Raw genomic sequence first — 144,179 nt, forward strand, 5'->3', positions numbered from 1 at the left:
AGACCCAGCACTCTTTCCTGCTTATGCAGGGGGTCGGACTTGATGATCTATTGAGGTCCCTTCCGACCCTAACATCTATGAATCTATGAATTCCTTACCAGTGGAATGGGAACGATAATATTCTTGTTCTTTGGCCTTAGCTGTCTTGTCCATTTAGACCCAGGTCAGAGTATATTTAGACCCAGGTCTTGTCCATTTAGACCCAGGTCAGAGTACTTTTAGACCCAGGTCTTGTCCATTTAGACCCAGGTCAGAGTACTTTTAGACCCAGATCTTGTCCATTTAGACCCAGGTCAGAGTACAAGGGACTCTTTAGCCATGACTTGATCACAGATTTATGCTGCCTGGGAGTGGTGCCTTCTCCATGCCATGTGGGACTGCATGTGCTCTTGCCTAGACAGGAGGCAGGGCAGTTGGGTGCTTGCAGAGCTCCTGAGCATGGAAAGTTTGCAATGCTTCTTATGACCAGGTCCAGATCTATGGAAGAGCCTGTGGATGCTACTGAATAATAAAAATAGCAACAATATAAATATGCACCATAAGAGTATTCAAGAGAAGCATGTGATACCTGTGGGGGAGATGTAGAAATTACTGGGGACTTGTATAAGGAACATAGCAAAAGGAGGCCAGGAATGGGAACAGATTTGGGTCTCTCCCCAAGTATCCCTGGCCAGAATAGCTGGGTAAGATGCCCAGTGTAAGTGGCTCCAACAGGCTTGTAGTAACTTGCTCTGGCAAGGGAGAAGCTAAGAAGTAAGTCCCAACTTGTCCTTTGGTTTACCCCTTGCTCAATGAGACTCTCAACCTACATTCTTGCCCCCCGTGTCAGCCCCCATGTCTAAACCTCTCTGAGCTCACAACCGAGTGTTTCTGCTTGAAGTGCCACGTGCCTAGCATGTGCTGGACCTCAGGACCTCACTTAGTCCAGCCCCCTGCTCAAGGCAAGAGCATCCCTATCCAAACTACCCCATACAATTGATTGTCTAAGTCCCGTTTCTCAACCTGCGGGTCACGGCCCAAAATTGGGTTGCAAGAATATATGAAAGGGGTGCGAACAAATGCTAAAAATAGATTCTCCTTTTTAAAGAGAAAAACATGGGAAACTGTGGTTTTTCCCTTGCAGGTTGTCAGAGTGCCAGCCTGCAAGCAGCTGCTCCTCCCGCCCAACCAATGGCAGGGTTGAGGTCTGGGGATGGGGGACAGCGGGTTGGGAGCAAGGTGCACTGGGTCAGGACTGGCCATTGATGCTTATAAATGGGTCCTGGTACAAAAAAGGTTGAGAACCGCTGGCCTAACCTACTCTAAAAACTACACAAACAGCTACAAAGCACATTGACCCCAAACACTTAACCTGCCATAGATGAAGCAGGGGGATGAGGACAGTGTTAACATCCTGCTACTGCAAGTGTTGTTAAAACACACCTGAGGGATCTGAGTGGAGGGGCAAGTCCCTCTAACCAGGAACCTCCGGGCTTTAGTTCCTGTAGGAGCATCAGCACAACCCAGGCAAATTGCCCAGCTTTAATATAATAATACTATTAAATAATTTTAGTTGGAAAAAATATACAGATAGATTACTTTGCCCATTATTATCATGATTTTCATTGCAAAGGATTCATTGGTAGCACATCAAAACCACATGAACTATAGCAGTGTTGTTCATACAGTCCTATGAATGCATACATGTGTACATTCATTCAAATCCTGAATTTGTACTTATTTTAACACTGCTGTAATGCCTTTTGGAAGCAAAGTGGGCACAAGATCCTCAGGCTAAAATTGTGTCTTTTGGAAGGCAAAACTTCATGTCACAATCAAATTGTCCTTGTAGGATTTGGATCCTGAACTGAGAACTACAGTTTCTAAACAATACAAGGCTGTAATTACTAATAATTTCCCGTTCCACAAATGTTTTGGATTGCACTCAGCAAAAACACTAACAATATGAAGCCTTGCTGGAGGATAAAAGGTGTGATAGTCAGTAGTAGGTATTGTGTATATTGGGATATATTAGGTATGCAAACATATTAACATAAGGTCAGGAAAGCAGTCTTCCAGGGCTCCACACAGAGCAAATGGCAATAATATTTTTAAATTAATAGATGGCAGCTGAGGTCCCAGAGGACTAGAGAAAGACTCGTATAGTGCTCATATTTAAAAAAAAAAAGGGGGGGGGGAGGTGTGGGGGGGAAAGGAGATCCCTACTCATTATAGACTAGTCAACCTGAATCTGATACCTAAGAAGTTATTTGGACTATTTATAGAATACTGAATTTATAAATATCTTGAAGATAAAAGGGTTTTTATCCATATATTGTAATAACCAATACGGAGTGTAAATCCTTACAAGGCAACTTGATTTCCTTCTTTGAACGGGGTTGATGACTACAGAAAATTTGGTGGAAATAATTTATCTGGAATTTGATAAAGCTTTCAGCACAGTCCCATGTGCTATTCTCTTAAGTAAACTAGAGAAATGTAAACTCCACAAAATTACCATAACATGGATTAATTATTCTTTGAATAACCGCAAGCAAAGAGTATCTGCTAATGGGTGGATTTCAGACTGGCAGGATGTCTCAAGTGGGGCTCCAAAGATGTCTGTGCTGGGAGCTATTTTCTTAATGACTTTGATGGAGGAACAGAGTATATTCTGACCAAATGTGCAGAAGATGCAGACTGGGAGGGGTTGCAACAGCAGTTGGCAAATATTTGAAAGTCTGCCATAAAAAAGATGGCCAAACAGTTCTTCTTTGCTGAAGTGGGTGTGCATCTCTGCAGGGGGTTAGATTAGTTGAACCACGAAGGCTCTTCCACTTCTAAATATCCTGTGAAAATAACCCACTCTTAAAGCAACAGGAAGGATACTTGCAACAGGACTTCATAAGCAGACAAATCTCTTTGGGTATATTTCATAGACTTCATAGATTCGGGCTGGAAGGGACCTCAGAAGATCATTGAGTCCAAGGGCAGGAAGTCAGCAGGGGTCCAACTAAATAGTTGGAAAAATTGTTGGAAACTATTTTGGAATTGTTGGAAAACACCTTTTGTAGAAGAGCCGACAACCTTCATAAATCTAGTGGATGCAACAAAGCATGGACTAAGTATAGACATTGGATTTATGGCACGTTATAACCTGCCTGCCATCTGATAACCCCGGTTAGCCTCTCGACATGTTACCAGCTACATTCTAGCACCAGGTCAACACCTCGCTCTTCCCCTCACAAAGCTTCCTGTCTCGCGCCTATTGGTCATGTCCACATGAGTGAAGACATGGGGTTTCCTTGGGAATAAGTAGCAGTGTCACACTTTGGGCTACTTGTCCTCGGGGATGTCCCAGAGTCAACCCCCCCCCCCCCCCCATGCTGCAAGGTAGCAGTGTGGGGTATGCCCGCATGTGTAGTGTGTGGCCCTGCCGATGGTTCTGTGGTGCTTCATACAACATATCTGCACTCATCTGTATGTGGCCATTGTCTCCCATCCTCTCTGATCTTCCCTGCCATGCATTTACATTTTCACACACCTGCATTTTGCATATTGGCTTATGCTTCTGTTCCACCCTGGAGAGCACACAAGCACCGGCAGACTCTCCCTATATCTGAAGAAAGGTGTTTGTGCCTGAAAACGTGCAAAAAATGATTTTTCCAGCTATTTGGTTGGTCTAATAAAAGATATCACATTTACCCACAGAACCTTACCTGCCTATGTCCTTAGATCAACATGGCTATAACCAACACCCCCAATGGCTATATCCAACACCCTCAAAACATGGGGCTTCATAGTGATTTAAGTAAGTCAGCTTTGAAACTGATAACTGAACTCTTCTGCATCAATAAAGTCACTCACCCACACACAACCCAGGAGGTTCAAAAAGAGAGATCTTCACTCTCACCTGCTCAGACATCACTCTACCTGTAACCAGACAGTTGCATACTTGAACAGGAGTATTAACGAGTCTCTGAAAAAAACCAGAGCTCTGCAGCTAGGAGTCATTTAAAGTTAATTTTATATTTATCACTCAGGTTTGCATAGCCTTAAAATGCCTACAAGTAGGGAAAGAAGGAATTTGAAACAGTGTGAAAAGAGACAATAAGGCAAGAGGTCTCCATTGTCTTCATCTATAAGCAAGCTGCACTGGTTGTCCCTCAGCTACTATTCCCAGATGATTATTATTTTTTAAAATTCAAATAACACAGCAAAGTGAGTGAACAGCTTCTGGCAGTATTTTGGCAAGTTTACTTCTTGTTCTGGCTGAAACTGGGAAGCAAGGGAAGCAGAGGGAGACAAGGAAATGGCAGTAAACCCAATTCTTTGCTTGACTTTATTGAATTATGGATTATATGCTCATGGGGCTGCCCTGTGCATTTACTAAAAAGGATGAGACAGAAAGGAGCAATCAGCCTTCCCTCTTCTTATACTGATGAAACCTAGCTAGCTGAGCATAACTTGTATGGAAATATAATCTCCTTTCTTGTTTCAGCACAGAAACCATGATAAAGGAATACAGGGGTAGCCTTAGTTGTATTTCAGTATCATATTTCTTCTTTGTGGTTCAGTAGGCTCACATATTATCTTGTGGAAAGACTTTATCATCCTCCTACACAACCACGGGCAAATGCTATCGTCGCAGCACACACCAAATGGAGGCGAGTTAACAAATGTCTCAGCTGTGTTAATCAATCATTTGCTGTTTCTTTCTGAAACACAGAGGATCTGAGGTTAATATTGCTCTCTGGAAGAGAAAGGAGGTTGGGGTCCGGATCCAGTGAAATAACATGGGATGAGTCCTTTCTAGAGGACTAACCTAACAAGCAGTCATGGGACACCACCCTTCTGACATGAGACACCTTACTGGTGGAGCAAGGGCTTTTTCAATCAGCAGGAACCCCCTTGCAGACATTATGAACTCTATTGCCCCCAGTAGTCACATGACACCAGGTCCACCTATCATTTAGTCCCTAATACTCCTCTACTACCACCTATGGCAGTCTTACAGGTCTTAAAGGTGAGAGAAAAATTTACCTGGGATGCTTTATTCAGGCATGCTTGCTTCTCAAGCAGTGGGTTGGATTAGATGATCTCCTGAGGTCTCTTCCTGTCTTCTTTTTTCTATGATTTTATGATTGTAAGATGGCACCATGCTTGGACAAGATAAAAGCAGGGGTGAAGAAGGGATTGCTGAAGCTGAATTCAAGTGAGGCAGCTCGTGGAGCTGGGTGGAAGGAAGCATTTTCAATAGTTTGCAGCTGTAGCACAGCCCCCTTTGGTAGAAGGAATAGACCCATAAATTCAAGCAATCGTTCCTGAGTATCCTTGATTCCTTATGGTCTCACAGACCAGCATCTGTACATGCCTTATTTGCTCACATACCACATGCCCATTTCCTCCCAAAGTTAACCCCCCAAAATCAGGGTGCATATCTTAAGCAGGAAAGCTGATTTTTTTACCCAGAATAGAAGCACCCTGCTTTTGATTTTTGCTCTACTTGCTCTCCTCCCATTTCCCCCCGTAGCAGTGGCATTTCTATTCAGGCGGCTGAAGGAGGAAATAGTTAATGGATCACGTTCCTTTCTCCACAGATATTAATCCACCTCTCTCTTTTTTAACTGTCTTGATGTTTTGCTAAGCAAGCTAACCTGTCTTCAGGTAATTTTGCCACGTGCTAGATACTCCTTCCTGGTCCCTCTCCTCCTATTTCACAGCCCTACAAACTGTTTTTAGCCCTTTTCAAAACTGCAGATCCATCCACAGAGACCAATTTTTAGCAGCAGCTACAGCTTTTGCCTACACAGAAAAGAGAGGATGAACTAAAAATTAGGCTCTGTCCCTGCTCTATGCAGCCATAATGCTGCAAATCTTTTCCTCACCCCCGGCCCTTCATTATGACTTTCACAATTTTTGTCTTATTTGAGCTTGTGTGGTATGTGAGAAAATATGGTAATACTTTTATCAGTTAGCCTAGTGGGCTAACACACTCCATCTCATTCTCACGGATAACTTGACCTCAGTTACTCATGCCATTGGTAACTCTTGGCTGAACTACAGCAACACAATGTAGCTGGGCATGTAAGTCTTAGAGATTAGGAAACTCTGAAGCCCACAGCAGCAACACTGGCTCCTACAACTATGTTTGGCTTGTCCTCTATTCTCTACACTGGATTTGCCAAAGACTACTGAGTCATTCCTAGGTTGCAATCCTTATCTTTAAGGACCTTATCTAAATGACTCCCTAAAGGTCCGGGATGAAGGCTGTATTCAATAATGTTGTTTCTTTGGTGCATAGGAGTCTCTACCATAAGAGTAAAACTGATCAGACTTTTCCTGAGGATGGTATGTTTCTGCAAATGAGTAAACCCAGGAAAAAAGGACTGTCATCCACTTCATTTCCTTCTACTTTATAAGGTGTTTTCTGCAAAACTTGACCTCCCTAATATAAAAATGCAGTAATATGTATATGTATTTAACCCCCCCACCTCCACACCCTATCTAGCAAAACAAGACACATGTTCTACATTTCTTCTTCTGGGGAATGGATGAGAAAACAAACAGCACACGATAAGACAGATAGTCATACTGAGCAATACACTGTTAGAAGGAGCTAAGCATTTACTGTGGTAAGTCCATTGTAAAAACCTGCTTAGGTCCAAAGACCACCTAGCTCTCAACTCATGCCTCTCATCTCATGTACATCTTAAAGAGTTTTGTAAAGAAAGTCATTGTTGTTATCCCCATTTTTCAGAAAGGAAAATTGAGGAAAAGGGATGCAACATAACTTGGTAAAGGCCAGCCAGCAGGCCAGCAACACAGAGGAAGGAAGTGAACCCAGATTTTGTGAGCCTGAGTCCTGAGAACTATCCACAGGTTCACACTGTTTCCTTGTGTGAAAAGAACAATATCCAGAGGACAATGATCTCCCATTTTAATTCAAACTCCTTACAACATGCAACAGCACTTCTGAAGTAAGTTAAGTCTATTCAGCCAGTGAAAACTCACCTTTCAAAAGGTCAAAATACTTGACTTCCCTTACTACCTATGGCTAAGTACAGGTGTTCAAAACCCCCTGATGGAAGTGCTCTATTGCAATTAAAGTGCTATAAATTAGAGTGGGAGTAAACCAAATAGATGCTCACTGTTTGGTGAGGGAGGAGGTTGGGGGGAGGCTTGGAACCTGGTGCCCCCTGTTTGCTTCCCAAGAGGCTGCCAGAGAGACCCCTCTCCCTAGCCCTGCCCCCCCTGCCAGCTGACAATTGTCAGCAGAGGCTGGGGGCAGAGGAGAGGAGGACTCTGCCTCTGTGCTTGCAGCTCCTGGCTGCAGCTATCAAGAGGCTGGGGCAGGGGGGGAGGAAGCCCCCATGCCATGTGCTTCCTGGGTTGGGTCTTGTGTGAGCCAGGCCAAGTCCCTCCCTCCCCTGCCCCACCTTAGCATCTTGACAGCTCAGGAGCTACAAGCATGGGGCTACCTGCCCTGGCTTTTAGCTGCACCAGGAACTAGGCTGGGGAGGGAATCCCCCTTCCAAATGGACCCAGCATACCCCACTCCCCAAGATCTGACCCAGAAATCTGGAGGGCGGGGACTCACATGGCATACGGGCTCCCTTCCCCCAGCCCCAATTCCCAGCAAGGCCAAAAGCTGGGTCAGCCAGCTGTGTGCTGCAGCTGCTTGCTGCAGATGTCAGGAGGCTTGGGAAGTGGGGGCATGGGGAAAGGGAGACCCCACTCCTCCCGCTGCATGAACATTGTTTAGCCTGTACAGAGCCCCAAGCCAGCAAGGTGTGGGGGCCTGTGCAGCCTGTTCACCCCCTCCTGGCAACTGCAGCCATAAGCTGCAGCACAGGGCTGCCTGTCTGGCTTTTTTCTATGCCAGGAACTGTGGCCGGCAGTGAACAGAGCTTCCCTGCCATGCAGACTTGGCTTGGCCCCCCAACCCCTGAACCAGTAAGCTGTGTGTGTGGGGGGGACTCAAAGCAGGGGTGAGGGGTCCATTCCCCTCACCCCCCACCCAGCTGCACAGGGAGGAGAAAGACTTTTTGGTCTCCTCTGCATGACACCCCAGAGGTGGGGTTGGGCCAGTGTTGTCTGCTTTGCCCAGGTTAGTAAGCTGTCCAGAAAGGGCCCCCTGGGATGCTGGGAGAATGCCTCCTAGCTTAACTAAGGTCTGATGTGCTCCAGATATTTGATAAAATACACTAACCTGAAGTGCTTTAGTTTGATACCACATCCATCCAGGGCTAACTTAGATTGGGATCTACAATTTTTAAAGTGCTTTATGCGTCACGAACATCTGTATTTTTTATGACTGTAAAGGGCTTTCTACACGCTTAACATGAGTTAAGTGTAACATCTGTACCTAGCTGTCAGGGCAGGTGCTGTAAGGTCTAGGCCCCTCTGGCTTGACATCCTCCCGGCGAATGACATCAGGATGTGGAGGGGGTGACACTATCCCCCAGCCATGCTCTGGTGTTATTTCTGCACCCACCATGACTTTGATAGTCCTTCAGATAGGGAGCTGGTTCCGCTGGGTGATATGTCGGGGCCTGATAGAGGAATTTCTTCATGGAGCTCCTTCTACCCTACACCCCACCCTTACCACTTCCTTAATGTTATGCAGTGTTCTCTTCTCCGGCGCAAGCCCTTGTGTCACATACAGTTGACCTATCTGGGCCACCTGGAATCTGGCAGGCCCTTCTGATGGGCCTCAGTGAAGTCCCATTGGGTGCCATTGGGTGACAAAATCCGATGACATTGATCAACTAGAGCTCATCTCCTATCATGAATCAACTGACAGGGTGCCAATGTGAACTCAAGTCAGTTCATTTTAACAGTTCCAAAATGACCATCAATTCAACAGTCATGCAACAGTTATGCATTGTCTTTGGGGTGAATTCCCCCTCTCCCAATCAATTCCCTTCTTTTACAGTTCTGAAGGGAACCAAAATCAAAAGATTAACTTCAGTCTCTTTGTTCATCTGGGGTGGATCCCCACACTATTAATTTATCTTACAGTCCCAAAATGAGCAAATCAATTTGAAAAACAAAAACTTCCACCAGCCAGCTTTATGGCCCCATTCATGGCAGGCTCATGATCTTAAGCCATATACCACTTGTCTCCCTGGGCACCTACTTCAATCCAGAGCTTTGACCTTCTCTGGTGTGCTGCCCTCAGCACTCTCTCAGTAATCCACAGACTGATTGGTGGTCCTCTGACCACCCTTGCTTGGAGATGTACGCTGTCTCACCACAGTTGGCTCCAGGTGGGCACCAGCAGGAGAGTTCTCTAGCATCTCTTCATGCTGCAATCTCTCCTTGGCCGTTCCTCTCTGGAGCTAGAAGTACCACTCTAGGCTCTGCTGCTGTCAATCCAGACTCAGAACTGGCTCCGGAAGCATGGAGTGGTGCTCTGGTCCCTGGCAGCATTCCCTGTCCCACCTGAGGTAAGTAGAAGAGAAGGGTCAACCCCAGGTCTTCCTCCATTCCCGAGGCCTCTCCTTTCACATCGGCCTAGGTAGCTGGGAAAATAATCTGTGATTTGGATAATGGTGGTTGACTGAACAACAGGTAAGTGCATTTCTTTGGAAACAACACACAGCACTGGCTTTTGTCTCACTTGGGATAAATAACATACCTCCAGAGGCTCATCTTTTCTTTAATTTGTTCCATAAGCTGATTCTGATTTCTGTGAACATACTAGCTGAATAATTTGTCCAACTTCTTGCTGACAGGATATTCACTAACTGATCACTGTTTTTGATTAGCTTTTCATGGTGTGCGATTTGTCACATGGTATTGATGTTCTTTTATGAGTCGGCTGAAACTTTTTATACCGAGGAAGGAGGAAAAATGAGCAGCAAAGAGTGAAAAATACCCTTTAATGAACAACAAATAATAAATAGCGAGCAGACTTGTTTGCATAAGAATGTCAAATTTGCATAAAGAACATGAGCGTGTCTTGGAACAGTCATTTCCCAAACATTCATGTGTACAAAATATCAGTCAAAGGAAAGCGTTTGAATGGCTCAGACTGAGATTTCATACGAAGCCAGCAAAGCTGATTTCAAGAGCTTTCAGGAACAAGCAGCATTAAAAACAAATTCCCAGAGCTTTCCATCACCTCAGCTACCAGAAAGGAGGCTTCAGCAAACAGATCAAACATTCATTCTCCTGCAGACAGTTCCACAGTAACTGAAAACCACAGCTTCCATCCAAAGACACTGTGTATTGTCAGCGCAAACAAATCACAAACTTTCCTGGGTGCTGACAAATAGCAGGGCTGAGCTCAGGCCAGGGTACTTTTGCAAAAAAAGAAGCCAAAAAGTACACAGTTTATGTCACATAATCTGCCTGACCTCCATAAATGGTGGGTGTTTTCTAGAACTGCATCCAAAAAGGTCATTGGATTTTTTTGTTTGACCTTGAATAGGAATTCTCTATGTGGAAGAAAGATTGTTATCAACCATATACTTCAAAATCTGAAAGCATTCTGTTACATAATCATCTATTAAATAGAGTGGAACCAGTCCTGAGGTTCGTATGAAGGGACCCAAATCAGAACTGCACCCGTTTATGTCAGTGGAGAGTCCTGGTGCATAAATGAGAGGGTCATAAAATGGGCATAAATGACAGGTGCATGAAAGGCTTCACCAGCAAGAAGATTGGATAGTACCTCTTAAGAACATACTGAGGGCTTGATATTTGCCTGAATTTAACTCCACTTAGTGTCTAGGAGCTACACTTGATGAATACCAGGATAAATCAGAAAAGGTCCCAGTAATGGCATATTTGATTACCATATTTAACAGAAGTAGAGGGTCCTCCTGTTTGGGCAGCCTGTCTAACTCTTTCCTGCCATGTCTTGATGTAATACTTTGTTGGAAAAGGAAATGTGCGGAAAGCTACCTTATATGTGTGGCACTGTTATCTGGGTCAAGATACACGGGTCCACCTTCCCCTATTCTGTGTCCGTCTCCATCTTTGGATCATAACAACACCTGTCGGTTATGAGAGCCCAGCTGGGGTTTACCTTGTTCTTACTTCCCCTTTGTGCTCAGGTGTTCAGTCAAAAAAGATTGCCAGGCCTTTGGCTTGTTACTCAAATTATAATACTCACAAAACAAATGCAACAACTTAGAGTGAGGCTGGTACACTCTGTTAAGTTTCCCCTTTTCTTAAGCCTTCCCTTTCAGGACAGAACCTTGTTACACCCTTTCCGTGTGTCCAGAGGGAGCAGAGTGTGACAGCAAGGGTGGGGGGTAGGGCTGCAGGGGGCTGAATTGGGGGGTGGGGAGGGGCAGGCAAAGAGCAAAGGGGATACCTGACTCCCAAAGATTTATTTTCTCTGGTGCAGCAGTGGGAGGGGGACAAATTCAAAGCAAACCTCTAATAACTCAATTCTATACCTGGAAAATTATAACAAATTTTTAAATTCGCCATATATAGAAACTAATTATTGGGGGTTGCCTTAAAATTAGGGTCATCCTATATTTGAGTAAATACAGTGTAATTAGCTCCAGTGACCTGGATGCAGTTAAACACCCTTTACAAGGTGCTACTTGATGCACCCATCAATAGATTCAAAGCACCCCTTGATAGATTCAAGGCACTCCTTGGTAAATGCTAGCACTTGGTTTTCACTCCTTTTTTATCCCATAGAGCAATTCTTCTGTTGCAAAGAACTCAGAAAGACCCCAGAAGGGTAGAATGCTTTTAACACTATCTGAAATCCCTGGGATTATCTTGTAAACCATGTTTATAAATTTAACAGTTAACCGTTGGTGGCTCTGCTCTCAGCATGGAGCCGCCGTTTCAGTTTCAGCAAGACCATGCATCCGGGGGAAGCACACTTCCCCTGGTCACATGGTCTCTGTTTAATTGAGCACCGGGGGCTTCTTGCTCAGCACAGAGCCCCCAGGCAATGAGACCATGCAGCCATCGTCTCTCTGCAATTAAGCTGCTCAGAGCAGTTGCTCTCAGTGTGAAAGCGGAGGCAGGGAGACCACTAGAGTTTTGGAGGGTGGGAAGGGGTAGGGAAGCTGGGAGCTGTGCATCCTGGGGTGCTGGAGGAATGGAAGGAAAGCATTTTACTTCCCCTAACAATACCCTAGAACTACATGGGTAAAAAATTTCGAAGATAAACTTGTTTCTACAAGGCTTATCTTAAAAAAGTTATGAGGGGGCTTACATCCTTTAATGTGTGATAGCTCTCTTTTTGAGTGCCATTATAGTGGTTTAAAGGTACCCTGTAACATGGCCCAGTAGCCCTTGTACCATGTGATTCATGGCTTATGATCTAGAATGCTATTTGGTCAACAATTCATGCTGGAAATTGAAACAACAAAACCCTTTCTTGTAAGATTTCCTGAACTTCCTGATTTGTCACATTCAAAAATATATAATGAATGGCTCGTATTATGCCATTTCCGTTTTTCTGTTGCTATTCTTGTCTGGAAGCAGGATTAAGAAACACATGAGAACTGACTGATACTGTGACCCTATTTGCTCTTTTACACATTACTTGTTCCCCATATCTCTTTTCCCTTTCTCTTCTTTCTCTATTACACTCCCCCTTTCTGGTTATTCTGCTGAGATGAGCTGGTACCATTTAGAGATGGTCCTCCACAAACATCTTTAACCAGCGTTAAGCACCAAGGGGGTGTAGGCAAGCTTGCAAAAAGAAGGGTGGAGGAACTGGAGAATGGATTCATTTGTTTTCCCATTTAAAACAAAACAAAAGAGAAGTTTCCTCATAACTCGGGAGGCAGGCAACGGCACTTGCAAAAGGGCTCATGTTAAGTGCAATTGCTGGAAGCTTCAATTCTTTTTTTTTTTTTCCTGAAAAGTATATTGAGCACTAGCTGGTAGCTAGTCAGACCTTTGAGCGGATGTAGCTAGAAACACAACAGGTGGCAGCACACACTTACTTGCCCTTGGGGAGCTCTAACTTTTTAATGCTGTGCCATTTCATTTCATTATTTTAATCAGAAAGCAGCTCGGCATCATTTAATGGAGCCTCTCCAGCTTAATTTTCCAGCTCTTATTCCTTAAGACGTAACTTTTCAGGCCCCTTATGAGATTGCTAATGGTGGTAGAAACAGGTTCAATTTCACCATCCCTGGAGGACAGGTGACATTAAAATGACAAGCATGCCATGTTGGTTGTACCTTATGAGAAGTGGTGAAGATGTCACATCAGCACTGGGCCCATATTTTCTCATTTGGAGCCTGTCTTACGTATGGTAAACTGCCATAATACACTGTAGACATGCCTTCCAGTGGGAATCAATTCCTTAGGGCCTTCTGAAGGCCTCTGCACTACAGGAGTGGTGTAGAAGCATATTTGGGTTGGTCTAATAAAAGATATCAAATTCACCCAAGGAACCTTGTCTGCCTATGTCCTTAGAACAACACGGCTACAACCTACACCCCTGTATACATGTCAATGACATTCAGATTTTGCACTTCATAATCATGCTCTGTGTCGCAGGGCACCCCGGTGCCCTGCTCCTAGAGAGGAGAAACTGCCAGGGAGCGAGTGAGCGCGCCCTGGCCTGACATAACGAGCCCAGCTGAGGGTTGCCTGGGTAACGAGCGCAGCTGCGGGTTGCCGGAGCAACCAAGGGGAACCAGCTGCCTGTAGGAGGCAGGGCCTGGCCCTTATAAAGCTCAGGGCTGAGGCCAGGCTGGCAGTTCTCTGCCAGCAGCCGGAGAGGCAGGAGCTCCCTCAGCCAAGATATAGAAAGGAGCATGACTTAAGCAAGTACAGCTCATGATAGCCCTGAGAGGATGGGCACTATGGTTTAGCCAGGGGGCTTTATGTTTGTGTTATAGCCAGGAGGCTCTAGTTTATCCCGGAGGTTTGGGTGAGGCTGTAGGGGTTGGAGGAGGCCTCATCGGGGACTCACAGGGGAGTGTGAGACCCCGGCACCAGTGAGGGCGCGCTTAGCCCTGAGATTTACAGGGCAGAGTTGAGGGCTCAGTTGAGCTCAGAGAGGAGCATTGACCTCAATCACAGGGACCCCAGAGAATGTGGGGTGCCCTAGCGCCAAGAGGGCGCATTATTTTTATAGCGCCAGGGAAGGCGCAGCTCGCACGCCAGTGCGTGAGCAACTGGCGGTGAGGAGCGCAGCCAGCGGGTCGCGGGTGCAACCGGTAGGTTGCAGACGGGGGATTGAGACCCCGGATTGCGTGCGGGGTACATAGACCCCAGCCCCAGGGAGAGGGGCGATCTGATTGAGAAGCCCCGTGGGGGCACGGTGAGCCCCAAAGAGGCGGAGCGCCATTGTACATGATTGAGAAGCCCCGTGTGGGCACGGCGAGCCCCGAAGAGGGGGAGTGCCATAGTACAGGATTGAGAAGCCCGAAACGGGCATAGTGAGCCCGGCCACAGGCTAGTGCGGTAACACCCCTCAGACCGAAGCAGGGCGCTGCGGTTGCCCCGAGAAGACAGGGAGTAGCAGTGCGGTGAGCCAGGGTCAGAGAGGGCACCCGTGCGGTTGGCCCGTAGGACCGGAGGCCCACTAGAGAGTCCCTGAGCGGAACCACACCGGCAGGGGAGGCCCAGAGTGGGCTAGATGAGAGTCACAGCAAGAGGCTGGGCACGAGAGAGGGAGCCCAGAGTGGGCCACAGTAAAGAGGAGGCCCGGGAAGCGGGCGTACAGACCGGACAATGTCTATTACATCTGCGAGGCTTGGGGCGTGGTATTAGGGGCTGGTAGGAGCCACGCATAGCCCATAAGGCTAGGGTGTCTGGGGAACACCCACCATATCGGGAGACCCCCAGAGGGTCCGGAAGAACCGCGAGGACAGAGGTCCCGAGTAGCCGTGCCCAGGGAAGACACAAGGCAGCCTCCCTAATATATTTCCAACAAGACGTGGCGGGCGAGAACTAGAGGGTGCCTTGGGCCGGCCTGACACGGAGCGAGGGACCTCAAGGAGATCACGGCCCTCCGCGAGGATCCTGCCGTGACACTCTGTAATTGGCCCTAGCTTCCAAAAATTGCCTAAATTGAGGCCAGGTACCTACATTTTAGACACTGTGGGTGTATCTACATGGGATACTTTAAGGCACATTAGATTAAATTTAAGGCGCATTAAAGCGCATTAGGGCATGTGTCTGCACTTTAAAATGGCAATTTTGGGCTAATAGTGCCTAAATTTCATACCTGTAAATACAGGTGTGATTAGTTAAGGCTCATTAATGCATATGTAGGTGCATTAAAGATCATTAATGATGTGTGTGTGGATTGATTTGGGAATAACTTTAATCCCAAATCAGTCCGCATACAGTGTTAACGCACTTTAATGCCTGCATGTGTAAACACCTGCCTAAAATCACTTAAAAAAAGAAAGAAAGAAAGACTTTTTGACTTTTAAGAAACATTTATTCCAGGGAAGGTGACGAATCGGGGGCAGTAGAGATCACGTACAGGTTGGTCTGAAGATCTGGGCCTCAAGAGCAAGGCCTGGGCTCACGGCCTGCAAGGCCTGCCTGCACACTCTAGACAAAAAACAAAAAAATGCAAAGAACAAAAGTATGTACATATATACATATATATAGTTCTGCCAGTGGGGACACCCAGGGGGACCTCAGGACATCAGGGGTCAGCCCTCATGGACAAAGCCCGAGGTCTTAGCTCGCTGGATGAACCTCTGCACCCTGAGCAGCTGGTGGCTTCACAGGGCAAGGAGTAGGCATCCCCCCTCAACTTGGCACAGTGCCCCCTCGACAGCCCAGCATTCCTCAAAGGTGGACACCGTCTGCCGGAGGAAAGAAAGGAAGAAAGACTTTGACTTTTAGAAACATTTATTCTGGGGAGGGTGACAAATGAGGGGCAGTAAAGACCCTACAGGTTGGCCCAAATGTCTGGGCCTTAAGGACAAAGCCTGGGCTCATGGCCTGCAAAGCCTGCCTGCACAGTCTAGTCCGTGATCTTTTTAACAAGTATACATTGCATCAAAGTAAATAAATAAGGGGGGGCAGGGGATGGCAGCAAGTGAGACAGGCAAGTGGGCCCATGAGGCCAGGCATGAGCAATGAGACGTGGGCCCATGGCCCACAGGGCCTACCCTCACGCTCTAGACAAAAAAAATGAACAAAGAAATATATACATATATACATATACATATATAGATATATACAGTTCTACAGTGGGGATGCTCAGGGGGGCCTCAGGACATCCGAGCAGGTGGTGGTGTCAGAGTGCAAGGAGCAGGCATCCCTGTTCAACCTGGCACAGTGCCCCCTCGATGGCCCAGTGCTCCTCAAAAGTTGGGCACTGTCTGTTGGAGATCCGCATGCTCAAATTCAAGCAAGAGGCAGGCCTGCACCAACAGGTGGAAAAGCTGCAGGGCATCGTCCATCCTGGTCCTGGTGAGCCAGTTTCAATGGCTCTTCAGGGTGGCCATCTTGGCCTGGACCACCAGGAAGTTGGCCAGGCCGACTGTGCCCTGCTCAGCTGCCCAGTACGGGAAAGAATAGATGTATGCATGCTCCAAAAATTCCTGGCCCAGTGCCCCAAACAGTGCCCCGAGGGCGGCAAAGAGTGGTCGTAGCCAGGGGCAGTTGAGGAAGGCGTGAAAAATGTTGAAAGCAAGAAAGAAAAAGAACAACCACTGTATTTGAAAATGTGCTCAGTCTTGCAATTGCCAATAAAACTGTCATCATTTTAATGTATTGTTGAGGAACATTAGCCAAAAATGAATCAGTGTCTTGACCTGTAAAGCAAGAGCCTCAAACTTGCTTGTCATTTTCCTAAAGAGAAATAAATATTCTACAAATAATTGAAGTTGCTATAGATCAAGGACAGTCCCGTGGTAAAATAGTGAACCTATATTCAAAACACCTGGATTGCATTCGCAGGTCTACTGTAGACTTCTGACATGGCCTTGGACAAGATGCTTTATCTACTTCTGACTCAGTTTCCCCATCTGTGAAATTGGGGACAGCTGTACTTCATAAGTGTGCCAGTGACAATGACAATATATGTATTAATGATTGGGAAGTCAGGATATAAAATGGAGAGACAGCCTTGTAATGAAATAAAAACATGTTGTAGTTGCATCAAACAAAACCTTTTTTCTGTGGTACCCGTTATTATCCCCAGTGAGAAACTGTCTGCTGGATGATGTAGGAGTATAGTACACTTGATATCATAGGGTATTGCACAGTGGATGCATCTACATGTGCCCCCCACAGTGCTGCGCTGTCATTTAGTACTTGCTTTAGGAAGTAATAAATGATGGTGCAGTAATAGTGGTTACTGTGCCGTCTCAGTGATGCACAGTTGTTTTTAGCAGCTACGTCATCATAGCGAGGTAGCTCATTGCTACAGTGATGTAGCATCGGCATCATGGTTTCTGCCTGCTGATGCTATGTCACCATAGTGATGAGCTATGTCACCGAGTGACAAGCAATGTAGCGCATTGTTACGGTGACATAGTATCACATGTAGACACACCCATTGTTGCTCAGTCTTTTGGCCCTGTCGATCAGACAAGTGGCACAGGACCGGTCTGTGGGTTGGATTGAGCTCCATGTGCTAGGACCCGCCCCTATGCTGCTTCTGCCCAGCTACATGATCTGGATAGGACTCTGCATGGCCTCAGTTGGGCCCTGTACGCAGGAATGGAGTCCTAGCACCTCCCCAGACCAGCGCTGCATGCCAGAATTGGGCCCTGTGCTTTGCCCTTCATCATGCACTGGGATCAGGCCCTGGGGAACCATGCACTGGGATTGGACCCCAGCCGCCTGTGTTGCTCCCACTCAGTGCTGTGGGCCAGGATTGGGCTCTGGGGCCCAAACCACCCCATCCTGGCCCTGTGCTCTGGGATTGGGCCCCCACATGCTGAGATCAGGCTGGCACTGCCCCCACCTGGTCTCATGTGACAGGATCAGGTCCTGGGGCCTGGCGTCACCCCTAAGCCCCCTTCTACCAGTACCCAAATTATCACTAGGGTTTGAAAGAAAGTGGCCAGAGCTGCATATTGTGAAGGGCCTAATCCTGGTGGTGTGTTACTTGGCTTGCAATGAGAACATCTGATGGAGCAGATGCCTCAGGATACTTAGGCAGCAGTCTGCTCATGGTTTGGACCCCAGTCGCACACATGTTTGGACTAGGGAAGTTCGGAGTATGCACAGAGGTAGAACTGGAAGTACCCAGAGACCTTTGAAGTTGGATAGGAAACCGTCCACCCACTTAGATAGCACCTGAACAAGGGCTTCTGTATCACAATTTTAGAGTCAGGCACTTTAGCTCTGTCTCAGTCCACCATTAAGGCTGCCTATACATGCACCTTTACAGGTGGGAAGGAGGCTTTTAATTAGAGTGGTTCCTGGAGAATTAAAACGTCACAGCATCATGTGTATTACCACCCCGTGTGTTTAAAAATGGCTGCAGGATGCTCTAATTAAAGCTCATTCAACAAGCTTTAGGTAAAGCGCCCCCACGGCCGTTTTGAAAACCAGGGGGAACTTAATACACATGACTGCAGTCATGCTGGAGCGTTCTAATTAGAAGGCGGAGCAGACTCAATTAATCGAATGAGAATGCATCAGAGGACGTCTATAGGCAGCTTAGGTGCCTAAGTCCTTAATTAAATCCAGTCCTTCATTAAAAATATCTTTTGCCTGGCTAGTTATTGTGATATGGATTTCTTTTGATTAACAATAACCTTTTCCTGTCTTAAAAAATTGCTTAACCCATTAAATATTGCTGTGTTGTATTGTTAAAGAACCTTGACTTCAGTTTCATTATAAATAATAACTGTTTCCTGCGTCTGTTCAAATATCATCATTGTACTTTAATAATGGGTAAATGAGTGAATACCGTGGACATTCAGCTGCACAGGTTTATGCCAAGGATAGAGGAAGCAAAATGATTTCACGCCCAGGGGCCCAGATTCCCTTGGGGATCTGACATGTGTAACGCAGCTGAACCTAGGAGTTGCAACATGTGGAACTTGTCATTAATGAGCAGCTTCTGGAAACAGTTGGTAGCTGTGTCGCAGGAGGCAAAGTGTAAACACACGCTGGCATTTTCAAAGCGTTGCGCACAGGGGGTCGAACAGTGTCATCAGGTAGCAGTCTGGTATGTGTCTGTGTGTGTGTGCGCACATGTGGCTGGGACTTGTATTTGGGCCAGAGAACTATGAAAAAGAAATCCCAACCAGCTGTAGCCTCTGATTGTGTCCTTGTCTTATTTAGCTTAAGGAGGAATCTGCTTTCTTCAGCCCTTCTTCTCAACCAGCGAAAAGTTTATCGAGGTCTGGGTTTTGTAAGGAGACTGACTTCTATTACACACACACACACGCACACTTATTTTCTTTCCAGTTGTTAGCTTTATCAGCGCGGGGAAGGTTTGAACTTCCCGCACAATCCCCTGAATCTGGGGTTGGAGGTTTAAGACAAACGACACCACTCACAACACAGCTGTGAGAACTGAGCGTGCTGTGCCGGGCGCTGCCCCTCATAATTAGCCTTGAACCTACGGGCTTTGTCTAGGTTTCAGTTTGCAAATTCATCAGCCAAGACGCCAGGTTTTCTTTTGCAAATAAATCCCCCAGCCTTTCAGTGTTCAAAAGTAAAGTAAAATTGGATGCCTTGGTGAGTGCTAAACACCAGAGAATAGATTCCAGGCGAGAGCGCTTGGCTGTTGAAAGAGAAGCCTCAGCTATTATAACACACGAACAGATGGCAAGATACGAAAGGCAACTCTATCCATGTAGGAAACTGCTTTCCTTCAAAAAAAAATTAAAAAAACCAAAATTAATTGAAAAGCCGTTTTGCACTGAAAACAGTTTCAATGGGATTTTTCAACTGGTTATAATGGAAGCACAGGAAGCTGGCAACTTTTTCATATATATTTTAATTTCTATTTGTTCCGGTTTGTTGGGGGAAAGATATTTTTCTGTCTTGCTAAGGTTTTCAGGACTTCAGCCCAGTCCTCCTAGACCTTTCAAGGCCCAGAACAGACCAAGGCCCTGGGGTTCGGGCTTTCTCCTGGGATGTGGGAGACCAGACTTCAAGCCTGTGTTCCTAGAAAGTGAAACAGTCTCATCAGCAGAGTTTGAGAGACACTCTTGCCCATATGGCCGTGAATCAGTCGATTAGGACACTCAAGCCCTTGGACTGAATGAGTCAGATAAAAGGCCTGAAACACCCAGGGTGAGTGTTTTAACTAGTGGGATGTTGCATTTTCAGCAGTCACTTCTCTCTGGCTGTGATCATCAACTTCCTAGACCTAAGAAGCCTTTCCTGTCCAAACAACCACAAAAATGTTCAGCTTTGTCAGCCCCCGCCTCCCACTTTGCCACAAGTTCCCCCACTAGCTTTAGCCCCATGATAATAGTCACTTATTGTGTAAGACAGGGTTCCCTGCAAGCACGGGTATTGAGGCTTCGTGCCAGCCGGTTCTGCATCGAACATCTGTATTCACACAGACGCTGAATCCCCACTCTTCATCTACTGCAATTTGAGAGCCTGAAAATACAATGACTGCTAAAAGGCAGCCTGCTGCTTCTTCAGCTCTGAATAAAGCGATCCCTGGAAGACTGCTGCTAAAAGAAAACACGAAGCAACCTGGGGCTTTAAAAATAGATGTTGACGGCCGGAGCTGCACAACCAGCTGGGCTCCATTTAGAAAACGCTGGCTAAGGTTTTAAGGTCACACCGGCTCTGTGGGAAATAAAGAGGCCATGGTGTATGTTTAATTGGAGATGGGGGGGGGGGGGGGAAGAGCTATGCTAGGAGCTGCTTTACTGACTCCATCATTACTGTGCTTTCTCTCTTATCAGCTCCCTTCAGCTCAATGTCTCCGATGGAAATGCCTCTGCTGCACAAAGGAAAAACAATTTTAATTACACCCCATCTCCTTCCTTCTTTGCCTCTACTCTGTAACTTTGGCATCGCCCACAGTTTGAAATCCCTTTCCCTTCTCCGCTTTTCTTTGCCTTCAGTCTTTGATTGTCGCCATCATGCTGCCTGCATAGCTTGCTGGCCCAATCCCATCCTTGCTAAAGTCCTTGAGTGAAAACCTGACTGCTGAAGTCAATGGCATAGCGGTTAGACCCATCCCCGCCACATCTATGTATGTATTAAGTACCTTCTACTATTGCCCACTGTACATGCATGCATAGGGCAGTTCAAAGGGCCAGGTGCTCCTAGTACACCCTGGTTGTCTAAAGCAAGGCAAGATTTCACCTGCACCTACCAGTCTTCCTCTCTCTGAGCCAGACTATTTCCTCTTATTTTTTTTCCTTTCAGGCCTGTCATTCATTGTAGGAAGGGGAAGGCAGTGATAGTCCAGCCCAGAAGACTTCATTAACCCTTTTTTTTTTACCATGGGAAAAAGTCCAGCCCGCCACATGCCACCATTACACACCTGCAGCAAAGTGTCATCACTTAACCCCACCGTTTTCTGACATCTCTTCCACCCACCTGCTTATTTCAGGATGCAAATGGAGATTATCCCCTTTGATTTTTAAATTGCTCTGTGGATATTCTTCCTGTCTACATCTAATTTTCTGTGATACTCATCTCACTGGGCACGTCTACATGTGCACATTTACTGCACAGTAACCAAAAATTACTGTACGCTTCAACATATGCACACTTGTATTGTACAGTAAATATAGTGACTTGTGCTGACTTGGGTGTAAATTTGATCCCTGCACCATGCAGGGATCAAATTTATGCCTGATTAGTTACTGTGCAGTAATGCACGTGTAGATGCCTTACTGTGCAGTAACACTGACTATCTTTAGTCCCAAGTCAGTGCACACACAGCGTTACTGCACTTTAGCAGCTGCATATGTAGACGCCAGCCTAAAAAAATGCTTACTGCGCAGTAAGTTACTGTGCAGTAAATGCACATGTAGACACACTTACTGTTCCCTCTTATACTCTTCTCTCCTAACTCGTTCATATTTTTCCATGCCTGCACTTAAACATCTGGTATACTTTAAGCATGTTCTTAAGTATGTTGCTGATTGGAGGCCTCATATTGGGATTGGGTGTCCGCTCTTGAGGAGAGTGGAGAATGTGGGGAGAAGTAGCAAGCGGATGGGGAGATGCCAGGGAATAAAGGGTTTCACTTATCCAGAAAGAGAAACAGAAGATGGGACAGGAGGCCATCTCATGTTGGATCCAATGAAGGTGTGACACAGCAGCAGCTGGGAGTAGCTGGAGCAGGAGGAATTGGGAATAGCATCTTGGATCCACTCAGCTTCCTCATAGACTATTTTACTCTCTGATACAAATAACAACACACCTCTTCTTTTCAAGGCACTTGGCTGACAGCACTTATTAGCATACAAATGGAAGAGGCACAAGTTGGATCTTAAAATTTTTCTTTGCTGGAAACCTTGGTGTTTTGCTAAGTGGCATAATAGGGATCTTTCAAGGTGAAACTCGCTTGCACCCTTCTGCAATATTTAAGATCTATCTAGAAGTTTTAAGTGATACACAGGCCTTGGGCTGGCCCCTAACGTGCAAGTGAATTTAATTTTCAAAGAATCACTGGACATTTTAAACGAAGATAGTAGTATAGGACCTGGAAAACTTGTTCTAATTTAACTGTCAGGCCACTGAAAAGCTTTCCTATGTCCCTGCATGCATTCAACAAGAACTCTGTGGAGGAGACAAGCCAATAACTTGCCAGATATCAGATTTGGTTTTCATCTAGGCTTTTCATGGTACAGCTGCAATTGGCTATCGGCTCCTAACCCTGGAATATCCCCTTAGAAGATGAAGGTATGTGGAGCCTGCACGCATTTCATAGTGCCTGGTGGCGTGTGTGTATTCCGGTAGGACATCGTACGTGGCTGCACTTTCTGATCTCATTGAAGGACTGTAATCCATCATCTTTTGAACTGTGGCATTGATTTTATTTGCTTATTGTTTGTCAGGTCCTGCTCTGCTTTGCTGCAAAACCCTATGTAGCTGTTCTGGATTCATCACAATCTACCTAGAGGCAGGTCGATACCACTAACATGCTGTGCCAGACAGCCCCGGGCTGAGACACACAGGACCACTCCACGCTGTCTCCTCAAGCAGAAGCCCCATGTGAGCAGTGTTTTACTTGCACTAATTAGCTCTCAGCTGGCTGGAATTGGATATGACTGAGCACAACCTCTAGTCCCATACTTGGCTTTCATTTATTTTCCTTTGTGTTCTTGTCTCTCATTCAATCAAATATTTGTACTTCAGTCTGTTTGACTTGGAAAAAAGGACCTTTTGACTGCTGTATCCCTCCTTTTTTATTCCTTTATTATTATTTTAGGCATTCTTGAGGCAGCCTTTGCCTTAGCAGCTGGTAAGTTAAAGAAAATAAACACATTTGTTCTATTTTTCAGAGACTCCAGTTATTAGCAGCTCTTATGCATCTCATGGGGCACTTGGGATGCTCAACACCTTTGAAATTCAGGCCAATAAATGGAAGTGGGGATTTGACATAATCTTAGTTGACCACTGGTAAATCTCACTGAGTAATGGACCCCAAGTTGAACAACAGAAGACAATAGTTTGTGGATAATCCATTGGCTGATATATGTCTGCAGAACGTACATGTCGAGCAAGTGCAAAGGGAGCTGGATGTGCCAGCCCATCCAGGGGAAATATAGATATGCATACATGGCAATGTGTACTGGGGAATCTGGGATCAGGAGAAATTGCTGCCGTTGTCCATATGCATCGGTTCTTGCATTGCCTGTCAGTTTTATGGCACACAGACATCCCCTGTCCCTTTGATCTTAAGGAAAAGGAGCAGCAGAAAGTCTAAAACAAGTATTTATGCTACCAATGAAACCCACAAGCCCTTCTTCCTGGACTGAATTTTTTTCCAGGCATTGCCAACATACTTGAATTTAGCTTAATTCAGCAAAGCACATGGCTGAGAACATTGCCTAAGGGTGGCAGCAGTGTACGTGGGGGTGGGCAAGAGGAGCACCTACCCCAGATGCCAAGTTAGGAGGGCTGGCAGAATTGCTCCCCATCCCTGGAGAGTCTGTGCCCTGGCAGCATTGCCATGCTGGGAGCTCCAAAACAATTCCTGGCTGCTTTTGCTTTAGGAGCAAGAGAGCCAGGCTGGGCAGACTGTTTAGAAGTGCCTGGTGGGGGTAAGGCTCTTCCTCTCCCTCCCTGGGCCCTGGCCATTGGGCCCACACTCCCTTCACCCTTGCTGTCAGAAACTTTGGCCCCTGCCCCCATGCTCTTGGCACCATGGCACTCCCACCACTGCAAGGTCTGCCTCAGGTACCAACTTGGCTTATTGTGCCACTGAGATAGGGACACAGCAAACAGGCTGAACTAAAAAAAAAGGACTAGAATTGGAAAAGAAAGCATACAGCCTGGCAGTGGCTGCCAGAACCTGCCTGCATAGCTACCTCTACTGCTGTATGAAGCAGTTTGGTCTGAGCTGAGGGTCACTGCCATGGCACTGCCCCATCATTTGCAGCTGCAGTGCATCAAAGCAATCAGAGGTGCTGATCCTCCTCTGGCTTTATGAAGAGATTTTTATTATATCTGAGTCCCCCAATAGTTTCTTGCAATGCCCCCATTGCATGGTGCAGGAGAGAAGAAACAACACTGATACAGGGGAGATGCCCTTTCAGAACAAGCAAAACCTAGCTCTGTTTCTGGCTGCTGGTAGGGCTTGGAAAGGAAGGTCAAGGTAGGGATAAACCACCCAGCCCTAGGCCAAGTCTGCCATAACTCCACGTAAGGATACAGAGATTTGTCTGCACAGGAACCAGGCCACTTAGTTTTACTGGCAGCAAAGGGCAACTCTTAATCTCTTAGGCTAAGTGCAGGCAGTCAAAAAGCCTGAGGCTGAATCGATTCAATCTCCGCAGGTTAGTCTAAACTGCAGAGATTGAACCAGTAAGTGAGTGAACAGACATTCACTTTGATTCCAGAAATACAACCACATGCTTGCAGTAGCAAGTCAAAAGTCTGGGGGAGAGGGAAGGTTTGCAAGGGAGGCGCAAAGCATCCTGGGATGCTAGGGGACTGTGAGTTAACTTGAATTTGGAGGGGATCTGGGACAGAAGTTCAATAAACCAATTTAACCTAAATCCATGAAGTCTGATACTACATCCATCCAGGTTTATCTTAAACCAGTTTGGGCCATTTTGAAAGTGGTTTATGTGTACTGAACTTGTGTTGTGTTACAGATTTGAACCCGTTTCTAGTTACTTACGGTTTATGTATCATTTCTGTCCCTAGCCCTAGCGTGACTAAGAGATCCTTGGAATGGGAGATTCCTCTCCCATCCTTCCTCTCCTTCCTCTTTTAGAGCCTGATCCTGGAAGGAGAAGGGTTCCCCTCACTCCTCAGCCAGATGTTTTCAGCACCCTCCCATAAAAGTTTGGGCTTGGCCTTTCTTCCACCTGGGAAGAAACAGCAGCCAACCCATGTCCTTTCAAAAGCCTTTTATGATGTCTCCAGGAACACAGCAAATCTGGTTATATTTTCCTTTAGAAACAATAACTCACAGGCAAGTGGAAGAAGGGGGAGAGAGTGAGACCCTGGTGACATGCCAGAATGGTTCAAATGAACACAATGCATGAACATCAGAACAACTTCCTCTGCCCCTGCTCCCAGAGTCCAGGTGCTGGAGAGCCAGGCTGCCTGCATATGATAAACAGTAGATACCAAGGAGGAGGAGGTGGAGGAAGCCTGTTCCTCTGACTGCTGTTTGGGAAAAGGAGGAAGCTGCAAGATAACTGTTATTTAAAACTATGGAACAACTTTGCTTTAGGGGCTCATGGGACTGCTGGGCTATAGCTTTATCACTGTGGACAAGGATGTTGACTGGGCACCCTAGGTGAACTTCCCAGGGAGAATGGGGCGTTTCATGCATCTCAGATTATCATACTGCTTCTGTTTACCCTCCGGATAATCCTCCACTTCCTGGATTTAGGTCATCTCTTGGTGCTTGAAGCTGTACATAAAGATGTTTCTTACTGGGCTCCACAGTACAGAGGCACACTGCCAACTCAGCATCCAGCCAAATGTTACTGTATCATGGGAAAACATCTGGGGAGAGCCGCATTCAGGTCCTGATAAGAATTTTATCTTGAGCACAATGAAAGCAAAGCCATTTCAAATGCAAGCTGAAATACTCTGTTTAATACAGCCTGCGGCAGCGAGGAAATCATAGCACATATGGTATTCAATCTTAGGGAGCTTGATTTAATGGTTAAGAAAAGGGTCTGGACTTGGGGCCAGCCACGGATTCAGTTTGTGACCTTGGGCAAGGCACTTAAGCAGACATTTTGCATCTGGGCTCTTTTAGGGTAGTCAGCTACATTTATGGGCAACTATTTTTAGCCAGTGACAAAGTTTGCTATTTTCAGAGGTTTTGAGTGGTGAGCACCTAAGTATGGATGTAGGGGGCTGAGAGACTGTCAGGACTTAACATTTTGGGCTTAAGGTAGGATTTTTAAAGGCTCTGATTGCTGGTGCTCATATTCCTAACTCAGGCCATTTTGAAGTCACAAGTCCTGTCTGGAAAATGGAGGTCATGATAAGCAGCATGAGAATTAATTACACAATATTTATACAGAAGTTAGAGCTTTTGAAATGAGTTCTGCATAAATGCTTAAGTATGATTAAATGATTAAGATGGCAATGACAGCATTTTCCTTTATTTCTCCAAATTCAGGGTTGTTTTTTTTAATAGACTCATAGATTGTAAGGCCAGAAGGGACCTCGGAAGATCATCGGGTCCAGCCCCTGGCATCAAGCAGGAAAGCTAACTTGGGGTCAGGTGGCCCCAGCGAGGTGACTGTCTAGTCTCCTCTTGAAGATTTCCAGGGTAGGTGATTGCACACCTCTGGAGGGAGTTTATTCCACAGTCTGGACACCCTGATTGTGAAGAGGTTTTTACTAATTTTAAGCCTGAAATGGTCTTCCAGGAGTTTGTGACCATTACTCCTGTTTTTCCCCAAGGGTGTCCTGGTGAACAGTTGCTCACAAGGAGCAGAGAGGGGGGTCTCCTCGCCACTGGTACTTGCTCTGCGCTGCCCCACTAAGACAGGGTGGACAGCAGCAAAACCCCCAGTTGTTCTTTTATTTCATTTAAAAATACATTCCTTCCCCTTCTCCTAACCATTTCTGACTTTTTCTCTCCCTCTCTATTCCCTATAGATAAGTATAAGTGAGCTAAGACATAGGATAAGCTTCAGCATTTTATTTTGGTAGCAAGTTGTTTTTTGTTTTATACATTTTTTCTCCTTTTCAAATAAGTGCCCTGTTATGGATATCCACTGTTTTTTATTGTATAATTATTATGTTTATATTGATTTTTACTGTTTTATATTACTGTTTTACTGATACTATATGATTTAGGCATACATATGTAAGTCAGCGTATGTCACATCAAGTTTCCATTTTGTCTCCATCTTGTGTCCCTTGCCCGGGCATACCCTGTTGTAACTTTGTCATAACTGTGTGACTCATATCTACCCCTCCTATGTAACTTGGTTCCTGAATGAATGGGGATGAATGAGGGTGCTTGAGATAAAAATGGCAGTAGGTCTAAAAATAGCTCCCTCTGAATGACTGAACCACCAACTCGATGACCCAGCCATCACCCTTCATTGACCCTCCCTGGCTCAAGATTTGGAAGACGAAGACTGCTGCAGAAATCAGTCAACCCATCATTACAGACACCTGAAATGGTATGTCCTTACCTAGGAGTGCACATGCTCAGTACACCAAGGGCTGACTCTTGCCTGGGCATGCCCCTGCCACTAGGGTCATGGAGAGTCTGCCCCTATAAAAGGGGGCAGTGAAGACAGATGCACTGGGACACCCTCTCCATCTGGACCAGCACCATGCCACACCACCTATCCACCCAGAGGCCCTGCCAGTGACCCCCCTCTGGACAACACCTTGCTAGAGAAAACCCCAACTGGCCGTTGAGAATCAACTCACAGCCCAGGATAGGTAGCTATCACCCACCTTCCTTCCCCAAGCAAAGGACTTGGACTCTGTTTCTCTTCCCTACCTGGACTCTAACCCTTCCACTGAGTCTCTTTCTCCCGCTACCATTGTGAGTGCTTGTGTGTGTGTGTGCGTGTGTAGGAACCAATAACTTCATGGGGCTGTGTAGTGTGTTGTCTGTTTAATAAACCTGTTATTTTGAAACCCTGAGTTGGGTTTTTTGTCTGTTTCCTGACTGTTTTCTCCTTGCCACCACTTATCTGCCCCCTGATCTCCCAGCTTTCAGCCTCAGTTTCCAGCCCCAATCTCCCAACCTTCTGCCTCTCTCTCTTCTGGATGTCTCCTCCTTGCCACCAGGCTTTTTCTCTTGCTTCTACCCCAGCACCAGTGACCTCGAGTTACTCTGGGGCCACTTGACCTTAAGTAACCCCAAGCCTCAGTTCCTCAGCCCAGCTTTTCTCTAGTCTACTGGTTCTAATCCTGGTCCCAGTAATTTTCACTCCCTACACTTTCTCTCTTTCACCTTAACCTTCCCCCCAGGTATCCCAAGTACCCCAAGCACACACATACACACACCGTACCAACCAAGTTAGGAACTCACCTGTGTGTGTGTGTAGGTGGGTTGTATGTGTGTGAACTGGTGAATATACATATATCTGTCATATATATATGTCATCGTGTGCATGATATATGAATTAGTGATCCATGTATGTGTACTGAGTGTGTGGGTATTGACAACTGATTGTTGTCTAATTTTTGGTGTGTGTACATGCTTGAATTGGTGATAGGTATGCATGTACCTAGGCTTGTAATCTAGGATTTGTATGTGACTGAGTTGGTAGTGTGTGTGTATGTGCCTAATTGATTTTTTGAGTGTGTGCATGTGCAACTGTACACAGTGCCCTCCTGTCTAACACCATGATATTGAGATCCTGAGAGTTGCCCTGACCCCACAGGGCAACACAGCAGTGAGGAGACCCCCAGCACGGACATCTGCTCCCTTAGGAGCCAGGTCATGTGGCAGGACGGTGCTGGCCCTTGCTGCACAATCTGGTTCCACAGGAAACAGAGATCTGGGACTGCATGGGGTGGGCAGTGGCAGCGAGGAGATCCCTGATGCAGATCTCTGCTCCTTGCAGAGTCAGATTATGTGGCAGGGCAGTGCTGGTCCCTGCTGAGCGACCTGGCTCCACAGGCAGCAGAGATCTGGTGCAGCATGGGGAGGGCAGTGGTGGCAAGGAGATATCAGCATGGATCTCTGCTCCATGCAGAGCCAGGTGACGTGGCTGGGACTAGCAGGTTTGTTCACTACTCTGCCCTGTTTCACTGCCCCATAACCTGGCATGACAGGGATCAGAGATCTGCGTGGGGGTCACCTCACTTGCATGGAGGGAAGCAGTCCTCCCTCTCCCCTGGATGAGCCACCCATGGCCCAGTCCTGCTCCCCGCTGGGGCATTGCAGCCCTCAGCCACAAGCCCTGTCCGGCGGGGCAGTAGGGCTGTGTGAAGCTTCCAGCCCATTCGAAACAAATTTGGCCGAAATGAAACAGGACAGTGATCTGAAACACCAAAATGAATCACTGTCCTCTGAAATGACCACATCCAAAAACAAATCGAAACACTGTCATTTTGCACAGCCCTTCTAAACTTGCCCAGCCACGGTGCGAGGGGTGGGGGGGATGCAGGTGCAGCTCACTCTGGGCAGAAGGAAGCAAGCAGCAGCAGGGCAGATCCCCTGCTTCAAGCACTTCCTCATCCACATCCCACCCCCCCGGCTCCCCTCACCAAGTCCCACGTCCCCCTGTCCCAGCTGGGCAGCTTGTTCCAGGCCCATCCCCAATCCCTCACTCCCCCACGCCCCTTCCCTTCCCCCTCTGCCCACCACAAGATTTACCAGCTGGAGGCACCTGTGTCCAGTGTGGTGGGGACTGCTGCCTGTTTTGTCTACGGCCAAATCTCCAAAGTGGTGCTGAATCTTTGGATCCAATTTGGCTGAATCAAATTGGGACAGTAATTCGAATCTCTGAATCAAATCACTGTCCCTACACATTGGCTGAATCTGAATCCGAAGCAAATACCACTTCACACAGGCCTACTGGGTAGCTCCACATATGTCCTGTTTCCCTAACCTACTGGGCACCTAAGTTGTGTCAGGACTCTCAGCCTAGGCCCATGCTGAACTCTCTCACCAGGGGGTCCAAGCTGGTTGGAGTTCTCTAAACATGCCCACCAGGCTGTAGATACTGTTCAGCTGCTGCACAAGATCAAGTTTAACCCATAGCCCACACTGAGAGTGCATTGTTGGGAGGCCCAGGTTTGCATCTCCCTTCCACCCAGTTTGGACCAAGGACTTGAATCAGTCTTGCATTAGCGTCCTCTAATGACAGAGCTGTCGTGCATTCTGAGGTGGGTCTTTCTTCCATCTGTCCTGTTGGAGCTTTTCCACATGTCTAGATAATTAAATATTCACTGGATAAGAAATTTGAAACTGGCTCTCTCATGTCCCAGGCAGGCACTTTGACCAACAGACTAGGAATCCATCTCTTTTCCCTTGTGCACGCTCTCTCTCTCTCTCTCCCAATGAATATTTCATTATTATATAAAGTAGAACCAGTTCAAAAGGAGAGACTGAGAGAGACTCATCTCAGATTACTCCAAGCCTGGTAACCGGGGCACTTTTCTTGGGAGGCAGGAGATATTCCTTCTCAGAATCCAGCAGGTTGAGGGTTTTCAAACAGGTCCCCTACCCTTGAAGGGAATACCTGAACCACTAAGCTACTGGGTATAATGGTCAGAAGACACCCTTGTTAGAATCAGGCCTTGCACCAATCATAGAGCCTGCTGAAAGCTGCCTTGCTCCTGACTAGATCCAGATGTGCCTAATTTTCCTAATGGCTGCAAGTGATTGCACTCTAAGATAGAAGCTCAGCTGACCCCTAGCCTTACCTTGGGCTTCACAAGCCTGAAGATCCATCTTGGTCTTTTGCTGCTTTCTTCCCTACTTCTTCCCAGTCCAAGGGGTGTAGTATACTTGGACTTGAGTGATGCTTTGATACGGTCTCATGTAAGTTCTTCAAAAGGAAACTGGAGAAATGTGAGCTAGATAAAGTTACTGCAAGGTTGAAGGATAAGTGGCTCAATAGCTGCAAGCAAAAGGTAATTATAAAAGGAGCCATTTCTGAATGGCAGGAGGTTTTGGCTGGGGTTTGTTCTAGGTCTGGTACTGTGTAATGTGTTTATGAATGATTTGGATGCTGGACTAAAGAGCTTCTAGAGCAAATTTGGAGGTCACATGAAACTGGGAAGGACTGTGAACATCCTGGAGGAGAGGAGTAGAATTCAGAAAGATCTTGATGGCGAGGAAGGCTGGGCTAGAGACAACAGATCAATGGAAGGTGCTGCACGTAGGGTAAATAATCAAAAGGACAAATATAGAATAGGGGATAAAATAGTAGGGGGAATAATTGCTGAGGAGGATCTTGGTGTTTTGATGGCTCACAGATCTTTCATGGGCGTGACTAGCCATATGATGCTGCAACAAAAAATCAAACTCAACTTTGGGTTACATCAGCAGGAATATTAGGTATAAGACCTGGGAGATGATGGGGTGAACCTACTAGGCAGTAGCTAGCCCTCATCTCAAATATTGCATGTGGTCCTGGGGTCCAACTTTCTTAAAGGATGGGATGAAGTTAGAGAAGGTCCAATGGTGGGTGATGAGAATGATAAAGGGCTTGGCAGGCAAGTCATATGAGGATAGTTTGAAAGAACTAAGCTTGTTTTCCTTGGAGAAAAGGTAACTAAACTGGGACATAATGTAAGTCTTCAGATACTTGAAGGGCTGCCATAAAGAGGATGGGGGACAACTTTTATTGCGCAGGACAGGACACACAGTAATGGCTTTAAATTGCAGTAAAGCAGGTTTAAATTGAATGTCAGGAGAAAATTTGATTACTGTTATAGCAGTGAGGCATAGGAATAGATGCCAAAAGAAGTTGTGGAATCTCCTTCATTGGAAGTTTTTGGCAGGAGGTGGGATAAGCATTGGGCAGGGATGATTTAGGAGCAGCAAGGCCTAAGGGGTGCTGTGAAGAGCAACCGTTGGAAAACCTGTAAGATCTCATCCATGCACACCCAGAGCATTGCTCTGGGACCATGAGAAGCATGCTGCAGTCCAGAGCAGCTGGAAATAGCAGTGGACTCTCTTCACCATCAGGAGAATGAAGCAAAGCTCCACAGCCAGCTTGGTTAGGGAAGAAGATTAAAGGAGCTGAGAAGTTTAGAGACAAAATGACAGACAGGGAAGTTCTGGCTCTGCAGTAAGGCTGTATAATGCGTGGAGTTGTGCTTTTGGTCCCCAGCTTGCAGTATAGAGTGGATGGTATCTGGTTTCCCCATACTCCTGGCTTTTCTGGTCACTAAATTGGGCCAGGAAGAAACGCTTTTCCCTCCTGTTGGTATCTGGGATTTTGTCACCTTCTTCAGAAGCATTTGGTGTTGGCTGCAGGCAAGGCTGGGGGCTCTGACTGGGGTGCGAGGATACTCCTGCTAGCACTTAAACCCTCCCCCCCACAAAGATCCTGGCTAGAAGGTCTTGTTTCCCTGATCAGGTTTGGGCCAATAACAACACTTGGGATCAGGAAGGAGTTGGTATGGCCGGTGTGTATGTCACCTTCCTCTGTAGTGGGGACATGGTCCTTTTCCCTGGATTTCTTGAGTGTATTTTAGAAAACTGCATGTTGCTCTTGTTCCCCTGCTTCTTCTGTGGCAAACTAAAATATGTTTCTGATGTTTCAGGTATTGTGCCTAGTAGTTGTATGAGGGGATTGCTCCCAAAGTTTTTAAGAGCTGGTTAGACAAACACTTGCCCAAAATAGTTCTTGACTTGATACTGCTTGCATGGCCTGCTGTCCAGGGTTGTCATGCTTCAAACCATTATAACAAGCCACCCATGCCCTGGTTCCCCACTGCTCTGTCTCTCTCTGTCCCTAACTCTGCAAGAGGCTTTGTGGCTGAGATTCCTGAACAGGAATTGCTGGGTCTCACCTGGGTGTAAGTACCTGACTATCTTCAAGAAGGAGGGCTCAGGATGTGCCCCTCACACTGGCATTTCTTACTGGCTTGCTTAAGTGGATCCAGTATGAGCCTGCTGGATATGGTGAACTCTGTTCTTTGGTATTCAGGTCTCTTCATTCAGGTGCCTAATTTGGGATGGGGTTTCACCAGGACACCTAAAAGCTAGGCATTACAATGCAACCTGTTATAGATAACTTCTTTTGGGAGCTAGTGCTTGGGATCTCATCCTGAGTTACATTCTCATAAATAAATAAAGAGGCTGTAACATAGATCTTTACAGGTCCAGTGCGTGGCAAATTGGCTTAGCGGTCACACCCAGAGAGTGTTAGTAGAGGGGTCAATATCGACCTGGAAGGATGTGCGTAGTGGAGTCCCACAGGGTTTGGTCCTTGGCCCTGTACTCTTCAATATCTTCATCAGTGACTTGGATGTGGGTGTGAAGTGTGCTCTGTCCATGTTTGCGGATGATGCTAAGTTGTGGTGTGAAATGCACACTTCAGAGGGTAGGGAATGATTGCAGGCAGACCTGGACAGGTTAGAAAACTGGGCAGGGCACAATAGGATGCAGTGCAACAAGGACAAGTATAGAGTGCTGCACCTAGAGTGCAAAAATATCCAGCACATCTACTGGCTGGGCAGTGACCCTCTCAGCAGCACAGAAACGGAAAGGGATCTCGGAGTCATCGTGGATGCCAAGATGAACATGAGTCATCAGTGTGATGAAATCATCAGCAAAGCTAACTGCACTTTATCATGCATCAGCAGATGCATGATGAATAGATCCAAGGAGGTGATACTTCCCCTCTACGTGGCATTGGTTACACCACAGTTGGAGTACTGCATCCAATTTTGGGCATCGCATTTCAAGAAGGATGTTGATACACTCGAGGGTTCAGACGAGGGCCACTCAGGGCTTGTCCTGTAAGCTCCTAACCATATATCAGGAGAGACTGAGGGACCTGGACATCTTCAGCCTTCTCAAGAGAAGACGGAGAGGTGATCTTGTGGCTGCCTACAAATTCATTGGGAGACGCAGCAAGGGTTGGAGATGCTCTGTTCCCCAGGGCGCCTCTTGGGGTAACAAGGAGCAATGGTCACAAACTGACAGAGATCAGATTTAGTTTAGATATCAGGAAGAACTTCTTCACAGTAAGGGTGGCCAGAATCTGGAACGGGCTCCCAAGGGAGGTGGTGCTCTCCCTACCTGGGGGGTCTTCAAGAGGAGGTTAGATAGGCATCTGGCTGGGGTCGTCTGACCCCAGCGCTCTTTCCTGCCCAGGCAGGGGGTTGGACTCAATGATCTGTTGAGGTCCCTTCTGACCCTAGCATAACTACAAATCCATGTGGTGCAGGAACCAAGAGGAGTAGCTTTATTGCCCCTTTTCATTTCACATTTAAGGGCCTGTGCAGCCCTGGGGGGAGAAGAATGAGCAGCCTTATTGCTTTGGATAAATCCAATATCTTTTATTAGACCAACTAAAATAGTTGGAATTTCCATTTCAATTGGTAAGATTCAATATCTTCCATGTTTCAGGGGCATAGGTTGCAGTCACGTTGCTCTAAGGCATAACGTATGCTTAGTCTTCTTTTTGGTGCGTAACAGCCACCCAGTGACCAAGACTAGCTGAAGCAAAGAGTACACCACCTAAAACACACTCTTGGGATGCAAGGGGTAATCTGTCCCCACTCACAAAGGCTGCTCCCCTGATCATTCCCCTTAAAGGAGAGGATCCGTCATCATTTTAACTGGTCTAAACCACCTAGGGAGCCCCTTCCACTAGATGTGTACCCTAGGGCCATTTCTGCCAGCCTTCTGTCCCCATGATTGTTACTGGACTAATGAGAAGGGGCTGGATGACTGCAGGAAATCTGGCCCCTACATCTCCAGGAGTTGTAAAATATTGCACAGCTTTGTTTCAAACGGAGGTAGCTGCGACTTGGGCACTGGGGTCCCCACTGGCCTGCACCTGACTTCCAAAAAGAGCAATGCAGAACAGGAGGCCAGATTATAGGTGGAAAATTAAATCACACTTAGGAACTCTAAGCACTTTATGATGTGACTTGTACAAACCTTTCAGGCATCACTTCATTCACCACTGATCTATGGCCCCTGTGTAGTTATTAGTGTATCATGCAAGAACCAAAGAGAGTGGTAGGAAACCCATCTTCATTAAATATGCTGAACCTCTGGCGTTTGTAGCATTTTTGCTCCATGAACCTCTTGTGTCATCCCAAAATAGGCCTCTTTGGAAGCCTGTCCCTCTATTTCCAGTTCCAGTCATCATGCTACCGCCTGTTCAGGTGTTGAAAAGCAATGCCGAGCAACACGAAACAATAGCTTTTTAAAAAAGAAAGCAACACATTTTAGCACCTGAAACACAAGCAGGGAGAGCTGAGGCTGTAACAATGCTGCTAGTAAAGATACTGGACCAATTTAGAAGGTGGAGTCTCTTCCTCTAGTATTTAAGTAAACAGGAAATCTGTTTCTTTGTATGGTTCAATACAAACCAATGCATCTTTTGCAACTTTAATTCAAGGGCTGTTGATTGCTATCACCACAATGCTGAATGGAAACATCCTAAATTCCCATGTGCCACCTGAAAATGTGCTAGGCAGCCTGCAGATAAGTGATGGTGTTGCTGAGCTGGTTGGCTCACCTCCTAAGAGTGTGCAAAGAGGGAATTGGGATTGGCCAAGGGACGCAAGTGCTGCCATCTCTATATCTTTTAACGTCAAGTTCCCAGCAACGGACGGGATTTACAAAAGCTTTCCTGGCTCTGACAGAGCTTGATTGATGAGGTTAGATTGTTGCTTTGGCCACGCTTTATTTATTCCTGTACAAGTTCCTGTTCCTGCACTAGAATGGCATGACTATTTTCCAGGGTATTAGTCTCCTCCATGGGCCATGGGGGAGTTGGCCAAGGGTGTGTTGCTCTTCTCTATTCCTGATAAGGGAATGAATGAACGGTTTTTGGTTTGTCTTTGACTTTTTTTTCTCTGTCCTGTGTTTCGAAGTTCCCTCAGCACAGATCCTTCCTCCTTTCTGGTTGTTCTGAGGAAATGCACATCAGTCTCCAAACCACAAAACCCACATCATTCCTACAGCCTCATTCTCTGCTGCTTCTGGGTCACAAATCATTATGTTGTCAGTCGCAAAAAGCAGTTATTCAGAATCACTCAGTCATTTCTCCTCTATCAGGTCAAAGGGTTAAACCTCTGCTTAGGGGAACTGCAAAGTGCTGCGGCGTCCTTGTGGTTTCAAGGGCCATGGGAGACCACACGGCTGGTAGAGGGGATATGAATGTTGAGGAACTAAAATCTGCTTGAGCTCCAGGGGTGTTGCCTCCGATCCACAGGGATCCAGGTCTTGGACCTGGGATACATTATGAGGAAGAGGAGGGGGCAGTGCCTTTGGACTGAAGGCACGCTGATCCTTTGCACAATGCCAATTTACCCATGGGACTGGAAAATGTCCCATTGAGTCAATATTAGAGTCTTCCTCCTTGAGCACAGAGGATGAGAAGGTGAGGCCATGATCTCACTTCTCCTTGCTTTTTTATTTTAAGGCACATGGCTCAGCCGACATGTATGTGATCTGTAGTTTCAGATATACCTCAGCCTCCATTAGAAGCTACTACATCAACTGAACTTTCCGCCCCATTCAAAGCCACTGTTAATTCAGTGTGCTTGTCCTCCTTGTACACCTCCCACCCATCGTTTAGGTCCAGCAGCCTTTAAGGTGATCTCATTTTATGTTGAGTCTGTTATACAGATCAGCAGAGGAAGTACACGTGACCTTGTAAAATTTGCACAGATCTAGGTAGCGGACCTGCATTCTGCTGTGGCACGACCCTTCAAGGTATCCTGCAGAGTCGCTTTACAAAACTTCACACTCTGTTTGGTTGTTCTGATTTTTTTTAAGGCCTTCTGGGATGAGTGATGTCTCAGACTTGGTTTTCAAAAATCCCGCAGAGCTAATTAGTTTTAAAACTGCTTTATACGTTCCTCCACTTTGTGGTCGTTAAATGATTTTTTTTAAAAACCTTGCACTTTGCCATGAAATAAGAAGGGCAGAGCAGAGAGCACTCAAGAGGAGAATAACTAGAAGAAGAGATTTAAACAGCAAGGACCTGGGCGTGTGTGTCTGGAGAAAAGCAAAGAGTAATTATCTTGGCCTGATTAAGGAGATGTTACACTGGAGGGAGGAATTTGTTAATCCCTCTTGTCAGAGGCAGACTAAGAAATGGGTTTACGAGACAGCAGGGAGAATTTTTGATGAAATGCTAGGAAAACTTTTGAACTGCTAGAAAGATTAGGGAATGGAACAAAAGTTACAGGGGAGAATATGAGTCAGTGTGGGCACAGATAGCCTGGGCTAGACAGCCATATGTTAAAGGAGAATAAATTCAGCTGTACCACAAGTCAAGGGAAAGGACCAAGCTGGTGGTTCTTCCCCCCTGGACAAGCTGGAGGCCCTCCATAGTTGTAGCTGGACTGCTGGGTAACTTAATAAAGCAAAGTTTATATATGTCTTGGGCCTCTAGAAAACTGTCCATTAAAAAACATCAGCTCCTGCTGCTGAATGTCCCCACTGCAGATTCAGTGCCCCTCCATCCTGCTTCCCCAGCAAGGGAAGCATGGAGTGGACTTTGTAAAGAATGGCAGGAGGTAAATGCACATTATCAGGGTTTCAGCACCCTTTATAGGTTTCATCATTTCCCAGTCAATCAAGCAATGTGATACCATTTGTAAGGAAGGGCACTGATAGGTCCTGAGTAACAAGGGTAAGAGGCATGTCATGGTTGCCATGTATACCATTTACCATACTGACCACACAAGGGCATCAAAACTGCATTATTTGGCCAGGTTTTTTAGACCAACAAAAACCAGCATCTATTAAGTGGTCATAGGCAGGCAAGGTTCTTTGTGTAGATGTGATATCTTTTATTAGACCAACTAAATCGTTGGAAAAATTGTTCTTTGCAAGCTTTTGGGCACAAACACCCTTCTTCAGGCCCAGGGAGAGTCTGTTGTTGTTTTGTGTTCTCCCAGGTGGAACAGAAGCCAATATGGAAAATGCAGGGCTGTAACAATGCAAACGCATGGCAGGGAGGATCAAAGGTGTTGGGAGACAATAGATGTGAGACAGGTTCGGGGGGGAAAGTGGGGCATGTTGACCTGGTGATAGAAGGCAGCTATTAAGTACCTATGATATGGTAATACAAGGTTCTTTGGGTAAATGTGATATCTTTTATTGACCAACTAAATAGCTGGAAAAATTGTTCTTTGCAAGCTTTCGGATGCCAACTCCCTTCTTCAGGCATAGGGAGAGTTAAAAGCATCCAGACCCAGCGACTGCTGTGTTGATCTTTATGATCTTTTATAGAAAAACTTTAGACATGCAGCAACTTCTTAACAAGGAGATCCAGTGGAAAAGACATGAGAAGATGGGCTTTGGCAGATTAGATACTGGACAGGGACCTGGAGCTTGTTTATACTTGAAAGGAACTTGCTAGGATAGCTGTCCTGGGAGCTCTATACAGGCAACTAAAAACTATAAACCCCCCCTGGTGGAGATGCAACTTATACCAGCAAAAGAAGTTGGATAATAAGAACTAGTTGGCAAAAGTACTTTAAAGCAGTTCCCAGAATGGAATAAATTCTATTAATGGAAGGCAAAGTTCTTTGGGTAGATGTGATATCTTTTATTAGACCAGCTGAGTAGTTGGAAAAAAAGTTTTTGGCAAGCTTCTGGGCGCAGTTACCCTTCGTCAAGCATGGGGAGTCTCTGCTGGTCTGAGACGCCAAGGAATGAGAGAAGCTAAAAGTGTGGAGGGATGTCAGTGAAAATGTAAATGGGTCGAGATAAGCAAGACAAAAGGAAAAGCAGGGAGGGGAAGAGAGTGTGTGGGGGGGAAGTCAGAGGGAGACAGCAGAGATAAAATACAAGGTGAAAAAGAGGCAGTCCACGAAGAAGGGAAGTTGGAGATCAGGAAAGCAGGAATAGGAGAAGCTAAAAGTGTGACAGGGTGCCAGTGAAGATATAAAAGGGTAGAAGTAAGAAAACAAAAGGGAAAGCAGGGGAAAGAGGAGGAAGAAAAAAGGGGACAAAAAAGGCCAAAGGGAAAACACTACAGAGGTAATAATACAAGGTAAAAAAGAGGCTATCAATAAAAAGGAAATGGTAGGGAACCAGGAAGAAAAAGGGCAGAGAAGTCGGGAAGGGAGGGAGAAAAAAGGTGGTGGGGGGAGGAGTGTATGAGGTCAGGTCAGGCAGATTGTAATGTGTCATAAATCCAATATCTATACTGAGTCCATGATTTTTAGTATCTAGTAGGTTGATGGCCACAGGCGATGATCTGGTAAGGGGACTCCAGGTCCTTGACCACCTGGGTGACAGCGGTCATTGCTTGCTGGAATTCATCATCCAGCACAGGGTTACAAGGGCCTGCAGCAAGGTGCTAGCCCTAGACTTCAAGAGGGCCAACTTCAACGAGTTGAGGAGATTGGTGGGAGAGGCGCTGGGGTCCTCGAGGGCAGGGGAACTCAGTGCCCAAGATGAGTGGTTGTTCCTTATGGAGACGATACTCAGGGCCCAAGGAGTAAGAATCCCAACAAGAAGCAAGTGGGGCAAGAGTGCCCGAAAGCCTCCCTGGCTCACTGAGGACGTCTGGGAATGCCTGGTTGCCAAAAAGGCGGCGTACACCCAGTGGAAGAGGGGGGCTCTCCAAAGAAGAGTATACCTCCACTGCTTGGGCCTGTAGGGGGGGCTGTTAGGAAAGCTAAGGCGGACATAGAGCTAGGACTAGCATCCAAGATCAAAGATAATAAAAAATCCTTTTTCAAATATATAGGGAGGATGAAGAAAGCACCAGGAAATGTGGGGCCCCTGCAAGATGCACTGGGCAATCTGGTGGTTGCACCAGAGGAGAATGCAGACCTCTTTAACAAATTCTTCACCTCCATTTTCTTGTGCAGGGACCAGGACTCCTCCACTGTGTTTCAAGACGAACTTGAGGGGAACGCCTCAAGACCTAAGGTTGTGGAGGACTGGGTTAGAGTGCTTCTGGAGGGGCTGGATGTGTTCAAGTCAGCAGGTCCAGATGCTCTCCACCCCAGGGTGTTGAGGGAGCTAGCAGGGGTTATTGCTGGGCCCTTGGCACGGCTTTACGAGCACTTATGGTGCTCGGGCCAGGTGCCAGATGATTGGAGGATAGCCAATGTGGTCCCCATCTTTAAGAAAGGGAGGAGGGAGGACCTGGGCAGCTGTAGGCCCGTCAGTCTTACCTCAATCCTGGGGAAACTCTTTGAGAAGATCATCAAGGAGCACATCTGTGATAAGCCGGCATCAGGGATGATGCTCAAGGGCAACCAGCACGGTTTCATTAGGGGCAGGTCATGTCAGACCAACCTAATTGCCTTTTATGATCAGGTCACAAAAGCTCTGGATGCAGGTGTTGCCGTGGATGTAGACTTTCTGGACTTCAGCAAGGCCTTTGACACTGTCGACCACCCCGTCCTCATTAAAAAACTAGGCGACTGTGGCATCAATACCTACACAGTCAGATGGATTGCAAATTGGCTGAAGGGTCGTACCCAGAGGGTGGTGGTGGACAGATCATATTCGACCTGGGGAGAAGTGGGCAGTGGAGTCACCCAGGGCTCAGTCCTTGAGCCCGCACTGTTCAACTTCTTTATCAGTGATTTGGACGATGGGGTGAAAAGCAACCTGTTCAAATTTGCTGATGATACCAACATTTTTGGTGAGGTGGGCATGCTAGTAGGGAGGGAAAGACTGCAGAAAGACCTGGATAGGTTGCAGAGGTGGGCTAACAAAAACAGGATGTGTTTCAACATGGACAAGTGCAGGATGCTGCACTTGGGCAGTAGTAACCAGCAGCACACTTATAAAATGGGAAACTCCCTTCTTGAGAGCATGGAGGCAGAAAGGGATCCTGGAGTCATCATTGACTCCAAGATGAACATGGGCCGACAATGCGAGGTCACGGTCGGCGGGGCTAACCGGACCCTATCATGCATCCACAGGTGCATCTCAAGTAGGGCCAAGGAGGTGATCCTCCCCCTCTACGCGGCACTGGTCAGGCCGCAGCTGAAGTACTGTGTCCAGTTCTGGGCACCCCACTTCAAAGGGATGTGGACACCATTGGGAGGGTCCAGAGGAGGGCCACCCGCATGATCCGGGGACAGCAGGGCAGACCCTACAATGAGAGGCTACGGGACCTGAACCTGTTCAGCCTTCACAAGAGAAGGCTGGGGGGGGACCTTGTGACCATCTATAAACTCACTAGGGGGGACCAGAAGGGTTTGGGGGAGACCTTGTTTCCCCTAGCGCCCCCCGGGATAACAAGGAATAACGGCCACAAGTTGTTGGAGAGTAGGTTTAGATTAGACATCCGTAGGAACTACTTCACAGTCAGGGCGGCTAGGACCTGGAACCAGCTTCCAATGGAAATGGTGCTGGGTCCTACCCTGGGGGTCTTTAAGAAGCGGCTCGATGCCTACCTGACTGGGGTCACTTGAACCCAGTTTCCCTCCTGCCCAGGCAGGGGGTTGGACTTGAAGATGTACAAGGTCCCTTCCGACCCGACTTCTATGATTCTGTGATGGAGTGAAGTTTGTAGGCTCATCTATGGCAGTTGTGTTGGAGGATTAGAACAGAGAGATTGGAGAGGGAGTGACTTACCTGTGAGAAGTGTGCACCCGCAGATAGTTCGGTATTCTTGTCTTCGATAAATTTTGGTATGTGTTCATTGTTTGGTTTCTCCTACGTGGTGGCAATGTGTAGGAGGAGCACCCACTGAGAGTGCTGGTGCAACCTTGACAGCAGCATTCCCAGGCAGGGGGGTCAGGTGAGCACACTGGTGCCTGCCCTGAGCGCACCAGCTGGGGAGTGCTCCTGGAGAAGTGAACCCCCCGCTGCCAATCCTGCTGACATGGAAGTGCCAGCGGCATGCCGCTGCCAGTTTTAGGTTGGCAGGATCAGCCATGGGGACCCTTCCCCGCCCCCCTAGTTGGCAGAATTTGCACTGGGAAAACCCCTACTCCCCCCTGGCCAGCAGGATCAGCCACGGGGGAACCCCCTCCAGTCACTGACCGTCTGCGGGGGGAGGGGGAAGTGCCCCCCCCCGACTCAGGAGGTACCGGTCGCCCATGCTCCTACATATTTTCCTTCAGGGCATTTGATGCACTGGATGAGACATATTACATTTCTGGAGGTGCAGGTGTAGGATCCAGGAATGGTGATGGTCTGTTGTTGGGTGTAGTTATTGTGGGGGTGGTGGAGATGTGTTGGCAGGTTTGTATTTCTTGCCCTGGCATGATGTGGATCCATTGGGTGTGGTTTAGGTCATAGGGAGTTTGCTTCTGGTGATGAGGTTAGCAAGGAGTACTGCATCCAGTTCTGGGTGCTGCACTTCAGGAGGGATGTGGACAGCATGGAGAGGGTCCAGAGGAGGGCCACCCGCATGATCAGGGGGCAGCAAGGCAGGCCCTACGAGGAGAGGCTATGGGACCTGAACTTGTTCAGCCTCCTCAAGAGAAGGCTGAGGGGGGATCTAGTGGCCATTTACAAACTAGTCAGAGGGGACCAGCTGGCACTGGGGGAGTCCCTGTTCCCCTGAGCACTCCCAGGAGTGACTAGAAATACCGGTCACAAGCTGGCAGAGGGTCAATTCAGAATAGACATCAGGAGGCACTACATCACTGTCAGGGCAGCTAGGGCCTGGAACCAACTTCCAAGAGAAGTGGTGCTGGCTCCTACCCTGGGGGACTTTAAGAGGAGGCTGGACGAACACTTTGCTGGGGTCGTTTGACCCTGGTACTTTTTCCTGCCATGGCAGGGGGTTGGACTTGATAATCTGCTCGGGTCCCTTCCAACTATGAAACTATAAGGTTCGGTGCTTGTTTAAAGGCTAGGATGGGTGGTTCTGGGAAGATCTCTTTAAGAATGGGGTCTTCTTCTAGTATGAGTTGTAATTGTTTGAGGATTTTCTGTGTAGGTTCCAAGGAGGGGTGATATGTCATAATGAATGGTGTGCAATTTGTGGAGATTTTCTTTTTGTACTGCAGCAAATCGTGATGTGGTATCCGGGTGGCTCTTTCAAAGGTGTGATCTATGTTTTTGGAGGAGTGTCCTAGTTGGCTGAAAACCCTGTTGAGATTTGTGAGGTGGTGATCACGGATATTCTTGCATTAGGGTTCCACTTAGACCAACATGGCTACAACCAAAAACCCAGCAATCATGGAAGGATGCTTTTGCTGGTATAAGAGCACCTACATTAGTGTCTTTTGCCAGCATAACTATGTTGTTTAAACTAACTGCAGATTTCACAGCCACTCTATAGCAGTAAGTGTCATTTGTCACTTGGCTTTCCTAGTTTCTTAGTTGGTAGGCTCGGAAGGGACCTGAGCAGATCATCAAGTCCGACCCCCTGCCCTGGGCAGGAAAGGATGCTGGGGTCAAATGACCCTGGCTAGGTGGCTGCCTAGCCTTCTTTTGAAGACCCCCAGGGTAGGAGTGTTCACCACTTCCCTTGGGCTTTAAACTAGGCTCGTCGGGGGGAGGGGAGTACGAGGGCAGGGGAAGCTGTGGACCACCAAACCATGTGGCACCCACAAGGACAGCCCAGCCTGAAGAAGGAGAACACTGGGAACCTGAAAGCCATGGGGAGGCCAGCACTACAGAACAGGTAAGGAACAAGAAGGTAAGAAACAATGGGCCCCATGGGACTGGGAGCGGGGGGGCAGCAAAGGCACCAGTAGCAGGGCTCAAGTGCCTATATACTAATGCTAGGAGCATGGGAAACAAGCAGGATGAATTAGCGCTCCTGCTTGCACTAAACACCTATGACTTAGTGGGGCTAACAGAGACCTGGTGGGATTCATCCCATGACTGGGTGATACATATTGAGGGCTATAGATTGTATAGAAAGGACAGGTCGGGGAAGAAAGGGGGGGGGTTGCACTTTATGTCAGTGAGCAATATACATCAACCCTCGTCAAGACAGAATCCGAGGTTGAGGAAGTAGAAGGATTGTGGGTTAGGCTACATGGGGGGCAAGGAGAAAGGGATTTGGTGGTAGGGGTCTGTTACAGACGCCCACACCAAGGGGAAGAAATAGATGCGGGGCTCCTGAGGCAACTCTCGGAGACCGTAAAAGCTAAAGAGGCGGTAGTCATGGGGGACCTAAACTACCCGGACATCTGCTTGGAGACGCAGACAGCAAGGTCCCATCGCTCACGCAGGTTTCTAACTTGTGTACAGGACCTCCACCTGACACAGGAGGTGCATGGTCCCACTAGGGGGAATGCCATACTGGATCTGGTATTGTCAACGGGAGATGACATGATAGGGAACCTCCAGATCGGTAGCTATCTGGGAGACGGTGATCACCTTATAATAGAATTCAACATAAGACGGCGAGTGGGTAAGGTAACTAGTAGGGTGAAAGTGCTAGACTTTAGGAAAGCTGATTTCAATGAACTCAGGCAATTAGTCAAGGAAGCACTGCAGAGAAGGAGTTTTGATGGGATGGGTGCCCAAGAAGGGTGGCTGTGCCTAAAGGAAACGATCCTTTGGGCACAAAGCAAGACGATCCCCGAGCGAGGCAAAAGAGGGAAAGGGGCCAGGAGGCTTCCATGGCTGACCAGAGAAATCCAGGGCAGCCTAAGGGCCAAAAGGGGAGCACATAAAAAGTGGAAACAGGGTGAGATCACTAAAGATGAATATACCTCCTCTGCTCGTGCTTGTAGGGAAGCAGTTAGGTGGCCAAAGCTACCATGGAGCTGAGGATGGCAACCCAAGTAAAGGACAACAAGAAATTGTTTTTTAGATATATAGGGAGTAAAAGGAAGGCCCAGGGAGGAATAGGACCGCTGCTAAATGGGCAGAAACAATTGGTGACAGATAGCGGGGACAAGGCTGAACTCCTCAATGAGTTCTTTGCCTCAGTGTTCCTAAGCGAGGGGCACGACAAGTCTCTCACTGGGGTTGTAGAGAGGCAGCAGCAAGGCGCCAGACTTCCATGCGTAGACCCTGAGGTGGTGCAGAGTCACTTGGAAGAACTGGATGCCTTTAAGTCGGCAGGCCCGGATGGGCTCCATCCGAGGGTGCTGAAGGCACTGGCCGACGTCATTGCAGAGCCACTGGCGGGAATATTCGAACGCTCGTGGCGCACGGGCCAAGTCCCGGAGGACTGGAAAAGGGCTAACGTGGTCCCCATTTTCAAAAAGGGGAGGAAGGAGGACCCGGGCAACTATAGGCCGGTCAGTCTCACCTCCATCCTTGGTAAAGTATTTGAAAAAATTATCAAGGCTCACATTTGTGAGAGCCCGGCAGGACAAATTATGCTGAGGGGAAACCAGCACGGGTTTGTGGCGGGCAGATCGTGCCTGACCAATCTAGTCTCTTTCTATGACCAGGTTACGAAACGCCTGGACACAGGAGGAGGGGTGGATGTCGTATACTTAGACTTCAGGAAGGCCTTCGATACGGTATCCCACCCCATACTGGTGAACAAGTTAAGAGGCTGTGATGTGGATGACTGCACAGTCCGGTGGGTGGCGAATTGGCTGGAGGGTCGCACCCAAAGAGTCGTGGTAGATGGGTCGGTCTCGACCTGGAAGGGTGTGGGCAGTGGGGTCCCGCAGGGCTCGGTCCTTGGACCGATACTCTTTAATGTCTTCATCAGCGACTTGGACGTGGGAGTGAAATGTACTCTGTCCAAGTTTGCAGATGACACAAAGCTATGGGGAGAAGTGGACACGCCGGAGGGCAGGGAACAGCTGCAAGCAGACCTGGACAGGTTGGACAAGTGGGCAGAAAACAACAGGATGCAGTTCAACAAGGAGAAATGCAAAGTGCTGCACCTAGGGAGGAAAAATGTCCAGCACACCTACAGCCTAGGGAATGACCTGCTGGGTGGCACAGAGGTGGAAAGGGATCTTGGAGTCCTAGTGGACTCCAAGATGAACATGAGCCGGCAGTGTGACGAAGCCATCAGAAAAGCCAATGGCACTTTATCGTGCATCAGCAGATGCATGACGAATAGGTCCAGGGAGGTGATACTTCCCGTCTGTCGGGCGCTGGTCAGACCACAGTTGGAGTACTGCGTGCAATTCTGGGCGCCACACTTCAAGAAGGATGCGGATAACCTGGAGAGGGTACAGCGAAGGGCAACTCGTATGGTCAAGGGCCTGCAGACCAAGCCCTACGAGGAGAGACTAGAGAAACTGGACCTTTTCAGCCTCCGCAAGAGAAGGTTGAGAGGCGACCTTGTGGCTGCCTATAAGTTCATCACAGGGGCACAGAAGGGAATTGGTGAGGAATTGGTGAGCCCCCGGGGGTTACAAGAAACAATGGCCACAAGCTAGCAGAGAGCAGATTTAGACTGGACATTAGGAAGAACTTCTTCACAGTTTGAGTGGCCAAGGTCTGGCACGGGCTCCCAAGGGAGGTGGTGCTCTCCCCTACCCTGGGGGTCTTCAAGAGGAGGTTAGACTAGTATCTAGCTGGGGTCATCTAGACCCAGCACTCTTTCCTGCTTATGCAGGGGGTCGGACTTGATGATCTATTGAGGTCCCTTCCGACCCTAACATCTATGAATCTATGGAAGTTGGTTCCAGCACCTAGCTGCACTGACAGTGAAGTAGCACCTCCTGATGTCTAGCCTGAATCTACTCTCCATCAATTTATGGCCATTATTCCTTGTTACTCCTGGTAGTGCTTGGGGGAACAGGGACTCTTCCATTGCCTGCTGGTCCCCCTTGGCCAGTTTATAGACAGCCATCAGATCCCCTCTCATCCTTCTCTTGTGGAGGCTGAAAAGGTTCAGGTCCTGTAGCCTCTCCTTGTAGGGCCTGCCCTGCTGCCCCCTGATCATGTGAGTGGCCCTCCTCTAGACCCTCTCCATGATGTCCACATCCCTCCTGAAGTGTGGTGCCCAGAGCTGGATGCAGTACTCCAACTGCGGTCTGACCAATGTCCCATAGAGGGGGAGGATCACCTCTTTGGACCTGCTTGTGATGCATCTGTGGATGCATGACTAGGTGCAGTTAGCCTTCCCCACACTGTTGGCCCATGTTCTTTTTGGCATCAATAATGACACCAAGATCCTTTCTGCCTGTATGCTGAAGAGAAGGGAGTTCCCCAGCCTGTAGGTCTGCTGCTGGTTCTTCCTCCCCAGGTGCAGCACCTTGCACTTGTCAGTGTTGAAACCCATCCTGTTCTCATACGCCCACCTCTGTGACCGTCCATATCTAGTTGTAGACTGTCCCTCTCTTCTAGCGTGCCCACTTCTCCCCACCTCTTAGTGTCATCCACGAATTTGAACATGGTGCTTTTCACCCCCTCGTCCAAGACGCTGATGCATATGTTGAACAGTACGGGCCCGCAGACCGAGCCCTGGGGAACGTCACTGCCCACCTCCCTCCAGGTCAAAAATGACCCATCCATCACCACTCTCTGGGTGCTGTCCTCCAGCCAGTTTGCAACCCATTTGACTGTGTAGGCGTCAGCACCACAGTGGCCTAATTTTTTAACAAGGATGCGGCGAGAGACAGTGTCAAAGGCTTTCCTAAAGTCCAGAAAGACTATGTCCACTGTGACACCTGCGTCCAAGGATTGTGTCACTTGGTCGTAGAAGGCAAACAGGTTGGTCTGACAGGACCTGCCTCTAATGAACCCATGTTGGTTGCCCCTAAGCATAATCTCCCCTGCTGGTCCCTTGCAGATGTGCTCCTGGATAATTTTCTCAAAGAACTTTCCCAGGACCGAGGTAAGACTAACGGACCTATAGTTTCCAGGGTCCTCTTTCCTCCCTTTTTTGAAAATGGTGACCACATTGGCCCTTTTGCAATCATCAGGCACCTTGCCAGAGCACCATGAGTGCTCATAAAGCTGTGCCTGAGGTCCTGCAATGACCTCTGCCAATTCCCTCAGCACTCTGGGGTGGAGGTCGTCAGGACCTGCTGATCTGAACATGTCCAGTCCCAACAGAAGTTCCCTGACTAGGTCCTCACTGGGCCTGGGTGTGCCTCCCCTGGGTCTGTCCGGGATCCCAGTGTGGGGGATGTCCCTGTCCCTGATCAGAAAAATGGAAACAAAGAATCTGTTAAAGAGATTAGCTTTGTCATCTGGTGCAACCACCAGATTTCCAAGCGTGTCCTGCAGAGGCCCCACGTTACTCGGTACCTTCTTTTTACCCCCTATGTATTTAAAAAATGACTTCTTGTTGTCCTCAGTCCAGGTCACTCTTCCCATTCCCATCTCTGCCTTGGCCTTCCTAACATCTCCCCTACAATCTTGAGCAACGGAGGTATAATCCTTCTTGGTGATGGCCCCTCCTTTCCATTGGATGTACACCTCCTTTTTGGCTTTGAGACATTCCTGGATGCTTTTGGTGAGCCATGGGGGCTTTTGTGCACTCTTGCCCGCTTTGATCCATGTGGGGATTCTCACCCTTTGGGCTTGGAGGATCGTCTCCTTCAGGAATGACCACTCTTCTTGGACTCCCAAATCCCCTCCCTCCGGGACCCCAGTGCCTCCCTGATTGGTCTCCTTACCTCATTGAAATCCACCCTCCTGAAGTCCAGGGCTGCTGCCTTGCTGCAGGTCTTTGACACCCTGCGCCTTGATACTATCCAGTGTCAATTCCTATAGGGATTTACATGGGGTGGTGTATCGGGTCATAGGGGAGAAATGCAGGTGCTGGAAACATTTTGTGCAAAGAGAGTTAGATCTGAATCCTGCTGCTGACATCCACGTATGAAGTTCCTTGGGAACAGAGCTGGGTAGTTTTGTTCCTTTTTTAAGAATAGTAAATTTTTTGCCAAGAAAAAGATTTTTTGAAGGGTCAACCTAGCCTCAAAAACCAGTAAAATTCAGTGAGTACTTTCAGGTGGCAAAAGGTTCAGTTTTAGAAAAAATGTCAAAAACATTAATTTGGGGTTTTTTTAGAAATATTTAATTTTCAAAATATCTTGCTTTTCTTTCCTTTGAAATGATACCTTTTTAATTTAGGGCTCAACAGACATTTTATATTTAAAAACTTTAAAAAAAGAATAAAAAAAGAAAATATTCTGAAAGGGTTAAAATAACCCCCAAATGAAATGAGACCTTTTTGGATTACATTGAACTGTATGTTTCAAATTGATCCAAATAATTAATGTTTTGTTTCATTGGGGTCCCCCTTCCCCATCAAAAGATTTACGATTTTCCCCTTCCACCCCAGTCAAAATTTTAACTAACGAAAATATTTTGCTTTCCATTCTTGTAATTTTTTTTCAGGTTTTTTTTGTTTTTTTTTTTTTCCAAACAAAAAAAATTACAAACCTGAAGAATGAAAAATATTTCATTTTTTTTCCAGCAACTTGAACAAACTTTCAAAGTAGACCTGGAGCAATTATGGTTTCAAGCTGATTAAAAAAATCAGTGTTCCTGTTCCACTTACACAAAACCGCATTTTTGTCTTGTTTTTGTTGTCACAAAGGCCAGAAATTTTCCAAACTTTTTTTTTGCATTGAAAACCCATTTTAATTGGAAGTGAAGTGATGGAGGTTGGAGGAGGACAGGAGGGCATGTCACAAATAATTTTCAAATCATTCCATAATTGCCAAATCCAGGCTAGGACTTTAGCGGTACTCGGTGCAGTAGGTAATGTTAGCTTGCACACAGGATTAGCATACAAACTGTATTAAAATATATTAATTAAAATTAGTTGGTAATAAATTAAGTCTAATAAATGTATCTTATTTTATTTCAGTTTATTTCAGTTTATTTAATTGTTTTTAAATAAAGTATGAATTTTATTAAACTTAATTTAAATAAATTAAAATATATTAATGTATAAACATATATTAGCATACTAACTAGACAGAACAGCCTTTAATTATCTTCATGTTTGCAGCAGTTGAGCTGTACTTTTCCTCTATCGCTAGCAAAACAGCAAAGCTAAGTTTCACTAGGCTTGGTTACAACTTCTTGCATAATCAAGTGTTTACTTAATATCTTAACCCTAGGTCAATACTGTGATCCAAAAAGCTCCCTTAAGAAGGCTTCTGACCTTCCCAGGGTGAAACAGGTTCCTTTGTGGTTTGCAAAAGACACCCATGTAAAAGGAACAGGTCATACTTCTCAGAGCAGATTTAATAGCCAAAATATCTTCCTAGAAAAGGGAAATAACAATGGTTAGTGGTGATTAGGGGTTTCGTAATGAAATACCATCCACCTGCTTAATTAAAAGCACATGCTCTTTTTGCAGTGCTTTTTACATACCGTCTGATCAAGACAGTAGTCATTTATTAAAATATAGTTAGGAAATAATATCTATCTCAAAATGGCCTGCTTGGTGAGGGTATGAGGATGACTAATAACTGGGTTTTATTATAAACGTCCTGCTGCAATAAATGATTATATCAATTATATGCAACTGTTCTGTTTGTTGCTTTATTCGTTATTCTGCTCCAGCCAAATCCTGACCAATGTTCTGTATTCAGCTGAATACTATAATTAAGTATCCAGCAGGCCCATAATTAGGCGCATCACTCTGATTCTTTGATACTAGTATGAGTTCAACCCCCATAACCTGACTGAATTCTTAAATCCATCTTGAATGTATGAAAGGGTCTATGGACTGGTTTACTTTAAGTAATCTAAAGTAGCCAGAGAAATCAATAAGAATGGGGAAGTACCGGTTGTAAGTAAGTAGATGGAGATAGTGCTAGTTGGGAAACCATACTTACCATGTATATGCTTTAAAAAAAAACAAGGAGAGCAGAAGCATGGGGGAGAGGGGTGGTTTTAATAAAGATAAGAAATATCTCAATGAAAACAGTTCCCCCCCACCCAGAGATTTTCATTTTGCTTGGGAAGCTCTTCTCTATTTAAAATAAAACAAAACTACAGGTTTCCCTAGACTTATGCGGTAGATGCGTTCCCAGGGAATGACGCATAAATCAAATTCGCATAAAGCAAATCCAGTTTTCAATGGAACAGATAGGGATGCGCTCCCAGGGCAGTGAGGGAGAGAGTGAGGCTGGGGCTAGGGAAGGGGTGGGGAGAGGGGCATGGCACAGCCCAGTGGCTGCCAGCAGACGGCATCTGCCATTCCTGGGGCTGCAGCAGGGGCAGCACCGGGCTCTTCATGGTGCTCCACGTGGGCAGCAGCCCCACTCACTCCACCCTGAGTGCCAGGAACAGCCAGGGGCTGCTGCTGGCCCAAGCCTGCAGTGGCTACCATCCCCAGCCTGCTCTCATCCAGCTGCAGGCAGCTGCCCGCCCCTGCTGCAGCCCTGGAAGCAGTGGATGCTGTCTGCTTGCAGCCGCTGGGTTGCACCATGCCCCAAACCCCCTGGGGCTCTGCTTCTCCCAGGGCACCATGCCCCAAGCCCCCCAGTGCAGCAGAGCTCAGCAGCTACAAGCAGACAGTATCTGCCGCTCCCAGGGCCGCAGCAGGGGTGAGCAGCCACCTGCAGCCGGACGAGAGCAGCCTTGGGCTGGTGGCCACTGCAGGCTTGGACCGATGGCTGCACCAGACTCTTCCTGGTGCTCAGGGTGGGGTGAGTGGGGCTGCTGAGTCTGCAGTGGTCGCTGGCCCCAGACTGCTCTCATCCGGCTGCAGGTGGCTGCCTGCACCTGCTGCAGCCCTGGGAGCAGTGCACATTGTCTGCTTGCAGCCGTTGGGCTGCACCGCATCGGTGGGGTTGGGTCACGGCGCATCCCAGTGGCTGCAAGCCGCTTCCATCGGCCACTCCCAGAGTACCTGCAGCAGGGGTGGGCAGCTGCCTGCAGCTGGGTGAGAGCAGGCTAGGGCTGGCAGCCACTGCAGGCTCGGGCCAGTGGTGACACCAGGCTCTTCAGAGGTGGGTGAGTGGGGCCTGGCCACATGGCCCTTTCGCCCCCCTCACCCTTCCCCTCTGCTCATGGCCCTTTCCCCTCCCCTCACAAATCCAGACTTACTTGCTTGGGGGAGGGCAGAGCGTGCCTATGCTGATTGCATATATGCGAATTTACCTCGCATAGAACGCATTTCAGGTACAAAAGGGTCATCTCATAAGAGCGAATTTGCATAAATCAAACCTGCATAAATTGAAAAAAACCCTGTGAAACCCTGACAAGGCATTTTCAACCATCTCTGGTGCTTATCCCTGTTAGATGTTGCATGAGGAGTGGGAAATCTGTCCATATGGTACCAGGCTCTGCTAAGATACCTGCTAGCCGGAAAGTTTTCTCATTACTTCATTAATAAGACAATTAACGAGCCTGTCACTGAATTCTAGACTTGGACTATTTATAGCATGTGCAGAAAATTTTTGCTTGTAAAGAGGCAAATTAAGTCATTTTTTTTATTGGGTTTAGCCTTTGGGTCATATGAAAGACAAATGAATTTGAACCCGAAAGCTTGCTTAATAACTATTCTCCAACCATTTGGGTTGGTCTAATAAAAGATATCAAATTCACCCAAGGAACCTAGTCTGCCTAGATGCACATGAAGCATCCATCTAGTTAGACTAATTAATGGCACTTAAAAAAGCTGTCATTTAAAAGATGTAACTAGGCTAGCAGACACCAATTCATAGTCCTTTTCTGCATGCAAGTAGTACTTTAAAAGCAGTATTTGAGCACTGTGCTTAAATCTGCCTGCCTGAGAGTGTCATCTGAATTCCTCCATAGCTTTAGCAACATCAGGTCTTATCTCTATTAGAAAACCTGCTTTAGTGTAAACACAATCAATTTACACATGTGGTATGACCCATTAAAATGGAAGCACTTAAATGGTTTAAACATGATTTAATGCTTTTATTTGGTGCTTCTTGAAACAGCCCTCATTAAAATCCATCTTTCCATTCTACATAATAGCAAAGTGAAAAGCTTGCTAGCCATTACCCTCTGTGTTGGTAGGCAAAAATAATCTCCCGAGTGCAACCCGAGTAACAACCCGAGTGCATGCTTTTAAGGCTACAAGTGTTCGTCAAAATGTCAAAAATGATTTCTTTAGTACAGTACTGTAATCATCACTCTGTAACCATAGGTTTCAAAAAATCCCAATGTATAACTCTGCTCTATTGATGCAATTCATGTTTTAAAAACATTTACATTTGAACTGGACACCCACGGGGCTATGAAGAAGCACATGATGGTGTGTTGTTGGCACTACAAGGAGAGAAGCAAGGCATGACTTTCATCTGAAACTCCTCCACATGCCTTTGTTCCAAGATGAAATAGCTTTCCTTACCTTTCAGGATATGGTCATGCTCATAAAAGACTTGTAACGGACAGCCATGAGGCCTGAAATTTATAATCTTTTCCTAATAGGAACATGGCTGCTAATACAAACTCTCCACAGTGCCCTGCCCTTTGTACTCAACCTTGATGTAGACGACGCTCCAAATAAGTCAATCCAGCTTTCTTTCTCACTCAGCTTTTAGTCTTGCTGACTGGCAGTGTGAGGCTAATATAACTCAGTGGGTGCGTCTACATGAGACGCTTTACTGCACAGTAGTCTAATCTGCTGCACAGTAAGGCATCACCATGTAACCGTGTGCAGCAGCTACTGTGCAGTAAATTAAGCAAATATATGATTTTCTACTACCTGTAAATACAGGTAAGAGATTAACTTTGCATTAGCTACTGCACAGTACTGCTCGTGTTGATGCTGACCGGGAGCAAATTTGCTCCCAGTCAGCCATACCAGCAGGGGGCTACAGGGAATGGGGGAATTCTCTGTCCCCAGTTCTGCTGCTGCTTGCTCCTGCTCCTCCCACCCTCCTTAGGACCTGGGAGCCAATCAGTGCCAGGATGGGCTTGATCTCTGCCTCACCCCTGTCCTGGTGCTGCATGGCTCCTGGCTCCCTATAGGAGCTGGGAGCTGAGCAGTGCCAGGACTGGGTAGCTCTCTGCTTTCCTGCCCATTGGGGGCTCAATGGCAGCTGTCCCACTTGTGGGGCAGCTGGTGGTGAGCCCCCAGCTGGGTGAGGAAGCGCTGGGACTAGCGAGCTCTCTGCTTCCCCGCCTAGCCGGGGGCTTGCGTGCAGCTGTGTCCTGATGTGCACAGGGCTGGGAGAGCTCTGCTGGCTGCAGCAGCAGCCATCTCCTAGCCCATCTCCATGCAGTCCTGATGTGCCAGGGCCAGAAGCTGCAGCTGGCAGAGCTCTTCTGGCCCTATGCACATTAGGACCGTGCCCCCTGCCTGCCCCTAGGTTTGCACCCTGGGAGAGGCCTGGAGCTTCCTTTGGCTGCTGCAGGGGGGCAGAGCCAGGCAAAAGCAGCCCGGTAGTGGGTTGCTCCCATTGGAAGCAGATTTGCTCCCAACAGGGTGCACATGTAAATGTGCTCCCGGGGAAGGCTTACTGCGCAGTAAGCATATAGCACACTAATAGCATGTGTAGATACGCCCACTGTTCAATGAAAGTTATAGGTCTCAGTCCATGCCTAATCCATGGAGGATTAGTGGCCTGTTACAATGCCAGCAAACAAACCTTGGCATTTCAATTCACCCTAAAGTAATTCACGCTCTTAGATCGGAAAGTTCTTGGGTCAGCCAATGGAGAAATTGGCCAAGATGGTGGTTGCTGGCTTTATTTCTGTGATGAAACATCAAGACTGGAAACACCTGCTTTAGCCCAGAGGAAAAAAGGGGTTCTCCCAGCTTTCCCATGTCATGAAACAATTCATTGTTATTTGTCTCTGAACAATGCCAAAGAAATGGCACTTTGACCTTGTTAAGCTAGACACGGCATAGTTGCAAGGGAAGATATTGCCTTAGGTTATGTCCTGTCCTACAGACTAGGAGGTTCCTTCTCTTCTCTTGTCCCTGTGCACCATGCTGTTGTTTTCACATGGCTGGGGACAAAGTACCCTGCTCCATAGATACCCTTTGTTCCCACTTCTGCAAGCTGCCATAAGGGAGCAGGGGCAGTCCAGAGCGTTGGCTGTCTCCACCCGGTGCTGGAGCTGTGCTAGCATGCTATGCAGAACACCACTGTGCCATATCGTTTCCCAGCCCAGCATCGTTTCCACCCCTCTCTGGAGCAGCAGAGGAGCTGTCAGGCAGTTTGTGGCCTCATAGATTGGAGGCAGCTCCCAGGACAGTGCCACAAAGTGGTGGTCCTTAGTGTGGATCGCAGTCTGATCTCGCAGTCTCGTGTAGATGCGATTTGGTTCTCAGCCAGTGAGGGTGAGTGAGGGGACACGAGCAAAGCGGGCACAGCTGTTATCACCTTTACATACAAAACAGTTTTAAAGATGAGCATTGCATCTACATCTGACTCGCCTCAGTGCATATCTTTATTTACTTGGATAATTACTTGAAGGCTTCCCAGCAGAAACGGTGGACACCATGGATGTTGGTGAGTAGCCACCCTAAAAGGTAAATATGTGACCTTTGTGTAGGCAGTGATGTGGAGGAAGCTACAGAAATGGTCCCAGAAGATGCAGACAAGCTTGGTGGAGATGGAGGAGGTAGTGGGTAGGTGGTAAGACATGGACAGACGAATGAGGAGAGACTGAGCTGAAAAGGGCCTTGAGAGACATTCATTCTGAGCTCTGGTGCACATTGGGATTTGAGATCTTGAAACCATAGCATCCGCCTTAGCCCTTTGTTTGGTTTCATGACCACTCTGACATTATTTCTGTATCTCTCAAATTTACAAGTCACCGGCTCAAGTTAGGCTAAGCAATTCTCCTAAGACCATCAACTGAAATCCTGGAGGAAACCGAAATGTCAGACTTCTGCCTTTTGCAGAAAGTCTGGGGATTTTGCAGGTGCCTTCCACTGTAAACCTGATCTCTCCTCCTTTTTCTCTTTCTTCTTCTAAGCAATCTGCAGGGGCTAGAAACAATTTGGCTGCCATATGTTAAGTCATGAGTTGATCATTGGCTCCTTTAACATTGATTGGAAAGAAAATATATTAATTATCTATCTGCCAATCAAGTTTGACTCTCTATTCCCGGGAGAGGGCCAAGAATGGAAGAACCAGACAGTTGTAATTCAAGATTAAAGTGCCTGCGTAGGACTGGCTGTCTGTCCATGCCTGTGGTATTAGCACGTTTGCTACCTCACTTTAGATAACCCAGACGCTCTAAGACATGGGAATTTGGTGTGAAAAAGTGTACTCCTTTAAAAAAAAAAAAAAAAAAAAAAAAAGCAAAATATTCAGTAGGCTCCATCCAGTTCTGTTTGTCTTTGGGACCAAGATGTCAAGTTGTTTCTTATTTTAATTTCAAACCACGCTATCTCTTCAAAAGTACGGACAAGTAAACCTTCACAGAAAGGGTGAGAGGAGAACAGAACTCATTTAGGCTGAACGCCTGAGCCGGAGTCACAGGAAAAATTAATGGAAAAAGGTTAAAAGTGGTAGGCAAGCCAAGATTTGTTGGGGTTTTTTTTAAGGAAGCGACGACTGACTTTTTTGTGGGTACTTTCTATTTTTTAGGGTCCAACCTGAGACACCATTAATGTGTTCGCTGCCTGCCCCCACAAAAAGTCAGAAGCCTTGAAGGTCTCCAAATTACTAGTCACTTTTGCAAACATTGACCCAGCTTTCTAAATGGGTTTTCAATGCACAGAGAGAGACCTACACCCTCCTCACAGGTGTATGAATATGTACAAAACCCTCATGGGTATATGAATATGTATGAAGAATGAGATAGTGCAGTGCATGTCAGGTTAATTGATAGAGCTATCGCGTCAGGTGCAGATAAGGTATATTTGAAAGAACTGTGTGAATTAACCCTGATTTGCACTGGAGTACTGCAGATGTACAGCAAAGTAGAGTTAATTATTGTCCTTATCTACTGAAAAGCAGCGGGATAGCATGTATGAAGTTGTGGTATTAAACAAAGATTGCATTGTCTTGTGCTTTAGTTGTTGCATTAGACATGAGTGGTGGTTATAGGAATTTCAAGGCTTATAACTGATATAAAACCCTCGGATCCTGGTAAGTCTCTCTTTTCTAATTTTCCCATTGAAAGCACTTTGATTTCTGCAAATAGCCAGTTTACCAAATTGCATGTACTCATTTAATTATTACCTCTAGTCTATTTGCTGACTTTCCAGAAGTCATGTGGCAATGTAGAATAGGATTCAATAGATTTGGGTTCTTTCCCTAGCTCTGTCACTGTCCTGCTGGGTAATCTTGAGCAAATCAATCCCCTTTCCTTTCTCTGCCTCAGTTTCCCCATCTGTCCAGTGGTGATAATGACACTAGTCTTATTTCTAAAGTGCTCTGAGTGCCTGTGCAAAGTGCTACAAAACCACTAAGTAGTAGCAGCAATACCAGAGAAAAGAACGTGTCGTGTTCAGGTTGCATGATATTCCTGTTATGAGGTTTTGTTTTCCATTGCCATTTTGCTATCTTTAAATGTCTGAACTGAAACTTTTCATGACAGACCTCTGCCACCAAAGATGTTTCTAGTCATTTTGGAAATTAAATTATGGAAAAAAATGATGATGCCCCCTCCCCCCCCCCATGTTAAAATAATCCTTCCTTTCTTCCATGAAGAAGTTTGGGGCCTCCATTTTTGGTAGAAAGACCTTGACGTTTGTCAGAGGGGTTGCCCTACCTTCTGGGATTCACTTAGGACACTCCTGTGAGAATTTGGCCAAGTTTGGGCAAGTCATCAATTCCTAAAACATGGGTGTTAAATGTCTGAACAATGGGCTGGATCTGACCCGCAGAGTCACTCCATTGGGCTCATGGTGCTCCTGGCAGGTCAGATCATTTGTTGGTGGGGCCATGAGGGAGTGAGACCTGCTTCAGACTCCAGTGCACTGTTGGACACGGCCATTGGCATCAGGTGGGGGAGTGAGGGCTGTGCGGACATCTCGTCCTGCTGTTGCTTGGGGCCACTGCCATTTGGCCTGTGGCTGCTGGGGCTACAAGCATTTACCCCCAGCACTGCTGCCCTCATTGCTTGCCCCTTGGATTTGGTCTGCAAGGAGCCCCATGGTCTGGATCTGGCTTGGGACATAGGGTGAGCTTGACACCCTTGCTTTAAAAAATAAATAAAACTCCACCTCCCTTTGCACTTGGTCAGTAGAGAGCTTGGCAGCTGTATGCTGACTAAAGAGTTGATCTTCCCTGCGCATGCTCTGTGCCCCCCACAACTCCTACGTGTGACCAGACTATGTGTATACCATCCCCTTGACATACTCCCAGCCTGGGAAGGCGAAGACTAGGAGCATTCTCCTGGACCTAGCTTGTCCTGGCCGGAGGTGGCTTCTGCAAGGTGTTTGCTGGTGGTATCTTTTATTGGGCTGTTGCACTGAGTGCTAAAACGGTGAGAAAAGAGTCTCTGTCTCTTCTGCCATCAGCGTTCCCACTTGGGCTGTGGAGAGGAGCAGGAGGACACCGAAATCAGGGAAGCTGAGGGAGATGTGTGTCAGGGAGGGTGTTGGAGGTGCAGAAGCCATGGGGAGGATGGGAACATAGGGGCAGAAGTTGAACTGGGCACAGGCAGCGGGTGAATAGCGGCAGAGACTAATTTAATTCCAGTTTTCCCATCTGGAGGTCCTACACTTGGCAGCTTTAACGTTCTTCTAACAGGGGGGAGGAGATGGGGCATAATGTGTATTCATGCACGTGCTTCTTTACATGGTACATAACTTGGACTGAATTTTGCTTTCCCATGCTCATACAGCACGCGCTCCGCCAGGAGCCGTTGTGTCCGAGAGCAGATCTTGGCCACGCGGTGAAAAATGTAATGATACACTTTTATCTCCACGCACCTGCAAACACACACAGCTTTTTTTAAACAGGAAAACAAGCATAAGATGCATGCTGTGTTCGAATGAATTGATTTTAATCCATTCGCAGGCGTTGCTGGTCTCCAACGTCCGATGTTGCTTTAAAAGTGACACAATCAACATTAATAGGTCTGTTAAACCTGACTCTAATCATTTGGTGTCTCTGAGGCAGGCTCCCCAGAAGGGATCTCGTTACCCTAATCTCAAACACGCTGTTCATCATTTGCTATCTGGGAATGTGTAGCAAGGTCAAGAAGGTGGGAAGCCAGTCAATCACTGCCTGGAGAGTTGTTAATATTTAGTTTCCACTTCGTTGTACTGTTACGTCACTTCTGTGCAAAAAGATAAATGCTTCAGACCAGGCACTGATAGGAGAAAGGGAAGATGAAGGGAAGGTAAAAGATGCTAAAGGAGGCTGAGGAAGTGAATTATGACACTTGACTTGCTTCGGAAGATGAATTCCAGCGCTTTGTACCACTGTACCTTTTACTCGCTGTGTCTTGCAACTCTTGTAAGTAATTGCGTTAAAGAGGTTTGCCTCGAATGTTTTCCATAATCAGTTAGTTTCCTCTAGGAACAGATGGGCTGATACAGCTTGCTTCATTGCAGCAGCATCTCTCTCTTTCCCCCCCCCCCCCTTTCCTTTATTTGACTTTGATTCACATTAAAAATTGCAAGATGCTATGAACAGTGCAAGCTGTAGCAGAAGAGGCATGCAAGCTGCAGGATCGGTGTAGCTTTGTGTTTCACTGCTTTATTACTCAACGTTTTGATATTGCCGATAGCAAAATGTGTATATGGGGGATTTAAAAAAGAAGAATTACAAAAAAAGGAAATAGAGAAGAGTTAGTCTGATGGAGGCTGTGAGTTTGGGGATGGTTGTGTTAACCTTTGACATCTGCCACGTTACAGGTTGACATTTCACTGGTGTTTTTGTAACGTGTAGTGTGCCAGTATTTGAGACAATAACAGTGATAAGAGCAAATAGACCAGAATCCCCAGGAGTTTTGCCGTCTTCTATCATAGCGAGATTTGCCCAATAACTTCATATATGGTGTAAAGAAAAACTGTCTGAAAAAACTACCATTCTGCTTCAGGCAATTATGTGGGAGCCAGATGACATGATTATTCATGTGAAGCAGAGTGGGGGATGGAGAAGCAAATTCTTCCTTGCTTTAGATTATAATGCCATTTTAAACACCTTGCAACCTCTTTTTTTATGGTATCATCCCCCTCAGGGCGGGTGATCCATGGAACGCAGTGTCACAGGATCGTTTGGCTCACAACATCTTTTTGCACCTGGAAAGAAATAGGCTATGATATAACTGAGGAAGAGCCTATTTTTCTATATGCATCTCTCATTTCCTTCGTGGTGTGCTATGGCATTCATGCAACGCTTCAGTGGAATTATTAATGGAGGGGAGCGCTATTCCTCATAAAAAGGGGAGCAGAATCTAGTCCTACTAGTTAGTCATGTTCTTCGCTGAAGGACATAGCAAGGATCTTGCTTTGTTCTGGGCAGGATTCTTCCACCTTTACGTAACATGAGTAGCACCTTAGCCCACAAAAATTCAGCTGCTCACAAAGTTAGGTGGTACATGGTGTGGGTATGGATGGCAGATCATGTGTTTTGTGAGCATTAGATCTTTGATTGAGAAAAGGAAAGAAGCAACTTTTTTCCACCTTATCCATTAGTATTTCTTGGTACCATTATTTCCCTGTGTGACATTGGTTTTGGTTATAGAGTAGCTTGAAAAGTTTAAGTCTTTAAACATTTTTTCTTTTTTTTTTGGTATAGACTAGTTTAAACATGCAAATAATGCTCTGTGGTGATATACATGGGAGGAAGCACCAGGGGAAAAGTCAGATAAATAGATGTTAGGTTTTTATTGCAGCTTGTACAGAAATAAGACATGATCTGTTTTAAGTAGGTAGACTGTTTGATATTTCTTAATGGTCCAATTCTGCAGGCTTTACTCACGTGGTGGTTGCTAACGTAACTAGATGTTGAACAATCAGCCTGATATTCAGGGGGTCGTGTGAGCCCATGAATCTGCTTCGCTTATAAGAATTGTAGGTGCTGGGAGCTCTGAAAGCAAGTCCTAAATTTGGAATAGGCCCTATGTTTGGAACCTCAGTTTAATTTTAGATTTCAGAGCTTTTAATTATACAGCCTCACAAGATGAACATTTTATGCACTTCTTCTTGGAGAGGAACTATTGGAAACATTAACCATGTTCCCTATATATTGTCCATGGCTATCTTTTTGCATAGTACTCTTTGTATTGTGTCCTTACAAAAAAATAGGATTGATCCCATAGGAAAAAAAATGTTAGGGAAGATACAGCTTCTCTCATTGTTATTCTGAATGGAGCTCTTAGAAGCGCTAAAATAACAGCTTTAGACACAGCCACTTTCCTGCCACAGCTGTGTGTATTTTCTACCCTCACCCATCTCTAAATTTGTTATTTCCCTTTCTGAATACCTTAGCTTCTGATACCCTTATGCAGGTCCCACGAATCAAGATTCCTCCCAAATCTACCTGCCCGTAGGGCAAATATGATGCAGACATACCAGTTTTTGTAGTCAGCAGCACACCCAAAGGTGTCATGTGACAAACATCATGCCCAGCTGCCTTTGAATCCCTAGTGTAAATGACCACACACTCACTAACAGCTGGGGGCAGCTTGTGGCTCTTGGTCAGAGCAGGGCTTGCACTCCTAACCCTAAAGCTGTAGGAAGTCATCTTAACCTCTCTGCTACCACGCTGCCACCACAGCCTGAGTACTTCATAATTCCTATTGAGTCTGTTGAAACCAGTGAATAAATTATATACTACTCCCTGGGGGCATCTACATGTGTGCTTGACTACAGAGTCGTCTAATTCACTCTGCAATACAGCGTCACTGTCTACACATGCGCCGGTATTAGGGTGCAGTAAAGTAATTAACTATTCCATAGGATAGTACTGTCGGGAACACTACTATCTTATGGCAGAGTACTTTACTGCACTGAAAAGCACGTGTAGACAGTGACCGGGGGTGTAAATTGCATCTGGTCAACCCAGGAAGCCGGGGGCTTGCTCTGCCTCAGCTCAACTTGCTGCTGTCCTGGGTGCACGTGTAGAAGCTGAGTCTGGGAGCAGTTGACTCTGGCATGAACTGCTCTGGAGTTTATTGCATCACATTAATGTCACATGTAGATGCACCACTACGTGTGAAGAACATTAGAATACGGCCCTTTCCTCCTCAAACCTCCCCCCTCCCGTGTACTGACAATATCGACTTTCATCCCCTCCCGAGTTCTTTCCTGAATCACCATCCTGAGATTCCCTGCTCAGACTTTGTACAAGCAGTGCTCCATTCAAGGCAGGTCTTGGTTCAAATCAAAGATCAAGATCAAGATTGATTTGTAGCAAAGAGAAATAGCTCCCTCTCTTCCTCTTAGATTTCGACTTGCAAAGGAATCTGACACCTTGAGGATATTTTTAGCTTCTGTATATCAAAACTGTCTTTGTTCTTTGATGGTGGGGTTTGTCACATTTGATACGAGTGAAGGACCATCAGAGCTCCCTTGTCAGAGTGAAAGTATCATAGAGAAAGAGCTTCCGCCCAGAGCAGAAAAGTTGTTTGTTGCACCTCTGGGCCAGGTATAGACATGACACTTTTACCGGTATAAGGGATCGGAAACTGGCCTATGTAACAGAGGTTCAGCATACACAGATTGATTTAAAAATGGCAAAATCCATTCTAAGATTTGCCCCCTCACCAAAGGGCAAACATCTGTTCGCTACTAATCTAAACTACGCTGCTTATAGAAAACTGCATAACTTAGATTGATCCTGCTTCAAGCTTTTTGAATGTCTGTACCTAGCCCTGATATTTTCCCTGAGACGCCATATAGGGCATCTGCTGAAAAGCAAGACCCGTGAATGTCTCAAATTGTTTCCAAAAGTTGGGTCATCATGAGTAGCTATTTACTTAAACCACGAGGCCCAGAGGCTGTTGTCAGATCTAGATTGCATGCTATACTCTCTGAACCACCCCACAAAAACTGGACTTCTGGGATCACTTCAAGATTTGCAGCCCTAAGTGGGTGTAAAGAGGTGCCTGAAAGATGCAATAGGACAGATCGTCAGTTGGTTTTCAATCTTTATAGCTCTATTGGATGGATCTCTGATAAGTGATGCTACTGGAGGATCTGGGCCAATGTGGTAGATTATGGCGGATTATGATGGGTGACACAGTTATCCCTCCCTCTGCCCACAAATTCTTTGACTATACGGCGCACAGAATACTAATGTGGATGTGTAGATGAAGTTTCTGGGCCTGAAATCCTCTTAGGGCCAAGTTCTGACTCTGCAACTTTCAGCCCTCCTGGCAATCACAGGGGTAATCACAACCCTATGAGCACTCGCAAAGTATTCAATAGGGCTTCATGGTCTATGCGGGGGTTTACTACAGGGCCCCTCCATGACCCCAAGATCATGGAGGGAGATGAGAGATCGACATCCAGAGATGTACTTAGACATGGGATGAAGATTCAAAGGCCAGGTCAGAGTCCAAACGTTTTCAGAGTTTAGTGGGTTTCAGAGGGCTGATTATGGGCTGGATTATTGTAGTGTTAGGATGTGGCCATGGGGATAGGGCCAGATCTGACTTCAAAGCCGGTGCTAGGTTGGTACAATTTCTTAGCTTTTCATTGAACTGTCCATTGGTCCAGAGGAAGAGAAGCAAAGAAGAACATTCAATCCTTTTCCAGAGCCTGGCTGCACATTACAGCTAACTGTGCGTGTGGGAGAGGCCAGGGGAGGGAGAAACGCACCAGCAAATACATCTACTGTAATCACACTCGCTTACAACAAACTATTGATATGGGTAAGGGAAACTCTAATGACTAATTCAGAGAGGGAACAGGTAGCTTTTCAATGCGTGGCTGCTTATGCATAAAAACGAGGGATCTGTAATGTTAGCTTGAAAAGTGAGGCCCTATCCAATGCAAACATCACTTTCTGCCTGGCTACACAGCTTGCATGGTCTTCTTTCTCTAACCCTTGTTTCTCTGGAGAAGACAAGATTGAAGGGGGATTTGATAACATTTTTCAAATACATGAAGGGTGATTACAGAGAGGATGGAGATGGGCTTTTCTCTGTGGCTGTAGGGGACAGGACTAGGAGCAACGGACTCGAGCTGCAGCAGGGGAAATTTAGGCTGGAGATTAGGAGGAACTTTATGACTATGAGTGTGGGAAGCACTGGGACAGGCTGCTTGGAGAAGGTGTGGGATCTCCATCCCCAGAAATTTTCAAGGGCAGTGTAGGCAGACACTTGGTTGGATGATTTGGTCTGAGCAGGAGGCTGGACTAGATGACTTTATGAGGTCCCTTCCAGCCCTGCTTTCCTATGATCCTATGATGTTCCTCACCTTTCTCGGGGTATATCTCTGACTGTGACTGCAGCTCATGTAAGGTGTACCTGCACCAGTTTGAAATGAGCTACTTTGGGCATTGCTGGGGGTGTTCAGGGGCTAAGTAAATGCTTGGTAGTTTAGTCTATGCTGAAGTCCATGCTCCCATGGCTAGATTGCTAGCAGCCCCCAGCTGATTGCTTTAAAGCTTGGATATGTTTAGAAAAGCAGCTGTCACAGTAATCGCCATGGTGCAGATGTGGCTGCAGTGCAGATGTACCTTCATATATATTGAGGAAACTCAATAGTAGCATGTTAAGGCCCACAGTTTGTCTAGGTGCAAGTGACTGAAAGCAATGGAGACTCAAGTGTCTGACTAACCTCTGGTAACTAATTACTAGATAAGCAGTAACAATAAAAAAAAAAAAGCATTCAAGCAACTGTCATGTAATATAAGCAGGATTTGGCCACCTATGTCCAAATAAGCAACCCCCAATCCGCCCCCAACCCAACTTCCTAGGTGCCTTGAAAGTACCCATGCACCTATATTTTTGCCAGCAAACTTATATAGTTAAAGAAAGTTGTCGTCCTATATGTAAAGCTATACATGCCCTGGGGCACCACTGTCTTAGGCAGGCACAAATCCCAAATAACCTTAGGTATGAAACGGCCACTGAGATGCTCAGCTCAGCTAATTCCCCCACAGGCCCAGATCTGGTTAGTGTGCTTCGAGTACATCTACATTGAGTTCACCCCAAAGCACAGCACAGCAGATGCTCGTATTCAGAAATATGGCCAGAGGAGGTGCCCACTAGGTAAGCAGGTAGACAACCGGGGTTGGCGGGCTGGCTGGACGTGTGTGTACCCATGACAGAACAGACTGAATAGGGGACAGGGAATCTTTCACTTTGCTTCATCTGAGGTTTCTGTTGCCCATAAAAAATCTGCATCTTTTAAAGATGGTGGGAATCGCAACTGCTCAGCATCGCTGCGTTAGAGGAACTGCAGTAAAACTAGGACACCCTGGAGAAGTGAACTTCAACCTTAATCACAGACCTTTTATTTCATGGGCACGTGAACAAAAGTTCTCACAAATTTTTCAAGTTTAGAGAGGGGAAAAAAGAAAATATACTCTATTTTCTCTGGGTTTGTGAACAAGCCAGACAGGGTTTTTGTTTTTTAACTTTTACTGAACTCAAAAGGCAGTCTTCAGAGGCAAAAGCAAAAGAGAGTCATTTTGCCAGGAGGAATTCTTTTGACTGGGCAGCTGGGTACATTTCCACCCTGCTGAGATCTTTCTGGACGCAGTTCACCAAACCAGCTCAATAAAATAAAATATTCATTCAGTGAAAGATATGGCTAGTTTTCATGCTGATTAGCATAGCAATGTTCTCCTATGGTTTCAATACACCAGGATAAAACATGACCTTTTCATATAGATCTCATTCATTACTGATTAAGGGGAACGGCAAAGGAGGAATAAATCCAAGCCTGCCATAGAAATTAAAAGTGTGTAATATGAAATGCAGTCAGTCTGAATTGACCCCTATTACTGTCGTCCTGCAGGCAGCTAGAAAAGACTCTGGGCATTTAAAGACACAGCACACAGAAATTAGTATAGGAATATATCACTGGTATTCATAGGCACTGCTAGTTTCAAAGGCCACTTTTCAAGTCTTGCTGTCAAATCAGGAAAAGCTGAGAATAGAAATGCATGGCATGGGATCCCAGGTTCAATATAGCTTTTTCCATAAAGCCCAATCTTTTTTTTTCTGTCCAAATCAACAGCATCATTTTCAGTGTCTCACTAAAGCGCAGATGAGAGCTTCGAGTTGTAAGCTAGCCCCATCAGTTTGAATGCTCTGTAGATCAGCTTGAGGTGAGGATGTTAATATGAATGGGGAAGACCAGTGGATTCGAATTATTACATTTTGCCCTTTGAATGACTTGCAAGAAAGATATCTGTTTCCAAACTTCACTGAATAGTTATCCTTCCTGCATCCAGCGGGGCTGAATAGAATAATCCGACCACCTGTTCAGCGGGAAGATTTCAACTTGTTTCACTTTGTCTTTTTTTTTTTTTAACGGATGCATTGATGAGTGATATTTCTGCCCAGTACAGATGGGAGTGGAGTGGGGATGACCATGTGTTGGGTATATGAACTGTCCTGCTGGTGTGGAGAGAGATGGTTTGGAGGAGCAGAGCTTGTAGTTCGTCTCCCATGGAAAGGAGTTATGTACAGCACTGGATATCACCCCACTGTATATTTATTAGCTGGCTTGCAACCTATAGTTGGGATCCAGCAGCCTACACCTTGTTTGGCCACGGCACCCTGATTGTATCCAACCCTCCAACTCTTTTTTAGGTTGTAGCTTAGTATCCTGTTAGATAGCAGCTGGGATTGCAGGGGAAGTGGGGTAGGGATGGTCTCTATTATATTTCTTTTTGTCCCTCTTTTGCCTGGTCCAGAGCACCCAGACAGCAGCGAGTATGACTTGTCCATTAGAATGTATTTTTATGGGAGTCCTTTGTTCCCGAACCAGAGAGGATTAAATCCTACTTTTGGCATCAGTCATGTAACTGGGTAGAAAGCATAATGAATGCATCACACTTACTCTATTTGAAGTCTGTGGCAGAAGATGCCGATGAGAACAGAAAAAAAGTACCTTGCAAAGAACAACACCAACAGCAAAAATCCCTGCAATGTTATTGTGTCAGAGATGGGAGAGGTATTCTGAGCCAAACCTTGTCTGGGGCAGAGCCTCTCCTATATGGTTCATGGAGTGATCATAATTTACACCCACTGCGGATTTGCTCCTGATGGACATCTGCATAGTTATGTTACTCCCAGAGGATGTAGTCATTTGCAGTTAAGCGCGATGCTATGGAGAGGGGCTGCCTATTGGTAGGAAACGTAGGAAACAGTCCTTGATAACGCCTGAGGCAGGGTGATATTCATCTACCTAAGTGACAAACTCTTCTCCTTTGTAGGTGGTTGGGCATGTCCATCCAGAATGCGATTTTATAACTGAGATAAAGAAAAACGAGAATGAGTGTCTGAGGGATGCTGAAGACTTGGGAAATGGGACTAAAGGTACAGTATATGGTGTCTTGGAAGGGAAACAGGCTTGGATTTGAAAAATGAATGAAGCTGGTTCAGAGGAAGAAGGCGTGTAACCTCTCTCTTCTGCTCTAGAACTGAACTCAAATCTTTTTGCTGCTTCCCCATCACCCTGGACATCAAGTTCAGATGCTATGGTCCTTCATTCATCCTTGTGTCTTAATCAGCCTTTCTGCCTCACTCTTCCCTCACCTTCTCCATGACCTTATGTCTGCTCCCTTGATTTTCATCCCCACTTGGCTTTTTCTCTGTGCCTGAAACACAGTGCCAGCGAACCATGTCATCCCATCTCCTGACTCCAAGCCCATTGAAAACGCCATATATGCTGCATTGCCTGGTAGAAGCTAGTTAAGTTATCTTTCAAAAATTTGGGCTGGTGAGATGGATAGATGCCTCAAATGGGATGTGAATATAAAAATATGAGAATGGCCAAAGATCCACCTAGACCGGTGTCTGGTCTCCAACACTGGTAACTGGTGAATGCTGGAGACGAAGAGTAGTCCTTTCATCTGCAAACTTCATTTCCTCCCCTACAGTCCTCATACTTATTCTGGATCTGGTTTATAATTAACAGGACATGTGCAAGATAATCCATCCCCTGTCAGACCCTCTCAGTCACCACCAGCAGGTTACATCCTTGACCTGTCCTTCACAAATACGTCTGATTCCTTTGAGAGCCTGGTAGCATTGGCCTCCACATCATCCTGCGGCAATGAGTACCTTGGCCTTGCTGTAGAAATCCTCCTCCTTCATTTTCCACAGCATAGTCTCCCTGGTGGTGTCATGGCTACAATGAGATGTTTCATACTCAAATACAAAGAAGGTTTAGCAATGTGTTTTCTTTCCTCTGTGAGGTTGCAAGAAAACATGGGACCGGTTGTTGTGCTGGCCCGATGCAGACGCTGGAGAGACTATTGCCTTACCATGTCCGAACATCCTTTTTTACTTCATGAAGAAGCCAGGTGAGGGACCCTTGCAGATTGATTTCATTGCTTTAATTTTGCACAGGACCCCATTAGGCTCATGAAAGCGAGGGTTGAGCCATGTGGGAAGTGGGGATAAGGAGAGCGCTACTCCAGGAACGTCTACCTTTGTTAGAGGGTGCTTTGCAGTTTGTCTGGGGTCCTGGGTAACCTCCATGGTTGGGGCTTGGTTTAGCATTTCACGCTGTGAGCCTGAGACAAAGTGCTTGAGTCCATGGAAAGAGTCTCACTTGTTTCAAAGGGCTTTGAGATCGGCCCAAAGGGAAAGCTCCTCTTGGGTTCATCGGGGGGTATTGTTTGAATCAACTGTGGGCCTTAAGAGGTTTAGCCTGTGATTAATATGGGATGAAATGAAAGGATCATGAATGAATGATGTGGGCATTCCTTAGGGCTGAGAACAGAGAGGGGAAGCAGAATTTTGCCATGAAATTTGGCCAGAAGCAGATCTGATGAAAGCAGATGTAACTTGGTGGAAATCAGTGGCCTGGCAGTTGCTTATTCTGGAGATGAATTTGGCCCGATAACTGAGAACATGTGAGGAGAACCGATCTTCCAGGAAAGACGGAGATTTGGCAGCTTCAAAAGAAAAAACGAAATCCCCCAAGCCTGTCTACCGCCTTCCTCGCAGTATGTGACACCTGCTAGTTATAACCAAGGGATCAGGAGCATTCCTTTCATCTGCAAACTTCATTTCCTCCCGTAAAATCCTCGTACTTATCCTGGATCTGGCTTATAAAGCTTTCTACTGAAAACCCTGTTATCACTCTCCGGGCAAAACAGTTACGCCAGATAAACCAGCTAGTTGTATCCAATGTCAAGGAGGGAATAGACACAAAGGGCATAGGGGCGGGGGTAGAGTATAACTAGGAGCTATTGATTATAGTTATCCCATAGCAAGAGAAATGTTAGCATGGTATGAGGTCTGTCTCAGGGGAATTGAGGGTGGGGGTCTTTCCCTCTGGGGTTAACTTTTGAGAAACGGAAAAGCCTTAAAAATGAAATAGGAAAGCTAGGTATTTTTCACTACCTAGCACAGATGTGGTGTTGAACAAAATAATTAATATCCAGACAAGCCATTCCTGTGACTAATTTCTATAGTTCTGCTCTTTTTATAACACACAGTGGTGGATATGGTTTATTTTATCACCCTGAATTCACTGGTGCAGGGCCAGAATAGACTGAGAAACTCTACTTAGACTGAATCTTAGTGCCCATGTTTTTGCTCTGCATTTGTACAGCATCTAGCACACTGAAGCCCTGGTTGGCGACTCCAACGTGCTGTCACAATGCAAATACATTATTATAAATTGTACGCGAGATGGGTTTTTGCTGTGTTGCCTCCATAGCTCTTCATTGCTTCTACAGAAAATGCGCAGCACAGCAATTCTGGGTATAAAGTATCTAAAAGAAACCTGCTCTAGATTTGGGAAGAGAAGAAGTGTCTGTCTCTTATACAAGAGAAGTTAAATTTATCCAGAGCATGGTCATCAGGTTAGATCAGGGAACCTTGGAAGGACAAAAACGAGTCTTTGTGAATGGGGCAATGGAGGAAACTTCAGGAAGTTCGGAAGTGAACTTCACAAGCTTCACCTTGCCCTAGACTTGCAACTATGCGTTCCTTATCAAGAGGAACATTGTTCCTCCCTGTCTTCTTTGCTATCAGGGATTGTTCTTCTCTTATTCTACGGTTCCTTAAAAGGAAGCAACCTACTACTGCTGAATTTGGTTGTCCATGGAATGAATGCATGGGCTTCTTTAGCAATACAGAACTTTTCTGTTTTAGCTGGCCTGGTGAGAAGAAACTGCACGAAGAAAGGATGGTCAGATCCATTTCCCTCATACCATATTGCCTGCCCAGTGGAAGATGAGATTCCCATTGAAGAAGTAAGTTCATTGAGCAAACAGAGTTTAGACATGTGCAGTTGCTGTTAGGATTCCTTTCTATTTCTGAAGTTCACTGGGGAAGAAACTTGGTTTAAGTGGCCGTCCACTTACTAGGTAGGAGGAAGAATGGCTGCTTGCCTGGCAAAATGATTCATAACACTTACTGTCCTGAGAGAGCAATAATGAAGGCAGCTAATAAGTTTAGAGAGCTGTATTCACAAAATGTAGAGGCAGAACCTACAGCTGATGTACATGTGTGCGACTCCATTGATCTTAATTGACACCATCTAAAAATCTGGCCCCAAATGTCTGTAAAACAAGGGACTGAATTTTCAGTCTGATCTGTTGGTAGCATTATAGCAGGTCTATGGCAAGTGCCCCTCTTTTAAAAAAATAAAGAATTTCTTTTGTTGCAAAAATCTAGTTGGTTTAATAAAAGATATCACCTCTGTCACAAGTTTTGATTAATCTTTTCAAGAGAATTTCAGCTGTGATGTAGTCTCTACCAGTGTAACATAAAAGGCCGGATCCCTATGCCATGCATATTATAAGAAAATAGATTGGTTACGGCAAAAATAATCAGTAAAAGTATCTAAGCAAGAGGAAATTTGGACTTTAAAATGTGTATTGTGCACAGCCACCTGGCTGTCCCTTGGACTGGTATTGATCCAATGGAGTTTCTCTGGATTTACTCCCAAGTAATTTGGATCAGAATTGTTTCAGCTTGATTCTCAGAGTTAGTGAGCATATCTACATGTACATTAATGCTCTGCAATTAGGGTGCATTAATTTTAATACCTATACTAACAGGCACTAATTTAATATACCATAATCGGCACTACCGCATAGTAGCACTGGTGCACATGTTTTACGTGATGCTAATGTGCAGTAGGCTAATTCTACTGTGCATTTGGGCATTAGCACGACTTTTACGGTGACGCACTAATCCACAGTAGAATTAGTCTATTGTGCTTTTAGCATCTCCTAGATACACCCAGTGTCACGTAGACCTTGTAAATGCTGGGAAGTTTTACTCTTTGACATAAAGTTAGTATTGGATCAATTAATCAACATAACTATACTGATTCATAAAGCAGCTATTCCTGTCTAGGAAGGGTATTAAGCTAAATTGGTGTTAGGCACTTTAATACAGGTATAACCGAATCCATATTTGGATTGTACTGGTAAAGCTATATTGTTAAAATAATAATCCCATCCCTAAATAATATATTATGCAGGTATAAAAACTGTGTTGTAACTAGGCCTAATTATTTTCTTAATTACTCTGGTGTAAATCTGGAATAATTCCAGTGAAGTAAAACAGAAGACTCCAGTGGGGTGTGAAAAGGAGATTCACAGGGAAGTTTGTACGCAGTCAGTGGTGCTAGCTGAGAGAATGAAAGCAACATTGTTTTTTATTTGGTGAAGGTAATTTCACTTGTGATAAAGAGCTTAGGCGAAATGTGGGGCACCGAGGAGTTTTAGTTTGCTGCCCTACCAGCTGTGGAGTGAAGCACCGGGCTTTGTGCAGCCCAGGGGCTCTGCAGGCAGCCTGGCAGCAGCCTGGGAAGACAGCCTCCACCCAAGAATAGCAGCAAGCCTGATCTTTTTTTTTCCTTGGAGCTTGCCTGCCTGCCTGAGCTGCATGGAGGCCTGGTGCCTCCCTCTTCAGCTGCGGTGCCCCCCGGGACCACCTGATCCAGGTGCCTGCAGGCGGGTTTTGCCTGGGGGAGGCTGTCACTGCCATGGAAGGAAGCACCAGCCCCGCCTGCAGCCCAGGGACCACTCCACCCTTCAGCAGCTCATCCTGCCCTCCCCACCGCCGGAGAGGCAGGTACGTTTGGGTGTGTGCATGACATGGAGGTTTAAAGGGCCCTAAATTGAAGCGGTGTTTTTAAAAACCCACCGCTTCAATTTAGGGCTCCCGTTTCATCTACGCACGCCCTTAGTCAACAACCTGTTTTGCACAGGGGCTTCCTAGATTTTTCTGGTCCTCTTCCCATTACTTCTTCCCCGTTTGTTATCATGCTATTTAGCTTGCAACTCCCTTTTTTCTGCCAGCTGATTTATAGTACCTGCCATGCTGTGTCAACAAGCACTTCCCCTAAAATGCAATGCTTAAAAAATGTCCTTTCCCCCCTGCTTTTTATTGCTTCCTTGCACTTCTAGTGCAAAAACAATCACAGCGTAAGCCCGCTGTTTTCTTTGGCAGTAGCCCTGATCTTTCATTTAGGTAAACTCCTCAGCCTGCTTGTTTATCCGCTTGGGAACTGGGCTATTGCTTTGTATGGCATTCGTATCTGATTTATACTCGGTGTCAGCTGGCTGGGATGAGACTAGAACAGATCTGCTGTGTTAATGCACAGGTCAACTTCTTATTGACTCCCCTATTTGAGTTTTGGTTGGAGCAATATAGGAAGAGCTATCAGGGCCTTGATAACTAGCTGAATGGAGTGTGTTGCCTGTGTGATGATGGATGCAATGTCAGGCCTATTATGTCTTATGCTTCAGCCACGCTCAGCACTTCTCACCATAAGACTATAATTATAACATTTTCTGGAGTGATGCACTGGAATTAGACCATGAAAGTCTAATCTGCTATCCTGTCTTGTGTCAAAGAGGAGAAATATAGTGCCTGACAGGGTGTTTCCAAGTATATATAATAAAGTTGAAATAGGACCCAAAAGGCAGACACTGCCAAATTTTGGAAAAGAAATACTTGAAATTCAATTTCAGATTTTCAAATGAGGATCATTGCATAAGAGTGAATTTGCACATACAGAACTCGCATAAAACAAGGAAGACCTGTCATTATACCTGGGAAAACTTGAGCTTGGGAACACAAGGAAAAAAGAAAACCCAGTAGAAAAAAAGAGAATAGGGAGCAGGGCCCAGAGCAAAATGTGAAATTCAAAATGAACTGGGAGAAGGGCAGGGAGGAAATGTTATGAAAGATGGATATATTGTGTTATATACACCATATAGGAGACAGCCACCAGTACTAATCTATCTGTCAGGGAATTTCCTGTCTCTGACATCAGCCATCAATGCCTGCAGATAAAAACCTAGCAGCGAAATGCAAGGTTCAATAAAGTTGATAGGAGTTTTGCCATCAAGTTCAATGAGTCCAGGATTTCACCCTCAGACTTTTGAAAAATTAACTTGCTCTTGCAAAACAAAACTGGATTTAAACTGCAGCAGGGAATGATTTGTGAATCAAATGATCACCACTGGAATGCCCTAAAACACGTGCCCACAACCTGCTCTAAGGACTGGGTCGAGGATGGTCTGACCTAACTGTGCCACATGTGCCTGGTGGGCAGTGGCTCCACAGCCCCCGGTGTTGCCCAGCTGTGGGGCAACATTGTGTGGGATCCTCTGTGACCCAGGGTCCAACTCCAGTGTGAATCTGAGGGCGTGGATGGCTGCTTGTCCTACCACGGGCCTGGGTGGCAACACGTCCTGCTCTGATTGCTCCTGCTGCACTAGCTGGGGCGGAGCCCGTGGCTGCGGGGCAGGGCGCAGGTCGGGGAGGGCCCTGGCCTAACAGTGGCTGGCTAGTTCATCAGCTGGGGTGGGGCTTCTGGGAAGGACCTCTGGTGGGTTTGGCCAAGTGGGCGAAGAGTCCAGGCTGGGCTGCTTGATAGTGCCCCTGCATAACACCTGCAGAGTCTACTTATGCCTGAAGAAGGGTGTTTGTGTCTGAAAGCTTGCAAAGAACATTTTTCCCAACTATTTAGTGGGTCTAATAAAAGAGATCACATTTACCCAAAGAATCTTGCCTGATAGGGCCCCTGACACCTATGGACTGTGGAGCCATTTTATCCAGTCTGCAGGACTGGGGTGCTTTTGCAGCATTTCTCTTGTGGGCTCTGCCCAGCCGTCAGGGGGAAGTGGCAGCAGCCAGCTCCAGCTCTGGATCTGGCTCCAGTGACAATGGCACAGGCCAGCGTGGAAGTGGCCTGAGCTCAGAGAGAGGCTCTGTTAAAGCACCCCGCCCCCCCGCCCTAAAACACTGTTGTGGTCAGTGAAGCTTCATGCCTCGTGGGATAAACCCTTCCCTCGTTGTCCCATCTCTTCATGCTTTCTACTGAGATTACCATGACCTTCCCCCAGGATTAGGTGAATGTTTTGTCAAAGCAGGAATATTTTTATTATACACGTGTGCATATACAGAAAGGATTGTTGGTTGTAGCTGTGTTGGTCTAAGGACATAGGCAGACACCATTCTTTGGGTAGATGTGATCTCTTTTATTAGACTAACTCAATAGTTGGGAAAATTGTTCTTTGCAAGCTTTTGGGCACAAAAAGGGTGTTTGTGTCCGCAAGCTAGCAAAGAACAATTTTTCCAATCATTAACTGGTCTAATAAAACATATCACAGCTACCCAAAAAACCCTGCCTGCCTATACAAAAAGGATTATTATAGGTCTACCATGGTATAGTATCTTGGCAAACTGAGTCAGGTTGAAGTGTAGTTAGGAATCCCAGACCCATAGCATACTGGCTTGGTTTCAGATACCGTAGCAAGCTTGAAACCCAGTGTAACTTGAATGGAGTTTTACTAAATTTGCATAGACTTCTGAATCAGTCAGCCTCCCTAGACCTAGTAGTGTATTTTTTTTCCCATCAAAATCACATACGTCCTTAGAGATTTGCTATCGACCAGACAAAGCTGGAAGGTTTCTCAAGAGGTCATCAAATCCAGTCTCCTTCTCAAGAGAGGATTCTCTCTGTCAAAACCTTCCCACACAAACCTGCACTTAAAACTATCCAGTGATGGATATCCCACATCTCTAACAGACTTCTCTAGTGCTTAACCACTACAGATAGAAAGCTCTTCCTAATTTCGAGCCCTGGCACTGGTGAAGCATTGAATGAGATGACTGTGAAAGTAAGATGAAGTGTTCCAGCTGCGCTTTGCTTTGGGATTTTATGTTCTTACAAAAAGGTGGATACTAGGAGTGTGAATTGAGACTGCAAAAAAGGTTTTGGCATCCCACTTGATTTTGCATAGCTTCTACCACTGTTATTTTGGCCGTAAGTCACAAATAACACAGTTATTCTCTTCTTTATAGCACTCCTATTTTTCTACGGTAAAGATCATCTACACCGTAGGATATAGCATATCTATCGCCTCGCTCACCATTGCTGTGACAGTTCTCATTGCCTTCAGGTAACCTGATGAGCGTCTAACAGGGCACCAAAAATACAAGAAACTGAATAAACAGAAATGCTCACTGCACTGAAAAGCCATGGGCGGAAAGGTTGCTATCTTTAAAATGAGCAGAAACAGCTAATTTGGCAATGGTTGATTTCAACTGCAATACTGCTCACAATAAGTGAATTTTAAGATCACCTGCAAGTGATCCGGTATGGGTTGGACTTTATAAGAACCTGATTTTCATAATTGCTGAGAATCTCTGACTCCAGCTGAAAATGTAGAACTGAAATTGGTTGACGTCTCTGAAAATCAGGCTCAACGTTTTTGTTTCCATGGAAGATGGTTGATCAAAATTAACTAAAGGCGTGATTTGTAAATCACAGCACATCCCTATATGTATATTATTATTAGTAAGAAGTAAAGTGGCCTTAATTCAATGGCACTTAATGAATTCCTATAGTTCGTTAAACTAAAGCAAATACAGCCACATTCATTCTGAGTAACAATGTCTACCTATGCATTTAATACACCTTATATAATCCACTTTAAAATTAATTCAGATTAATTTCCTTGACTGTCTCCATGCCGATAAGTCATACATCCACTGCCTGCTACCTAGAAGAGAGCTACCTAGGCAGTCACAGATACTCTGCAGCATTCTTATTATCTTGGAAGCTGTTTTATCCCCTTCAGTTTTATATTAGTCAAGGTCATTTCTGCAAATTCAGGCTTCCCACTGGCACAAGTACATATTTGGGATGCAAGGGAAGGACCGGTCTGATACGGTTCTGGGAAGGTTTAACGCCCACTGATATTAGATATCAACTAAAAGGGAAATTTTCAAGAGTGCTTAAAATAAACCTAGTTCCCTTAGCAATCAGCTATTTGCTTCAGTAGGAGCAGAGTTAGGCCAAAGCAGACTGCTTTTGAAAATCCCAGCCTCAGGAAACAAGCATGTGGCAGAGATTATTCACCTCCCCTCACTTCAGTCTTCTGTCTTCTTTCCTTACAGGAGACTCCGCTGTCCCAGGAATTATATCCACATCCAGCTCTTTCTCACCTTCATCTTGAAAGCTATTGCCATATTCATTAAGGATGCCGTCCTCTTCCAAAAGGAAGACATTGATCATTGCAGTTTCTCTACTGTAAGCATTTGAAAAGATCACTTTGGTATATGCATAATATATTTCTTTATCTCTTCCAGTGGCTTGTGCTTTCTTTTATATCTTCAAAGAGCAAAACATCAAAGGTCTGCCTGAAACAAATGGCCCGTTGATGTACATCATATGCTTGCCCAGTTTCGGCGGCAGTCCTTCAAAGTTGAGGGTGATGTCCATCAGGCTTGATGGGTCCTCAGGTGACTGAGGAGCAGATTCTGGATACACACGTTCTTTGGCAATGGGGACATGTCGTTGTATGGGGGAGTGGGATTTGCAGCCCTGGGTTGGTCTCCTTCTCCTTTCTCTGCCACTGCTGTTCAGCCCTGGTATCGAGTCGTTGGGCCTTGGAGGACCAGGTGGTGCCATGCTGAAGGGTCAGCAGCTTGCTCCTCCCAGCCATTGGTGTCAATGCCTCCATGCTTGAGGGTGACCTTGAGCATGTTTTTATACCATTTCTTTTGGCTGCCCTTTGAGCGTTGGCCAACAGAGAGCTGGGAGAAGAAGAACCTCTAGCCCAATTTATACTGCCATAGGCACACAAACGAGTGATGCAACTGGCCACCTTGGATTACCTAGCCTCAGTGACCAGACAGCAATATATAGGTGTGCTCCCTGGGGTCAGCCTGCAGTGCAAGTCTGAGAGGCTACAACTAATCATCCTCCAGAGCCATAGCAAGACCTGAGGAATGATAGCTGTCAGCTCTGTTTTAATGCAAGCTGCTTCTTTATGAAAACCAGGCTGCCTGTTTCCTGGGCAAGCACTCAACCCCACTTTGGCACTGCAAGGTTGTTGGATAAAAATGAAGTGAAGGAAGAGCTGAGGCAGAGGCAGAAGGCCAAAATGTAGGTCTTCCACCCTCCCAAATCAATTCCCTCTTTACTGGGGCACAGAAGTATACTCCCTCTTATTTGCTCTCCTCTTACCCCAGGAGTCTCTCCCTCCTCACTTCACAGGGCTTGGCTTTAGTTCATCAAGCTAAAGTTTAAAAATATTGTTGACTATTACTATTGTTAGATAAATTCTCCCCTCAGCTCTCTGCCATGTTAAAAGTCACGCTAATGCTTGAAGCTGCAGCTTGAGCTGAGGACCTTGCAGTTGAGTCTATTCACATGAATAAGTGGTTTTCATATGACTATTAGACTGCAAATGCCGGTCTATATTGAAGTGGTCTGAAAATGGAAGGGGTGGTAATCTGAAGCTGCTAGGAGGTTTGAAATTCTTTACCAAAAGGGAAAAAAACCCAAAACAAAACAAAAACCCAAAGCAAAAGAAATGCCATTTATTGGTGTCATCTACATTGGTATCAAAGTTGGGCTGTGTTGTTTTTCACACCCATAATTAGAGGTGTGGGGCACCCAAAATGCCCTATAATGGTAACTGGAATTATGGACGCTCATCATGTCTGAAAGGTCAAGTCAAATATTTGCATGTGTTGTGCTGAATTTTTGCCTTTCCTGTTCCCTAGACCGAATGCAAGATCTCAGTTGTTTTCTGCCACTATTTTATGATGACCAATTTCATGTGGCTGCTGGTAGAAGCCCTTTATTTGAACAGTCTGCTGCTCTCATCCCTCCCTCATGGAAGAAGATACTTTTGGTGGCTTGTTCTGTTTGGCTGGGGTACGTAAGGGCAGGGGTGGGACTGGTCAAGAATATAATACCTTCCAGGACTTGATCCCTCTCCTTCTGATGTCAGTAGAAAGATCATCGGTATAGGCATCCACATAAACTGACTGCAAGGTAACTGCCTGTATATTGTAAAAAGTCAGAAGAGGATTCTAGGAACAACCGCACGGGAGGAATCAAAATCGTATTTCCTGCTTCCCAAGCCTTACCAACCGGGCTACAGTCTAGTTCAGGCTGAGAACATCTTCCACTTCCTCATGTTCAACTTGGGTGGAAAGATCCCCATAACCAAAAGGAAAGCAGGCCAAGTGAACCTGACTCTGTAGACCAGCAGAGAGGGTACTCACCTAGGAGGAGGAAGACCTGGGTTCTGGTTATTTCCAGGTTGTTTGCATCTGTTTCTTGTAAAATGCATGAAGAGTCTATGACTGGAGTCAAAGGTTGGAACCCAGGTCTCCTGCTCCTCAGGGTAGTGCCTGGAGCACTTGACTTTGGTGGCATGCCCCCTCCTGCTTATTGTCCCTCTTTCTTCTCTGAGATCCCTGCAATCTTGATTGCCGAGTGCCCCCCGTTGGAAAGGAGCCGTGGGACCTGCAATCCAGGCTGCCTGCTTCCTGGGCAAGCACTCAACCCCGCCTTTGGCATTGCATGGTTGTTGGCTAAAAATGCAATGAGGGCAGAGCTGGAGGAGAGGCAGAAGGCCAAAATGCAGATCTTCCACCAATGCCCTCCTTACTGGGGCACAGAAGTATACTCCCTCCTACCCCAGGACTTACTCCCTCCTGACTGCACAGGACTTGGCCTTTATTTTATCAAGTTGACTTTTAAAAGTATTGTTGACTAGTACTATTGTTAGATAAATTCTCCCCTCAGCTCTCTGCCATGCTAAAAGTATAAAGCTAATGCTTGAATCTGCAGCCTGAGCTGAGGGACCGGAAGCTGAGACTATTCACATGAAAAAGTGGTTTTCATATGAATAAAACACTGCAAAAGCAGGTCTATACTGAAGTTTGACACTAAGTGCAAATGTACTTATAGACACCCTTACAGCCTCAACATGCTGAACATAAGTTGCTTGTAACTACTTAATTTTATAGCGTGTGGAGAGACTTCCTCTTTACATTTATGTTCCTCACAGAAGTCTTTATTAAATGTAAATGCTGTTCCTGTTGCATATGTAAATGCTGTTCCCGTGGGTGCCCTGTAATACCATTTTAGGGCTGCTGCGGACAGGGTGGAAATTTAATGGGGGATAATTAACGACAACGGAAAAAACCCATAACCCTTGTTGAATTGCTTTACAGGTTTCCCAACATTTTTCACCCTTGTGTGGATATTAACCAAGTTTTATTTTGAAGACACAGCGTAAGTAGCAGTTTTATACCAGATCCCTTAGCGTGTTCCCGTTTCAATGCTATGAGAAGTCTTGATCCCGTACTATGGCCCTTTGTGAGTTACTGGGGTCCTAGGAAAGTTAAGTTAGTGCATTAAACCTTCACATCCATCCTGCACTTGCTCTTGATCGTCTTTCTATGCAATTATTATCCAAATGAAAAACAGAAAATGCTAATAAAATCCATGTTCTGCTGAAGTCAATGGAAGTTTCGCCATTGTCTTCAGTAGAAACAAAATTTCGCTCTGCATTTTTATTTCCCTTTGGAAAAAGAATAAAGGGATACCTTGAAACAAAAATCCAAACAAATTCACATCTTGACCTGAGAACAAAATGTTTCAGGCAAAAGGGAAGGTTTTAAGAAAAATTAGAACGACCTGAAAACACGTGCTTGTAATGGGAGTTAATTAAGTTAGGGAAGCGATAGTTTTTAAGCAAGTTGAAGTATTTCTCGTGCTGCAGGGCAATCAAGGTGTTCTCATGAGACAATGGTAACTTTATAGGCAAGCAAGAATAGTTTCTGAGATCAGAAACCTAAAGAGGTTGAATGAAGTTTCCATTTTATGTGGAGAAAATGCCTCATCTTCAGAGAACAATGATGCTTTAGATCTGGCTTGCAGCTTGCATCTGTTTGACCTATGGAGCAATAGATGAATTTGAGCTATCACTTAGTGTTTTAGGGCCAGTGCAAATTCTACTGTTTTGATAAGGACCAGAAAATATTAATGGAGCCCTGGGATCAGAGAATATCCATGGCAACAGTACATTACAAACCATGATTGCATAGATTTGGATAGTAATACTGCCTCTCAAAATGTCACTATCATGTAGGTATCTACTGAACATTCGGGCTGTGTGAAGCTTTGCTCCCCGATTCGATTAGGTGGAGATTTGGCCCGATTCAGTGGCTGAATCTCTGAATCCGAATTGAGTCAGGACTCTTTAATCTCTCCAAATCGAATCGGAGAGATTTGGAAACATTTGGCAATTTGGACATAGGCACAGCTTTAAATGCTTTTTCTACATAGCTTTAGAGGTAGCAGGCAGCTTGTGAGTGCTATGATGCTGGAGCAGGTAGAGCATCCCACAGGAGCTCGGGGGGGGATCCCCAGCATGCTTGGCAGCAGACCCAGAAGTGGACCAGAAGGACTTCTGGTCCATTTCCGGGTTTGCCGCCAAGCATGCGGGGGTGTCCCCATGCTCCTGATCCACCCCTCCATAGCAGCATTCATAAGTCGTGCCTGGTACCTCGAGGTATGTAGAAAAAACATTTAAAGCTGTGTCTATGGCTGAATCAGTGATTCTCCGAATCAGCATCAAATTGTCAAATTTGGATTTGGCTGAATCAAATCAGGGACAGTGATCCAAATCAACGAATCAAATCACTGTCCCTGATTTGGGCCGAATTCGAATCCAAATTGAATAGGGCCTGTTTCGCACACCCCTGCTGACTATCCAGTGTAATTTCTTGATATAACAGTATTTCTCTGACCATGTCTATCTATGCATGTTAATTGTAGCGCTATTTGTTTAGATGCTGGGATATTAACCAGGGCTCTCCTTACTGGTGGCTAATCAAGGGACCCATCATCCTTTCTGTTGGGGTATGTGTGATATTTTGAACTTTGTAAATATTACTTGAAAAATGGATTATGAAATGGTATTAAATAGAGAAGGTGGGAGGGGGTAGCCTAGGGTGGGAACGCACTGCCTGACTTGTAGCTTCCAACTGAAATCAAGGCTGTACAGAAAAGCATACATCCTAAGGCTAAAGAGGATTAATGTGGAAACGTTATTATTACTATGAACTTGCAAAAACCACTCTTCCCCCTGTTTGAAAGATTTCTCATTTCCATTGAAAATAATAGGAGTTGGGCTACTAAACCTCTCTTGACCTTGGTGAAAGTGGAGGATTTGGCTGAAAACCCTCCACTTCAGCAAAGCATTTTAAAAAATGCTTTGTAAGTGCAGGGTAGTCTCACCTAATTTTGTTCTCTGTCTAAGGTGATAACAGCACTAATGACCTTTGAGCTGTGCATGTATTGGCATTAGATAAGTGGTTGGGGTTAATGGATCTGGGTGTGCAATTAATCCCAACAGGTCAGGAATCCACAGAAAATATCTAATGAAAAATTCAGTAAAGCCGGGCATTCAACTGCAGTTAAATGCACTGCATGAGTGTGTCTTATGAAGCTTCCAGGTGCACATACATAAGGAGTAAGGGGCCGATTGGGCAGGATAGAGTGGTGTGAATGAAGGCTCCAAAAATATAGTCATTAGCTCTAATCTGCTGTGATGAAGTGTTAATACTGGTGTAAACCTCCCCTGTTTTTGCCCATTATGTTTGACTGACATCCCCAACTACTTGGCAGGAATGCTAAAGTGAGCATGACGTTCATTTTTGTGCAGTCGTGCAATTAACTCATCATTGGTGGGTTAAATGAGATTAAAAATGTCTGGTGAAAGATGGACAGCTTTAGACCAAAGTAATCATCTCCATTCCCCTGAAAGAGAAACGGATGCACAGGTATCCACTTACACAAGGCTAACAGGGAAAAATTCTCTGTAGGTGTGAATGACCTGTTTACTTCATTGCATATACATCAAATTAAGCAACAGGCAAGCATTTTTATGGGTGATATATTTATCAGACCAAGCACGGTTAGGATAGATTTAACAAGCTTTCAGACATAGTATATTCTTTCATCAGGGTTACATCATCACTCCAACAGTCTCAAATTAAACCAATTTAACTTGCAAACTCAAGTTTGCAACATCTATAATTGTCTGAAATGGGAAAATGAAGAATCACATGATCTACAGTGAAACAGTTAATCACTTGACAGACTAACAAAGATTGGTGGTTTATACAATGTGGTGTTCCCCAGTGAATAATGAGAAAAATTATTTGCAGTACTCTTACTGGATACTTTATCTGTTTCTGTAAGATGGGCAATGTCCAAAGAACGTGCTATTTTAATACATATAATAAACAATGGTTTACAGTGAGGGTGTTGAAAAGGACACAATGTACTGCAAAAGCAGCTCTTTATAACTAAGTCACAATATACTTTTCACCTGGATGTTTGTTATGGAAAAGTAACATTTTTTTTTTCCAAAAAAAAATGGAAACAGGTCAACTCTATCCTCTTTATCAACATCATCAGGATCTTGCTGAAAAAGTTGGACCCGAGACAAATCAACTTCAATAACTCATCTCAATACAGGTAATGCGTGCAACGTGCAGAGAGGGAGCAATGAAGCCTAGCCAGAAAGAGGAAATGTGGTATTTTCCAAATAGAGAAGGACATACTCAAGGTCATAGACAGAGTCAGTTCAGAGCCAGGAGAACAGCTCAGGGGTTCCTGGCTGTAGTCCCGTTCTCAAGGCCGCTAGACCCGAACTGCACATTTATTCATACTTATTCAAAAAGCAAGACTGCCGAATTGTACAAGAAGAAAGGCTGGTTATGTGGTTCTTCCCTGCCAGCCAGAAGCACTGGATTTCTCTCCCAGCGTTGTTCTCATGACACTTCTTCCCAACTGATTTTGCAGTCTCAAAAGACATTGAAGTTTAAGAACAGAAAAACCCCTTTTCTTACCCTGGTGAACGTCCCTTCTTATTAGTGAATCTTGCTCTTACTGGTCTTCATGCTCTTCAGAAAAATGACATGATGTTGCCTCTCTCTCCTTTCTGACACCAGGCGTCTCTCAAAGTCAACACTGCTTCTTATTCCACTATTTGGGACCCATTATATTGTCTTCAACTTCCTCCCTGAATATACCAACCTGGGAGTCCGGCTTTATTTAGAGCTCTGCATTGGATCTTTTCAGGTAAAACTGTTGAAGTATTGCAGCAGTTAGATACTTTATTGCCTATATATTGTTTTCCTTCCCTTGGAAGTTTGACTGACTCAGACTCGCCCGGCATATACCAGGTCTCCAAAGCTAGGGGAGTTGTAGAGCACTGATCAAGCTGTGGTGGGTGACCTACTGCTCCAAAGTTAAATGGTACACAAAATTATCCAGTGTCTCTAGAAATTCACTCATATTCTAAGCATATAGAGTTAATGTAGGCTCTAGAGCAGCATCTATGCACAGCTATGGCAGTTTATAAATCCATAAAGGAAGCCCATGAGGGTACAGAAAAATGCCCCGATGCAGAAGTAACCCTTGTATTGGCCTCCTGTGTTGGCCATGTGCCTCTTGCACTCTGTCCTGGATACAAGGGGTCTGGATAGCAGTGGCTGTGTAATTTAAACTCTGTGATTTCCACTGGAGACTGCTGTGACCCTCCTGCTTTTAGCTCCAGATCCAGACATCAGAGAGGTGGTTTCGCACGACCTTTGCCACCATGCCTTCCCCCACAGTCGTCTGTTCCAGGATGACTTGTGGCAATGCTCCAACCCTTCAAAATAATGCTGCTTTGCCTCTGTAAATGAGAAATCAGCCCTCTATTGGCCACTTACAACCTTGGGCCACTTCTGGTGGGAAGCAGTAGAAATCCTTGAGTTTGCTGACTTGCACCAGCTGAATATTAGTGTAGAGGGCCTGACTTAACTTGATCTTGGGGATGCCTGAGTTTAGGCAGGTTAACCCCTAAAGTACAGGTGCTCCAGCCTCAGAGGGTGCTAGAATTTGACTAGGTTGATCACTAGGCAGTCGAGAGAGAAATGTATGCACCTCCACAGAGTTGGACCTCCACAGTTTGACTGAGTTTAGATTTCCAAGCTATTTTATACAGAGAATGGGCTGCAGTTGGCATCTTTGAAGGGCACTACAGGATGTGGAGAGGCTGTAATAGGAGTTATTAAGCATGGGGCTATGTACCATCCCAGAAGTTCGACACCTGCAGTCACTTACTGATCTGCTCTACTTAGTCTTATTATTGAGGGCAGGTGCCTCAGCTATAGATTCATAGATTCATAGATGTTAGGGTCAGAAGGGACCTCAATAGATCATCGAGTCTGGCCCCCTGCATAGGCAGGAAAGAGTGCTGGGTCTAGATGACCCCAGCTAGATACTCATCTAACCTCCTCTTGAAGACCCCCAGGGTAGGGGAGAGCACCACCTCCCTTGGGGTGGTAACACAAACCCCACCAACCTTTGCCCCATAGCCTTGTGCTTGGAGCACTCACTCCGGACGGGAGAGCTCTGGATTATAAAGCCTCCCCAATCTGAAGGGATGCAGACATACGTCTTGCACTTCTCAGGTAATCTGAGCTGAACTCAATGCTGTCAATGTGAGTTTGGCGTGCTCAGAGCAGACCCAATGGACCAGGTCTCCCTGTGGTCTGAGGTGTCTTCCACAACACAATTTTGCGTGATCCCTGGGGGATCAAAAGGGACTGCATCTGAACATACCTAGAAGCCAAAGGGTAGGTGCCTAGGGACCTCTGTAGTGTGAAATAGAGGTGCCCACCCGAGTTTAAAGAGAAATGTACTGGTGGAAGAGGGCCAAACTAGATCACCCTTTGGAGGTTAGACATCTACATTGTTCCTAAATCCCTTCTACGTGCCTCCCAGAGATTCTAGGATCCGAGCCTCGTTCTTACCCTCATATCCTAGTGAAATTCCAGCCCCAAACACGATATCCCCTCTGCCTAAATTCACTAGGTGGTTTCAATAGGTAGTTACTGAATCTCTGAATCTCTTTGTGAAGTTGTCCTCATCATCTTGCACAGTAGGAATATAATTATATCTGTAGGAGAGAGCCTAATACTCAGCTAGTGTAAACTGCCATAGCTCCATCAACTTTCCAGAAGCTATATGGTTTGTACAAATTGAGAATCGTTTTCTTAAATCCCTAAAGCCAAGCAAAGCAGCGTGATCTCGTGCACACAGGGTCTCCTAGTGCAGTCCATGATGCTTTGCTGTTTTTCTCTATATAAGGTGAGCCTCGTGGCATATTGGTCCACAGAGTGAGCTGTACATTTGAGAACCACACTGCAGTGAAAATTCACCCTGTCGGACCTTCCCCAGTTAGACTTATCAGCCGGTGTAAAATGGTGTAGCTTCATTGACTTTGATACACCAGCTGCAGATCTGGCTGATTGATGGAAATGTACTGGGGATGAATACAGCTCATTCATTATACCTTTCATTCTTCCAGCGGATGCTTAGTATAAATAGCATCACAGACTATTAACGTTTAAAGTAGCTTTTCCATTTGTGCTACGATTTAACTGTTCTGTTTCTTCAGGGATTTATTGTCGCTGTTTTGTACTGCTTCCTTAATCAAGAGGTAAGGCAGCTATATTATTTTTTCATTTGGGGGTTCATTTGAAAGATTTATAGAGTTAATATTTTGTGGCAAACTGGCAAGCGATCAAATGCTCTAGTTTCCTAAAATTGCCCATTGATACAGCCCTGTTAAAATTTCCCTTGGGTTATCTTCATGTGGATGAAGCCATCTAGCGGGCAAAATAGTTGTTGCTGCTTTGCTCTTATCAAACAGGGTTACCATCTCTGTATGATTATAACACCTGGGAGCCCCAGTCCTGGTCCAGGGCACCATTGCATTGCGAGCTGTCTAACCAGGACAAAAAGATGCAAAGGGCCAACAGATTTTTATTAAATAGCATCAGCAATACATTTTTTCTCTGAAAAAGACTTTAATTTATATTTTTAATAGAATGATAGAGTTTGCCTGGACCATTAGCGTCATCTAGTCCAAGCGTATGCACTGATACAGTATGCAGCAGTCCTAAACCACCCTAAACACATGCCTCTTCAGCCTCTTTTTGTGAACTTTGAGCTGAGGAACAGTTGGGTAGGCTGTAGTGTTGCAGAAAAGGACCTAGGGGTTGTACAGCAGGACTGTGAAAGATCTGATCAGTGGCCCAAATCCAGCCCATGAAGCCTCATCATCTGGCCCCTGGTGCTGCCCCTGGGTTTGGATTTGACCCACATGCAGTGTGCACAGGATGTGCATTGCACATGCGCCTGCTCCGGCTGGCCAGGGACATGCACTGCACACCCACACTCAGTCAATCTGAGGTGAGCGCCACACGCAGTAGGGGTCCTGGACCAGTCGTGCATGGATGCTGCATCCAGTGTGGTCCTACACTGGTCAGAGTGAGCACCGTGTGTGCTGGGTCTGGTGTGCAGGGGCAGGAGGGGGTCCATTGGCCTGATCCAGCCCATGGGGTTGACCACATGCCCTACACCTCTGTTATAGAGGACTGTAAGCTGAACATAAGTCTATGGTGTAAAATGGTTGCAAAAAAGAAAACAAACGGAATAGCATATTAAATAGATTAACAGGAGTGTTGCATGATTCTTCTATTGTATTTGGCAATGGTGAGGCCAACTTTGGGAACTGCTCTTCCAAAAAGATGTGGACAAATTGGAATGAGTACAGAGGAGAGCAACAGAGATAATCACAGGCCTTGTAAACATGATAAGAAAAAGATTTTTCCTGACTGAGTCATTCTTTTAATTCTTTCCCAACCTTTAACAGCCTTCCTAAAGTGTGGGCCATTTACTGGACAGTAATAGGTTGTTTCCAGCTCTCATAGCCATGAGACAAGAAAAACACCCATTCTGTGGGCACGGGTGATGGAAAACAAATAAGCAAGAGCAATTTATACAAATGCTTAGATCCATGCACCAGGACAGGCTTTGCATATTATACGATAGGAACTTCTTAACTGGCACACTGTGGCAGAAGCAGGTGTGGGCTAAATGAATCATTATCACTCCTGGTCAGCATACTGTCAGTGGAAGACACTGCATTGAGAGCGGTGTGTTTTTATTTAACAAGTGGAGTTAAAATGTTTTAGTTAAATAACTGTCGGAGGTAAGAAGCAACTTGTTTAGTAGACATAACCAAGAAATCTCAGAGTAATGTCAGCAGCCTCGGTTCCCACATCGTTTATTTATGCTAGACAGGCCTTTCTTGGCTTCCTTGGGTGTCGTGCTACTGCCACTTCATGACCAATAGTGGTAGCAACAATAGTACTTCAAAGCCAGGCTTTTTAACCGTGGTCTGTTCTGTAGCAGGCACAAGCATGGTGGGAGAGGCAGGAAGCCTAGTGGATAGAGCACAGGACTGGGTTCTGTTCCCCACTGCCACTATCCTGGTGGCTACTGACTTGGAGTGAGTCACTACACCTTTTTTGGGCCTTATTTTCCCTACAAGTCAAATGGAGGTAATGATAATGACTTCCCTTGTAAAGGTTTATTTGAGACCTGATGATGACAGGTTCTATCTGAGTGCCAGGCATTACTATTGCAACATGACAGTTGTCGAAATGCCAGCAACCCATCTGTGTTAGAGTCCCAGTGTGCCTACCATTAATGAAAAAGCAAGAGTGACAAGATTTAAGGACATATTTAGTGTAAACACAGCTATAACTACTACTCTGTGCCACCCGTACTAACAGGGTGACTGTTCCTTTTAATGGATGGGCCGCAGTTGTTTGTAACCACATTGCTGTCTCTAAGACAGGGGCTCTTAGCTCAAGCCCTATGATCCATCTCATCACATGATCAGTGTTTATAATTTGTAGGTAGCTCCAGGAAGCAATGCATCAGATGTGGACCAAGCCTTGCCCTAGGGGTTCCCTTCAAATATGAGAACCGTGCAGTTTACTTGTTGATTAGACACTGTGAAATGTAATGTGCAGAATCAAAAGCAACTGCACAAGCAAGTGGGTATATTATCAGTTTATTATCAGCAATGAAGTCTACTGGAATGGCATGGAAATGGGATACAGAATTGCTGAATTGTGACCTAGCCTTCCTCTGCCTGTCCATGGGTGTATTACTCTAATATTTTCAAGAAGTTTCAGTACTGGTTGAAGTGCTTTTGTGCAAGGTGCTATACAAACAGATATAGAGATGTCCCAAGAGCTTTGACTCATGTGGCCATGGGCAGAGCCAGACTATTGAAAGGGCGATGCAGATGGTGAGGTGCATCATTGCATATTAACACATTTTTCTCCAGTTAAAAATAAATCAGAAGCTTTACTAATACACTAGAGCCCAAGGGCTATATTATGCAGTTTAAGATTGAAGCAAATATGAATATAATTTCATTCCAATGAGTTAAAGACAATTTGCAGGGCTGTGGCATAGGAGCTTCATTACCAGCAGCAGCTAGCAGACAGCAGAATTGCAGAACAAAGGATAGTTTGATTGGTGGAACATCAAGACCATTAAAAAGATGACGGTTGCTAAAACCTGTGGAATGAAGAGTTACAAGGGATCGGGTAGATGATAATGAGCAATGACGTCAAGTGGCTCCCTCAGCACTGCCTGGCTAGAAATGCTGCTGCCACTGCTAGGCAGGAATCACAGCGGGGTGCAAGTGCACTAGTGCATCTCCTCTGGTTTGGCCTCTGCGTGTAGCTGCCTCTTTTCACATTGACCAGCTCTGTAATGTTAGGACAAGTCGTTTCACTTCATGAAGACACTTTGACTTACCCAACTCATTGCATCATAAGAATGGTGTGGTGCTTCCCTGCGTTGTATGTTAATTATTATGTCTACCAAAGGTATCACGATAATTCTCCCCACTGTCCAATCTCTCCTGAAATCCCACTTCTCTTGTGACACCTCCTGCCAGGTATTCCTGGTGCAGTGGGCACACTGAGTATTGGTGAGCCGTATGTTGTCAGATCACCCAGTGTACTGCAGGCTATAGTTCCCTCCCATTTACATGGGACTAGATACTGTCTCCTGATTCTAAAATGCAACCCAGAATAAAGCCATGATTTATAATGGCAGGCTCTACATTTACATCAGTATCACTGATATTTTTGGCGTTCAGTTGTCATTGGTTAAAATGCATAAGCAGTCCTGGTAGCAGAGGCCAGAGCCCTGGCCTCCCTCCTTGCCAGGACAGTTCACCTTCTTCCTGGACCACAGAGTTAGGTTTTTCTTCTAATGGAGTAAAAAAAATGATGACAGTGGGTTGCTAATAGTATTTTTTTTTTTTAATTTACTTTTGAGGTGCAAGCAGAAATTGGCCGTCGATGGAAAGGTAAGAGCTATGGAATAATGCCAGTGTGGAGGAGGAGGACTAGGTGGACCATGCCATCCAGTTCTGGAATCAAAATGACTACCTCTGTGTGCTAGGGACAACAGCTGGGTTTGGACCAGTGGCACTGAAGAGTCTGGTGTTAATCTAGGATAAGGAACAGGTGATTGTAAGAGGGTGAATCAACTGCTGGTCATTTTACACTGCTTGAGTGAATGAATGAGAGTCCATTTCTCCTGCAATTCCACTCCCCGAACCTGTAGGGGAAAGAAGCGGCAAACACTGTGGCGTCAGATCAAGTGCTAGTCGGCTGGACACTTGATCAGCTCTCATGGGTAGCCTATGCAAAGTGACACTATTGAAGTGTCCGATCTGGAGTGCAGTGCCCATGCTTCAAACTGGATTCAGACTAGTGAGCTGGACTCTTGCCTCTGGTGTTGAATCCCTGATCTAGTATGCAAGGAGCAAACTACAATTTAAATCTACAGCATTGTCTATGCAACTCCCATTTTGGGTCCCCAAGGAAGTCAGGAGACTCAGAGATAAGACCGCGACGCTCCCATCTGAATTTTGGATATTGAGCTGAGCCTTTTTGTCAAACTCGCCGGTGACGTTGAGAGCCTATTCTGATAGCCTACGAGCTGAAATTCCTCGAGAATTAAGTAGGAGGAAATGGAGTGACTGGGAAAGAGAAGACTGCATTTGAGGGTCTTTTCGGATTCACTGAGCTAGAGCAGCTAAAACACAAAAGGAAACCAATGAAGCTGCTCACTAGAGAAAGACCAATTGGAGGGGTGCTTTATGGATGCGATTTAATTTTAGGGAAAAGGGAAAGGGAACAGAAGGAACCAATGTGTGAATAAATGTGAATAAGAGCAGCAGAAGAAAATCAAGCTAATCACAACGTAAACCTTTTGATGAAAATAGAAAAGAACAACAACCCACTTTTAAAAAAAAAACACTCATTTTCTTTTTAGGTTTAAAACGAAAGTTGGATTTTTTTTTCCTGTTAAAAACAAAAGAATTAAATCAAAGGTTGAAATTATTGAACTAAAATGTAATGTTTTTGTAGAAATTGCTGGTTTTATGGCAAAGGGATTTTCCATCAAAAGAATGCTTCCCCCCCCCCCCCAAAAAAAACCCCAAAAAAACAAAAAAAGGAAACTTTTTAGTGACTCTACAAAACTGTAAAGGGATGATTAATATCTAAGAATATAAGAAGTGCCATACTGGGTCACACCAATGGTCCATCTAGCCAGTATCCTGCCTTAGAGCATGGTAGAAGTGGGTGCTATAGAGAGACAGCACTGAACAGGATATCTCTAGAGTGATCTATTCCCTTTTCTATACCTTCACTGGCATCCATCAGTATTGGGATACTCTTGCTGGGTTTTCCTATTTTTCTTGGATTTGGGTCTCCCACAGCATCCCTTGTGGCACGATACGGCCGTGGTCTCATCCAGCTTCCTGTCTTCAGCCTCCAGCTCATCAGCGGTATAGGTTTAGGTAGGGTACTCTGCCCTCAGTTGAGTTCCCATAAGTATCTACCAATTCTGGGCAATGGGAGTTCCCATGAGAATTAAAAATTTAATAAAAAAGTAAGAAACTAATTGAAGGCAACAGGCCTCTCTTTCTTTAAAAGGCCTTTGGTAAGCTGTAGTCTCTACTTCAGAGCTCTTGAACAAGTCATTCATAAAGCTTACACTAAAGTTTTGGAGTCTGACCCACCTTTCCCTCAGAGGGATCAAACAACCAGTGGTCATGGGAGCAGCCCATGGTCTCTGCCCAGCCCTGTCTCCAGGACCTGACATTTGAAGGCCTGTTCTGCCCCTGGAGTTCCTGCCAGCTGAGTTGTATTTCCCCACTTTCAGGTCCTTCTTCCAGGCTTCACAAGCCTTGCAGTTGTGGCAGGGCTCAGGACCACAGTGTTTCATTACACCTGGCCTTGCCCACATGGGGTTTGCACACCCTTTCACACCACCCAATTAGCACATACAATTAATAACAGACTTTTCCAGTTTGATGCCTGCACTAAGATGGACATCTCTCTTTACACCTGTCTGCTGCCCTGTTCTAGTGCCCTCGACTACTTTAAAAAAGAGGGGAAACCAGAAATATGGGGCTAAGCTTCTGTGGCTGAAGGACCAGGTAACTAGTAAGACCATTGCTAAATACTTTTCAAAATGCCTACGACTGTTTTTTTTGCTCTCTGTTGCTGTAAAATGATTGAAAAATTTGGAAATAAAAGAGCATTCCTAGTCTGCCTCTCCATTGATTCCCCCCCCGCCCCCCGTGTCTGCAATGCTCCATGGAGGGATAGATAATCACCCATGAACTTCTCTGAGAGGAACATCTGGGTAGAGGAAGAAGAAAGTAACTTGAAAGATTAAGGGTCTTTTTCATTCAGTGTGTCTGGACTAATGGGAGACTGGTGCCTCCCGAGTCTGGGGGGGGCCCAAATTGCTGAGGGGTGGGGGGGAGGTCCCCCAGCACCCGATTGCCAAGCCAGTGGCAAAACTGAAAGTGCACTTGTGGTGGCACTTCTGGTTTCACAGCTGGCACTTCCAGGGGGCTCATGGCTGATCTCTGGGGGTGCATGTGCACCCACGTGCACACACTACACATTGCCAATGTCTAGGCTTTCTGCCGAAATCTCCCCAGACGTCTCTCCAAAATCTGCCCCAGACATCTCTCAGCTGTTTAAATGATAACTAAATTAGAATAGGACAATGTGGAGTTGCCTTTGCCTTTCTTTTCATGAAGCAAGATGCAGGTAAGTAAATGCCGTGGGATATAACACCCTCCTACAAAGAAAAAGGGGTCAGCTGTTCCTTTTCCATTATTCTGTACTACTCTGACTCAGGAGTGTTGCACCCCAGGTCTGTATTCTGCCCTTGGGATAGAAACATAGATTGAGGAAAATGCATTTTTCAGCTGCACAGTGACTTCCTGGCCATGTTTGCACAAGATGCAGACTGCGCAGTTGTTACTGCGCTGTCATTTAGGGTACAGACAGAACTGACCATTTTTGCTCCATTGGACCATAGAAAGCAGTCTATAACTGACCAAACACAAGTGCACAGCTGCAGACAGCTTAAAAAATGGCTGATTTGGTGAAAATCTGGCCCCTCATTGCAGGAGGTATCTGATAAAGATGTTTCAAAAGGTAGTGTCTTTTGTAACTTGTGTCTGCAGAGCTCCCAGCCTGTCACTGCTTTCAGAATGGGAGAGGGGAACGGGAGTGGAGGGAGTTCAGTGGCAGGGGGGCAGTTCAGCCCCTCTGCAGGGTGAGGGGGGTGTATTGGAGCCCCCTTCCTGAGGTGGGGAGACTCCAATTCACCCACTCTACCCTTCAGCACCATCTGGGGAGGCCCAATAATCAGCTGCCGTTCCTCCTCCCATTTTGAAAACAGGGAGCATTAGCAGAGAGCCCTGGCTGTTGCTGTGGGAACCTGGCTGCAGGGTCCTGGCAGCAGCTAGATCCCACCCCCGCTTGGACTCAGCGCTGAACTTCTGTTTGGTCTGGGGTAATGCTGTAACTCAGGCTGAGGTTACCATATTTATACCATATAGGGCTACCATATTTCCCATATAAAAACAAGAGGGCACCTGTGGGGGAGGAAAGGGGGAAGAGATATATGATGGTGGGGTAGTGGTATGCCCATACCCTGCCTCTGCCCTTCACACTCTGAAGCTACTCTCCCTCCCCCAGCCCTGCTTCTGCCTCTCCTGACCCACTGCACCTCATCCTCCAGGCCTGCTGGTGCCCCTCATTCCCAACCCACAACCCCCTGCCCCCCCAACCCTGCCTGTGTCCCTTACTCCTAACCTATAGCCTCCTGTCCCCCCTAGCCCTGCCGGTGCCCCTCACTCCCGACCTACAGCCCCCTGGCCCCTGGCAGCCCTTTGCCCGCCCCAACACACACTTGCCAGCAGCTGCCAGGGCCCTCACACTGAGCATGTGATCCCCCGACAGCCAGTCAACTTCCCCTGATGCCCCCAGCCCCAAGCAGACAAGTCAGAAGAGCTGGGGAAAAGCAGAGGCAAACAAAAACCTGGACATTTGCTTGCATTTGCTTTTAAAAACTTGATTGGACAGAAGACAGGGGGCCAAAAAACAGGACATGCCCAGGAAAACCCGGACGTTTGGCAGACCTACTCAGAACACTCTGCAAAAATCATTCTGAATTACAGCTGGAGTTGCACTTCTGTCTGCACCCTTACTACCTGCATAAACAAGTATTAAATAATTGTGGCCCCTGGGGAAAACAAACAAAAACAAAAAAAATTACAACTTGGGACTTTATCCTCTATCCAGAGGCAATCCAGGACAGTGCAGTTGCTATTACTTATAACTCATATTGATCACCTCCATTTATGTGATCCATGATAGTAATAAGTGTTTCTAGTACTCCAGAGTCTTATTTAGTGCCCTGTAAATCTGAAGAAGAGAAGTCCATGAGAATTAGTTTGGAGACTTTGTCAGGTTTAAAGCTCAAGGCAGTTAATTGACTTTTCACTTCATACAAAGAGAATTATCTAGTCTCAATGAGAGTATTCATTTTTTCATATACTTGGGTAGAGAAAGACCTACAGCTTCTCAGTTTTTTTATAGACTTAATCTTCCAATTGGAAACATATCATTATAAAGCAGACAGCTTCACAACATGGAGTGAGAAAAAAAAAAAAAAAAAGAATGAAGCACAGGAGCCGGGGTTCTTCTACTTAATAAAACATTTTACTTCAAGGGTTGTTATTTTCTCAGTGTATGATGACACTCTTTCTGATGTCTCAACCAGTGGTATTACATGTGGCACATTAAGACTCTTGCAACTACTGAATTAATTTATTTAACTTCCACTGGTGGTAATGGAGTCCTCAAAAACCTGAACATTTCCCCTCCCGGAACTGAGTAAAAAATAATTTATTCAGAGTATTATTGAAATGGATCTGAAATAAATGTGACCTGTTAACACGGTGTGACCAAAGCAACAACTTGTGCTCGTGTACAAGGCTGGGTTATGGGCCTGACCCAAAACCGACTCAAGTCCATGACAGTATGACCACCTAATTTCAATGGGCTTTGGGTAAAATGTCCTATTGTTAAGATATGACTGCACTATAATAAACTGATAAAACCTGCAGGAAGCATTATTTTCAGCAATAGAGCGTCTGTCTCTCTTCATCCCTACTTCAATAAAAAACTCTCCTCATTCAGGCCAGACTCCCCCTTTAATTTTGCTATATTGAGCCCCTTCTATGACATGGCCTCTTACTGATATCCCAATTTGCTTTCCAGTTAACCTGGAGAAGCTTCCAACCACAAATCAACTTCTAAATATCTGAGCCTGGGAGGCTGAAATAGTGTATCTTGTAACTGCCTTCTGCTGAATCTTTTCCCAAAGTATCTGTTCCTGACCACTGCTGGGGCAGGATACTGAAGCTGGTTGCCTCTCCCTCCATGTTTTCTGCTATATGTCTCAGGTCATTATTAAGCCTTCCTCAGAGCCATTGGGTGTTGACTGCAGCCAAGGCTGGGGATTTCACTTGGGTTGTACCAGAGCTCGTGCTGGGACTTAAAGCTGGAGGTTCCTGGATAGAGGATCTTGCCCCTCCACTTGAGGTCATACCCATTGCTATACTTGGGGTCAGGAACCCCACAGTCAGATTGGTAGGGATGGTTGGGGGGTTTTGCCTTCCTCTGTAGTGGAGGGAGTGGCCCTCTACCTGGGATCTCTTGAACATATATTAACAACCTGTTATAGAAGCCGGATGTTGGCTGCCATGGCCCCTCTCCTTTACCTGGGGCAAGTTAGGGTGTTATGCCTTGTGGTATGTCAGGGTTGATGGTTGTTATATGAGGAGTTTAGATTATGGACTTGTATAGGAAGGTTTAGATAGGGATGATCCTTCCTTGGGCAGGGGCTTTGACTAGTTGACCACTTGAGGTCCCTTCCCAGCTCAACTTCTCTATGACTCTATGATATGGACCACCAGTTTGAACGAGCATGACAATTCCTTCATTTGCATTTGAACACCAAATGGACTTCTTTTCAGGTAAAACCACTCAAACACAAATTACAAACTTCAGAATGTTTTGTTTAAAAAGCCAAATGTGAGAAAATTGAACATTTGTCTATTTCCATGTGAAACCAGCCATTTCCCCCCCCCCAAAAAATGCCAAGTTATAGACCTGAGTCATACAATGCTCCTCCCCCCCCCCCCCAAGTAAAGTAAGAAAACCCCACACCTGTGTATAATATCAGCCTTTGTTTCTTTAACTTCAAGAATTTGGTTGCACATTTCTCATTTCTGCACACACCTGTTTGTAAGTAAAAAAGCATTAATGTACTTGAAAGAAGCATTTGCACTCTTTTCTCTTGTTGCTTTAAGTGTGCAATCATTGAGCAAGTCCTTTGGATTGTATGTTCTGAATTCTGTCTGTCAGATAATTTGACAATAGAGGAGCAGAGAATTTCCTGTCTTTAATTGATTAATAAAAATCATTGTATTTTTAAATCCAATGGGCTTGAATTTAGGATGTTAACACCTGTGCTAACATAGGCAAGACCTAAGTCATATACATTGTTAGCCAGTTTATTCTTCATTAAAAGTGTAACCTAGAATAAAAACATTAAACCATTCTTCAACTCCCCCCTTGGTTTTTTTTTGGGGGGGGGGGTTTGAGAGTGAAAGGTAGAGGGAAATCAGACAGTCCCGAGTTGACTTAGTATTAAGAGCTTTGCAGCAACTGCATATTTATTGCATTTAAGTACCTTTCTGCTGGTTCTTGGCTTTATATGTCAAGTATGTCTGAAATGTGACAGGAGATAGAACTCCTTGACCTGTATTGAGACAATTAGTCCAAGCATAACATTTTTTTCTTTGGGAGGTTCAAAATGGAATTGGAGTAATGTAAAATTGGAGTGGGGTGGAAAATCTGGGTCAGAGAGTCTCATTTTTTACACTGTTCGTGTTTCTACTGAAATAGAAAAAAAGGGAGCAGGCTAAATCTTAAAAGATACAGTGCAAACTTGTATAGCTAGAGTTGTAGGTACTGCAGTGCAGGCAGATCTCACAAGGTCTGATAAGAAACCCCTAGAAAAATAGCAATGACCACTATGGCTAGGGACAGACATTCAAAAAGCAGGAAGCTGAATTGATTCAATCTTTGCAGGTTAGTCTAACCTGCCTAGCTTGAACCAATTTGCAAGTGAACAGACATTTAGGAAATGCAGGTACATGCCTGCAATGGCTCAGGCCAGAAGCTGGGGGGTGCGAGCAGTCCTTGGCTGCAGGGAAGCTGTGCCAGGGGATGTGGCCAACCCTAGTAGCCTCAAGCAAACTGGCCAGGGAGGGAGTTTAATTCCTCCCTCCCTGTCCCACTGGCACAGGCCCAAGCTGGGGTCCTCCTGCCACTCCCCCATTGCTGGTGTAGTGGTAAGGACAGGGGCATGGCCAGATGCTGTCTGGCATGGCTCCCTGAGGCAAAGGGGGCAGGAAGGGGATGTATTCCCTCTTCTGCCCCTGTGGGACTGCAGCCAGGGTCTGCCAGCCCTGACCGACCCCCTCTGTCAATCACTCCCTGTGCAGGGTGAGCAGCAGAATCAGCTCCCTCCCCCGCCTCCTCCATCAGATGCCAGAGGGAGGGCAGAAATAACACCCTGCCTTGCCCCCCCTATCTAAGGGGCAATGTGGCTGGCCTATGGCTGCACCCCCACACCTGCTGCTGAAGTGGCAAGGGGGGAGTGACCCTGATGGGGTAGCCCCCCCCCCCATCATGGGTTTCCAGGAGCTCAAGCCTCTTCCCGGAAGGGGGGACGGAGTGCTCCAGGTAGGGGTGGGAGTGGAGTGGGCAGAGCTGCTGCAGAATGCATGAGGCAAGCACTGGCACTGGGGCTCAGGAGGGTGACCATAGCTCCTCAACCCCCCCCAAGCACTGCTGCCGCTCACCCCACACAGTCTGCAGCAGCTCTGCCTGCCCCACTCCCACCCCCATCCGCACCACAGCCCTTCCACTGTGAAGAGGCTTGCACTCCTGGGAAAGCATGACAGGGGGTGCTGCCCCATTAGGGTCACTCCCCCCTCGCTGCTCCAGCAGAAGGTGTAGGGGAATGGCCCCCTTAGGCGAGGTGACATGGCCCCCTTAGGTGAGGGAGCAGGAGGGGGATTATTTCCTCCCTCCTTCTGGTGTCTAGTGGAAGGGGCAGGGAGGGGGCTTATTCTGCTGCTTGCCCTGCACAGGCAGCGATTGGCAGAGGTTGTAGTCAGGGCTGGCAGACTCCAGCTGCAGTCCTCTGGGGGCAGCGAGGGCAGAGGGTGGAATAAACTCCCTTCCTGCCCCCTCTGCCTCAGAGGGCCATGTTGTCCAGCATCTGGGCATACCTTCACCCCTGCCATTGCAACAATGAGAGGGAAGTGCCAGGCAGACCCTAGCTCAGGTCCATGCTGGTGGGACAGGGGAGGGAGGGAGGGGGGAATGAACCTCTTGCCTGCCCTCTTTGCCCTAGGGAGCCCAGAATGTGGCCGTGTACCTGCCTGTGCTCTGGCTAGGGAGCAGAGGGGCAGAGCTGGTCCTGCTCCACTGGAGCAGAAAGCAAAGCCCCACCCAGGGCTGCAGAGCATGCTGGGATGCTGGGGGACTGTGGTTTAACTTAAACCAGGAATGGGTCTGGGACAGAAATTCCATAAGCTGGTTTGATCTTGATCAGCCAAGTCTGATACTGCATTCAAACAGGTTTATCTCAAACTGGTTACAGCCATTTTGAAACTGGTTTAGGTGCACTGACTGAAGTTATGTTCTGTCACAGGTTTAGACCAGTTTCTGCTCACTTAAACTGGTTTATGTGTAGCTCCTGTCCCTAGCCTATAAGAACTAGCTGTGTGATGCAAGAGGTAGCACTCAGTACAGAACCAACACTTTAGCCCTTGACTTTGACTTGCCTTGCAACCATTTGCTGTATGATGTCTAGACACATTGCAAATTCTTAGGGCAAGGAATTGGTTGTCTTCTCTTTACGGATGCCTGACATATTTCTAATGAGAGAAATAACAATCATTAATGGGTTTGATAGCGCTATAATGCCTTCACACTTGTTTGTGAATGGACATCCCATGCCAATTAATGTTTTATACAGCTAGGTGTTATCTTCTGTTGTTTTCTTGCCTGTCTTTTTTGATCTCTCACTTCCCATCAAGAGTGTTCATTTAGGCAATTCCATTAGTTTTGCTATTTTCTTCTTATCATGTTATACTGCCACCCAGCACTGTAGACTCAGAGTACCTTCCCCATAAAATCATCAGTAATAATGAAGCCCCTAGTGCTATGTGCATTTATTTTATTATAAATGTGAGAAAATAGATATAGAGAGGAAAGGGTAGGAAAATTCACGGGAAAAGATTGGAGGGTTGGTGACTGTCAATGCAATTAATGTATGGGCTTCTCTGATTTCATCCAGTATAGAATTAAAGATGGGATCATCATCAACCTACATGAGGAAATCCCCACAAGTTTGTAGGGGAAGGATGCCATGAACTATGGCTGTCCAGTGATACTTTCCACACCCTTCTTTTCTTCAAAATACAATGCAACAAATGCATGGAGCCTGGACCAAGACATTTTCATGGAGTTAGAAGGTCTGATCACTGCCCCCACACCTGTGCAAAGAATGCCTCCCACTCCCCCTTCAGATCAGCAAAAAAATAGAAATGGACCCAAACCACATAGGCTTAAGAAGTGGTAGATTCATTCTTTTTAAACAGGCTCCATTAGTAAAATCTGGATTTGACTCTGGGTTCACACACTGAACTTCTGTTTGTGCAGGATGTCTATGTCTTTTGCTGTAGTTTTCATATAAGAACTATCCTGCTGTGGAGTTCTTTTGTGTGCAGCAACGTACATGTAAATGCTGGCCTGGCTGGCTGGGGCATGAGGGTGCTTCAGTGCAAGGGCTGCCTGCTGGCTAGCCCCACAATGAAGCATCTTTGTGCCCCAGCCAGTCCCTCTGCAGCATGTTGAGCCAGGGTGGAGCAGCCCCAGGCTGGCAGGCTGACCCCCTGGGTCCTCTGCCATCTGGGGCTGCTCTGACCTGGCTCACCATGCTGTGGTCCTAGGCGCATGTGTAAATGTGGTGCCTGGGACCAATAAACTCTTTCACAATAAGCACTGGAATTTATTGCTCCTACTAATATGCACATGTAGACAAGCCCAGTATCTCCTGGGCTAGGAACAGACATTCAAAAACCTGAATCTGAATTGATTCAATCTTTACAGGTTAGTTTAACCTGGCTAGACTGAAGCAGTTTGCAACTGGACAGACATTCTCTCTGGACTGAAGAAATTCAGGCACATGCCTGCGGTGGCTCAGGCTAGAAGTTAGGGGGCACTAGAGCAGCCCTCCCTTCCCTTCCATAGTGCTGAGCTGGGGGGGGGGGGGCACGGCCAGTCCCTGGCAGGACATTTGGATTAGGGAAGGGTTTTAACACCCACCCTGCCTGCAGTCCCAGGCTTTTGCCCACTCACTGCTCAGGGGGTGGGAGTGTTGCCAGACCATGCATCTGGTGATACTGAGCTTTTCAAACCTCCTTGCTTTTCTGACTGTCTGCAAACCAGGTGATTTCTAACACCCTTCTGTCTCTTCTTGGAGACTGAGACATTGTAGCCAGTTTATCAGCCCATCAAGCCCTCATCAGTTTCAAACTTGTCTTATCTGCAGGCTGCATTCGCATTTGCAAGCCACTAGCTTCTGCTTCTATTCCAGTGAAACTGGAGACCCACACGCTCTGGCTAGGAAGGAGAGGGGCAGGGGCCAACCCTGCTCTACTCCAGTCAACAGCCCCACCCAGCCCAGAGAGCATGTTGGGATGCTGGGGGTCTCTGGTTTATCTTAAACCAGGAAGGGGTCTGGCACAGACATTGCATAAACCAGTTTGACCCAAATCAGTTAAGTCTGATACTACATTCAACCAGGTTTATCTCAAACCGGTTTTAGCCATTTGCAAACTGGTTTATGTGCATTACACATCTGTTGTGTTACAGGTTTAAACCCAGTTCTGATCACTTAAACCAGTTTATGTGTAATGTCTTTCCCTAGCTCTGATGCTCCAAGAGATTTCTAAACACTGGAACTGAAAGGAATCAGGCATGTGCAGTCTGTATCCTTTTAAGATGCTTATGCCTTCCTATACAATACCCATCCCAAACTGTGCTCATGTCACATCCAGCTGAGATGCTGATACGATGTCCTCAAGATAAATGACTGCACAGCCCCCCAGAGCATAACGCTCTAATCAAAATTCTCACCTAATCCACATGATCTGTCCTTGAACTCCCAAACTGAGAGAGTTGGGGTTGTTTGTTTGATAAAAATGATTTCATAACACCAAATGAAAATTATCTTACAGTTAACTTAGCTATGAATACAACTCTGAAGTTTATGACTATTATATTAATTACTGTGGGTAATTTTAACTATACAGTCAAAGTTATTTTATATGAGAATATTTTTTCTATTCTATTTGCATGATGTTAATACCATTTCATGCTATATTTATACTATATGCCATGTTATACATATTTTATTGTCTATTACATTTTATAGAGGTAGGTATAATATTGGCATTGCAATATAATATAGGGCATTAAATATAATATTTTATAGTATAAAAAGGAAGTACAAAGCTACATTTTTATTCATCTCTAAGTATTTTCATAGAATCTTAGTAAAATTAGGGTTGGAAGGGACCTCAGGAAGTCATCTAGTCCAACCCTCTGCTCAGAAAGCAAGGCCATCCTCAACTAGATCATTCCAGCCAGGGCTTTGTCTACCTGGGCATTAAAAACCTCCATGGATGGAGAGTCCATCACCTCTCTAGGTAACCTGTTCCAGTGCTTTATTACCTTCCTACTGAGAAAGTTTTTTCCTAATATCTAACCTAAAATTCCCTTGTTGCAACTTAAGCCCATCGCTCCTTGTCCTGTCGTCTGCCCCCACTGAAAATAGTCCAGCTCCATCCTCTTTTGATCCCCACTTCAGGTAGCTGAAGGCTGCTATTAAATCCCCCCTCAGTCTTCTCTTTTCCAAATTAAATAGACCCAGTTCCCTCAGCTTCTTCTCATAAGTCATGTCGACCAACCCCCAAACCATTTTTGGTGCCTTCTACTGGACTCCCTCCAACTTGTCGACATGCTTCCCATAATGGGGGGGAATGATACAATATATTAGTACTAAACACCATGTATTGTAACGGCCAAGGAACTTTATGTATACATATTGGAACATGTTTCTAAAATGTCAAACAATTAGTAGTCTATATTTATGGAGGGTAGTGATTATACTGTAATGTACAACTGCTGTTATACATCACCGTTAGTTTTATGGCATGGCTTTTAAGTGATGCTGCTTTAGCTGTACTTTGACTAAGTTTCTCATGTTCATTCACTTGCCAGAAATAGTTAGCTGCATTCTCCTTTACATTCAAGTGTACACAAAAACTGTTTATTTGTAAATATAATTTACAGCTCTAATTTAAATTGCTGTCAGAATGGCCTTAGCCAAAAAGAGATTCAGACCAATTATTATTATATCTATTGATTTAAGATACTTAGCAATTTGGTGTGGCATCTTAGCATTATTTACCTACATTAAACAAAAGACTTAGCACAGGAATAATAGAGTGAAATAAAAAAAAGTGTGCTGTAAGCTGATTTTGCATTAATATTTGATTCACCCTGCCCCCCTCATTAAATATATATATATATATCCACCCAGTTTGGGGGATGATGTTGAAATATTGTGGCATTATCTTTCGAATATCTAAATCTCCAAGTGAAATCAAGGCACCCCAAAAATCACTAGCTACTTCTCAATATCAACTCATAATTTTCCCGTGGCTCTTTGCTGTAAAACCACATGCTGTTGAGCTGAAGTTCTACAGACTGTGTTACGTGAGGCCAGACTAGATGATGATAATGGTGTCTCTTGGCCCTAAAATCTTTGTACAGGTTAAAAAAAAAGCAATTTTTCTTTCCAATTCCCATTCCAGTTTAACTAATCTTTTTACCAGCACTACATGTTTGCAGCAGGTTTGGTGAAATTCCTCTTGTGTTTCTAGCAGCTCAACTTCAATAACAGCTGCAGCAAGTGCTTTCTCCATTGTGCAGCAAGGACTCCCTTAATGTCATCAACCGGTTGAAAGTTATTTCAATCCAAGGCAGTATTTTTGCCTCTATCTCTCCCTCACTTAACATTTACAACCTGCATTATTCTCCATAACCACAGCACTGCCTGCCTGCTATCTGCCATGGTATAAACAGGACAGTTTATCAGCACACCTAAGACATTGACAGGTTGTTTTTCAGACTGGCTTGCATGCTGCCCATCTGTTTTCCAGGGCAGATGAATGCTCATCGGTGGATGGAAAATAACAACGGACATAACAAACAAAACAGGAAATAAACCCAATGCGTTTTGACAACAGAAGGCCACTTGATTTTGTGTTCGTAGGAAAATGGAAAGAAGCAGCCTGAAATAGAAAAGTGATGTGAAAGAGACATAAATGAGTATGACAGAAATCTAGAAAAACAAGGTATCTATTTTAAAGGTACCACCAATGGCAACAGGGAAAAATTCGTGGGCACAGACGGGTCACTTTGGCAGAATAGGATTCTGAGGACTAAAAAATGGGGAGTCACATCACATAGTGCATTCATTCATTTTTCGTTGGTCAGTGATTCTTAACCAGGGTCCCACAGCATCTTGGGGTGCCTTGAGATCTTTTAAGTTTGCCCCAGAGTGCTGCACAGAACTAGGGGTGTAGATGAGTATACATAACCTACAAGATCAACGCAAAGATTTAAAATAGGGATCCATAGTGTCAACTACAGCCTGACCTGTTGTGGCCTTTCTGAGTTACTTGCAAGAGAAGAATGGCTCTATTAATTTTTCCTTAGTCCAAGAATGGGTGAAAGCCAAGAGTTGGTATCTTCTGAGGGGGCACTTGAGTCAAACAAGGGGTACCCTGAGTCAAATAAGGAGTGCCTTGAGCCTAAAAAGGTTGAGAACCACAACTTTTGTTTCGATTGTTTCCCTTACTTTGGACCAGAGAATAATATCTTTTAGGGGTGTGCAAAATGGGATGTATTTGATTCAGATTTGGATTCGGCCCAAATTGGGGACAGCGATTCAATTCGTTGATTCAGATCACTGTCCTGATTCAATTCAGCCGAATCTGAATCTGAAGATTTGATGCTGATTTGGCCATAGACACAGCTTTAAATATTTTTTCTATATACCTCCAGGTACCAGGTGTGGCTCATGAATGTTGTGATGCTGGGGCAGATGGAGCGTCCCACAGGAGCGGGGGGGGGCACCCCATGTACTTGGTGGTGAAACTGGAAGTGGGCTGGAAGTATTTCTAGTCTACTTCTGGGTCCATCAGAGTGTGCGGGGGACCCCCCCCCATGCTCCCCAGCTCTGTGATCAGCCACAGGAGGACCTCGGGTGTCCCCTCAGACCCAGGAGGCACCAGTCACCAAGCCGGGGGGGCCCACGTGCACTCCCCAGTGGACCTGGAAGTGGACAAGAACTGCTTCTGGTCCACTTCTAGGTCCACTGCCATGCACACTGGGGACCCCCCTCCCCGCCCCCATGCTCTTTTGGGACGCTCCATCTGCCACAGCCGCCTGGTACCTTGAGGCACGTAGAAAAAACATTTAAAGCTGTAACTATGTCCAAATCAACAAATCTTTCCAAATCTCTCTGAATCGATTCAGAGGGTTCTGATTCGATTTGGAGAGATTAAAGTGTCTCCAGATTTGATTCAGATTTGGAGATTCAGCCGCCGAATCGGGCTGAATCTCCGCCGAATCGAGTCAGCGACCAAAGCTTCACACAGCCCTAATATCCTTACTCATGATAAACGGTAACTTACAGTAAGATCCAAATCACTCTCATAGGCACCTTAATGGCATTTAGGTGGAATTTAGACATCCAGGTCCCAAAAAATTATGCAGATCAACCCTGCTCCACTAACCACTGTGTCTATATGATCAGTGGAGTGACTCTGAAGGTTATCTATTGCAATACAGGTGGGTTAGGAGGATCTTGAAGCTGACCAGAAAGGCCTGGAGGATTCATGGGTTGAGAAGGAGAAGCATCAAGAAAGCATATGATATTATTGCCTAATTGGAAGGGCAGTCCTTTCAGAGAGGAGCTGCATCCTAGTTCCCCCTGCCTAGCTTGCGACCCAGTGGTTGGGACACTCTTCTGAGAAGTGGACAGGGTGGGTTTGTGGCCTGTCTGGGTGAGGAGGGGCTAGAAATTAGCTTTTTCGTGTATGCTATTTGAGTGAGTAACTCTATGATTTCTCTTCCATCCATTCACCCACCCATCCTTTTGAGTATATATTTGGAGGGGAGGCAGGATTATTTCTGCGTATCTCTTGCTGGGCCAGTGAGCCTGGCTAATACATTGTCAAACTTCATTAGGTATGGAGTTCATTAGATGGCATTCTTTTGCAGGCAGCTAGTTTATTAAATTCATATGCTGGATCAGCAGAGTATTTGTCTTCATCTGCAATGTCTCACCTTTCAAATTTTGGGGCTGTTGGTGCCTGGAGGAGAGATAAGTGCTTGATGGTCCGTGAGGTCAGTGGACTACGAAACAACCTCCCTTTGCATCTTTCAATGACCATAGACCTAGATTTTTTTTTTAATTGAATAGATGCTTCTTTAATTGATAGCTTTGTGCTCCATTTCACTAATGGTTTGCCATTTTTTAAGCTGCTTCATTTATATTTATTTTGTTATGGAGTTTCCAGGTGTTTTTCCATGGATTGACAAGATCTACATTAAAACCATTATTTCCTTATTACACTATTTACTTTTGGTAAGAAAAGCAATAAATGACTCCTCCCCTAGACTCCTCCTCCTTCGTGTTTGTACCCGAAAGCTTGCAAAGAACGTTTTTTCCATCTATTTAGTTGGTCTAATAAAAGATATCACATTTACCCAAAGGACCTTGTCAGCCTGTCCTTAAATCAACATGAATACAACCAACATTGTCCACTAGATGGCAGTCAGAAACCTTGGCAAATTATATTTGCTCTTATAACCTGCTGCTATTTTTGACTGTTTTTCTTGACACACAGCAATGAAGATGTTCCCCCTTCCAGGATGAATCCTTTGCCTGGCTTTTCTCCCAGAGTCTCCAAATTCTTCATTGCAGCGAAGACCCAACACCTAGGATGTTACAACCTTTCCCTCTTTGCATGTCTAAACTAGTGATCATGCTAGAAGAAGCATCTTAAAACTCCTCAATAGACTTACATCTTCAGAGCTGATGGATGCTTGCTCTTCACTCCGGATACCATTGTATTCCTGCCTACATGCCATCACATACGCTAACGGAGAAAGTGGCAACACCTTCCTGCATGATTGCATGAGCTACTTGTATTGTATGGGGAAAAGCAACCTGTGTGCAACCATTAACCTCTCTTCTCTGCAGGTGAATAGGATGTAGGTAGCTAGGATGACTGACAAGGCATTGACTCCACTGAAATTGCACTGATGGAAATAATTTATGTCAGGGATAGGACAGGTATAGAACATATTTCCCCCAGAAAAAATGGTCAAAAAGGGACCACAGAGAGCCACAGTCTGTTTCCTGGTGGGCTCCTGTAGTAGCACAGTCAAGCAGTGCCTTTCTCTAGGTTTGTGTCCATGCCCCTTTGCCCCTTTCTGGGCTTATTTTGCTGTTTACCTTTATTTTTAGTGATGTGCACATGGAAAGGAGACTTTAGCTTGGAGTCCAGATTTTTAAAGCCTCTGAAATCTTGCAATAATCATCATCCAGTTGGATTTGATTAACTGGAACAACCTCTATATTCAGAGATAGATGCAGGTCTGGGCTCTGACTCCTGGACAGAGGAAAAGGGATTGGTTTATATTTGCAGTGTGATTCATTTTTCCTTTCAAATATAGCACGCGCACGCGTGTGTGTGACAGAGAGAGAGAAAGAGAGAGAAACATTGAAATGTAGTGTGTGTGTTAGACATTGAAGCCAGATATTAAAGAAAGTAAAAAAAAGAAAAGAAAGAATGAAAAAAGCACGCTTCATATTCCCAATCACACATTTCATAGGAGGAAAAAAAACCCCCTTATTTTCTAAACATACATCAAACTTACTTTTCTCAGCATCTTTGTCTACATGGGAGAGGCTGAGATAATAAAAGAATCAGAAAGGCTACCGCCAGGGTCATTTGGCTGCTTGAACCAGTGCCGTAGCAAGGACATTTGGCACCTGGGGCAAGCCTGCAGCGGCAGCCTGGCCTCACCCCGCGCACCGATCCAGAGGGCGTATGCCCTCCCATGCTTGTCTGGGGGTGCACACCGTGCTGGGATTCACCTCCTCTTCCCTGTGCCCCCTGGATGAGCTGCTTGATGCTCCATCCTGTGCCCCGCACCAGCTGGGCAGTGCCTGCCCCAGTCCCAGCCTCCCTCCTCCCTCCCCAGGGGGCCTCAATCTGCCCCCCATGCTCCTTCCTCCCCCCCACCCCGACCCAAATGGACGGTGGTCTCCAAGCTGCTGGGCTAGCCATGTGCATGCTGAGGCTGTGCGTATGCACACAGCATTTATTGGCCACATCAGCCAACATTTAAAAAAAAAATTTATAACAAAATATTGACGTGCAACTTGCCTGTTAGTACCCTTTTGCTTCAGTGCCTGCGGTGGTCACCCTGCTTGTGCACCCCCCCCCCCCCCCCCACCCCTTGCTACGGTACTTGGCTTGAGCTGACTGGAAAATTTTGAAATGCTGAACATTCACTGGAAACACCAGACTAATAAATTATACACTTATTTTTCAGTGTTTTAAATGAATGGCTGTTATGAGCTCAGAGTTCCTTGGATGAACGACAGTGTGGCCTCAGCTCTGTTAGACATGGAAGCCCCCTGGTCTTACCCACCTGCTTAAAGTTCAGACGCACGTGATCAGGAAATGCATCTTCCAACACTTATTAGATCTTACCTTTGACATGACTGCATCAGGTGTCCCTCAGCTGCAAAAGTGAGAACTATTCAAAGACTGCTCCCAAAAACTGAAACGTTTGTCCATCAGCCTAACACCCTACTCGGGCCTATGGATTTTTCTTTTCCTAATCACTATGGTTTCTTTTGCAAAGAAGCTTCAAATAGTGAAAGATGAATGCTTTGGGGCTTTAATAAGGGGAGACAGCACTTGGGGGTAAACTGTGTTTCACACTCATGTGTCCAAGCAACACTCAAGTGGTTGTGCAATGGCAGGTGCTGGCACTTATCTGCAGTTTTGATTCCAAAATACTTGCTAGCCTTCTCGTGAAGATGCTCCATTGGGCATCCAGGAGGTAAGTGGAGTCAGGAAGATGGCAAGCTGCAGGGAGGGTGGTTCAGTGAAACAGAGTGAGGCCGGGTTGTAGCCTGCCCCTGCCTCCAGCGGGACAGAAACTTGCCCAGTGTTGTTCCCCATTGTAGCCAACGATGATTAAATTCACAGTGCAGTGGGCCAGCTTCAAGAGGAAGGCTGGAGAAGAGGGTCTGGATAATATGTAACCCGTGGCCTGGCAGTTAGGGCCCTTTGTTGGGAAGAAGAAAATCAGGTGCAAACTCTCCCTGGGTGAAGGCTGCCTAGAAGGTATATGGCCTGTTGTGAGTGTGAACTAGGTGAGTTGGAGCACACTTACCAAACTGGGCTTCTCCAGGGATGTAGATGCAAGGATGTCTATCCTGTAAATGCCAAATGCTACTAGGAGGAGTTGAGACCCCCAAATATTTGACTCAACCAAGATGGCAGCAGTTCTGGGCACGCAGCAGTACCTGAACTTTAGGTACCTAGTTGGTTTTCACCAGAAAGCTTAGGAGTCTATGCCTTGTCTTGTGCTTAAGTAGTAAGATATGGGGTTTGTGGATCTTTTACCTAGACTTGGGCACTTTAAGGGTCAACTTCGGCCAGTGCTTCCCGAACTTTTCCTTAGCATGACCCCATTTATGACCCCATTTCCTCAGCATGGCCCTTCACTCTCAACTCGCTGCCCCTCCAGGTGCCCCTCACTCCCAACCCAGAGCCTCCTGGCCCTGCTGGTGCCCCTCACTATCAACCTGCAGCCCCACAGGTGCCCCAGGGCCAGGACCCACAGCTCCCTACCCACAACACCAGCAGTGCCCGAGCTGCCCCATGGGAAGCAGCAGCTGTTGGGGCTGGAGCATGGAGCCTGGCTCTCTGCCCCCTTGCCCCCCTGCCCATCATCTCCCTTGCTGGTGGCATGGCCCGAGTGGAGCCCGTGGTCGAGGGGAAGGATGTGATCTGCCCGCTATGGGCTTGGGGCTCCCTGCCATGCTGCCCTTCCCTTGGACCTATGCAGCCCAACGGGTGGGACCTGGCGCAGGAGAGAGTGCCATGCCGCGACCCCATCCGCTGATGTTGTGACCCCATTTGGGATTGCAACCCACAAGTTTGGGAGCCACTGAATTAGGCCCTTACGGCCTTTTTGGATCTAACCCTGTTACCTTCTAGGTCATATTCCCTGCAGAATTTAGCATACATCAGAGGAGCAAGGCCAATTTATATTTTGGGCACCAAGAACTTTATTTCTACACGCGGTCCCTTGAGTAAGGCCTCCATGTAGTGGAGGAGACACTTCCACTGCCCAGGCTCTAACTCTCTAGTAGATACATAGACCGTTTCAGCCTTAAGGACCGCCCGTTGAGGCTGACAATTCTGTCAAAAATGCATTTTAATGGAGAAGTGGGTATTGGATTATATATATATAATTTTTTGGAGCATCAAAAACTTTGACAAAAATTTGGACTTGTCCACAAGGAAAGCACTTTCTAATATGCTTAATTGTTGATCCACTACCTTTCATTAGAACTAGATTCATTCAACATTTAATGTAGACAAAATGAGTCTACCTTCTATCTATCTCCAGGATAGTAACCCCCTCAATCTATATACAATACTAGTCCTTAATAACCATGTTTTTGATGGTTACCACTTGGTATTCTACGTATAGTCTCAGTCTTGAGAAGCTCTTATCCTCTATCACTGTGGGATCATAGCCTGATTTCCCTAACCCCACAAGGCACAAAGTTCAGTTTACTCGCTTGCTTAAATGTAGGTGTGTGCTTATGGGCTTTGATGGATTGGGACCCAAAGTGAGGTTCTCAGGATATATGTGGGTGCAGGTACAGTTCCATTAAGCAACTAGCTGCAAGTGCCATCATTTAAGTCTGTGTTCCTGCTCCTCAGCTTTTAATGGGTCTGGTTTCCTGAGTGCTCTTTCAGTAGCTCAGTAACAAAGGGAAAGTGGCTTCTAACTGCTGGCTGGGATTTTAATCTAGCTTGCTAAGCTTTAAAAGCTTTGGGAGAAAAAAAAACGAGCTTTTAATAAAGTAGTAACTATTGGAAGACCAGTAATTTCCCTTCCTGCCTACCTCTTTAAAAGCACTATGGAGAATATAATTTAATTTGATTAATTCACAACTCATTTTTAAAATGCTCTCCCCCAACCCTTCTTCCCTTTCAGGGGTTGTACTTAGAGATCATTTCAAAAGAAATCACATGCTTTTAGCAGGAAGTGGTTACTTTATGTTCCTTCCTTGCAAGCAGTGGGATGCTGATGCTCTTCTTGTAATGGGTGCTAGAGAGGAGCATTTGGTGACTCATATAATGGCAAAGCAAGACAAAAAAGAAGATGAAGACCTCTACTTTTCTTCTGCACTTTTTCTTCTTAGATGACCATTCACAATCATTTCAGTCAGGACACTTCTATCAGTGTTGTCCTTATCCACCTTTCCCTCCAGCCAGCTATACATTTTATACATTTGAATCAAGCTCTAAATACTGAACAACAAAGAAACGTATGTGTTCCCAATAGAACCAGTCAGAAAAATTTTTCAATGTTTTTTTTTCTCCTCCATTGACAAAGCGTTCAATGGGGTGACCTCAAGTCCAAGATCGTTTTGGAGAAAGAGACCTCACTCCAAAGTCAGGTCCTTTCTATACAGGTTCATTTTGTGAAACCATTGGAGCAAATTTAGAAGCCTTAGAAGTTATCACAAAATGGGATGAACAGGCTCTAGCCAGCTCTCATTACTGGTACTGAGAGCAGCAGGAAAAGAAAGCAGCCAGTTTCACCAAAGCAGTAATAGGAAGATAGGAGCTGAGAGAAGGAATAGATTGCAGCTCTGATTATACAGTTTCAGAAAGGGTTTGAGGCATTTGGGGCCTTCAGTTAAGAAGCTGCTGTGAGTTGGGTTTTTTTGTACATGTGAAAGACTACAATGGCTTTCAGATAATGCACAATTCTGCTATACAAGAGAGGTGTCAATCTCCCATATATATAAGCGTAACCCGGGTGGTATGTGGAAGGTACCCCCCTCTAATTGAAGGGATGTCAGCGGGTGTGTGTACGCTATAGGGAATGTGGCTGCCTAGTTGTAGGCCAGCTCACCTCCTTTTTCTACAGAGCAGAGCACAGAGCAAGGACACCCAGTGATATTTAACTATTTATAGGTTTAATAATCAGCATAATATAAAACTTATAACCATGAACTTACGTACATATATCTATATCTGTATCTATATCTATATCTATATCTATACCTACATAGGTGACTGGTGTCTCCCAAATCTGGGGGGGCACCCGATCGCCGAAGGGGGGTGGGGGAGGGAGGCAGGGTTTCCCTCACAGCCAATCACCAACTGGGGGGGGGGGGTCCCCCAGTGGCACTTTCAGTTTCATGGCTGGTGATTCCAGAGGGTGCACAACTGATTTCAGGGGATGCACAGCTGATCTCCCCCTATGTGTCGCCAATATATATCTATATTTATACATATATACAATTATATAGGTTTACACAGGCAATAGCTCTTTTCAACCCTGAATTCCTCTTCAACATCTTCATTAATGATGTAGACATTGGAGTTAGAAACAGACTGGCCAAGTTCGCTGATGGTACCAAACTTTGGGGTAAAGCGTACACACCCGAAGACAGAATGGTGATTCAGGCCGACCTTGACAGGCTCGGAAAGTGGATGGATGTAAACCTGATGGCCTTCAACTCTGAAAAATGCAAGGTACTCCACCTTGGGAAGAAAAACCCGCAGCATGCATATAGGCTCGGCAGCGCTATGCTTGCTAGCACCATGGCTGAAAGGGACTTGTGGGTCGTGATTGACCACAAGATGAACATGAGCCATCAGTGTGATGTTGTAGCCAGCAAAGTGAGCAAAACTCTGGCTTGCATGCACAGATGCTTCTCCAGCAAATCCCAGGATGTCATCCTCCCATTGTACTTGGCCTTGGTGAGGCCGCAGCTGGAGTACTGCATTCAGTTCAGGGCTCCACAATTTTAAAAGGATGTGGAGAAGCTTGAGAGAGTCCAGAGGAGAGCCATGCACATGATCAGAGGGCAGGAGAACAGACCTTATGATGAGAGGCTGAGAGCCATGGGACTCTTCAGTCTGGAAAAGCAGAGGCTCAGCGGGAACCTGGTGGCTGCCTATAAGTACATAAGGGGTGTGCATCAGGATCTGGGGGAACAACTGTTCACCAGAGTGCCCCATGGGATGACAAGGTCTAATAGTCATACACTTCTCCAAAACCGTTTTGGGCTGGGCATAAGGAAGAACTTTACTGTCCGAATCCCGAAGGCCTGGGACAGACTGCCACCAGAGGTGGTACAAGCACCTACTCTGGACTCCTTTAAGAGACAACTTGATGTATATCTTGCTGGGATCCTGTGACTTCCTGCCCCTCGGACAGGGGGCTGGACTCAATGAACTTCCGAGGTCCCTTCCAGCCCTAACGTCTATGAATCTATGAAACTCAGGCACAGCCCTAATCCTTTAAGGCCTTCCGACTAGTCTACAGCCTATGCCCCCCTTAACAGGCCCTCCAGGCAGCCGGCAAAGGAGTACTTAATGATAAAACACAGGTTAAATCAACAAATCAATGACAGGAATATCTGGCAGTAGTGGGACAATAATTGAACATACACAATCAGGTTACATCAAATGAATCACAAATATATACAGATAACCCATACAATGAGTTCAGATATAAAACAGTTTACAATCCTCTCTTAATACAATAATAAGGATGCAGGGTTACAACAAGTATCCAAATGGCGAAAGGAAAAGCACCACAACAATGGCACAGCAGCTGTGCTCAAAGAAGAAATGGCACCCGGGGAAGGATCCCGTTACCTAGAAGAACATCATTACCTTCTCAGAAGTCACTCAATTAGGAGGGGCCTGTAACCAGGAAACCCCCCTTAACAAACAGGGGCCCTAGACTCCTCTCTGTGCTCAAGGGTGAACCATCTCCCCTTCTCAGGGGCTTCCCTTTGTCCACCTGCAGTGGGGAAGGTCCCTCCACCCCCATGGGAATCCCTTTCCCAGGTAACTCATGACTCCCAGCAGCTTTTGGAAGGTTGGGCTCATCTCTCTTGGTGTCAGCACGGCATCTTCCCTCAGTGGGGTAGTTGATCTGTAAAGTCACTGCTCACGGCAGGAAGGCCCGAGCTGCCTCATGCAGCCTCCGAGGCCTGGCATCCCTGTCTCAGAAGCCCCCTCTCAGGTCCGTGCACTGCCCTGGGCATTGAAGGGATGCCTGCCTAGGGCAGGAATGGGGACCTGTGTTGCCTTATATGCTTACAATGTCCCATCAGTTCTATGGCCCTGTGCAGTGATCTGTGCACCGATGGCCTGGCTTCTTTCTCATGCAGGGTTGGGGACTCATGCTGGTTCATGCAGTCATGGTGTCCCATCAGTTCTACAGCCCCGTGCACCAATCCATGCACCAATGGCCCAGTTCCTGCCTCGTGCAGGGTTGGGGATCCACTTGCTGCTTCCCCTTCAGTGGAGGTGTCTTCTGGGCATCTCTGGGGCAACTGCTTTACCCTGATGGTCAGCTCTAGCTCTTCATCATCCCTTGTTGAAGCTGCCTGTGTGCTCGGCACATGGGTTTTTATTCCCTCTGGAGACTCCACCCCAGATTGGAATGGACCAATGAGGAAGCCAGAGGGGTTAGTTCCTTCTCTGGTCCTCTGTTCTACCTCACCCCTGGGTCAGGTCAGGGCTGCCTTTCTTCTGCCTTCCCCTGATTGGTGGTGAAGGAAAAACTGCCTCCACCAATGAAGCCCAAGCCCTTCAGGCTCAAGCTAACAATACGGTCTGCCAGTGAGCCCACCGGCCAGCCTGCAATATAAGGATTTCCAGATATTGGCCTCTTTATATGTTTTGAGTGGTGCCTTATTTTTGGATTTCAATGGGTCTGCATAATAGGTCTCGTCCACACAGCAGGGCTCAAGCCCTATTACTGAGAATAGAGGTACGCAGTAAAGTTATAAAGCTACAGAGCCCCAACTAATATGCAGCTGGCAGATAATTAGGTAATGTCCTGCTGAAGTGACCAATGGAAAATACCTGTAGCCTGGTGAGAAGATCCCAAGTCAGATGACCAGAAGGAGGAGGAGTCAGGGGCTATATAAGCCCTGCATCAGAGGTAGAGGAGCAGTCTAATCTGGGCAGAGCTGTGCAAGCACAAGCTGGTCTTTGCAGAGAGCTGAGAAGCAGTACCAGAGTCCAAGGCACTGTGAGTAGGCCTAGGAAGGCCAAAGATGGTAGAAGCCAGCAGGATTGAGTAGGAGCCAATGTAAGACTTGCAGAAAGGCTCCTCTGTTGCAGCTTAATTGTGGTAGAGCTTTGCTCACTGCATTTTGGGCTGTGAGGCATGGGAGTGGCAGGAGGAGGCCACTGATGGCACTTAAGGAAGGTGCTACAGTTGACAAAGGACTGTTAGAGACTTTAGGCTAAACTGGTAGGCACGAGTCCAGTGAACTGTAGTGTGCCTGAAGGGCTGAAGGCCCAGAGAGATGGGCTGGGGGTGAAGCAATCACTCTGGTGGACTGAGGCAGCCTCCTGAATTTAAAATAACATCAAATGCATGGCAGGGAAGCACAGGGGTCTGGGACAGACATTGCATAAACCGGTTTGACCCAAATCCCTTAAGTCTGATACTACATTCAACCAGGTTTATATCAAACCATTTTCAAACTGGTCTGTGCACTGAACATCTGGTCTGTTACAGGTTTAAACCAGTTTCTGATCCCTTAAATCAGTTTGTGTGTAATGTCTGTCCCTAGCCAGGGAGGTAATCTGATTTAACAAGAGAGGAGAGGTGGAATTGGAGTGTCCACCAGCAGGTGCCACACACAACTTTTAGCAATAGGCACCCTGTTACACTCACCCAGTGTAAGTCCATTATGAAGAAAGAATAGTGCTAACCTAGGAGTCGGAAGACTGGCATTTAATTCTGAATTCAAGCATGCCCAGCTCATATCAACAATATCAGATTCAGCGTGCAACAGTGGTACCCACATGTTCCTTAATGGCTCAGGAGTTAGATTACTTGCCCAGAGAACAGAAAACCTGATTTTTACGTCCTTTGAACATCGAAGAAGCCTGAGCCCAGAGCACCTATATAAAAAACACTTGCCTATATAAAACTGGCTAGTTGAGGACACTCTTTCCTCTCCCCTGTTGATAGCAAGTCATTGGGCATCTAGGTATATGAGAGTCACAAGGCCAAAAAGACCATGAGGAAAGGTAGAAAGCTTTTGTACCCGACTTTGAGGGTTTTTTTTCCCTTCTGCCAGACTTCTCTTTTTCTCACCAATATAAAACTGAGTCCTTGAGTTGAGAACTGTGATCCAGAACTCCTCTCTCCCAAGGGGAGAGGGCTTCTAGAAGGCTAGAGAGGAAAGTTCACTTGTATGTAGGTGTCTTCAAGACCAAACTAGCTCTGGCTCTTATGCTTTCTGCGCCTCAGTCTGCCACCAGCACATATGAATAATAATACTTCTGTACTTCATGGGGTGCTCTAAGAACGAGAATGTATTGAAGACTGTGAGGTGCTCTAACACTGCACTGATGTGGCTATAAGTACTCAAGGTAAGGTTGCATGGTTGGGAATGTTCATCATATAAAAGACCTTACTCACAAAAATCCTTGCCTCTCTCCTAACCCCTAGACCACCATGACTAATTATGCTAAGACAGCTAGAATCCATGTTGCAACATTAGCCTAAGTGGGTTGATTTTGATTTATTCAAGTTGAGATATTGACCCATAAATCAGGTAGCAGAATTAGATCCTGAATGAGCAACAGCCTCAGTCACCCAGCCAGGGATGTCAGAATACTGTATTCAAGCTTGGTCTAAAATCCTCTGAAATCAGACTCTAGCTTTTATCAGGCCAAAAATGTCAAGCAGTGAAACATTTTCTGTGTAAAGCTAGCTTTTTTTCCAGTGAAAATACAGGTTTGACTAAATAAAACATTATAAAAAGTATCTGCTTGGCTTGAAAAGTTTTGGGTTTTGTTTTTTTTTTTGCTTTAAATTAGAAAATCGAATACCCCAAACTATCTTTTTTTGGTGGGTTTTTTTCACTACAAAGTTTCTTGCTTTTTTTTTTCCCAGTGAAAATTTAAAATTCCCCATGGGGACCCTCCACCCACATCTGGCCATCTGTAATAAAAGCGCTGACGCCCACCAGTGAAAATCTATCGGTATATGCCATATTGCATCAAGCATGCTTTAAGCTAGAAATACCACACCTAATGACTGGGTATTTCTATTCTAACCTGTATGTAGGAGTGCTTTTTCTCTTCTATCCATATCTCTACCACCTCTTCAAGCCAACTGTTATTCTGTATGTGTATTTACCTGTGTACTTATCATTAAATAGCTCCAGAAAATATAACCACGAAATACATCCCTCTAAATAAAACGTTACTTGATGCCAACATGTCATTCTAAAAAGGGAGTATGCTGAACAGCAGGGCACCACAAAGAGAAGGCAATGAAATGCATTTAGATAAGGGAAGCTCAGAGAAGCCTATCTCTAGAAATGCATTTGAGGTATTGAGTAATGAAGAGTTTGATGAAAAAAAAAATACAGAGCTGCAGAAACAGTTTAGACAGCCAAGGCAGGCAAACATCCCTTGACATTAGTCACATAAAGCAAGCATGTGCTGTGGCGAGGGAAGGAGAAAATAACCTGACCTTGTCACTGGAGTATGTTGTGAAGTAGCAAAAGCGTCTCTTATACCAGGCGAATGCAAAATGAAAAAGCCCATCGCTAGGGACTAAGCCATTAGACTGCCCGCCAAAATGAAAGTGGTGGACTGTAGGGTATGGGCCTGGTTAAGGAGTCTTTGAATTGCAATGAAAAATAAGCAGGAGGAATTGTTTTTTATTGGTTTATCTTCCTAGCTGTGACCAGCTCTAGCTGGAAAAAATCCTCCTTTGGCAACAATGTAAGTTCACTAACCCAGATCTTTGTCTGTCTTTGGCAGAGGGACAAAGAATACTGTTTGATGGAAGATTAAAGGCACTATTATTTTATGCTTTACATCAGTGCTTAGATCAGTCTGCTAGGGGAAGTACTGACGAGAGAAGGTGCCCACTTTGAAGAGCCTGCAGCCTAAATGGTAAGACTATTAAGTGGAAAAGCAAAGCACAAACATGTGAAGTACTTAAGGTCATACAGCAAGACGGTGTCAAAGCCAGAAACAGGACCCAGGTCAGTGTCAAGCATATTCTCGCCTTTAAAGTCTATATATTTTAAAATTCTTACCATTGTCATAGCAACCATAAGTGTTCAGGCAGTGAGTTTTCATATCCACCTTCGCAGGGCTATAGTGTTACAAACGGGACTTTCTTTCACAGTCTCGCATGCCGTAGGTTAGAGTATGTGGTGCCTAAGCTGAAGTTTTGCATCTCCAAAAATTATAAACAAGAAGAAATCTGGGTCAAATCTTCACAGTCTTAAAACTGAAGGAGGCAGGAGCTGTGGTATAAAATATAAAATATAAATGAGCTAGCACCTGAAAAGTCATTCTGCTTGCCAAGGACTGTGTCTACATTGCAAACTGAAGTGTGTGTAGAGGGAGCTAAGTTTGCATTAAATAAGCTACCACAACTACTGCAGCAGCAGCCTGGATCCCCCTGAGGATTTATGTGCCCTGCTGAGAAACAAAGGCAGATGAGGTTCTTTGGGTAGATGTGATATCTTTTATTAGACCAACTGAATGGTTGGACAAATTGTTTTTTGCCAGCTTTTGGGTACAAACACCCTTCTTCAGGCACAGGGAGCATATAGATCTAAGTATATTACTGAACTCATACACATCAACTAAAATTTGGTATCTTCCATATATCAGGTATCCAGGAGAACTTTTACAATCTTTTCTCCAGCGCCTGATGAAGGGTGTGTGTGCCCGAGAGCTTGCAATTATCACTTTTTTTTTTGCAGAAATCTTGTTGGTCTAATAAAAGATACCAACTCTACTATGAGTCTGGATTTCCTTTTCATCTAGACTAATACAGCTACCACCTGGATACCTGACACATGGAAGATATCGAATTTTAGCCGATTTATAAAATTAAATCTTCACATTTTCCCAAGCAGGAAGCAACTGTGACCACCTGAAACCCGAGATCCTGCTCCTGCCTTTCTTTCAAGGTAATTTGCATCATCACAGATCCTCGTAGGAGGTGAGAGGCTCCATGCCAGCTATGAACTGCCTGCCCAGAGGAGTTTTCCATCTATTGATTCCTCTGTGTTATCCTATCAAATATGAACTTACATTTCTAGCCAGGAGAAATTTTACAATCTTTTCTTCAATGCCTGATGAAGGGTGTTTGTGCCTGAAAGCTTGCAATTAAAGTTTTCTTTTTTTTGTGCAAAAATTTTGTTGGTCTAATAAAAGATATCATCTGTCCTACAAGTCCTGATTGGACTAATTATAGACATTGACTTTATTGTGTATTTTAACCTGCCTACCATCTGATAACCTCAAGTAACCTGTCTGCATTTTACCAACTACATTCTATCACTAGTTCAACATATCCCCTTTTTCCCCCATGAAGCAAGGGTGTTTGTATCCGAAAGTTTGCAAAGACAATTTTTCCAACTATTCAGTTAGTCTAATAAAAGAGATCACATCTACTCAAAGAACCTTGTCTGCCTATATCCGTAGACCAACACAGCTACAACCAAGATCCCTGCTGAGAAACAATGAACTCTTGTTGTGGCCCCTAGTCTTTCTCCAGAACCAGTGTGCAATGCAGACAAATTCACTATCTGAGACACAATGGGGTCAGCACAGAATGACCTTGTCTTTGATATTTTAGCCACAAAAATAACTTTCCCATCAAAACCTTATCTGGGATGGGAAATGGTGTCCTTTATGAGGCAAAGTTCAACATAGACTGCATCTATCAACCCATACATTTGCCTTTGAGCTTGGAAATGGAGAAAATGAGCCAAACTTACTATTACATTTTTGTTTTTGGAAGGGGAAACCTAAAAGGGGGTCGGGGGACGTCAGTATGGCATCCCCCGCTGACTTCCTGCCTATGGGGTACAGGGCTGGACTTGATGATCTTCCAAGGTCCCTTCCTAAAGTCAATGAAATCTATGAAAGTATGAACTATTCCCACCTAGAAGGTAGAAAAGCCATCATGGGGAAAGAGGCTATTGGAGCTGCTCACAGAACAAAAGAGATGAAGCTGATATTCATAGATTGGTCCCTACTTTCTACCCTCCACTGCAGAGGAAGGAAATGGTGAATTTATCTGGACAAAGAAAATGTCAGTCTCCATTCAATATCCTCTGTCATTTGCCATGCTGCTTACTTCACATTTCTCAACTGGAAATTTGAGAACAGTGCATAAAAGCTTTCAACAGATAAGCTGTATAATTTATTACTTTGCCTCCTGGGATTTCAGGGCTTTGAAGGATTTCAGGGCTTCCTGTTGCTTCACATTCTGATTTTTTACAGGTACCAAACTAAGAATGTCAGACTGTGGTTGAATCTGAATCTCTAAGTTCGAATCAGTGTGAGCCCATCTGTTATTTAACATGGATTATTTTGCTATATTGCTCATGGTTTCCTTTAATTTTTTTTTTAATTGCCTAGCACATGAAATGTTTCTTTGGTGGTTTCAAAATGTATCAGGAATTGGGAGTGCTTGAGAAAGGTGTCAGACTAGCCAGCCTTGAAGGTTGAATTGTAATCTTTGCAAAATACATACTGTGTGGGCAGCGGTAAAGCAAGCTGTATTTCACTTATCTGGGTTAACCATACAGGACACCACTAAGTAAACTGAATAAAATGGGAAAGGAAACAGGGCTAGATGTCTTACCACTGGAAAGCAACATGTGAATGTTATATCAAGTATGCATAGCTTTTGTCAAGGTTTATGATAGCATTAGAAGAGAATCACTATGGTCAATCATGGTGGGGGCTGGGATTTGCAACAGAATAAGTACACTTACTAAGATACGCATTGCAGGTAGGTACACCTTAGTAAGATATGCATCCAGGAGTCGCAGTGCTATCAGATCAGGGAATTCTGTCAGATCCGCTGGAAAGTTATAGCGGCCTCAAACAAAGGGACATAGCCATTGATGCTTTTCAACTCGATGCTTGAGAAAGTCATAAGAACCACTGAAGGAGAGGCAGTCAGATGTCCACACCGTGCTAGACCCAGTGGGCAATTTAAACTTAGGGAGACCTTTGAATTGTTGGCTCATACATACACAGACACACATAGAGAGGCCCAGAGGTAAATTTGATCCCATTTTATGCATTCAAACCTTATGGAGTAACAGAATATATGTCAGCGCAGAATTCAGCCGATGACTTTGATTTTCTTTCAATAAGCACACATTCAATTGATTAATCTCAGGCTACTTGAATCAAGGATTCTGGAACTGGACACAAAGGCAAAACGAGAGTGTTTCCCCATTTTGTCTCTCTTCCCCTATATATATATATATATATATATATATATATATATCCTTTTTTTTTCTATTGCAATATGAGGCCTTTATTTCTAATTGCAATTTAACTAGTCAGAGCATAATTATAGACACAGACTGTAATAAATAAAGTTGCCAACAGCTGTTGCCATTAACTTCTCGCCATAAATCATTTCACTGCCATAAATCATTTCACCCCCATTAACCATGTGATGAATTCTTGCTTCCTAAGAACCCGATTCTGCTATCTTTCATCATGTTTACTCTTCAAGTAGCTTCTTTATTTTCAACGGTGCTACTTACTGAGTAAAGCAATGCCCTATGTCAGAGCAGTCCCATATTTTGCATCTATGAAAGAAAAAAAGATTTGTTCAGAATCCGAGCCATAAGCAAACCTTATCCCCTTGACACTAGTTCATGAAAGAAAGGGGACGTTTACAAGCAATTTTGCTATGGAAGGAGCACCCTGCTCCTTTTATTTAAAGTATTTCTCTGTTGAGCACTTCATAAGTAGTTTAAGAAGAGCCAATTTATTTGCTCTGTGCTGTTAAGTAATTGAAGAGACTGGGGAAGAATAATGACACAGGCTCAATAGCTCATGTAAGCAGGAGATTTGAAATGGTAAGGATTCTCCAAAGTAATCATTGTGCATTTTAAGTCTGAATCAACCACAAGTAATAGAGCTGGTTCAGGTTCTGCTCTTCAGGAAGCCAGTGGCCTGATGTTCTTCAGTGAAATCAATGTATTGGTAAGCATGCTCTTTCTTCCACGCAGCTATACATTTATTTGTGCAACTTGGGTTTTTAACCTAAAAAGTTAAAACAACAACAAAAAAAACCCCAACCCTCCCACCCCCCACCAAACCCCACCTCTGCTTTACATTAAAAAAAAAAAAATAATGTGGTCTAAAGGCCAGAAGAGGCAATGATGCTATACAAACTTCTGTGACACCACATAATAATATATACATTTATAATAGCAAGGGGTGTGCCTACACAAGACGCTAAATGCACAGTAGACTAATTCTATTGCTCATTAGTGCATCACGGTGAAAGACGTGCTGATACATTACGGCTCAGTAGTATTTGTCTACTATACATTTGCGTCACTTAAAAGTTGTATGCTGGTGCTACTTGTGCAGTAGTGCTGGTTACTGCACATTGATTTACTACCAGGTAATATGGGGGGTCTATACATGAACAGTGAGGCTGCTCTGACACACTGGATTAACTGAGTCTCCTGGAGTGTGGCAATTGCCACGGTCCAGCAGCCTCCTGAGTCTCATGCATCAGTGTCCCTGCACTTAAAATGGCAGCAGAGGCACTTGAATTAAAGCTTGCTCAATGATACTTTTAAGCACAGGGACACTGATACACGAGACATGGTGGTGCTTTAATTAGAGTGGCTGTCAGCCGCTCTAATTAAAGAGCGACCCCACCATCCCTTTAGCATGTGTAAAAGTACCCACAGGTACTAAACTTCATGCGCCATAACTATGGCACATTAATGAATGTATATTTGCACTCAAAGATGATTTACTATGCCAGGCATGTCCAAGGGAAGCAGTGGAGTCTCCATTTTTTGATACCTGCAGATCAAAACTGCCTTTCTCACAGACATGCTTTCTTTTCCCATGTTAGGTTCAATACAGGTATAACTCCATGAAATTCTACTTATGCTGGCAGTCAGAGTACATTATCTAATGGTCCATCATGGGCTCAAAGCCCGTGAGATGACTATGAGATGACATGTACAGAATTTCAAGCAGTAATTCTTGTGTCAGGTCCAATAGCTCATGGTTGCATTAAAGCCAGTCTCAAGACAGACTGAAGTTATATATTTAAAGCCACCCAGCATTGTTTGTTTGGTTTTTTTATATGTAGGTGCCTAAATTAATCCTCTTGATCTACATTTAGGCTCTGTAAAGCCTAATTGCAGAAGGTGCTGATGGCTAGTACCTCCAGATGAATTTAGCAGAAGCTATAGATGCTCATCATTAATTCCCTAAATTGACTCAAGATGCCTCACTATTGTTCTGAAGTTGGCTTAATGGAAACAGGGAAGTGCCTGTGTAGTATTTAAGAACAAATGTTTTGAACAGCTACACAGCTTGCTTGCAAGAACATGACCTGTTCTTATCACAACAAGAGCCATGTCATGGCTTTCTGCATACTGAAAAGGACTTTCAAGATTTGCATCACCCTGCACATTTCAAATGCTCTTATGGCTACATGAATTACCATTAGCATGAATTACAATTAGCATGAATTACCAAGACAATGGCTATTCATCTGCAGATTTCTGGGTTCAGTTTTTAAAAAGAAAATATAGACACATTCTGGAACTACTGCAGTAGGATACACAAGTAATGTGGGGTCCAAGCAATAACTGAGTGATAGGTTGATGGACTATATATACACACAGGCTTTTCTAAAACAATAAAGGAAAATTGCAGCCAGAACAACAGTGGTTGTGTATTATCCCTGGCACAGAAAGCAATTTTAGGGCTAGACCTAATTTCCATGCGAGTCATTGGATTTTAAACTATGATGAAACCTTCACCTTAGCCCTAACCCTTTCAAATTCAGTGCTATAAACTTCTGCATAGAGCACAGACAGGACCTGATCTTCTAAGTACTGAGTGCCTTCAATACTGATCATCCCCAACTACCCTTTATGTTAATGGGAATGAAGAGTTCTTATGTGTGTTGTGTGATGGGGAATTTGTGAATGCTTAAGCCATTATTTTAAGTGAGGTATCATTAGTATCATTAGTAAACTCCAATATACAGGACTGAAGAAGGAGACTTGAGTTTCAGTCCCAGGCAGAGATGTAACAGGGCAGCTATGTGCCTTTGGCAACATGGTATTTGGGGCAGCTCTGGCTGATGCAATGCTATTTTTGCAACCCCTGACCATGGTGGCACCTGGACTGCTGCCCTGTTTGCGCCTCCTCCCTCCCCCCTCAGTTGCACTACCAGTCCCAGGTCTACCACTGATACCCATAGTATCAGAGCTAAAATGCACATTCAAGGTCCTGGCCTATTGCTTTAACCACTGTGCCATCTTGCAGGAAGTTTGTCCATCTGAATGAAGTTTGTCTTTGTCTATGCTTGCAGCTAAATTAAGTTCAGAATTAACTCAGTTGCACCCTTTGGGGATGTCCAGACAAGTGTGCACATCTGGTATGAGGTGTAAAGAAATCCCCTCTCCCTGCCTCTCCCTTGGGTCATTCCAGGATGACCTCTCTCTCGTGTTCAACTTACTTTTGTTTGCTCAAAGTGTATTCTGATTTCCTTGTTCTACCCCCCCCCCCCCCAATCAATAAAGGTATCAGGTTACAGTGTGCCTTGCTGTGGTACTGGGGGGAGCGGGGGAGGGGGAAGAGTCAGGCCTTTTTGCCCCCAGCTTGGCCAGTGGAGCTTGTCTATATTCCCTTAGTCCTACCTGAGGTTATCTTGGGATGCTTCACACTGAAAGAAGCACCCAGAAATATTACCTGTGGGCAAAACAACCCCAAGGTTTGCAGGGTCTGTATGCCCTGGGCTGCACAGAGCCCTAATAGAGACCAGTGCCCGGGTGGTGGCAGCGTTACCCCAGACTTGCACGTGTTCTCCAGGAAGTGGGATGGCTGACTGTAAACCCCCTGGAGGAGACTCCCGAAGTGGGGTTTTTGGGCCTGGCACAGTGAGGCAGGTGGCTCAGTGTAGTAGTGCCCCCTACAGTGCCACCACACATGGCGCACAGACCCATCTGTGGTGCCTCAAACTGCATGTGCCTCACGTGCAAGCATTTGCTGCACTGTTAATTTGCAGTACAGCAGGGGGGGGGGGTTTGACACTGGGAGATCCTGATGTCAAAAAAACCTGTGCCTGAAAAAAGCATGGGATTGTATTTAGAAGATTATCTTCACAAAAGCTTAGAACTACAGGCTCTGGACAGACAAATTGGTTATCCCCTATCCCTTTTTAGGCAGGTATGACCACATATCAGCTGATGTAACTACTCCATTTGTCTGCCTCAGTCCTACTGCAAGTGAAACTAAACCGGGGCAGTTTACACATGACTGCTGCTAACTGCTAAGTGACTGCAATTTAGCTTCAGCTTACTATGGGATAGACCAGACTGACCAATCAATTACAATGCATCAGCCTAAACTGCAGTAAGCATCCCCTATGTCTATACTGGCATAGCTGTGTCTTCTGCATATACTCATAGCAAAACAAAAAAACCCCAAAAAAGGGTGGGGAAGAAATTTGCAGAAATGGAGTCATTACTTTACTTATCATTTTTTCACTTACCCGGTGAGGCGGGGGGGCGAGCCCCGAGGGGCTCTCACTTCTGGCTCCAAGCGCCCGGTGCATGCTGGGCACGACCCGCTCCGGGGACAGTGTCAGGTGGGGAGTTTGACTGGGGCGGTACTCCTGTCAAACCGTAACACAGGTGTCCTAAGGCGAGCTCAGGGAGGACAGAAACCTTCCGTGTTTTGTTTTGTTTTGTTTTTTTTGGGGGGGGGAAGGGTCGGACTCGATGATCTATTGAGGTCCCTTCCGACCCTAACATCTATGAATCTAACTTGGGAAACTTTCCTATTCACCATGGATTATTTAGGTTAACATGCTAATTCATTAAAGTTAATATTATCCTCAATCTTCAGGCACTCTCAAAGCCCTTCATTCATACCAACCAAGTCATGAATGTGTTTGTAAACTTCTTGTAGACCGCCTGATTGTAAAGGGATGGAAATGAGCAATATGGAATATATACAGAACATGTGGTAGTTGGGAAGTTTTTTCCAGTGCCTTCGCTCAGTATTACCACCTAGCACTCATCCAGTACTTTCCATCCTGTCTCAAAGCATTTTACAAGTGTGGTTAGCATGGTTATCCTCACTTTACAGGTGGGAAAACTAAAGCAGGGGAAGGTGAAGTGACTTGGCCAGCGTCCCCAAGTAAGTCAATAGCTGACCCAGCAGTAGAACCCAAGTCTTCCTTGTCTCAGTCCATCTGATGCAAGGATGCATTATATCTTTTGTGAATTTTATGTGTATACAGCATCAGCAGCCCACTTAATCATCTGTCCTAGACATGAGAAAAACAAAGGTTAAAGGGGGCAGAAGGGAACGAGATCATTTTGATCAAAGTAAAATAATTCGGCGGAAAAAGATAACGCAGCTGGGAACAGAAACGAAAACACCATAAATGTTCTGTACGTGTCCTACTTTATTTCTTTGATTATATTTCCTCACCTTATGCCTCCTGTATCCCCGCTCATAATGGGAAGAAGCTTGAAATCCTCAGAATAATAGATCCTCAAGATTATGTGCTGCGTGAAAATAGCACTCTGGAATGTACAAAACGAAGCCTTCCTTCTACATATCCCATCCCACTCGTAGGTAACAGCAGCCATTATCTCAAAATTATATTGATCTTGCCTTTGTGTTCCGCCGGAGGTGGAAATTGTTCAATTTCAACTCAAAAGAGGGTAATGGTCACAAATATTTTTCCAAGGCACAGGCAGCTGTGCTCTACTCCTTTATGCCAAAGAGAGCTGCCTGCAAGGGAATGATCAAAGGAGCTGCAATATTTTGCCTGATTTCATCTTGCATGTCTAAAACATACAGCAGATCATTTTAAACAGATGAATGGAACTGGTTATTCCCATATAGGGTGACCCTATTTTACCATACAACATTTTCCCTCTATTCAGCACTAGTGATGCCACATCTGGGTCCTGCGTCCAGTTCTGGCCCCCCTGCTACAGCAAGGACGTGGACAAGTTGGAAAGAGTTCAGTGGATGGCAACAAAAATGGTTCGGGGCCTGGGGCACATTACTTGTGAGGAAAGGCCAAGGGAACTGGGTTTGTTGAGTCTGGAGAAGAGAAGACTGAGCGGGGATCTAACAGTAGTCTTCAAGTCCCTGAAGGGGGGTTGAATGGGGATTGAGCTGGACTGTTCTCAGTGGCAGCAGATGACAGAACAAGGAGCAATGGGCTCAAGTTGCAGCAAGGGAAGTTTAGGTTAGATATTAGGATGAACTTTCTCATTAGGAGGGTAGTAAAACACTGGAACAGGCTACCCAGAGAGGTGGTAGAGTTTCCATCCTTGAAGGTTTTTAAGGCTTGGCTAGATAAAGCATTGGCTGGGATGATGTGGTTGGGTCTGGTCCTGTTTTGAGCAGGGGTTGGACTGGATGTGACCTCCTGAGCTCCCTTCCAACCCTCATTTTCAATGACTCTATCATTCTGTTGTGGTATATGATACTGCTGCAGCAAATCATCCAGTGTCTTATCAGAGATGCCCCCAGGTGCTGCCTTCCATGATCCTCCTTACAACCTTTCTGAGTTGAGCCCTAAGGCCACTTCACTCTATTCCCATTGAGGTCCCTCTAAAGATCCCCTCTTGCTTCACTGTGTACACATCAAACTGTTCTGCAGGAATAAAAATCTATACTGGCTGTTTGCTTTAACTACTGTCTACTTACCCGTTGTTTTATCCCAGGCTGTAAATTCCCCATGGAGAGGGCAATCCCTCCAGTACCTGCAAAGCACCTGGCAGTAGAAGTAAACTCTGTATAACATCAGAGTGTAACATCAGACTTACTACAGCATCAAAGTGATGGCTTTTATCAATCCCTAGAGATGCTGTGTGAGACAAAGCTATATCCATATATGCATATGCTGCCTCTGCGCTAGCAGTCACCCATCCGTCCCTCTGCCTCCATATGCTCCCTCCACCTATGCTTTAATTTATAGGCTGCTGTAAATAACGCTGGCTGCTAACAGCCCCCCAGAGGCTGCCTGAACACCAGGGAAAAGCTGACTTCAAATAAACTGTAATGTAAGCTGTATGGCTGGAAATGGAAACATTCAGCCAAGTACTAATACACTGCACTCACGAATACATAGCACAGATCCTGGGTCAATGAAAGTTGTTTCTATCAGGTTTTAAGATCCCCAGCCATGCTCCTCTCATGGAGACAGGGGACCCACAATGTAGGATGTGATGTAGTGTCACTATCCCAATGGAGGATCCCCTCACCCAGAGAGAAGGCTCCTTTAACCAGCTGTAAAACATCAGAGTTACATTGCACTAAATCTGATCTTCCTGGTCTTAACAGCAGAATTGTATACCCTTTATTATTTCAATATTGAAATAAAACCCTTTAATATTTTAATAATAAAATAATAATTGGGATAAAAATGATTAATTATTTAATACTTGGGCACCTATTTTACTTCCCCAGGATGCTCAAGGCTAGGCCAGTTTCCTGTGTGCTCTGGACAACTCTCCTTCACATGGGAAGCATGATGGCAATGGTCTGATTATGGGGATTAATTCAGTTTTTCCTTGGTCCTTGTGGGCACAATTATCCCTCCAATTAATAAATGGAGATTGTTATTTCTTTACTAACGAGTCAATACTGGCAATGCAGTCTACAACTGAAACCAAGGACTAACTGAACACATAACAGGCTCTTATCAAAGGCGGTCATTTAGTTACGCAGCCTGTTCTGTGAAAGACATTTCCTCGGGAAAGGCAAAATGGATTTAGGGATCGATTCTCCTAAATTTCTTCCCACTTCACAGTAAAAACAGATCCAGAGAGTGGGGCTGTGTGAAGCTTCAGGGACTGATTCGATTCTGAGGAGATTCGGCTTGATTCAGTGGTCGAATCTCCAAATCCAAATGAATCAGGGAACCAATTCAAAGGTCTGGATCAATTCAAAGTTCTCCAAATCATTGGAAAAGATTTGGAGAGCTTCAATGATTCGGACAGTCCCCAGTGGCTGCAGCAGGGAGCTGGAGCCAGACGCCATGCTGATAGTAGGGACTGGGGGAGGGACATCTGGGGGAGGGGACCATGGCGGGGGATCCCTGCCAGACCCCATCCCCTGCCTGCTCCCCCAGCCCACCCATGGCTGCCTTGCCTGCCCCAGCTCCCGGTGCTTTTAAAAAAAGCCCTTACTCACTGGGTGCTGCTGGGTAGGGGGAAGATCCCTTCTGCCCACCACTGCCCCAGGCTGGGGGTGGGGGAAAGCTCTGCACAAGCCCCCAAACCCACCGCCCCACACCCCCAGCTCCCCTATGGCTGCTTTGCCTGCCCAAGCTACGGCCCTTTAAGAATAAAAAAAAGGGAAAAAACCTGGAGATTCACCTGCTCCTGCAGCCACCCCAGGGGCTTCAGGGGGGGCTTGTGGAAGAGCCCCCACATAGCAGGGGACAGTGGGGGGCAGTGGGGATCACCTGCTACCCAGCAGGAATGGGGTTTTTTTTCTTAAAGGCCTAGAGCTGGGGCACACTGGGAGACTGGTAACTGGTGACTGGAGACTGGTGACTGGGAGATTCGGCAGCAGCCTAATCTCTGAATCAGATTCAGTCGAATCAAATCAGGACAGTGATTCGAATCACCAAATCGCATCACTGTCCCCCAAATCAGCCAAATCCGAATCTGAAGTGAATACTAGCTGCTTTGCACAGACCTACCAGAGAGAGACTTCCTGGACATCCTTTACTAGAAAAGAGATTGTTGGTGCATCTATCCCAGCATTATTTCTCTGAGCGTTTCAAAGTAGATTCGGTACTTGTACTAACATTCACATATCAATAGAGAATTACTGGGTACAAGTTTGAGTTCCTCTCCTGCCAATGGCTGTCACTTTATCGAGCCAGGTGTAAATGGATACCTGGCATCCATTTCGGGCTTGGGAGTCAAAGGTGGTTGGCAGTGATGCTATGCCTGTCACTTCAAGGTTGGCTCTTAAAAATGGCATGTCTTAGACATCCTACCTCTTTAGGCTGTACGGCTCAGAAGGACTTTTGACTATGATCATGGCTGGGAGAGAGTTTAGTTTAGTTTTGAATCCTGGTAGTGATAAGGATGTTCCCTATCCCATGGACTGAGAGACACGAAAACTGGGTTCTAGTATAAATCCTTCTATGTGCTTGTTTTTCGTGTTTCTCCTTCTTTCTGTCTAGCATTTAAGTACATTAGGGCGGGGACAATCTCTCTCAACATCATTGTGTGCTCTTTTGGGATGGACTGCTGCTTATAAGTGTCCTAAAGAGATTGTATAATCAGCGGTGATGTGATCTGAATGCTTTTTTCACCATCTGACAAGTGGACTTCCCACTAATCCTAATGGGTACTGGAGAATGTCCTTCCTTTATTCTTCTACCTGGAGACTATAATTATCATGTGGAGGACTGCACAAAGGAAACTGCAAAGCCTGTCTGCTGCTTTCCTGAAAACACGCACAAAAATCACTGTCCCTGGTGTTTCTTTTGTTTGTGCGTCGTTTCTACTGGTTTAATATTCCCTCTGTGTTCACCGTGATCATGAGGCATGCACGAAATGAAGATTTCAGCTTACGTGACGTTTGCCTCAGTTACCACAAACATCTGTTGGGGGCTGAATAGATACAGAAGTACCATGTTCTTTTGTCTCCATGTGCTTGCAGTGTTTATTGTAGAGGCTGTTCTGTGATATACTGAAACATTAAGAAGTCAGCAGCTGCTTTTTCCATATTCATTAAGGATGGGAAAAGAAGTGAGTGGAACAGCAACAGCTCCTAATCTATCTTGACCTTGAACCACATTAAGTTTAAAATGCAATGAGTTATTTTTTGCATTGCAGTAGAGACAGGTTTACAAAAGTCTGTAAAGATGGAGGTTGACTACCATGTGTCAGAACACATCTGTGCCAAAGGACCATGTAAGGGGCACTACTTCGGAGAACATCAAGCCCTCTCAGTGCACACTACATCCCAAAATGGATATGACATGTCATTTTCAGAGGGGTAAGGGACATGTCTTTGTTTCAGGAATGCTTGTTGGCTCTCACTGAGCACCTCGCTAATGGAAACTAAGTTATAGCCTTTTGACCTATAACATAATCCTTGGCCTATAGCATGATCCTTTCCTTGTGTCATTCCTTGGTGGGGTTTTCACAGTGCAGTCATGCTTTCCATGAGTACTAAAGGTCTTTTAATGCAGCAGAGACTGGCAGAACAAGAGTGTGCATTATTGAACAACCGAGTCATGATTGAACAACTGGGACCCATGAAGGGTCATCATGTTGGGCAGATAATGTCTTGGGCCTGCTACTTGGGAATACTGAGGGAAGGAAGGAACCTTTCTAACCTGCCATTCTTCAGAAGTTAGGCAACTCACTCAGGACTGCAGCAAGACACCTCGTTTCCTGGGGTCTCACAGCTGTGAACCCTCTCTTAGAGTTAGCTCATATCCAGGGTAGAAGGAGAAAAGCAACACTCCAGTCTCCTCTGACAGTACTTGGTGCCAGGACTGATCCAGTGGTACGCTGTGAGAATACCTCTTGGACGGGACCCCACAGAAGAGATGGGCACAACCTATGAATCCTGCCAGGGCTTTGGTGTGGTTTAGGTGCCCAGCCACTCAGCACTGTTAACAGCACAGGATACCCTGAAGCAGACAGATCTTTTGGTGCAGAGGCAGTTTTACTGGAAGCAAGTTCAATGCCTAGAGTTGAGACCAGCAACCTTTAACAAGTTATGAGCTGGAACAACCCAGTTCCAGTCTGACACAAGCTAGGTGGCTTCACGGGCACATTAGCAGCAAAGGGCTTTACATGTATCTGTGCCAGAGCCAGGCACCTGGGAGCAGCACCTGTGCTGCCACCACTTCTCCCAGTCCCCTGCTCTCCAACTACAATGTAGGCTGTGAAAGGCTCAGCTATTTTAGTAAGGGGGTGTGTGTCTTTTTTCCCCAAACTGCACTATACGAGTCAGACACATTTCTCTTTCTCCCACAATCCCCCAACAGTTTCAAATGCTGAAGATTGTTCCTTTCCATAATTCAAATACCTCTCATTAACGCTCAGGTCTAGGACACCATGCTTTTCTGTACACAACAGCCCCTCACTAGAAGCTCTGACTTCTCCACAGGTCAAACCACAACTGCCTCTTGCTTTTGGTTCTCCAGCTCCTATAGTCCCAGGTGTGGGCAGAACTGGAAATGGGTGTGCCCATAGTTTTAATGGGCCATCCACCCACCAGTATAACCCCAGCACCATGGGTGACTGGGGCCACCTCAGTCAGGGCATGGCCAATCTTGCTGACCAGGCGGGGGGGTCCTAAGCGGTAAGCGCAGCTGGTCAGGGGGTGCGCCCGCGCTCTCAGGGAGTACGTGTGCACCCCCGTGTACCCCCTATGCATTGGCACTGCCCAGCACCCGAATAATAGGGGAAGACCCCCATAACAGGGAGAGATATTTCAACACCTTAGGAATAGATCCAGATAAGCACTGAAGGATTTGGCCCTGAACTGTTAAGTTCTGTTGGAGTATTATTAGTAGGTAAACTGATATGGCTGCCAATTAATGCCTTCAAGAATATTTCTGCATTAAGATTGACAAGTTCTGCCTCAGGAATCCTTCCAGAAACATCCCAAATTTCTGAAGCGTATGTCACTCCTTATGGTAAGTTTGCATTTATTTTTAATGATGATCTAGTTGGGGATGGTCCAACTTTGAGTAGGGGGTTGGACTAGATGTGACCTCCAAAGGCTTTCTTGTAACCCAAATTTTCTATGATTCTGTGATATAAGTGTGGAAACAATCATACCTTTCCCACTTACTCCTACTTGTATAGATCCCCTTCTCTGTTTAACACCTTGCTTTACCTTCACCCCCTTGGAAAGCTTCCAAGTTTTGCTACCATTAGTTTATTTGTAAAGGACAGACTACGTGTGGCAATTACATAATTGAGAGAAGTGCCCTTTATTGTGTTCTATGTAATATTGATTGGACCAAAGATCCATGAGAAAAGTTGCATAATTACAAACAAAAAGCATTAAAAAAAGTTAATAAGAACTTAAGTGCCATACTGGGTCCATCTGGCCCAGTATTCTGTCTCTGATGGTGGATGTTTTAGAGGGAAACTATATGACTAGAGTGTCAGGGGATACATCACAGATTCAGAGACTGGAAGGGACCTTGTGAAATCATCCTGTCCAGCCCCCCTGCTCTGGGCAGGAAAGACTTCTGAGGTCAAAATAACCCCAGCAAGGTGTGCATCCACTCTCCTTTTGAAGATCTCCAGGGTAGGTGCTAGATTCACCCCTGATGGGAGTCTATTCCAGAGTCTGGTCACACAAACCATGAAGTTTTTCCTTATATCCAGTCTGAAACCTTCTTCTAAGAGTTTATGGCCATTGCTTATGGTTTTCCCCTGGGGCGCTTTGGTGAATAGTTGTTCGCCTAGTCCAGGGATGGGCAAAAAATGGCCCGTGGGCCAGATCCAGCTCACCAGGCCATTCTATCCCTGCAGGGCCCCTAAAAAAATTAGAAAATATTTATCTACTCCTGGCTGCCTGTCAAAGATGACAGGAGTCATAGGCAGGAGGACCTAGGGGGAGCTGTCAGCAGTCCAGCTGCAACCCACCCCCAGCCATTTTCCTGCCTTCCTGCCCCCGCACTGCTCTAGCACCACGTGGCTCCTGGCTGCATTGCTGGACTGTGGAGCATGGGCCCACACCAGTACCCTGAGGGGTGAGAGGTGTGTGTGTGTGTGTGTGTGGGGAGGGACTGTGTGTGTAGGGAGGGAGGGACTCTGTGTGTGTGTGTGGGGGGGGGTGTTTGTAGGGTGAATTCAACACGTACACCCCACCATACACTTAAACTCACACCCCCCCCTTGCACAGTCATCCACGTAGACCCCCACACCTCTTCACATGCCCCAGCCACCCTCCTCCCACACACTTACCCCTCACAAACCTCATACCCACCCACACCCCATATATCCACACACACACTCACATGCTCCCTCATCCCACACCCCCACACCTATCCACTCCCACAGACACACCCACACCCTCCCCCACACCCCACATACCCATACACCCACAGCCCCCCACAAACCTATATTCCCCCCCACAATATACAAGGGTAAGACTTCATGTTAAGCCATTATATACAATCACCTCTATGTACACTACACAAACACACATAAACTAATACAAAAATATTTTTTGAAATCAAATTAATGAATGTTTTAGGTGTCCTTTTTTAGAATATATTTTGGTATTTTTCTGGTTCTGAGATAGCAAACCCCCTTGCTGAAAGAAGTACTTCCAGGGGCAATGGGAGGGACTTCTGGTGGCAAAGGTCAGGGCTTAGGCAGCAGGACTTCCAGTCACAAGATGGCAACTAGCAGGTGGGGCACCTGTCAAGGGACGGGACTACCCATGTGGCCCTCAACAGCTTGCCAAAATTAAGTAAGCAGCCCACCACCCAAAATAATTGCCCGTCCCTGGCCTGATGCTCTCCCCTGATATATTTGTAAGCTGGCACCAAATCCTGCCAAAGTTTTCTCTTTTCTAGGCTGAACAGTCCCATATCTGTCAACCTTTCCTTGTATGGCCTGCTCTTCAGGCCTCTAATCATACAGGTGGCTCTTCTCTGGACCCTCTCAAGTTTCTCCGCATCCTTCTTGAAGGGTGGCGCCCAAAATTGGATGCAGTACTCCAGCTGTGACCTCACCAATGCCGAGTAGAGCAGGGCAGTAACTTCCTCAGTTTTGCTTGAGATGCATCAGCTGATGCATTCCAGCGTATTGTTAGCTCTGCTAGCTGTAGCTTCTCACTGGCGGCTCATATTCATTTTATCATCAATTACGACCACCCAGGTCCTTTTCAGACATGGTGCTAGATAGAGTAGCATCACTGAGCCTGTACGTTTGTTGCAGATTTTTCCTCCCCAGATGGAGCACTTTCCACTTCTCAGTGTTGAACATTTGGTTCTGGTCCACCCATCTAACTAATCTGTCTAGGTGTCTTTAATATATTTGTATTCTCATGGATTTTTTCTTTGGTGGGTGGGGGGAGGTTGGAAATGTTTTTGACAGAAAAGAAAAGAAAACAAACCCTTCAAAAAATGTCACAGAGAAAACAATAAGTACCGGAATCACTCTTGTAATAGATTTACATGTCCTTATTCTCCATAGGTTAACACATTGTAGTATGACTTCTATGCATAGTGGGATTTTGTTATTTTACTCTTACCTTGCCCATACATGTGTGATAATCTAAGATGCAAAGGGAATTAGGCCCACAAACTAGACCTGTCAGACTTAGGAGCTCTAATATCGGCTGGTCTATTCCATCTTGTTTTGCTCATTTGCCACCTGCTAACTTATCAGCAGAGACCGTTGGCTATTAACTTATTGTTCAATAATGCTTTTACGAGTCAGAGAAGAATACATATGGCCTTGTGGTGACCATCAAACAGCTCTTTTGAGAGTAAAAAATAGCTCAGCAGCTACTATCAAAGAGTTTCGATGCTCATTATTCATCTTAAGAGTGATGGGGCTCAATTAAAATACTCAACATATTCCTGTTCCCTTTCACACACACTGTCAACAGTATGTTCCCTGACATCCATCTGCCCAATTTAAAAAAAAAAAAGATCTGAACCTTCTGCTTCTGAGTAAACATTAAAATGCTCTGTTGTCTGGTTTTAGGCAATTTCAAGAGGTAGAAATCATAGCTCCATGGGTTGCATGGCTAAAAAGCAATATTTAATTACATGAAATGGTACAGTGCATTTTAGGTTGGATAATTTGTTTGTAGCAACATTTGCAGGCAATGTAATATCCTTTGGATTTTAACAAATGCAAAAAGCTTCTGGGGAAACTAATTGCTTTTCTCATTAAGATCCTTTTTGCAAAAACATACCCCTCAGCCAATTGGGGCACAGCTTTCTAGAGCTTGAAAACTTAAAGCCTTGAAATGGAGGGAAAAATATGACTCCCTGATTTAAAATTAACCCTGAAATAACCAAAAGCTTTGCTTGCTTTCACCATGTCCTACCTTTGGTTTTCATGGGCACTTACCACAAGGCAGTCCCACAATAAGGCTGCTATATAATCATAACGTTACAGTTTTTTGTGAGATCCCAAGTGGACTGCCAACATACCCCATTGTTCATTCTGTCCAGCTGTCCCTGTCCTGTCTAATGTAGATATTGTGATCACATTGAGTCTGAGTCAGTCATCGCTGTCTGTACAGCACCTAACACAATGGCGTCCTCAACCTTAGAGTTACAGAATCAGAGCACTGGAAGGGACCTTGAGGGTCATGTGGCCCAACCCCCAGCATGAACCCCCTTGTATGATGTTTCCATGAATGCAAGTCATAATTACAAATATCATTACAAATATAATAATAATAATAATAATAATAATAAATGCAATCAGTAAATAATAAGATGGCATAGAGATCAAAGCTACAGTCAGTTTACAAAGTCTTATCTTAAATATTTCAGTTCAAAGTTACAGGATAAAAGCTCCACAGGAGGTAGTACATAGATTATTTGCGTATGAGTGTGTGGCTCTGTAACAGGGAGCCAGAAACTCCTGTTATCTTAAGAGAGAAAATGCAGCAGGAATGTATGCAGGCAACTGCAGGCAGCAGAATAAGTACTAACAGCAGGAGAAAAAGCAGCCAGGGAGCTAGAGGGCTGCACATATCCACTGAAGAGCTAGCTGAGTAGCCATGGGAGTAGGCCAAAGCCCCAAGTAGGCAGGGGGGAAACCACTGCAGCTCAGCCAGGAAAACAGAAATAGGCTTCTCATTAGGCTGAGAGGGCACACCTGCAGCTGGTCAGGGGAACACCTGACTGGAAGAGGTGGTGCTCAATGGATATAAGCCTGGGTTTCTGAAGCAAAAGGACAAGTGCTGCTCTGGACTGTGCAATGAGAGGAGTTCCTATCAACCTAGGCTGCTAGCTCAGGGCCTACAAGAGAACCAGTAGGTGGAGAGGTGGCTTTTGTAACGGTAGGGTGACCCAGATGGGGCTTTTGAATCCTTAAGTTTGAAGTGGCCTGCTTGCACTTCTGTTTCAGTTTGACTGGAGGACAGGTTTGTGGCTATGGAGGTGGTTAGGAGGTCATATATGGCTGCCTGAGAGGCACTCCACATCTTGAGTCAAAGAGGGTGGTACAACATCTAAGAAGCCTGAGGGCATAGATAATGGGTTGAAGTCCAGGAAGGACTGACACCAGGGTGGGGCCAGAGATGGGTTGAGGCTGAGAGGGCCAGACCTTGACCAAGTAGGTCAGGGCTAGATGCCTGCAGCTAGAGTAAGAAGTAGACTAAAGCCAAGAGGGCTGAAGCCCATGCAGGAAAGCCAATGATGACAGAGTGACACCTGTGTGAAGAAATCCCCCTCTGCCTGGCCCTGGATTGGGAATTCTGGGCTAGGAGGGTGTTTTGGATTTATTTTTCTGTGTATCTTGTTTGTACTGTGTATCTTGCTTCTTATGGGACTGGAGAGGACCACTTCCCCCTGCTTCCTGCCCCCCCCTTCCGCCTCTTATTATGTCCAGACCCTTTGCATTAAGTTTCCCTCCAAGGAACTCATGGATCCAGTTTGGTCACTCTGGCTACTTCACCAGGGGTTCCTGACCACTTTTAAAATGATTGGTCTGCATCAGCAGTGTTCAAATAATGCCTGTCTCTGGTTGGACCCAAGTGATGAGGTCAGAAAAGTTATTTAAGGGTCAGGCCACCTGGTCTGGGGGGCTCCCTTCCTCCCACAGGCATAGATTCATAGATGTTAGGGTCGGAAGGGACCTCAATAGATCATCAAGTCCGACCCCCTGCATAAGCAGGAAAGAATGCTGGATCTAGATGACCCCAGCTAGATGCTCATCTAACCTCCTCTTGAAGACCCCCAGGGTAGGGGAGAGCACCACCTCCCTTGGGAGCCCGTTCCAGACCTTGGCCACTCGAACTGTGAAGAAGTTCTTCCTAATGTCCAATCTAAATCTGCTCTCTGCTAGCTTGTGGCCATTATTTCTTGTAACCCCTGGGGGCGCCTTGGTGAATAAATACTCACCAATTCCCTTCTGTGCTCCTGTGATGAACTTATAGGCAGCCACAAGGTTGCCTCTCAACCTTCTCTTGCGGAGGCTGACAAGGTCCAGTTTCTCTAGTCTCTCCTCGTAGGGCTTGGTCTGCAGGCCCTTAACCATACGAGCGGCCCTTCTCTGGACCCTCTCCAGGTTATCCACATCCCTCTTGAATTGCGGCGCCCAGAATTGCACGCAGTACTCCAACTGCGGTCTGACCAGCGCCCGATAGAGGGGAAGTATCACCTCCTTAGACCTATTCGTCATGCATCTGCTGATGCACGATAAAGTGCCATTCGCTTTTTTTGATGGCTTCGTCATACTGCCGACTCATGTTCATCTTGGAGTCCATTAGGACTCCAAGATCCCTTTCCACTTCCATGCCACCCAGCAGGCATCTTGGAACAGACTCAAGCAGTGAACCTCCAGAGTGATATTCTCTCTCTCTGGATGAACCAGTGAGTATTCCTGAAAATTAGATAGTAGATTAGATCCAAGTAATTTAGATGAATATTAAAAGGGTCCCCAAATACAAATTTGATGAAAGGCTCGGTATTTTTTTTCTGTACTGCTCAAGGCATTTTCCCCAAAATCCCATTGTCTTTCCCCCATTCTCTCTCTCTCTCTCTCTCTCTGATCAATAAAAGCCTCAGCTCTCTCTGTGAATGCCTAAGGGAAGAGGGGTCAGAGATGTGTTTAGCTCCTAGCAGTTCTTGGTTGAGTACTAACTAATTCTGTCCTACCCAAGATTTCTCTGGGAAGCTTCAGGCTATAAGAAGCACCCAGAAATAATTCCAGTGGGCAAAGCACCTGCAAGGCTGTCAGGGTCTGTGTACCCCAGGCTGCACAGAGCCCTAACAGAAACCAGTGCCTGGGTGGTGGCAGCATTACCGTAGGCTTTTGGGAGGTCTCCAGGAAGGGGGACAGCCAGAAATAGGCCCCCACAAAGGAGACTCCCGGAGTGTGGTTTTGGGTGTGGCACAGTGATGTGGGTGGTTTAGCATAGTAGCATCCCGTCCTGTCCTGCCACAACCTGCAAGGCATGGGAGTGGCTACAGGGGAGGCATTAGGCCATGATTTGACCCCTTGAAACTTATTTAGTGCTAACATGGCCTGGAGTAGATCTAGAGTTGGAGTGATATGACCAGGGCATGAGCAGTTCCAACCAGGCCCGAGACACCAGCAGAGAATGGAAGAAGTTCTGTTAGCAAGTAGAGGGTCTAGGGACCAACAATTGGGTTCAGTTCATCAGACACTAGTGAAATCACCCCAGGACTTAGGGGCAGCCTCCCAATTCATACTGAATGAACATCAAGGTGTGGAAGGTGAGACAGAAAGGGGGGAATATGGAAGATATGGAGTACAGGTAGGATTAGAGTGGCCCCTAAGGGGTGTCATGGCTAGCTCCCTTTGCCTACCTCCACAATCCTGTCACAGGCCTCCACTAATGAGTTAATTTAGTCAGCTGGCTAACTGTCTACCTCACAGGGGGTAGAGAGAGGTTCCGTAACACTTTTCATTGTGAAATCCTGTTTTCACCTGTTTATAACTCAACTAAATACAGGCAGATTTTCACAGGGGTTGAGACACTCATCTCTGACTTCAGGCTAACCCTCAGACCAGCAGTCAAGTCCCTGTTGCAAAGCCTGTAGACTTTACAGCCTATAAAACTGGGGTGCCCAAGCCGTGACATGAGTACCACTGTATGTGGCATGCAGCAGATCAGGGAGGGGCAGGCGTGAAAGCAGCAGATAGGGCAAAAAGCAGAGCAAGAGATCAGTCAGGGAGCACAGATATGGAGCAGGAAGCAAAGCAGCAGATCAGGCACAGGAAGGGGATTGGAGTGGCATTCAAGGAGGGCATGGGGCTAATCTATGGCATGTCTTCCAGAAGGGTTGGCCCCCTCTGCTCTACAAGAAACATCAGAGCATAGGACTGTAAGGGGTCTCTTTGCTGTAAGGGGTTTTCTGAGCTTCCTTGAAATTGCTCCTCCCATACAATCACAAAGCCCAAAACCAGGTGTAATTGGGGGGCAGCAGGTGCCATTATGAGGAAAACAACACCGTTTTCCTTAATCTAATTCTCAGAAACAGCTAAGCGGTTTTAATATACACTTTCTATTAAAGAGAGATATTTAGATATTGAGAAGTTTAGTGCAAAGTGGATCAACTTATAAGCAACTGACAGTAGGGTCTTAAAATGGAAAGTCTGAAACAAAAACAGAGATGGCATTACTGGCATTGGCTATAATAAAAACATCTATTTTTAGAAATGGTCTCAAGAACTTAAAAAAAAAATGAGACTATTTTGGCCAGAAAGGCTGGGTATTAGAAAGCTATGGGTGTGCAGGACATGGGCCTCCTGAGTCCTTGAGCCCACATAACCATGTCATATAATCTTATTCATAAGCTACTCAAGCTCCATCTGGAAGCTAGCTAGGGTTGCTTCGCCCCATTACTGCTATTGGAGATGTCCTCTGGAACCTCAGTTTTCTGAGGGTTAGAGACCACTTTCTGATTTCCCACCTACATTTATTCAGGAAAGTATCATGGAGACTGTAGTACCATTTTGACATGCATTTCCTCCAGAAAAGAATTAAAGGACAATAGAAGGGAAATGGAGATGAAGCTTGTAACCCCTGACCATGCTGTATCTTTTCTGCAGAGAGGCTCCTTTTAGACCCAGAATTTCATCCAATGTGACTTTGCTTTCTCAGTTTCAACTGGTTGAGTAAAGTGTATTCAATACTTAAAAAAAAAAAAAATCTCTATCTCTATCTATCTATAGATGGATATAGATGGATATATACTCTGAGCATTGAAAACACACCATATTCTCAACACATTCAACAACAATATGGTAGAGTGTAAAATAGTTTTGTTTTAATCAGCAAACATCACTTTATGGGCAACAGCTACCACTTGGGTTTTAACAGGCACAATGAAATGCTTCTAAATAATATATTTAATTTCCTTATTAAAATTATGCCTTGCCAGTTATGCACATTTCTAAACCTCCCTTGAGTATTAAAATAAGTAGATGAAATCTTAATTTTATTCTCACATTACATCCAAATAGGTGGAATAACGATCCTTGATATCCAAAGCAACTATCAAGAAGCAAGAACTAGGAAAAAGCTCCTTTTTTAACGTGTTGCACCCTGTACTCCTACCAATCAATTCCTTCTCTGTCAATCTCACGATGTAATATGTATATGCAGAATCTTTTTTGTTTTATAGTGACCATTCAGTTTATGAAGGTTTTCCTGATATTATTCATGTGAAACAGATAAAAGGGCCATATCCTCTGAGCTGCTTGCACTTGTGAATTTATTTGAATATTCAATTTACTCACATTCAGTGGAACTATTAATGCAACTTGCATGTCTCCGTGCTTTGGAAAAGTCAATTCTAAACTCCACTGAATCTGAAATTTCCAGTAGGCTTTGGATCATGCCATAAACCTGAGTTGGTGATGATTTGGCTCCATGCCATTCAGACCCTTAAGTGTCTTCCATTTTTTCCCCCAGCATGGTATTCACAGATTTTAGGACAAATCTCACCTTGCCCTAAACTATAGCTTGATGTCTAGGAGTATAGTAGGGACTATTTAATTATTTTGCTAGAGGCCACATTTAGAAAGTAGAACAGCACCTTCGGGCTCTCTCTTTGGATGCATATTCTTAGAGAGGAATCTAATTTTCACACTTGTTGCACTGTTTGTTGTAAATCCCTTAACCTTTTGGCATTGCTTAATCTGAATGTTGGATGTAACGTATGAATGAATCGATATTTATCCAGGATGGTTTATGAGCAAGTCCTGCATCAAGCCAAACAGAGGATTGAAGTAGATGAGCATGGAGGCCCCTTCCAACACTATGAATGCATTGCCCTATTCAAGTCACAGAAGCATCCTTTTCGGTGGGCTCCCTACACTGTTCTGATGCTACTTTCTATGGGACTGCATCTTCTCATTTTTAGGGGTTTGCTGCCATTTTGTGAAGTAGAAAGTTGCACAGTATACACACGTGCCCACTGTGCTATTTTATGCAGGCTTTGTTATTTCTTGCTCTAGTGTTTGCCTTAATCCCCAATAAAATCATTCAAACAATATGGACTACTTTGGGAATAGGAAACTCCCCTCCCCCTGCAATGTAAGCAGTCTCTTGGAAGTGTAGAAATGGAAACAATATTTCATTCCTCGTGTACTTATTGTTTCCTCCACTGAAATGGTCTAGTGGATTAATTTTTATTTATTTATGATGGATCTAATTTCTGTTTTCCCCATTGCTTTAAAGCACTTAGCTATACACCAGCTAGTAAAAAAAACCCTTCAGTCTGGTTTTCAATCTTCTATTATAAACTTTCTAATGAGTTTGAAAGAGGCGTGTAGTGTGAATGAATTACACCAGAGAGTCTGCTGCAATGATGTTTCTGCATTATAATATTACTATAAGCGCATTATGGAGCATTATTGGTAACTGAATACCACTTAGGTTTCAGCAGCCACAATAATACCACTAGGAAATCTAATTGGTTTCCCCATCAACATCTTTTCTCCCAAGACGCATATATTTACAAGCCACCTTCTGCTTTACATACCTGCAGTCTTAATTCCATGTATCATATTACATTCAAGTGTCAAATAACAGTAATAATGCCCTCCTGAATCAAGAGAAACCTCAAGGGCCCTGAAGAGGAGGTTCATTTCTGATTCACCAAGTTAGACATGAGGTCTTTATTCTGCTTTGTTAAATTGCAGTGTCTGTACATTTGTTTCTACTGTTACTTAACTCAGCCTAGAGTAAGAGGGTGACACTCCAGGGACCTGGAAGCACTCCCTGGATTTAATCTTCTAAAAAAGAGATTGTCAGTATTTAGTGACTTCATGAAGCACCAAAAATGTTATCCCAGTGTGATAACTAAATACCAATGATGATTACAATGGAAGTCCCTGGTTCAAATTTGGTGTTGTAAGAAAAATGGTCTGTGGTACCAATCAGACTTCTTTTTGCCAGACCCCCTGCAAGGATTGACACAGCAACTCGTCCAGTTTGGTAACAGATGAACTTCCAGGCAATATTACCGGTTTCCTCCTTGTAATACGACTGGGCAAGTGGTTTCTAAGACATTTCAGCAGCAACCTTTGTGGGTACCAGGCTTTGGGTCCTCCGCTAGGTGTGTGTGATATTTGTTTCTGGCTTCCCCACTGTTCAAGCGGAGAAACAGCCACTGTGTTGGTTTTTTCCAGGCTCACTGCATGCCAGCACACCTTCCTTTGTGTGTTAATTACTTTTGTAACTCCCTCATACCAAATTTCTAATCCTCAAGCTCCGTGCCAGCTCTGCTTGATCTGATACACCAGTCATACTTAGTTTTTGGTCTTGTTTCCTTATAGGGAAACGGTTGTACCTGGTTTGCCCAGCACACCCATCATAACACTCACTTTTCCACTGCCTTGTAAGTCACTCTGTTCAATTTATTGCCCAGATCCTGGAAGACCCAGACTCTGGCCAAGAGCCTTAGCGCAACTCAGTTTGCTCACTACAGTGTAGACGACACACTTGGCATAAATCCGCCACAACGTTGGTGTGAGAAGGAAAGCAATGCAGCTTGCATTCATTTGATGTTTTAGAAATATGCCAGGAAGCCCCATTTGTTTGCTGTGCGGGCAAAAGGTGATGTGAGATAAGGTGTGAACTCAAACAGCATGTCTGTGTTCAACAAGTCTGTCCTTGGCAGTTATTGGGGCCAAATTTGTCTTTGGTGTAGGCAGATGCAACTTCAATGATAAGTAGTTCAGACACATCTGGTAGGATTCATTGAGATGATGATGACTGATCTCAAGCTGCTTGAAGTCTACAGAATGACCTCTATTGACTACCCAGGCCCTCTTAAGCAACCCCCTGTGCCTAGCAGGGGCATTGCTCAAGTAGCTAGTCCCTTGGAAGAAGGCTGAGGATAACTAGATGGCTTCAGTATGCCTACTACTTGATATCACAGCCTCCACACTACCAAGCTCCTCAACTTTTGCATTGCTAGGTTAAAGAACATTATCAGAGTCTTGTTTTGGCTGTTACTAGAGAAAACCAATTTGTTTGGAGCTGATTTTTTGGAAACAATTGGTATTTCACCTAAAAAGAGAGGCAACATAAAACAATATAAATGGCTGCTGTGAGAGTTTGCTGACGTGTTTGTGAGCAATTGAAATAGTTACTTTAGTTATAGGATCAATATGCAGGGCTGCAAAGCAACTAGTAAAAAAACTTCAAAAAACAAAAAACCCAAGGAGAAGTAGGAAATTAGAATTTTCTTTCAGTAGTTTGTGCCGGGAGGGAGGGGAAAATAGACTGATTTCACTGTTGTACAGTGACAACAAAGAACTGAATGTTCCTTGTGGACCTGGTTTTAAATAGAAAGATCCATATCTCCCTGAAAAGTCCACCAATCTGTTTTTCCTCAGATTGTCAGCCTGCAATCAAGCAAATTAGGGGGCTCTATGTTGTTACTATAGTAATAAATGTCGCAGTGCATAAAAGAAAATTGAACAACTTAAGATATATATCTCCCAGGGAAACCGAAAAACAATTTTACATAATTCTGACCACTTCTTTTGTTACAATGGGTAATAAGAGGCAAATCACCCCTTTGTCAGTGCAGGTGTTCTCTCATTTATTTTTGAAAATAAATAGAGAGTTGAGTCGGAACTAAAATTATACATGAAGTGCTCATATATGTTAAAAGATGAGCGAGTATTTCCTCCATTTAGCTGCTACATAGAAAAGTTTGGGAGTAGGGAAGCTGGGGGGTGCTGCTACAAGGCACATCGACGGTAAGTCTGCGGTAATATTCTGAAGTCAGCGAGTCGACCTTTATTTCAGACTGTATTGTTAATTCCCACATTGAAGAAATTACCTGTACAAAGATT

The 144,179-nt window shown here is 45.4% G+C and overlaps 1 protein-coding gene across 1 annotated transcript; it reads left to right on the forward strand.

The window, feature by feature from the left end:
* The first annotated feature begins 22,734 nt into the window (after positions 1-22,734).
* GHRHR (growth hormone releasing hormone receptor) lies at positions 22,735-91,757 on the forward strand. Its single transcript, XM_059729368.1, has 14 exons — positions 22,735-22,740; positions 30,854-31,000; positions 67,174-67,276; positions 68,158-68,265; positions 70,070-70,170; positions 75,248-75,345; positions 76,346-76,478; positions 77,960-78,113; positions 79,424-79,484; positions 81,047-81,116; positions 82,648-82,739; positions 83,216-83,345; positions 85,714-85,755; positions 89,469-91,757. The coding sequence occupies exons 1-14, from the start codon at positions 22,735-22,737 to the stop codon at positions 89,592-89,594; spliced, it is 1,371 nt and encodes a 456-aa protein (XP_059585351.1). The 3' UTR covers positions 89,595-91,757.
* Positions 91,758-144,179: the final 52,422 nt, after the last annotated feature.

Source organism: Alligator mississippiensis, chromosome 5 (assembly GCF_030867095.1).
Source record: "Alligator mississippiensis isolate rAllMis1 chromosome 5, rAllMis1, whole genome shotgun sequence".
Taxonomy (NCBI): Eukaryota; Metazoa; Chordata; order Crocodylia; family Alligatoridae; genus Alligator; species Alligator mississippiensis.

What these genes read in the sequence shown, in the direction of transcription:
- GHRHR (XM_059729368.1), top strand. An exon ending in CTTGGGAAATGGGACTAAAG is followed by an intron (nt 67,277 to 68,157) that starts GTACAGTATATG and finishes TTCCTCTGTGAG; the next exon opens with GTTGCAAGAAAACATGGGAC. An exon ending in ATCATTGCAGTTTCTCTACT is followed by an intron (nt 76,479 to 77,959) that starts GTAAGCATTTGA and finishes CCTGTTCCCTAG; the next exon opens with ACCGAATGCAAGATCTCAGT.